The following is a 144179-nucleotide window of genomic DNA, read 5'->3' as shown; positions in this document are numbered from 1 at the left end:
TTCCTTATAGATGTCCAGTTCCTTTTTGAAAGAATTGGCCGAAATAATACTCGCTCCACCTAGTAGCAGAGTATCGTCGGCAAATTGAGCATGGTTTATTTCTTTGACATTTTGCACCATTCTGAGACCTGGCAGAATTTGGATTTGCTGACAGTAGTCGAGCTGGAAACTCAACACTGAGGCTTGAATGGCATAGAGAAGCGGGGACAGCGGACAGCCTTGCCTTAATCCCCTTGAAGCTGTAAAAAATTCAGTTGATCTTCCATTTACCAGCGGAGCAATCCAAGGAGAGGCGATGCAGGCTTTCACCCAATTTGTGAATTTTGTTGAAAAGCCCATTTTTGTCATAACTGCAAACAGAAAGTCATGCCTCACCCTGTCAAAGGCATTAGCCAGATCTAGTTTTATTACCATTCCTTTCTCTTTTCTCTGGACACTTGAATGTACTGCCTCTTGAACCAGTACAATATTATCCAGTATCTTTCTCCCTTTGATGAAGCCTCCTTGGTTCTCCGGTATGATGTCCGGCAATATATTCTTGAGGCGCATGGATATTATTTTGGTAATAAGTTTATAGCTAGTATTACACAACGAAATGGGGCGGAATCTACTGAACTCAGAAGCTCCTTTTTCTTTCGGAAGCAAAGCCAGGAAGGCTGAATTGGTGCTGCCTCCTATCTTAGTACAAAATTGGGATTTCCTTACCATTCTCAGAAGGTCTTTGTTGATAATTGACCAGCAAGACTGAAAGAACCTGACAGTGAACCCATCAGGCCCTGGCGCTTTATCCGGGTCCATGCAATCCAAAGCTTTCTTGAGCTCATCCATGCTGATCGGGGCAGTCAGCATATTATTGACGGGGTCTTGCACACAGAAGGGGATCAGATTGTACGGATATGCTTGGGGATCTATAGGCTGGTAATCAGGAGCTGAATAGAGGTCTTTAAAAAAGGAGAATGCTGCTCTCTTTAGGCCCTCAAAATCATTAACCACTGTATCTTGGAATCGGATTTCTGAAACATTTGTGTATTGCTTTCGGGCTTCGGCATGTTTGTGGAAGAAACTAGTATTTTTATCGCCGGCTTGTAACCATAAGTTTCTAGATTTCTGTCTCCAATACTCCTCTTCGTCCCTACTGGCTTTATGAAAGGCTTTTTGTAACTCAACTTCTTTTTGGAGCAGACTTTGGGTAATATCTGAATTCTCCATTGAGGATTGGAGGGCAGCAAGATTTTCTATAGACTCTTTTCGATTGGCAGCAGGAGTTTTCAAAGCTTTTGCCCATTCCTTGAGCTTTCTCTTAAGAGCCCGCAATTTTTCTTCCCACACGAAGAAAGGGGAACCCTGAATTTTCCGGTTCCAGACTTCAGCAACCACCTCATTGAACCCCTCTTGCTGAATCCATAAAGGGCTAAATCTAAATGGAATGGGACCAAGAAATCTATCCACGGAGAGTTCCAGACTTATGGGTTTGTGGTCAGAGGTGCAGTTGGGCAGAATTTTGGATGAGGTCATTAGGCCATTAGTGAGGAAGGAGGTTTGGACAAGGAATCTGTCCAAGCGAGCTGCTATATGGCTGGGACCTAGTCTTTTATTAGACCAAGTATATTTCCCGGCTGAAGGTTTGATGTCCTCCAAATCCCAATCGTTCATGATGTCTTCTACCCATTCTCTGGCAGGGTCCCTTACAGGTGAACCACCTTTTTTCTCTTCAGCAGCTAGAGTAACGTTCAGATCCCCTGCAATAATGATATTTCCTGGATTGTGCAAAACAAGAAAGGACTGGAGCGAGTCCCAGCAAATTTTTTTCTCCGATGGCAAGACTGGAGCATAAAGGTTAAATAAACTTACTTGTTGACCAGAATCTTTGTGAAGGAGTTGAGTGAAAATCCAGTGCTGGCCACTTTCTTCTTGAATCAAGTCGTATTTGGAGCTGTCCCAGAAGGAGGCGATCCCACCAGAGGCACCTCTAGCACTGACAGCTCTTCCAGGGCCTTTGCGCCAGAATGTTTTGCTGGATTGGAGGAGAAGAGAGTCCTCCATCTTTGTCTCCTGGATGAGAAGGATTTCAGGCATATGCAACCTTACAATGTCTTTCAGGGCCTCTTCTTTCAACCTGCTACCTAATCCTCTGCAATTCCAGGAGACGTATTTCATTATTTACTGGAGAGGGGGGGAGTGGCTCCTTTTGGAGCCTTGTTATTCTTGCGCCCGGATCTGGTATTCATCATTCCCTTGAGGGTTTTCTGGGAACCTTGGAGAACATCCATGTAGGTTTTCTCCTCTCTTTGTTTCTTCTTGGATTTTCGGCCCCTGGATGTTTTGATAGGAGAGATTTGAGAACTGTCTGATTCAGATTCTCTTTCTTCTAATTCTTCTCCTGATTCGGAGGCAAGACTAATGTGTTCGTCATCGCCTGCTTTTCCCCCTTGATCTGCCTTGGTTAGTTGGGGATTTGATTCTTCTTCGGATTCTTTCCTTTCCTTTGGCTGACCTTCAGTTTCTTCATGTTTCTCTGAGGCCTCCCCCTTTTCAGCTGTGGATGGGCCTTCATTTGAGACTGGTTTGGTTTTGTCATTGGGCTGGGGATTTCCCTTTGATTCTGTCTGCTTCTTCTCGTTTGGCTTTGAGACTACCTTTCCTTTTTTTATTTCCTTCCATCCTTCTTCTTCCTCTTTATCCCCTGATGGTGCTTTAGGGCAGTTTCGTTGAAAATGGCCATGTTCATGGCAGATCCTGCATTTAAATGGGAGTTGCTCGTAGTCTAGCTTCTGGTAGTGATGCCAATCTCCCACTGTCAACTTGATAGCTTCCGGTAGCCCAGCTTCGAGATCCACTTCCACGCATATTCTGGCGCAGGTGTATTGGCCCTTGTTATCAGCTTTGTCGATGAATCTTCCCAGTCCATTTCCTATCTTTTGCAGTGCTTGGTAGCTCCAACAGTGTATTGGAAGATTGGGGAGCCGAACCCAAACAGGGACCTCCTTTGGGACATCGACTGAGGGGTCAAAGTCGGGTGTCCATTTATTCAGAAAGAGACCTTGGTTTCCCATGAAATATGGGCCATTTCTGAACACCAAATCTCAGTCTTCCTTGGTAGTGAATTCAAAGATGAAGTAGCCCCTTCCAATCGGGTAGCTGATTACATTGTTTGGGAGCAGGGGTCTCCAGTTTCTTTGCACCCATTCATCAGTCGATTTGGTTGTTGGCCATCGTCCCATAAACTGCCCTACTAAACCTCTGTCAGCCAGGGCAAGGGCGATTTTGATTGTCTGGTCTTCTGGCAGAGCAATTTCTGGGATTTCTTCTAATTTTTTGATAAACTTCGGAGCTTCAGGCTGCATTCGTTTTTTCCCTCTCTGCGTAAGGATCTTCTTGAAGGCTTCTGCAGGCGAAATCGGAGGGGTGGGAGAGGGCTCCGCACCCCCTGGAGCAGCCATGGCGGCGGCAGCTGGTTGAAAACCTAGCAGAACGCATTCCCTATCGCGCGCGCGTTTTTTTTCGAAATAGAAATGTTATTATTTAAAATTCGATAGGTTATAAAAGATGTTACTGATCTAGAAACTGCAAAATTGGCTGAAATCTGCATGCAGTCAATTGTTTTCACCTTCCAAGGAATATATTATGAGCAGACATCTAGTGTGGCAATGGGATCACCCCTTTCGCCAATCGTGGCCAACTTATACATGGAATACTTTGAAAAGAAAGCCCTTGAATCATACCCTTTGAAGCCAGCTTGGTGGAAACGATTTGTCGATGATACCAATATAAAATGGACACATGGTAAAACAGAGCTTGACAAGTTTTTTATTCACCTAAATTCTATCTCTCCAGAAATAAAATTTACTATGGAGCTAGAAGAAAACATGAGCATCCCATTTTTAGACATACTCATCATCAGGAAAGAGGATGGCTCTTTAGGGCATAAGGTTTTCAGGAAGTCAACCCACACAGAAAGCTACCTCCACGCTAATTCCCACCATCACCCAGCCCAGAAGTTCGGTGTTCTAAACACTCTTGCTATAAGAGCCCTTCGAATTTCTGACTCTGAGCATCTAAATGAAGAGAAGAAGCATTTAGTTTCAACCTTTAAGAGTATAGGCTACAAAGAAAAAGAGATTAAAAGAGCAATAGAGAAAGCTGAAAGAAGGGTGTTATCTCATGAACCTAAGGCTCAAGACCAACCTCAGTGTGGTAGGGTATTTCTACCTTATATTCATGGAGTAACAAATAAGATTGCTAAAATCCTAAGGAAGAAAAACATAATCACGCAATTCTCAGCACCTGGAACTATTAGGCAAGGTATGAGGTCTGTCAAAGATAATATTGATAGACATCAGCTTAAGGGAGTCTATAAAATAGATTGTTCATGTGGGAAAAGCTACATTGGTGAAACAGGTCGCTCCTTGCAGACAAGACTCAAGGAACATGGAGCTGATATTAGGAATGAAAGGTCTCGTACTTCGGCCTTGGCAGAACACTCCTCAAAAACTAAGCACCATGTCTGCTTGGAAAGTGCCTCAATTGTCGCAAGGGAAGAACAGCATCATAGGCGAAAGATTAGAGAAGCTCTTGAAATTATCAAACATCCACATAATCTCAACAAAGACAATGGTATTGAGATTAGTGGAAGCTGGCTTCCCTTAATCAGAGAAATTAAGATCACCAATACATCTCAGGTATAGCAATCAGTGGGTAGATATCCCTCTCCTATTCTAATAGTTAGTAGTTAGTAGCATTGCTATAATAATTTAAGTATAATAATAATAGTAATAATAATAATTAGTATTTAATTACAACATTTACAATAATAATTATGATAATAGCTATTACTATTATTATAAATTGTTATTATTAAGTATTAATTAAGATCTATTAATTAGTTAAACTATTTATAAAAATTAAACATTTCCTAGTAAATATTCATAATAATGATTACTAATTTAACTATTAATATTAATTATTAGGTCTTGAAATTAATTATCATTTATTAATATTAACTATTTATTATTAATTATTAATTATTAATATTGATTTTTAATATTATTAATGTTAATTAATTTTAATGATTAATAATAATTAAAAGATTTTAATATTAATACAATATACTGATATTACTATTCATTAGATACTAATATATAAAAAATAAAAATAAATATTTCACATTCTAATTTATAATTAATAATATTAGACTAACATATATTAAATATTAAATGCTTATTTATTAGTTTAATAATTACTAATAATTATAATAATGATTACTACCTTAATTATTAATTATTAAGACTATTATTAAGGTTTAGTGATATTAAGATTAAGCATTATAATAATAATTTAAATTAATAAATTAACTTATCAGTAATTAATCAACAATTAATATTTTTAAACAAAGCCAACGTTCATCTCATCCTTAAATCTACTCTCCTCATAACTATTTAAAACCCTCAATTAAGTTCTTCTAATATCAACATTCAAGAAGTCCTGATGATGGATCCCGGTTGGGATTTGAAACGTTGACAGAAAATGGTTTTTACTAATAGTAATCATTAGTATAAATATTTACTACTAATGTTTAATTTTTATTAATAAATTAATTAATTAAGAGATTTAATAATCATAATTATTATTATAACTAATTACTATAATCATTATAATTATTAATTTATAATGATAATATTAGAAAATCTTTATGTTTTTAAGAAAGCTCTTAAATTTTTATTTTTATTTTTATTTATTTTCAAGGATTTAAAAACTTTTTTATTGTTTTTAAAAAAAAATATTTGATATTAATTCATAGTTAGTTAAATGATTTATTAATAGATCTTTCATTAATAATTCATAATAATAATTAATGATAATAGTATTAGTTATTATCATAATTATTATTGTAAATGTTATAATTAAATACTAACTATTATTATTATTATCATACTTAATAGTATTGAAAGTTTTGAGAAGAATCTTCGGCGAAAAATCACATAGAGATATTTTAGTCGACGTGTTTCGAACCAACCAGTGTGGTTCATCGTCAGGACAAGTTGAATGAGCAGATCTTGCTATGCATTATAAATAGATCGGGCAGAATATCCCATGACTAAATTTCCAGATTAGGTAACGGCTAAAATGATAACAGCTAGATTTGACCAGGAAACGGCTAGCTTGACTAAGAAGGGCATAATTTATTTAAATAAGTAAAATCAGTAACAATGATAGTAATACTACTAACTATTAGAGTAGGAGAGGGAGATATCTAACCACTGAGCACTATACCTGAGATGTATTGGTGATCTTAATTTCTCTGATTAAGGGAAGCCAGCTTCCACTAATCTCAATACCATTGTCCCTGTTGAAATTATGTGGATGTTTGATAATCTCAAGAGCTTCTCTAATCTTTCGCCTATGATGTTGTTCTTCCCTTGCGACAATTGAGGTGTTTTCCAAACAGACATGGTGCTTAGTTTTTGAGGAATGCTCTGCCAGGGCCGAAGTACGAGTCATTTCATCCTAATATCAGCTCCATGTTCCTTGAGTCTTGTCTGCAAGGAGCGACCTATTTCACCAATGTAACTTTTTCCACGAGCAATTTATTTTATGGACTCCCTTAAGTTGATGTTTATCAATATTATCTTTGACAGACCTTATACCTTGCCTAATAGTTCCAGGTGATGAGAATTGCGTGATTATGTTTTTCTTTCTCAGGATTTTAGCAATCTTATCTATCACTCCTCGAATATAAGGTAGAAATACCCTACCACACTGAGTTTGGTCTTGAGCCTTAGGCCCCTAAGATAACACCCTTCTTTCAGCTCTCTCTATAGCTATTTTAATTTCTTTTTCTTTGTAGCCAATACCCTTAAAAGCTGAAACTAAATGCTTCTTCTCTTCATCCAGATGCTCAAAGTCAGAAATTCGAAGGGCTCTGATAGCCAGAGTGTTTAGAACACCAAACTTGTAAACACTCTGGCTATCAGAGCCCTTCGAATTTCTGACTCTGAGCATCTGGATGAAGAGAAGAAGCATTTAGTTTCGGCTTTTAAGGGTATAGGCTACAAAGAAAAAGAAATTAAAATAGCTATAGAGAGAGCTAAAAGAAGGGTGTTATCTCAGGAGCCTAAGGCTCAAGACCAACCTCAGTGTGGTAGGGTATTTCTACCTTATATTCAAGGAGTGACAGATAAGATTGCTAAAATCTTGAGAAAGAAAAACATAATCACGCAATTCTCAGCACTTGGAACTATTAGGCAAGGTATGAGATCTGTCAAAGATAATATTGATATACATCAACTTAAGGAAGTCTATAAAATAAATTGCTTGTGTGGAAAAAGTTACATTGGTGAAACAGGTCACTCCTTGCAGACAAGACTCAAGGAACATGGACCTGATATTAGGAATGAAAGGACTCGTACTTCGACCCTGGTAGAGCATTCCTCAAAAACTAAGCACCATGTCTATTTGGAAACGCCTCAATTGTTGCAAAGGAAGAACAACATCATAGGCGAAAAATTAGAGAAGCTCTTGAGATTATCAAACATCCACATAATCTCAACAGGGACAATGGTATTGAGATTAGTGGATGTTAGGTCCCTATAATACTAGTGATGCCCCCATTACTATTGTAGTTGTATCCCTTATTAATATTGTTGTGCCCCTATTGTCCCAATATTGTTATTGATGTGCCCCATAAAATCCCTCTATTGTTATTTTTGTGCCTTTATATTATTATTGTTAGGTCGGCTTGGTTATATTGTGACCCCTTGGACTCCTATATATAGAAAGGAGGTTTTGTCATTTGAATCATCAAAGAATCATTCATTTGTGTAACGTAAAGGAGGTTTCCCCCTCGGAGAGGCTGAATTATAAGGCGTCGATCTACCTTTTCTATCTTTTTGTGAGCTGGTTTCATAACATTTGGTATCAGAGCTTTGAATTCTAGGGTTTCGCTACTCCAAACAGGTCATCGTGGCATTTTTGCTATAACTTTTTTTCTGCGACGTTTCAGATGCTAAAAAAAAAAACCCATTTGGGATGAAATCGTTATGAACCTTGGGTCTGAATTTCATATCGTTTCGTGCTATATTTGCAGAGATATGATATGAGGAAGTTGGCATTTTTGCAAACTCCCGAATTTCATTCAAAACAGCTGACCTGGGGAAAATTGTCATAAATTTTGTTTTGAGCATTAAATTGAAATTTCATAAGAAGTTACAGAAAGAGGACGGACTATAGTTTCCTATGTATATTTTTCAAATACTAAGGTCAAAACAGTGAAACGTGGCACTTCATACAAGTTCACTCTTGTGGAAAGGTTTATAATCAGGTCATCTTGGGAGATTGTGCATAACTCCGCCTTGGAGAATCTAAATTCGATCAGACTGGTGACATTGGAAAGAGGACACAGAAGGCTACTTGAGATCGCAATTTCAGAACTGGATGATGCGAAATTACAGAGATACATCAGATTCAATATTGAGCTCCTACAAAGTGAAAAAAGGTGTGTAGTTTTTTTTTTTTTATTTTGCATAAGCTTGGTTTGAAAAATTAGTTTGAAGGAATTCAAAGGGAATAGTAAAGAATTATTATCAGTAATTGATGCCCCGAGGAAGGAAAATGCAAACACCTAGTAAGCAACCTGAAAGCTCTAGCATGACTCATGAAGAAGAAGAAGAAATGCAACATGATATATCAAAATTACGAGACCAAGTGCAACAAATGTCACTCGCACAAAAAGTAACAGAATCTAAGATGGATGGTTTAAAGAAAGATGTAGAAGCTAAGATGTATGGCGTGGAAGCTAAGATGGATGGTTTAAAGAATGGCATGGAAGCTAAGAAGAATGGCATGGACACTAAGATGGATGGCATGGATGATAAGATGGAAGAATTGAAGATAAATTTTAATAAGTTGCTACAAGAAATGGTCACTAATGGTGAAAGTGTAGTAAAGGAAACTCATGATGAAAACAAAAGAAATGTTAATCATGATTTCATAGACTCTAATGTTGGATCGAAGACCCACCATATTCCAAAAATCGATATGAGAAAGTTTGATGGCAAGGATCTCGCAACTTGAATACTACAAATGGAGCAATTTTTTGATCTCAATAATGTGCAAAACACACAAAAGGTATGTATTGCAACTTTATATTTGGAACCAAATCAATTTGTATGATATCAATGGCTTTACTCTCGTAAACAAATTGTCACTTGGGAAATTTTTACGGAAGAATTGACAACACATTATGAGGATACAAAAAGCAACACTTTTTTTAGCCAATTGATAAGTCTCAAACAAAAGGGTTCAATGATGGAGCACATTGAGGAGTTCCAAAAATTGAACATAAGGGTAAAAAATATTCCAGAGGAGCATAGGATTGATGTGTTCATAGGGACTTAAAGGAGAATATCCAACATGATGTTCGCCTTTGGGAACCTGATTCATTGGAAAAGGCATTCAGGTTAGCAAGAAAAATGGAAAGCAAAATTATGGCAACCAGGAAGCCTACCACTCACAACTATAAAGATGGAAGTGTTTTTGCCCCTAGCCTTCCACAACCTATAAGGTTGACACCACAACAATTGGAAGAAAAAATAGCAAAAGGGCTTTGTTACAGTTGTGATAACAAATACACTAAAGGTCATAAGTGTGTTGAGAAGAAATTATTCTACATAGATTGTGAAGAGGAAGAAGAAAAGGAACAAGAAAGGTCAAAAGAAGAGGATATACTCCAAGAACAAAGCCTAGATAAAGAAGAAATGAATCCGAACATATCTTGTAATGCATTGGCTGGAATTGCTACTCCTCAAACCATCAAAATAGAAGGACATGTCAAGAAGAAAAAGGTAATAGTGTTGATTGATTCAGGAAATACAAACAATTTTATTCATTGTAAGATAGCAAAAGAATTGAATTGCTTCCTATACCCAGCACCATAGTGTCAAGTGATGATTGCAAGTGGAGGAATGATAAATTGCCCTGGAAAGTGCCATAATATCAAGCTATCCATGGGAGAATATGTATTGAATAGCCCAATGCTTTCCATTCCAATGGGAGGTGTTGATGTTGTACTAAGAGTTCAATGGCTACAATCCTTGGGTACAATAGCTTTTAACTTTCAAGAACTTTTCATGAAATGTTATGCAGAAGAACAGGAAGTTGAATTAAGAGGTATTGCAGGGAAACCGGGAAAGATAATCAGCTCTAACAGTATGACAAAGCTTCTAAAAAAGGAACAACAAGGTGTAATTACACAATTATGTTCGCCAGATGTTTCCACATCAAAATCATCTATTTCTCCAGATCTCCAAAAAGTCTTGGACAATCATTCCAAGGTATTTGAGACTCCCAAAGGTCTCCCACCTATTCGTGATCATGATCATGCTACTCATTTGATTCCAAGAAGTGTTCCTCCAAACATCAGGCCATACAGATATCCCTATTCCCAAAAGAGTGAAATTGAACGTATGGTTGCAGAAATGCAAGAGGTTAGTATAATTCAACCTAGCCAAAGTTCTTTCTCTGCTCCAGTAGTATTGGTGCACAAGAAGGATGGATCATGGCGCATGTGTCCAGATTATAGGGAGCTCAACAGGCTCACTATTAAAGATAAGTTTCCCATTCCTGTCATTAACGAATTATTGGATGAATTGCATGGATCAATTTACTTCACCAATTTGGATCTTCGTTCATGATATCATCAAATCAGAATGAAGACTGAAGACATTCTGAAAATAGCATTTAGAACTCATGAGGGTCACTATGAACTTTTGGTCATGCCTTTTGGCCTTACCAATGCACCTTCTACATTTCAAGGTTTGATGAATTCCATTTTCAAACCCTTAGAAAATTTGTGTTAGTATTTTTTGATGATATACTAATCTACGAGTAGTCTCGGAAGAATCATGTTGAACATGTTGATAGGGTGCTACAACTATTGGAGGAGAAACAATTATATGCAAAAAGATCCAAATGTTTCTTTGGAGTAGCAGCATCTCTAACAACATTATTGAAGAAATATGCATTTTCATGGACTCCAGAAGCAACAAAGGCCTTCGAACATCTTAAAGATGCAATGTGCCAAGCACCGGCCTTAGCTACACCAAACTTCACAAAAACCTTTATTGTGGAATGTGATGCTTCAGGAAATGGAGTTGGTGTTGTTTTAATGCAAGATGAAAGACCCATTGATTTCGAAAGTCGTCCAATCAAGGGAAAGTATTTACACAAAGTTATTTATGAGAAGGAAATGTTGGCAATACTACATGCACTTAATAAATGGCGACCCTACCTAATGGGAAGACACTTCAAGGTAAAAACAATCATGATAGCCTTAAATACTTTTTAGAACAAAGATTATCCTCTGAAGAACAACAAAAATGGGTCACAAATATGTTGGGTTGTGACTTTGAAATCATCTACAAAAAAGGGAAGAAAAATGTTGTGGCAAATGCACTCTCAAGAAAGGATGAGGATGTTGAAGCATTGTTGTGCGCCATTTTGATTATCCAACCAGATTGGATAAACGAAGCAAGGGAGGAATGGAAGAATGACGAAGAAGTGTGGACACTTATTCAAAAGTTGCAACAAGATTCCAGTACATCTGATACATTTAGCTGGAAAAATGATTCATTATGGTACAAAGATCGCTTATACCTCTCTAAGAACTCCCAGCTCAAACAAAATATTCTTCTGGAATTGCACGCTTCTTCGTTAGGAGGGCACTCTGGATTTTTAAAAACTTACCACAAGGTTAAGAAGGAATTTTTTTGGGATGGCCTTAAATCAGATATTCAAAAGTTTGTGGCGGAATGTTTGGTTTGGCAACAAAATAAAGCTGAAACAATTAAGACACCAGGTCTATTACAACCTTTATCCATTCCAAGCCAACGTTGGGAGGAGGTTTCAATGGATTTTATCACAAGTTTACCCAAGTCTGAGGGAAAGAGTGTCATCATGGTGATAGTTGACAGACTTACCAAGTATGCACACTTTTGTGCATTATCACATCCATTTAAAGCCAGTACAGTTTCTACTGCATTTATGGAAACAATTCATCACATCCATTTAAAGTCAGTACAGTTTCTACTGCATTTATGGAAACAATTCAAAAGCTACATGGAAATCCAAAGATTATTGTAAGTGACAGAGATCCCATTTTTACTGGAAATTTTTTGGATAGAATTATTTTCTTGTCTTGGTACTCAGTTAGCTCATAGCTCATCTTATCATCCTCAATTTGATGGGAAAACTAAGATAGTAAACAAATGTTTGGAAGGATATCTTCGTTGCTTTGTATTTGATAAATAGACACAATGGGTCAAATGGTTGCCTCTGGCTGGATGGTGGTGTAACACTTCCTTCCATACTGCAACAAAAAAGACCCCATTTATGGCACTTTATGGATATCAGCCACCATGCATCACATCATATTAAAGAGAAAATTCTAAGGTTCAAGCAGTGGAACATCACATCGAGCATCAACAACAAGTTCTCCAACTCTTAAAGGATAACCTCATGTTGGTGCAGAATAGAATGAAACAACAAGCAGATCAACATCGCAGCGAAAGAAGTTTTGATGTAGGTGACTGGGTATTCCTACGGCTACAACCATATAAACAAATGTCCCTCAAGCAAGCTAAGAAGGATAATAAATTATCACCAAAGTATTATGGTCCGTACAAGGTGTTGCAAAAGATTGGTACTATGGCATATAAATTGGAGCTTCCTACAGCTTCTCGAGTGCACCCAGTTTTCCATCTTTCATGTTTAAAGAAGGTTATAGGTGACAAGCTCCAAGTTCAAACAATATTGCCAGAACTTGACGAGGAAGGAAAAATTATATTGGAACCGGAAGCAGTCATAGAAATAAGAACTCGACAGCTATGAAATCGATCCATTTCGGATTATCTCATCAAGTGGAAGAACTTATCCACTGAAGATTCCACATGGTAGGATGAGAATTTTATACAGAAGCATCCATAACTATTCAAGCGTTGAGGACAACACTTTTTTGAAGGAGAGGGGCATGTTAGGTCCCTATAATACTAGTGATGCCCCCATTACTATTGTAGTTGTATCCATTATTAATATTGTTGTGTCCCTATTGTCCCCATATTGTTATTGTTGTGCCCCATAGAATCCCTCTATTGTTATTTTTGTGCCTTTATATTATTATTGTTAGGTTGGCTTAGTTATATTGTGACCCCTTAGACTCCTATATATAGAAAGGAGGTTTTTTCATTTGAATCATCGAAGAATTATTCATTGTGTAATGTAAAGGAGGTTGCCCCCTCGAAGAGGCTGAATTCTAAGGCGTTGATCTACCTTTTCTATCTTTTTGTGAGCTGGTTTCATAACAGTGGAAGTTGGCTTCCCTTAATCAGTGAAATTAAGATCACCAATACATCTTAGGTACAGCACTCAGTGGGTAGATATATCCCTCTCCTATTCTAATAGTTAGTAGTATTACTATCATTGTTACTCCTAATAATAACTTTCAATACTATTAAGTATGATAATAATCATAATAATTAGTATTTAATTATAGAATTTACAATAATAATTATGATAATAACTATTACTATTATCATTAATTATTATTATGAATTGTTATTATTAATTATTAATGAAAGATCTATTAATAAATCATTTAACTAACTATGAATTAATATCAAATAAAAAAATTTAAGAACAATAAAAAGTTTTTAAAACCTGGAAAATAAATAAAAATTTAAGAGCTTCCTTAAAAACATAAAGATTTTCTAATATTATCTAATCATTGATATTTATTATAAATTAATAATTATAATGATTATAATAATTAATTATAATATTAATTATGATTATTAGATCTATTAATTAATTAAACTATTAATAAAAATTAAACATTTAGTAGTAAATATTTATAATAATGATTATTATTTCTGATTATTAATATTAATTATTAAATATAATAATAATTATGATTATTATTATTAAACAATTATTATTTATAAATAACTAGTACTTAATTACAAGATCTATTAATTAAGTAAACTATTAATAAAAATTAAACATTTAGTAGTAAATATTTATAATAATGATTACTATTTTTAATTTATTAATATTAATTATTAATATTATTATTGTTAATCAATATTAAGATTTAGTTATATTAAGATTAAGGATTAGTATTTGATTAAGATTAAGGATTAAGTATTTATTCAATATTCCATTAATAATTGGATTTAATAATAATAGTTTTTAAATACTTTAAAATTAATAAATTAACTCTTCAATAATTATTCAAAATTACAATAAAAACTTTAAAATGAGGATAATAATAAATATTATTAAACAACACGACCTTCATGTCATTTTTAAATCAACTCACCTCATAACTATTTAAATCTCTCATCTAAGCTCTTCTACTATCAGCATTCAAGAAGTCTTGATGATGGATCTCTGTTGGGATTTGAAACGTTAACGAAAAATGGTTTTTACTATGGGTTCTCCTGTAACTAAGTCAAAGTATAGAAACCACAAATGTCTAAAATCTAGAATTAATAGTATAATTTATTTTCAAATGATTATGGAGATGACACAATATTTAAAGAAATATCTTTTATTTATAAATAATTGATTATTTACGTTAACGAAAAATGGTTTTTACTATGGGTTCTCCTGTAACTAAGTCAAAGTATAGAAACCACAAATGTCTAAAATCTAGAATTAATAGTATAATTTATTTTCAAATGATTATGGAGATGACACAATATTTAAAGAAATATTTTTGTTTATAAATAATTGATTATTTAAATAGCATGCTTCTTTTCTTTTTTTTGTAAATTATTGCCTTTTAAATTCATATTCGAAGAGAAGATTACATCGCTAACATTTTCCAGAACCCACATGGAGACCAACTAACCCAACAGGCTAGTAACAGAGCAAAATTTCCCATGTCCATAGATATCAAGACCAACATTTACTTAGTTGATCTATAAAGCTCAAATTGAAGTGAAATTACAATTCATCGATGATATAATCAATAACTACAAAACATATGACCAAGTAAAGCGCATAGTGGGCACATATAAACCACCAGCAAATATCCATAAGGCACACTATACTATCCATAAAACATCCATAAATAACCAAAAGACGCCTAAAACCACCCATAACCATTTATAAATTAACTAGCATGCACACAGAACCATGAACAATTTTCCATAAGTTGCATAGTATCATAAGATAATACGGCCACCATTAAAAAGCCCAGGAATTGCAAAAAAATCAAAGCCAAGAAGAGACATTAAAAATGGCCTCCACCACCAGGACAATAATTATGTATATGAACCAATGTCTAAACTATGCAACTGATCCAAACTTTTGTGAAACAAAATCCAGCCAAAAAATCCCAACATAACACGTGAAAGAGGACAGAAAGAAGGCACAAAGTCACACCAAATAGCATTGTAGCCATTTCTCCAAAAAGAGTTATTAAAACAATTTTTCCAGAAGACAAAAAAATGATTTTTATCATACCACCAATACCCATGGCCACATATGCTCAAGTCCCTCCAAAGAAATCGCATAGTAATATTCAGAGATACTTCAATCCCATAGAATCCAAAAGAAGTGGAGCACAATAGCAAACAAAAAATATCATAGCTACATACTCTGGAACGAAAATAAGTTGCAGTGCACCCTGAAGAAACTAGACCTATAGGACACGTGAAAATTGATGACAAAAATACATGAAGCCGCCATTTCTAGTCATGATCAAAGGAAATTAGAGAAAGTGTTTGGCCACTATCACCTAGAGGATCTATGAGGTCACTAGAGCGAGAGTCATTCATAAGGAAGCTTTCCACACAAACCAAATGAGATCCCACATTTTCCACACAAAAACATTTGTTTCACAACATACTCTTAATTTCCTCCAAAGAGGAAAAAACATTATAGTTCTCCACTTGTTTGTCCTTAAAAAAAGGTGCAACAAAGTTTCCATTTATTCATGAAGAGCCAGAGAATTCATAAAATGGAGTTGCAATTTCCTTAACCTACTAGGATCAAGGAGCCACTTCATGTCCTCCCCCACCAATTCAAAATCTGAGTGAAATGGTCATTCACTAGACTCTTTCAGTTCGAGCAACAAGATATCCTTTCTCACCTCCAAAGGTACAACATCAAAAAACGTGGCAACTAAGTCATAGGCAAAAGGACAAACCCTTTTGTTCCTAATGTTATCTCCACCACCCCCTCTACAGTGCATTATCTACCTAGGAGGCATGAGGAAAGTTTCCAATGAACATTGGGGATAGATATAATAAGAAATTCTGCCAAGGAAACTATAGAAAGGACGAGACACAGGGCCTTGAAACCCATATCTAAAGACAACTAGATCATCACCTATATACCATGTTGTAGGACCAAAATCAAGAAAATTTTCGAGCTCATCACATTGCAATAACATGACACGACCCAGAGACAACTAGTGGGAGTTCCTTGAAGTTGAAGTTAACACAAAGACGCTAGAGCACAACCAAAACTTCTAATTTCACCAGCAAACACCTGACATTGAACATTTTAGGACAAATGAAAAGGATGCAAAATGTTAAGGGCCAAAGTTTTAGACACATAGTTCTTCTAATACAAAAAAATACCACTAACAACAAATACCTACCAGGGTTGAAGAAAAATTCTCAAGGACTCAAGAAAACTAGTGAATTGATAATTTGACCTCCAAGACCCAAACAAAGGAATTAAAGAGGTAGTCTGACCAGATTCATAACCCAAAGCCAATACATAAAATTATAAGCCCAAGGCAATTAGAATGAAACTCAGCAGCACACAAAAGAATAACCATGCACGTCCCAGATGAGAGAAGATATGTAAAAGACATCGTTGCAAGTGAAGAGTGAAATGGTATGCCACCATGAATAAATTGGTAATGGAGGACAACAAGAAATCGTTGCCTCATTCTACATAGACTCATACCTCATCCAGACCCTCTCCATACCTGAGCATTTAAAACAACAATCTGACCGCATAACTAACATGCATGAATTAACTACCCATTGTCATGCCATGACAAGGAGAAGACAAGTGTGATGAAAGCACACACTATGAAGCAAACCTGACATTCTGAGAACCACCCCAATTGACAAACAATATGTTTGCCTCTAATAAACCTTGGAAAATCTCAAAATCCTCCTCCAACCTAGTGAGAGGCCAAACTACATCCAGATCAAACCTCTAAAACAACAACTAAGGTTTGTCAAAAAATTGGCAACCTTGTTAGCCATTCTCCTAGAATGTTCAATAGTAACATATTCCAATTTTCATAACAAGAGGTTCAAGCTTCCAACAATACTTTCCAGACACCATCTCTTCATAATCTTACTTGGAGGTTGTCGATTTAAAATATTTTGTATACAATGAATAGCAATCTTTGAATCGCCCTCAATCTGCAACACTGAAACCTTCACGGATAGCAATCTAAATACCTTTATCCAATGCCAACAACTCTGTAAAATTGTTACTAGTTGACCCACAACTCTGTGTAAAAACTCTCAAAGTTGAAGAGTTACAATCTCGGGAAACACCTCCAAAACCAGCAATACGAAGATCACCCTTAGACGCCCCATCAAAATTCAATTTGATAAAACCATATGGTGGAGGAGAGATACATATTGGAGAATGTATATGGATCCAAAGATGATGTTTCCTTAAGAGTCCTCATCTGATAATCCCAATTTGATTTCTACATGATCGTTGCCTCAATGCCATCAACCTTCCAATCATCACTCGAATAGGAGACATCAAGGAGGGTTTCCCTTATATTTTGCATAATCACCTCTTTAATCATTATTTTTGTTCTTTGCTTATCTCTAAAGTTCTTGCATTCCTTTCCTTCCACAAATTCCAAAGAATAAAGCCCATCGTTAGAATCCAAGCCATGCTACTATATGATTCTTGAACAAAGAACAATTCCAATGAGCGAACAATGCCACTAAGTTCTCTTGTCTATTGATTGTGTTGCCAAAGATGAAAAAAAAGAATGAACCATACCTCCTTTGCAAAACCGCAAGAAACAAAGGGATGATCTATAGTCTCCTTGACCCTATAACACAGGAAAAAAAAAGATGGACCTTCGAAGCCTTTTCTTCTTATGAATTCCCAAGTAAGTAACCTACGCATACCAACCAGCCAAAGGAGAAGCAATTTTTTTGGCCAGTGATGCCCACACCAGATTTTATTCCAAATTATGTCTTTTTCAAGAAAACAATGACCTACAAGAACAGAGTAATCTTCCTTCAAAGTAAACATCCCAATTGGTCACACTCCCAAAAGCATAATATCTTTGTCCTATGAGAAACGAATTGTCCTTTCCAATAATTCCTATAGAAGACTTTCCCAAGGAAATACCTGGGATGAGAAGGGAAAATTCTCCTGAAACTTCCACTTCCTCTAGAGGGGAGATTCCCTCTCTAACTACCAATAGCCACTGACCAAAACCACTCCCAAATTAGTGGTAAATGTTTGTCAAATGCATAGGTTTTCACTCTCATTTAGGCATGGTAATTTTCTCCATGCTTCCTCCCAAAACAAAGTTGATTCTCCATTTTTTACCTCCAAAAAATCCTGAACCTAAAATGGTTGAGTCAAATCTTAATCTTTCCAACTGAGTAATGAGAGGCACATACTTCCTCAACCAAATTTGCTTCCATAACTCATTACCACCTAACACCCACCGCCACCACAGTTTCGCCCCTAAGGTAGAACCCAATGTTTTAGGGTCACGCAAACCTAGCCCCCCAACCAATTTAGGCAAAACAAGTGTGTCCCAAGCCACTGAAGACCATTGTTTTACCTTGTTGGAGCCTCATCAGAGAAATTCTCTCTATATTGCCCTCAACTTAACGCAATTTGCTTTTGGAATTGGTATAGTTGACATTTGATAAATTGAAATAGCTTGCAACAATGTCTTGGTTAGAATTAATCTCCGTGCAAAAAATGCACGAAATGCCCAATTGTTTATCTTGTTCACGAGTTTCAAAAAAAGATCCTGCCAGCGAGAGACTCTTTTTGGATTGAAAACTAAAGGTATCCCTAGGTACATAGAGGGAAAAGAGGTGCTTCGAAATTCCAACATCGGGCAAAATGTTATTGAATCGACTCTTTACAATTGAAAAGGAAAATACTAGTCTTCTCATTGTTAATAAGGGTGTCTAAGGTTTCCATAAAAGTGGATAACTTAGAATGGACACCTTTGACTTCTCTTAGGTTGGTAAATCTCATGCTTATTACAAAACATTATTATTATTAATCTAAATAGTAAATTAGATTGGTTTGTTTTATTAAAAAATTATTCATATAAAATATAAATAATAAAAATTTGTTATTTTTTTTTAACTCAACTTAAGAAAATAGATGCATTTCCTACCCAAAGTTGATAGGTGGATAGTATAATTAAATCTCGAAAATGGATGCATTCCCTACCAAAAGTTAATAGGTGGATAGTATAATTAAATCTGACAACTCTAATAAGTGAAATCATCCTCTCTCGCTAACATCTACATTTTATAGTAAAACCATCCATCCATATATATAACGCCTACATTTTATACTAAAACCATCTATATTTATAACACCAACATTTTAGAGTAAAACCCAATCTATATCTACAACTTTATAAGTCATGATATGAAGTCAGTTTTAGTATCCATATTTTCACAATCAATAACTCCCAATCTATATATACAACTTTATAAGTCATGATATGAAGTCACTTTTAGTATCAATATTTTCACAGTCAATACCTTGATGTACATGAGAAAATTTCTGGTAAATTGTGTTGTGTTATTGATATGCCGAAGTTTCGGGTGAACACTCCACACATCTTCAAGGACATTAAGCTTTTATTTATAGCATTCTATGCAAGTTTATAGCACCATGTATAAAATACGCCAAGACAAAATTGAGATGTAATTGAGGTAAAAGAGCTTTCTATTCTTTGTAAGATATTAATTTTTTTTAAATGATGTGTCTAAAAAATAAGTGAAACCAAAAAACAGATACCAAATGATCAACAAAATGGAAAAATCTTTCTATTTTTACCAACCTTTAAAAACAAATGAAACTTTTACATGCTTAATTGTAAAGCTAGATAAGGTAAAAACATGTGTAAATTCCAATTCTATTTCACTAGGAAACCATTTATTGGCCTTCAATAACTATATGTGGATGTAGTTATAACTAATTATGAATTGATATGAACAATTAAATGTAACATAGCCCTCAACCAAGCATTTAATTAAAAATAATAAAAAACCATGCTCCAGCAAATAAATCCTTTGAATTACAAATATTAGGTCCTGAGATCATGTCAAAATTTATATTATAATTCCCAACAAATATGGATTAATTAAAATAACCCATTTTGCAATTAAAAAAAAATAAGATACCATAATATAATATAAAGGTCACAAAAAATAATCAAGAATACACATGACAATTTCCAACAATTGCGAATTGATAAAAGCAGTCTATTTCAAAATTCTACTTAAAAACAAAAATACGAATTAATTAAAACCAAATTAATAATTTTAAATAAAGAAAGAAAAAATAAGAATAAGAACTAAAGCAGTGTACTTCAACATGGAAACAAAAATAAAAATTAAGTAAAACCAAAATAATAATTTTAAATAAACAAATAAATAAAGAATAGGAAGAAGAATTTCATAATGATTATCAACTCTATTTTTGATGTAATCTAAAATTTTACTTTTATATTACAATCAAGTAGAAAAGATATATACACTTAGAAAAGTCCCTACTTGGAAATCCCCACTTGGAAATCCCCACTTTCCTTTTGAATGGCGTTAAAACCAACATTATTTAATTTAAAGATTATTTTGGAGATTTATGTGACGTGGAATTTAAAAAATCTAAAATTTTACATTTATATTACAATCAAGTAGAAAAGATATATATATGCTTATAATAGTCCCTACTTGGAAATCTCTACTGTCCTTTTGAATAGCATTAAACCCAACATTATTTAATTTAAAGACTATTTGGAGATTTATGTGATGTGGAATTCAAAGATCCGTTAATGTGTAACATCTGGTTACTTTCGAAAATTGGAATGTCAACCAGCTCATCTTTTTTCAACCATTAAATCATTTATAGTGTCGTTGTTCCCCAATGCTTAACAACTTAGATTTCAACCATTAAATCATTTATAGTGTTGTTGTTCCCCAATCCTTAACAACTTAGATTTCAACCATTAAATCATTTACAGTGTCGTCTCCAATGCTTAACAACTTATATTTCAACCATTAAATCATTTATAGTGTCGTTGTTCCCCAATGCTTGACAACTTAGAATTCGAATACATCAAATCAAATGTCTAAAATCAGTTTGGTGTTTGTTCACTGAATTGCATTATACTTGATTCAAGGCCTTCTAGTGCAGAGTTCAGAGTTCCATCCCAATAAATGAAATATTTCTAGAATTATCATTTCCATCCCAATAAATGAAATTTTACATATTATAACAACTTCGCTTATTGTCTTAATGAGTTTGACAATAATTCTGGGAACTAAATGTTTAAAATATAATGATAGTTAAAGATTTGAATAGTATAATGTTTCACTAGGCAACTATTTGTTGGTTTTCAATGTATGTCTTCAACCCAGCATTCAACAAAAATGGAGAAAATAAAACACTAAATTGATCAAGAGTTTATGTGACAGTTTAACAATTACAAAGCAAGCATAACAGTAACTTTAAGTTTTAAATCAAAAACAAATATGAATATCATGGTAAGCATGCTCAAGTAAAATGAAATAAATTTGAAAATTTTCAATAAAAATGGAAAAAATAATACACTAAAAAGGATCAAGATTTTATGTGATAGTTTAACAAAGGATCAAGATTTAACAGTAACTTTAAGTTTTAAATCAAAAACAAATATGAATATCATGGTAAGCATGCTCAAGTAAAATGAAATAAATTTGAAAATTTTCAATAAAAATGGAAAAAATAATACACTAAAAAGGATCAAGATTTTATGTGACAGTTTAACAATTACAAAGCAAGTAGAACAAAACTTTAAATTTTAAATCAAAAACAAATATGAATATCATGGTGAGCATGCTCAAGTAAAATGAAATAAATTTGAAAATTTCACTAAATTATGATTGTGTTTTCAATAAATTCTAGTAATATAGTCTTGGGTGATGAATTTTTTGTATTTTCATATTAGTTTTTTATTTATAAACATACTTATAATGCTTATATTTTAAAAATTATATTTCACTAGGAAACAAATTATATTTTAAAAATGATATTTCACTAGGAAACAATTTGTTGGCATTCAATAACTATATGTGAATGTAGTTATAACTAATTATGAATTGATATAAACAATTAAATGTAACATAGCCCTCAACCAAGCATTTAATTAAAAATGCTAAAAATCCATGCTCCAACAAATAAGTCCTTTGAATTACAAATATTAGATCATGAGGTTGAGTCTCAATAAAATTTATATTATAATCTCCAACAAATATGAATTAATTAAAATAACTCACTTTGCAAATTAAAAAAACAAAAATAACATATCATATAAATTGTCACAAAAAATAATCAAGAATCCTCAACCAAGCATTTAATTAAAAATGCTAAAAAACCATGCTCCAACAAACAAGTCCTTTGAATTACAAATATTAGTTCATGAGGTTGGGTCTCAATAAAATTTATATTATAATCCCCAACAAATATGAATTAATTAAAATAACTCACTTTGCAAATTAAAAAAACAAAAATAACATACCATATAAATTGTCACAAAAAATAATCAAGAATACACGAGACAATTCCCAACCATTATAAAAGTAGTCTACTTCAAAGTTTTACATGAAAACAAAAATATAAATTAATTAAAACCAAATTAGTAATTTAAAAAAAAAAAATTAATTTAAAAATTATATTTCACTTGGAAACAATTTGTTAGCCATCAATAGTGTATCTGAATATAGTTATATCTAATTATGAATTGAATTAATTTAAAATTATATTTCAGTGGGAAACAATTTCTGGCACTCAATAGCTATATATGAATGTAGTTATAACTAATTATGAATTGATATAAACAATTAAATGTAACATAGCTTTCAACCAAGCATTTAATTAAAAATGATAAAAATGTTGGCACTCAATAACTATATGTGAATGTGTTATAACTCATTATGAATTGATATAAACAATTACATGTAACATAGCCTTCAACCAACCATTTAATTAAAAATGATAAAAAAAACTATATGTGAATGTAGTTATAACTAATTATGAATTGATATAAACAATTAAATGTAGCATAGCCTTCAACCAAGCATTTAATTAAAAATGATAGAAAAAAAACCATACATTTAATTAAAAATGATAAAAATATTGGCATTCGATAACTATATGTGAATGTAGTTATAACTGATTATGAATTGATATAAACAATTAAATGTAACATAGCCTTCAACCAAGCATTTAATCAAAAATTATAAAAAAGACCATGCTCCCGCAAATAAGTCCTAAGTCCTTTGATTTACAAATATTAAGTCACAAATAAGTCTTAAGTCCTTCAATTTACAAATATTAAGTCACAAATAAGTCTTAAGTCCTTCAATTTACAAATATTCGAATATTCAGTCACGAGGTCAGGTCTCAAGAAAATTTATATTATAATTCTCAACCAATAACGATTAATTAAAATAACCACTTTGCAATTAAAAAAAAACTATTTAGAATATAAATTTTTCCAAAAAAATAAAAAGTAAGATAACATGGAATACAAATTGTGCGAAAAAATTAATCAAAATTAATCAAGACTCAAGAATACAAGACAAATCCCAACCATTATGTTTTATTTATCTACTTCAAAATAAGATACCATAATGAATATAAATGGTATACACACGCACACAGCAATCTAATTCAAAGTTTTAGATTAAAACAAAAATACAAATTAAGTAAAACCAAATTAATAATTCTAAATAAAGAAAAGAATTTAAGAATTAATTAAAACCAATCTAAAAATTTTAGATAAATAAAATTAATAATTCTAAATAAAGAAAAAAATAAGAATTAATTAAAACCAAAGTAATAATTTTAAATAAAGAAAGAAAAAATAGAAATAAGAATTTCATAATGAATACGAACTCTATTTGATGTAATCTAAAATTTTAGATTTATATTACAATCAAGTAGAAAAATTATATACGCTTAGAATAGTCCCCACTTGAAAATCTCTACCCAACATTATTTAATTTAAAGACTATTTTGGAGATTTATGTGATATGGAATTTAAAGAACAGATTTATGTGACGTGGAATTTAAAGAATCAGTCCGGTAATTTAATTTAAAGACTATTTTGGAGATTTATGTGATATGGAATTTAAAGAACCCAACATTATTTAATTTAAAGACTATTTTGGAGATTTATGTGACGTGGAATTTAAAGAATCAGTCCGGTAATGTGTAACATGCGGTTGGTTACTTTCGAAAATTGGAATGTCGATGAAACAGTCCAGCTCATCTTTTTTCAACCATTAAATCCTTTATTTATAGTGTCGCTGTTCCCCAATGCTTAACAACTTAGAATTCGAATACATCAAATGTCTAAAATCGGTTTGGTGTTTGTTCATCGAGTTGCATTATACTTAATTCAAGGCTTTCTAGTGCAGAGTTCAGACTTCCTTCTTGCACAAATGAAGGAGTCTTCACAAATATAATATAACTCCTTGAACATTCAACTATTATACATTAACTGCTCATATGCGTTATCTACAAACACTCATTTGCTACACATCCCAAAATAGCGCTTTTATGTGACAAGAAATAAATAGTAAACATCCCCTAATTCAACAAAAACACGTTCGACCTCAATCCACTCCAAAATAACGCTTTTATGTCACAAGAAATAAATAGTAAACATCCCCTAATTCAACAACAACACGTTCGACCTCAATCCACTCATATTGTCCAAATATTCCCTCCACCGCCTACATCAAACACAACTCAAATTTTGCTTTGCTGAGTGAACATCGAATAGAGCCTAATAACATCAATGCCATAAAAGGCTGCCGCTAGACAGTGCACATCAGATTGAATGAAGCCAGCGATCATGTAGTAAATCCCTACTTTCCAGTAATAAAGCCTTTAAATTCAAGATCATATGGTATGACACCCTTCTAAATTTTAATGGATATACGCCATTCTTGGCAATCTTACAGTGTGCTCATATTTTGCATTGTTTAACACTTGATATAGATGGCGCCTTCCATATATACATTTCATTAAAAGCCAATCTATGAGATTTTATAGTGCATATGCTAGTCGTCAAAATTAACATTTTTGTTACAGGTCAAATAAACAATGGTCCTTACATAATCAGGGTAACTCCACTTCTCTGAAACTCAGTAGATTAACCAAGCCATTGAACTGACAAGAAAATTTTCTACCCAATAAAAGACCATGAGTGAATTGAATTTTAGTATAAGAAATGTCTCTTGGACAGACAATGGCCCAACTGCACATGCTTAAAATTCATACATATGGTAAGAGTCAGGTGAGGAAACATTTAGTGTGGAACAGCTAGATATCCACTAATTTTGTAACTGGAGTAATCCCCCTTTGCCATTACGGGTGACAGTTAAAAGATATATTAACCAGAAGCACCAGGCGGAGCACCTGATGGAGGAGGTGGGGCAGGAGGTGCACCTGGGGCACTCGGTGGGGGAGGCCGTGCCCCAGGAGCATTGGGTGGTGGTGGAGGCCGTGCCACTGGAGCATTTGGTGGAGGGGGAGGCGGAGCACTAGGCGGGGGTCCAGGAGTTGCAGTTGGACCTGAAGAGCTAGGCAGTGGTCGTGGTGGTGGAGGTGGCATCCCTGCACGTGGTGGTGGTGGAGGCATACCTTGAGGCTGCATTGACATTTGTGGTGGTGGTGGTGGCCTTACACCTCCTTGGGGTGGTGGTGGTCCCCTTGCCCAGCCAGGAGGAGGCCCCATACCCAAAGGAGGAGGTGGCCTTCCAGGAAAGCCTTGTGGTGGTGGTGGCGGCATGTTGGGTGGAGGTGGTCTTGGTGGTGGTCTGAACTGCTGCTGATGAGGTATACCCCCTGGTGGAGGCATTCCTTGTCCCTGCTGTGGGGGTTGATTCGACCATGGTGGAGGTGGCCTAGATGCATGCATTGGTGGTGGAAATGAGCCACCCTGCGGTTGTGGAGGCTGAGAGGGAGGCATTTGTCCATGTTGCAGAGGGCCATTTCCGAAAGGTGGTGGTGGGATTGGAGGATGCATATTACCATTTGCGTGTTGAGGGCCACTTGGAAGTGTTGGTGGCCCACTTGCAAACAATGTATGTGGTCTGTTCTTCTGAGTACCAGGATTGCTTGCAGCAAGCATTCGTTCTGCATCATAAAAATATTTTTTCAATAAGATAACGTCTGCAGTTAAAATAGAATAAACTCCATCCGGAGAGGCATTTCAATGTAGTAAAAAAATCAAAAATAAAATTACTCCAACCATCGATGCAATGGCAATTTGTAATAAGTTGCTTCTCACTCCTAATGGACATGAAAAGAATCCCCAACAACGGAAATAGAAACAACTAAACAGAAGGACTGGTGTCATCACCTGCGGGAGTTCCATGACGTTCTCCTTTTGTATCTTTTTTATATGCATATGATACCGTAATTTGACGATTGCAAAGATATTGACCATTCATTGCCTGCAAAATACTACAGGGTCACAGTTATCAAAAATAACAGTCGTCACAATTAAAAATAACACTAGTCAGTTCTAGTACAGTAGATGGAGTTTTGTCATCAAAACGTCAGCAATTCAACAATGTGGTAAGCCTACAGACACTCGGATCCCAAAAGCTGTATGCATGATGGGCAAGATCTGTAATGAAGGGCTATGACCTGGATTAAAAAGAGCACTTTATGCTGATATTACACCAGATCAAAGGCATGTAAATATCCACGTTTCAAAAGTAATATAAGTCATGTTCCTGTTCAAAAAAATAGATGGGATTCTGTTGTCTCTACCCTGAGTCTATGATATAAGCTGGTAACTAATATTCATTTATCTAGATCTAAATTTGAGAAATCATCCGAAGGTTATTCTCAGGTTAATTAAGTGACAGGAGCTTTTCTTTCATCATAAAATAAAATATAAAGAGAGAGAAAGAGACCCAACCACACCGTGGTTTATCAAAAAGGCAGTTGTAGCCCCATCTTAATAACTACAAATTATGGTGCATTTATGTTGCCATAAATTCAATGAATTATATCTCTGACAAAGAGCAGCTTCAAATAATGCAGTTGGAATGAAACAACATACCTCAATAGCAGCATCAGATGTCTCAAAAGAATCATAACTGACAAAGCCAAAACCTCGTGAATTCCCAGTATCAGGATCTCTCATGATCTGCAGTAAAAATGGATAGAATTATTAAATGCAATAGTAAGACCTCATAAATTCTTTCTTCACAAACAGACAGCTAGATAAATAGATTTTACTAATGCCCGGGGAGAATAAGCCAACTACTCAGAGAGATACGCCATAACAAATCAGCCGTACAGGCCCTGTGAGACAAGGATACAGTGTCCCACTTTAATCTAGAAAATTTAGTTAAAGGTTGCTGAGAGGTGAAGAAAATGGAATTTTTGTAGATCAAGCTTTTGTCAATCCAGCCTGTTAGAAGACATTAAAAGTGGAAACATCGGGAAAAAAATACAACATTCGACATGGACCAAGCATCCTCTAATTATATCTGATTGGAATAACTGAAACATGGAATAAATTAGGAATGCAAAAGTCTAAAGCAGGCCGTTAGGGCCAACAATCCTCCTTAACTTGCTGACAAGGTGAAGATCCTGTTTCACCTTCTGTGCAAACAGTTATAGCTGAGTAACTGAAAAATATACTTCAAAGTTTCCATGATACAGCAAAAATCTCGGCAGTAGTACCTTTGTACCCGGAGGCAGATATTCTGGCTGAAACCCCGGATAAACACACCGGCAGCTACACAGCTCCAATCTGCCCGACGAAACCCAACCGTCAGCCTCTCTCTAGCCCAGCGTTAGCCCAACATCACCCTGGCTTGGCCTGCATCAGCCTCTGGAGGCACTACGTGAGTCTTCTGGCCCTCTGCATCAACTACGTTGGCACTCTAAAGCACTGCGCAGCTCCTGGCTGCCTCTGCGTGTGCCTGGCTACCTCTGCATGAACCCTTGGCTACTTCTGCGTCCCTCTCCCTGGCTAATGCATTGTTCCTCCCGGTGCTATCTCTGCCTCTCTCCATCTGTATTCACTACCCCTCAACTGCAACTCCTAATCACTCTCTCAACTTTCTCAGCAAACCCAACCCCAGAAAGTCGAAATCTTGATCTCTTGGTGTGTTCTCCAAGTGACCCTCAAGCCTCCTCTTATACTTTTCTCGTTGACACATCAACGGCTGAGATTAAGTCCTTAATCAACGGCTAAGATTAGATCTGGCTTGATCCAATGACTTTTGGACCATTCTAACACAGTTTTATATTAATTCACATTAATATTTTAATTTCCCTAAGTTTAGACTTAGGAACTCCACTAAAATTATTAATTATTTTAATATCTCCCAAACTGTTTAGAATCTGCCCAAACCCTTTCTGGGTATTGGAGATCTCATGTGCCTTAGCCTCTCCACCAATTTTCGTGGCTAGAGCACATTCGATGCTACCCCAAATCAACAGCATGCACAGCGGAAAATAAATCAAAAGACAAACATATCAACCATAGAACACAAGATATACCCAAGACCACCACACTTACATGCTAAGTCACAGGACACGTCCTCCAAGGTCCCGTGTCCCGTATTTTAGGTGTCGGACACGAAAACGGCCCTAAAACATGTCCAAAACGTTTTTCATCGTGTCCTGTAAAATGTAAAACGTATTCGCCGGTTTTTGTCGTGTCCTGCATCTGGAAAACGCATATTCCGTTGATAGAAAACGTTGCCTGCATAAGCTGCAATTTTTTTTTGAAAGAAACAAATAATTTTTGAGTGGGGCAGCTTAATGATCAAGTCTATGCCCTAGTATTGATATGCTATTCATGGTAATGTTAAATTCTTAAAGTAAAAGTGACATTCTCCTTAATCTTCATTTTGATCATTTTACTTAAATTTTTAACATTACCATGAAATGACTCAAGATGTTTGAGAATGGTTCTAGCCTCATTGGATTTCATATGGAGAAAGTAGAATTTTAGATTTCATTCACAATGCAGCAGACTTATCAGTTTTTCAGGATTTCAGGATTAGGAGATTGTAATGTTTCCAGGTGACACCACCTGCCCAGGCTACCCTTGCCACCAGTAGAGGACATGGTCTACCTCCTATAGCTCCTACTTCTAGTTCATCAACTTCTAGAGCATAGCAAACTCCACTGCCAACTCCACCAGCACCAACATCTACATCTAGAGGGAAAGGGAAAGTTGTGGCATTTTCTCACAATAGGGGCAGAGGAAATCAATAGGATTAGACTTTAGTTATTTTCTTATGTTCTTGTAAGTTGTACACGAACAATGAACATTGAATATTCAAGAATCAAGACCAAGAATATCACATTCTAATTTCTAAATAGTAAATTTTGATTCTATTTAGTTTTTTAAAGTGAACTATGAACTTTGAGAAGTAATTATATTTTAATTTGATTAGATAAGCTGCAACCTGCAATTTAATATGGATAAAAAAACTATATTTCGGTATATATATATATATATATATATATATATATATTTTAATTAGATATATATAAAATGTGTCCCCCGTGTCCTGTTTCCAGGTCGTTGCGTTTCGTATTGAATACTCGTATTTATGTGTCCTCCGTGTCTCGTGTCCTCGTGTCATGTGACTTAGCTTACATGACTATCCCCTCAACCCAAGCATCCTTAAGTGAAGACAAGCCTCCATGCTAGTAAACAAGTGTGTCCATGCCATCTAGCACTCAACCCTCCCCTCCAAGATGCCCAACACTCCTCCAAAGTAAGGCATCATCCAAGCGAGCAACCAAACTCCATATGTCAGCTACATGAAGAAGTCATCAAGCTCCATAGGTCTCCAAAACACCAAGGAAGAATGCCACATGAACATCCATACAACGTCTAGCAATCAATAATCAAGTCAACTCCACAATGTTTATCAATCACAAAACAACCAAGGGCCATCCATGCACATTGTGCACCTCGCATTGCATGAAGCATCTCTATGCATGGTGTTCACTGTTAACACTTTCAAAGCAATCCCAAAGGTTTGTTGCAAGCTAAGAATGTGCCATGTGATATGCTAATTGGATTTCTAAAGTGGTAGGGGTGATATCGTATTGACACATGGCAATGATGTGGCAAAAGTGATAACATGGCACTATGACTCGCAAATATGTGGTAGGCGCTGTAGCTAACATTGTATGTAGTAATCAGTGTCAATGGCACTAACTATGCAACAAGGTATCAACTATCAACTTCTGACCACGTGATAGCTAAGGTGATGCTCTATGGTTGGGTCTACATAGCATGAGCACTCCATGTTTTTGGCGAGGGGCAAAGGGAATGCCCATTTCAAAAGAGTTGAGCTCCCTAAGAAGGACCACATGGGTCCTTTGACCAAAAAAGGAGCCACTGAAAAGGGGCTCATAGCAAGAAGAGCTTGCAAACCTTAGCAAAGAACCAAACCAAGGACTTGGGGCCAATGAAAGGTATGGAGCATAGCCTCCCTTAAAATTTCAACCTGCAAGCACAATATGCCACACAAAATATTGTTCCAAGCCAAAACAATGCCAAAAAAGAAAAAGGAAGAAAAAAAAACTCAAAAAAATGAAACAGACTTAGCCTTCTTTCTAATTGTTCTTTATTTGCTAAGAACACTCAAAGCACAAAGAGAAGAGAATATCCAAATCAGTGAGTGCCACAAAGCTGGAAGAAATTACAAATAACTCAGAACAAAGAGGCAAAAAACTTTATAAACAAAGTATTTCACTCATTTGTCCATCATTGAAGAAAAAAGAGCATATCTTGAACAAACATGTGCCTTTTCAAATGAAACAAAAGACATTTCTAGTTAGAAACAATGTTCCGAAAGCAATGGAATGGTCCATCTAACCCTTATATGCTCAAAAACTGCAGAAAGAAAACTACTCTTTGTGCATGCAAGACAACCACCAAGTCCAATCAATCTTTCATCAAATGATCCTCCATGCTATCTAAATAGACACCATGGGGCAATATAGTGTTGAAGCCATAGATCAAGTGTAAATAATATAAAGGAGATGTTGAACCATTGTCACTCACGTACAACATTATCATGAACACTGGATTATTGAAGTAAAAGGCACAATATGGAAACACACTAAAAGCACAATAGAACAAGTTGTACTTAAAGTAACTCCCAACATATTATGTATTGAGACATTGCATTACTCAATATTCTCTCTTATCTGTGTACCTTTGTCTATGTTGTGTAAATTTCATATAGTATAAGCACCACAATGAGTGAGTGAAGGCCTAGGGTCAGAATTAATTAGAGACAAACAGAGGGGATTTCTTGCATACAAATCCAAAATTGAGGGTAAGCTGACCCAAAATTAATAGTTACAAGCCAACTTGAGGTATTTTGTATTTCTTTAGAAAATGAGGTTAACTTTCATACATTGAAGTATATATATATATAAATGCAATTTGTATCCAAATATATGACGAAAACTTTTCAAGTTCCAGACAATTCAAACAAGGGACTTCAGACATATTTTCAGCTCTTCTCATCCAAATGCAAGTGAAAATGCAATATTTCATATGGGCTGCGCACTGCTAGAAGAAGGGGTAACACATACCTCCATAAAGATACCTTTTTGAATTTTCCTTTATATTATAGTTTAGATAAATGGATATCACTAAGTTTATAAAATGTATGATAGAATTTCCCATTCCCTTTACCATTTTAGGTAAAAATTTGCAACTAAGGCCACTCACACTGAATTTCAAACCCATTACTGACAAACAACCTGTACAAATATTTGTCAAAATGTCAAGATACTGTTCTGACATAACTACCAAACATAATAATAACACAATATCCGAAGTGCTGCTATTTACTTCAAATACTGTAACGTGGATGAAGACGATGACCTAAAATATAAGCTACATAATTTCTAATGCTTAGCAAACATTGCTGCACTGACTTATAGACTGGCCACATACTAAAGGTAAAAATTCCAAAGATCTGTAGAGATGCATATGTCAGTGCTCTTAGAAATCATTACATACAATGCCTGCCTCAAATACAACAGTCCTGCAATCCTTGCGAACGATTCCATTTTCTTGTAAATATAATTAAGAGTGCAATATACACCAATTCTACAATCCTGACATTCATGATCAAAACCAAAACAAATCGAAGAATTGGATATCCTGACCTTAGGATTTGTAACAATAACTCCAAATGCACTAAAAGTATCATATAGCAGCTTTTCATCCACATCCTGCAAAAGATCAGATTGGACAACATCCATTAGATGCCTATTTACACTGCAAGAGAAGCAACATAAGCATTGCCAAAAATTGAAATTCTCCTGCTTGAACTTAGAAATTCATCAAAACTATTTTTGAGATCCATTTAATCAGCAAGCAAGCTTACAGGATCAAGATTGCCAACAAATAAGTTTGCTCCGACATCCAAGCTCTTCTTATCTTGGGAAGCCTGGACGAAAATCGATGAACCACAAAGCAAACATTATTACAATTATATTTTTTTGGTACAAAAGTTTTGGTCTTCTTGAAAGAAATCTAAAAGAATCTACCATCTACAAATAACAGGCAAGAACTTTCTATGTTTCACCTCAAAGAGCACATTACAAGAAAGCACAAGCTGTATCACAGATAAATACAAAGCATGGAAATAAAGAAAGAAATGGAAATTTACTAGATACACAGATTGTGGCAAAGTCAGAAAGAAATATAAAATACAACAGTCGAGCTGTTTTTATATTAAAGCTCATATATCAACATGAATTGAGCACAAGGAATCATATGCAGTAAGCCATGAAGTACGGAACAAAATTTCTTTGGTTGTTTTAAGAACACAATACACTGATACAACTAACATGTACACAACCCATGAAAAAAAATCTTAAACTGCACTGCCAAATCTAAACAATATTTTCAGATCATGGGTCACAAAGCTGCAACAGAATTGAAATCATGGGCATGAGAATAAAATAGAGGAGGCTACAGCCATACTTGCCTGACCTTCATCAGGATTACCTCCAATAGATCCATAGCATTATTCCATAAAATAATTTTCTAGGCTTTCTAACCATCAGCCAAAATTCAAATTCCATAATGAGGGTTGACAGTTCACCACATTTACCATCCACAGATCACGGGAAAGAAATCACGGTGGTTTTCCGTGATCTGTTCGGCTTGGAAAAAAATGTGTGGGCGTGTGAAAGAAACAAGAAACCAGTAGACATAAGATTTCAGAATACCATTCAATAATTTAAATTTGGACATAAAAGCCAGAAAAAAGAGTTATTGTTTAAAGGGAACCGAACATTCTATTTCAACTTGAATTGTATAAAATTAGTGTTAGCGTTCTTCTTTTTAATATAATTTTTCATTTTAGTGACCAAGATGTCAATTGAAAACCAGCACACCAGCAGAAACGACCAAAAAGTTTGCTTAGAAGGTCAATATGCCAGCTGAAATGACTGATGTGGCATTTCAAAAATCTGAAGTGCCACTAGAACGTTTTAGAGGACCTTCACACAAGGCAATGTTTACAAAATGCATTTCCAACAACTCGGGGTGGAGTTTCCTGTAACATAGTGAGCTGCTCAAAAAAGCAACATTTGCATCTTCTTCTCCAAACTTCACACCTGCTTCCACTAACTGCTTTATCAGCACCCTTTAACTGATTTATGCGACAACATATTTTTTGTTTTGAACCAGAATAGCTGAAGAAACTTGGTGTGGTTTTGACCCAAACAACTTGTTTAACTCTTCCAATATTCTTTGCAAGGTCTTTCCATGTCAACATGATGCAACTTACAATCTGATACAGCAAGTCGAATAATTGACTTGGATCTGTCATCTCTGCTCTGCAAATAATAACATTTTAGGCTATGTGGGTTGTGTTTCAAGTTGAGATATTGGCATTGATGTCAAAACAATAAGAGATTGTTGGGAGGTCAAATGAAATAGATTGCAAGCAACAAGAGATTATTCAGTAGCAAACAGAATGCTTCATTCAAGTTAAGGGGAAGAAAAGGGAGCGTACTGATCAGAGCGTTTTTCATGGCAGTGATACAGCGCATTCCAAACAAGAACATGCATTATGAGGCCCGAAGAAATTGCCAGAATCACTAACAAAGATGGAAGCCTCATCAACTCAGAAGCTGTTGGGCAGCTTGTGCATCTAAAGAAGCTGGATAGAAGTAATGATGGTAAGAAAGGAATTGATTTGGCTTTGTGGCGTACATCCCTTGTAGGTGTGATTGCAACCACCGATCGAGATGACTGTCTCAGCCAATTTGTGCAGCTCCAGTGCTTGCCTATTTTGAATGATTGGCTTCAAGAAGCACATAAAGGAAAAACTGGAGATGCAGGCAGCCCAAAGGAGGGTGACAAAGTTGTCAAAGATTCAAGAACTCCTGTTATTATTGCAACATACACTTGATAGGCTACATGTAAATCCGGATGCTCCGAAGATATGTAATGTTGGGAAATCTGTAAACCACTTGAAAAATCACAAGAACGAGGAGATTCCGAAGGCTAGGATCCTAATTGATACATGGAAGAAACGTGTGGACGCAGAAATGAATAACAATGACACAGAAAGAAGAATAACTCTGTCAAAAGTATTATTACTAAGGTCGGCCCCTAAAACAAATTTAAACAAGTATTATAATTGATACTCAAGTTGGCTCCTCTTGAAAACATGTTGGGCCCCCTTCCTATAGACATGACGGTTCAATGTGGGCTTGAATAGTACAAATAAACAACATGTCTCCTCCATTTGGCCTTCAACTAATCGAAGGGAGACGAAAAGTGAAGCTCGGTCTGCAAAAGGAGTTTATAGGTTCATATCTCATGAACCTGGTGGGAAAGTAAAAAAGACTTAAACTCGGCCTTAGCTATGTTCTATGCTTCGAGCAATTTATTTCAATTTTCACAGTTAGATCCATTTCTTTTCCAGATTAGCAATCACATCAGCATTAAAGTAAACTGCAGATAGAACATAAACATAAATCGCAGAAGACAAGCCAAGACAAGAGGACACAAGATGTGGCGCTAGCCAGGGACAAACCCAAACGTGGGGAAACCCTTGATCAATTCTTCTTTTATGTTCTTCAATAGTTCAACAAAGAGAGAGAGAGAGACGGTACGTTTACAACAGAAGTCAACACTTTGACTTATCTAGGTAAGAGCATACATCATCTCTAAGAAGATGATACATGAGATCAGTTGAAGACATGCTACTTCAACTAATTCTCCAAGGTGACTCCTTCACCTATCGTTGTGCTGCATTTCGTCGTCATGCTGCACCTCACCAAGCTGCACTGTGCTGCACCCATCATCACTATGCTGCATCTCATCACGTTTCATTAATCATGACTGTACCGATCATTGTATTGCATTATGTGCCATTGTTGCACCATGTTGCCATCATGACCTATGTGTTGGTTGCACCTTGCTTGCTTGTTGTCCCTAGCATGCTTGTCGTTGCATGCTAGTTGTCCCTTGCATGCTAGTTGTTCCTTGCATGCTAGCTGTATCATTGCATGCTTGGTGTATTTGCTGCTAAGTACCATACAACTATCCCAATGTTAGTTAGTTGTCCCTTGCATGTTGCTCTCCTTCGGAGACAGATGCTCCGGCTGTTTCGGCAAATCTCGACAATTCTAGCAGTTCCAGTTGTTCCCAGAAGTTTTGGCATTTCCAGCTTCTCTGGCAGTTCCCGCTTTTCCAGCTTTTCTGGCAATTCCGACTTTTTCGGCAATTCCGACTTTTCCGACATTTCCGGATTTTCGTCTTTTCCGGCAGTTCTTGCTTTTCCGGCAGTTCCGAATTTTTCGGATTTTCAGGCAGTTCCGGCTTTTCCGATGGTTCCAGCTTTTCCGGCTTTTCAAGCAGTTTCGACTTTTCTGGCTTTTTTGGTAGCTCCAGCTTTTCCGACATTTCCAGCTTTTCTGGCAGTTCAAGCTTTTCCGACTTTCTGCCCTCTGGATCAGGGCAACGTTATTCCTTAGGATCTCTCCTCCTACTAAAACCCAAATACAAATAGAGAGAGGAAGAGATCCTAAGTGTGTTGAAATGACTTGAAGGTCGTCTCTATTTATACTAAAACGTTGAGCAGATGTTGGGTTTATTTGGTTGCTGGCTAACCTTGACGAATTGTCTTATAACACAAATAAATTCATAACTCCATGAATAGTTATCGAAATCAGATGATCTTTACATCAATCCTACACCTCTCGGTGATAGGGATCCAAGAAAACTATCAACTGCCATAAATAAGATGACCCACATGGAGTTTGGCCCTAGTTGCCAATTTTAACACTCCCTCTCAACTAGGGAGAACTCCATCTGTTGATCCATATGTCTGACTGTACTATCTCTGCCATCAGTGCCCTACACTGCTCTGATCTGTTGAGCTTTGCTCTGCTTTGCTTTGATCTGCTAAGCTCTGCTCTGCTCTGCTTTGCTCTGCTCTGTTGAACCATGAAGAAGAATTGATCGAGAATGTCTCATACCATTCTCTACTGATATGAAGTCAGTTTCATCTGAAGAGAGTGTGTCACATCACTCTTACTGACCCGAAGTAAGTTTTATTGATCCCAGATCAATATCACAAGAGAGTGTCTCAAACCACTCACACTGATCCCGGATCAATGTCACAAGAGAGTGTCTCAAACCACTCATACTGATCCCAGATCAATGGAGATCATCCTAGCATAGGGAGTACGTAGATACAGCGATGCGTCCATCGATAGTACTATTATGGTCCCTATCCTCATTTACCTGCTCATTGATCAGATGAGAGGTACTTCCCATGAGTCCCAGACTACATGGGTAGGATGCCTCGACAGGAGAACTAATCATCCTATCCACAGGAGAACAAATCATCCTGTCAGTGGATGCCACGGAGAACAAATCATCCTGGCCCACAAGAAACTAATCATGTTGTTCCACAGTCGCCACTGAGAACAAATCATCCTGGCCCATAGGAGAACTAATCATCCTATTCCACAGTTGCCACGGGAGAACTAATCATCCTGTTCATAGTGCACCACCAGGGGAGGGTGAGTCGCCCTATGGTTGTATGTTGCTCCAGTAAGTACCCCAAGCCCCCCAGAGCTCCCAGAGATCAATGCATGCAACATGCAGGACCCTTATAAGAAGGTCTCTCAACGACTCCAAGTCGTTCAGGAAAGTCACAGATTCGACCTTTCCCCAAGGCTTTGACAAAATGTCTGCGACCTGTACATCAGTCTCAATGCGATGGAGCCTCCTCGCTCATCGACTTACCATATTCCAGATAAGGCAGTTTCTGATGTCTATCTACTGGAGCAATCATCGAATACGGGATTCCTCAATAATCGAATCCCCCCTCTGGTTGTCACAAAGAATCATAGTGGTATTCATCATGTGTACAAACAGCTCACTTAAGAGCTTCTGCAACTATGTAGCTTCACACGAGATCATACCCGTAGCTATGTATTCGGTCTCGGTAGTGCTTATAGCAACCGACTTCTGCTTCATGCCCATCCATGATATGAAGCAGAATCCAAAAAGAACCAGCACTGAGAAGTGCTCTAGTGATCCTCCACACTGCCTGCCCAGTCAGTGTTCGAATAATCATGCAATTTCATATTTCCGGCAATGTATCTCAATCCATCAGAGATTGTGCCCTGAAGATATCTCAGAGGATTCTTGGCACCAATCTAGTGAGGCTCAACCAATATGAGCTCACCATGCTAACTCCAAAACATATGTCCGGAAGGAAGTTCACAAAGAACATCAATGCGAATGAGTTTATGAAACTCAGAGGCATTTCCCAAATCTGGTCCGACATCACTACCATATAATTTCTAAAAGTTAAGATCCTCGAGGTAGTCACAAGCTTGCAGTTTATCATTCCACATCTGGAATCCAACTCCCTCTTACTTCTGCAAATGAGAGGGTCTGCACCTGTCAGAAATAGGTCGTCCTCATAAGGTATTGGTATGAGAGGTCTATCATCCACAACCTTCGGGTAATGGTTTGGATCGCTTTCACTCCTATTGAATCTCAGCTTCATCAAACAACTATCAATCCTCTCATACTACGCCGGGGTGTTTTGCTTCAAGCCATAGAGGGCTTTCTTCCCCCTGTATACATGAGATTCCCGATCATGAATCTCAAATTCCTCGGGTTGTTCCAAACATGTGGACCTGCTACATGAGGGGAATGGTCCCCTTATAGGATTTTCCTTCGGTACTTCTCAGACATGTACCTTCATGTTCTTCTTGAATTCAGGCATCCCTATCACCATCTGACTCACATCGGGTAGGGCCCCATAGGTAGGCCTCCGTTGTTATAGATGTGGTATGTCAATTGACATGATCCCCAATGGACCATCATGCAACTTGATACAAATTGCCAACCCTGAACCCATAAGAAAAAGCATCTCTGAAAATTTTATTTTTTAACACGTACCTCTCCATAGATGAATGCCACCCTGAAACTTTTGACATCCATTTCCGAGATGGACACTAGGTTCTTCTTGCGATTAGGTACATAAAAGAGATTCTTTTAATTGAATAGAGTTACCCTCATTCAATTGAGGGGTAACATTCCCTACACCCTTTTTGGGATAGGTGGCATCGGCTCTAAGTATAATCCCACGATTGTTTCCATCTCTACCAAATTAGGGAGTGCACCCATCTATCTGATGAAGTGCCTTGAAGCACTGCAATCTATATGCTAGATGCCCAAAGAATCTGAAGGAGAGGGCCAATACAAGATAACGCTTCTTTATCTTATCAGAAACAACATTTGATTCTTCATACCTAAGGTTCCTTGCTTTCTATGAAGAGTCAGCCATTTCCTTGGTGACCTGGATTACCTGTCATTCCTTTGATCATTGAAGAAGTCCCTGGAATGATTGTTATCATCATCAAGTGATGTGTCCCTGCCATTTGGACACTCCTTCGCATAATGGCCGAACTAGTTATCTGCCTTTCCTTCCACCTTGAGATCCGGTCTTCCAATGAAGTGATCTTTAAGTAGGTCATATTCCACTGCGCCATTCTAATAATATTCTATGCTTTGACTTCACCCTTGGTGAATTTGAAGAGGGATGAGGAATCCACTGATCCTTTTGTCCTTTCCCAACTGTCTTCAGTGATTGCTCTTTCACTCTTGCTTGGGCATTGTCTTCACCTCACCTCTGATACCATGTTAATTTTACGTATGTTCTATGCTTAGAGCAATTTATTTCAATTTTCACAGTTAGCTCCATATCTTTTCCAGACTAGCAATCACATCAATGTTAAAGTAAACTGCAGATAGAACATAAACATAAATCGCAGAAGACAAGCCAAGACAAGAGGACACAAGATGGGGCGCTAGTTAGGGACAAACCCAAATGTGGGGAAACCCTTGATCAATTCTTCTTATATGTTCTTCAATAGTTCTATAGAGAGAGAAAGATAGTACGTTTACAACAGAAGTCAACACTTTGACTTATCTAGATAAGAGCATAGATCATCTTTAAGAAGATGATACATGAGATCAATTGAAGACATGCTGCTTCAATTAATTCTCCAAAGTGACTCCTTCACCTATTGTTGTGCTACATTTCGTCATCATGCTGCATCTCACCGCGTTGCACCATGCTGCACCCATCATCACTATGTTGCATCTCATCACGCTTCATTAATCATGACTGTACCGATCACTGTACTGCATTATGTGCCATTGCTGCACCATGTTGCCATCCTGACCTATGTGTTGGTTGCACCTTCCTTGCTTGTTGTCCCTAGCATGCTTGTTGTTGCATGCTAGTTGTCCCTTGCATGTTAGCTGTAACATTGCATACTTGGTGTATTTACTGCTAAGTACCATACAATTGTCCCAATGTTAGTTAATTGTCCCTTGCATGTTGCTCTCCTTCGGAGATAAATGCTCTGCTTGTTTCGGCAGTTCTGGAAGTTCCGGCTGTTCTCGGTAGTTCCGACTGTTCCCGGCAGTTCCCGCTGTTCTCGGTAGTTCCAACTGTTCCCGGCAGTTCCAGTTGTCCCGGCTTTTCCGGTAGTTCCACAATGCCGGCATTTCCGGCTTTTCTGGCTTTTCCAGCAGTTCCGACTTTTCCGACAGCTCTAGCATTTCTGGCTTTTCCGGCTTTTCTGACAATTCCGGCTTTTCTGGCATTTCCGGCTTTTCCGGCTTTTCCGAATTTTCCAGTTTTTCCTGCAATTCCGGCTTTTCTGATAATTCCGGCGTTTCCAATAATTCCGGCTTTTCCGGCATTTCCGACTTTTCTGGCTTTTTTTGCAGTTTTGGCTTTTCCGGCATTTCCGAATTTTCCGGCAATTCCAGCTTTTCCAGCTGTTTCGACTTTTCCAGCAGTTCCGGCTTTCTGCCCTCTGGATCAGGGCAACGTTATTCCTTAGAATCTCTCCTCCTACTAAAACCCAAAGACAAGTAGAGAGAGGGAGAGATCCCAAGTGTGTTGAAATGACTTGAAGGCCACCTCTTTTTATACTAAAACGTTGAGCACATGTGGGGTTTATTTGGTTGTTGGCCAACCTTGACGAATTGTCTTATAACGCAGATAAATTCAGAACTCCATGAATTCTTATCGGAATCAGATGATCTTTACATCAATCCTATACCTCTCGATGAGAGGGATCCAAGAAAAATATCAGCTGCCATAAATAAGATGACCCACATGGAGTCTGGCCCTAGTTGCCAATTTTAACAAGATGAATGTCTCAGCCAATTTGTGCAGCTCCATTGCTTGCCTATTTTGGATGAATGGCTTCAAGAAGCACATAAAGGAGAGACTGGAGATGCAGGCAGCCCAAAGGAGGGTGACAAAGTTGTCAAAGATTCAAGAACTCCTGTTATTATTGCAACATACACTTGATAGGCTACATGTAAATCTGGATGCTCCGAAGATATGTAATGTTGGGAAATCTGTAAACCACTTGAAAAATCACAAGAACAAGGAGATTCAGAAGGCTAGGATCTTAATTGATACATGGAAGAAACGTGTGGATGCAGAAATGAAGAACAATGACACAGAAAGAAGAATAATTCTGCCAAAAGTATTATTACTAAGGTCGGCCCCTAAAACAAATTTAAACAAGTATTATAATTGATACTCAAGTTGGCTCCTCTTGAAAACATGTTGGGCCCCCCTCCTATAGACATGACAGTTCAATGTGGGCTTGAATAGTATAAATAAACAACATGTCTCCTCCATTTGGCCTTCAACTAATCAAAGGGAGAAGAAAAGTGAAGCTCGGGTCTGCAAAAGGAGTTTATAGGTTCATATCTCATGAACCTGGTGGGAAAGTAAAGAAGAACAACAGACCTCAGACTGTGAAGTTTTGGAGCTGACTTAGACTACATCAAGACGCTGCCTGCAGTGACATGTAGCTAATTCAGATTATGGTGATGTGAGCAATTTTGGACCTATGATTTCAACCTCCCTTCTGTAGAACTTCAGTCCTGTGAAAAGGGAATTTCAGATTGTATCCTGGACTGTAGCAGCTTGTATTCAGGCTGTATCTCGGACTGTAGCATCTCATCTGTAACATTTCGGACCAAGGCAAGACTAGGATCTCGGACTGTGTACTTTGAAGTTTGAACATTTGTAGCAGATCTTTGGAGCAATCTTTAAGCTTTCTGAAACAGCTCTAGACCAAACCTTGAAGTGGGGCTATAAGAGCAGATATTTTGAAGACATTCATGGACAAGACTTAAAGACATTTGTGAAGCAGTCTTGTAGACAAGCAATCTTGGAGACACTGGAGCAGTTTTTTTTGGAAGCCCTTTCTGAAGCAAAGTTTTTGGGAACTGCAGAACAACTCCTTGCGGGCACCCTTGAAGTCCTTTGGGGTAGTATTAAGGATTTTTGGAGCAGACTTTAAAGCGAACATAGAGCAAATTGTGGAGACCCTTTTGTAGCATTTTGAAGCCCTGATAGAGTAGACTTTTGGAGCAAATTTGAACCAGACTTTGAAGTATGAAGGAGTGCCTCTTGGAGCAGACTTGAATCCGAACTTTTGGAACAGACTTGAAGCAGTCTTAAAGACATAATTAGAGCAGACCCTGGAGAACTTTTGGAACATTCTTTGAAGTATCATTTGAGTTTTTGGATCAGATCTGGAAGCTATCTTGGAGGTATCTTGATAAAGTTTTGGAACATATTGGAAGTGTTTGTACAAGGCTGGAGCCTTGGACCCTGGATTTATATTTGAGGACTGGAGTCCTCATTCAAGGTTGGAGCCTTAAAAAGGTTGAAGATTTTATTTAAAGGTTGGAGCCTGTGTTTGTAAACGAGGATTGGAGTCCTCACTATTTTTAATAACAAAGTTATTTTTGTTCTACTTCTTGTGTTTTGGCTTATCTTGTAAAAAGATTTTTAACTAGCATGATATAACAATTGAAAAAAATGCTGGTTCACCCACCCCCCTCCCCCCGGTCTTTCCAACATTTCAGTCAGCCTTGACTAAGTCTATGTTGAAAATTTGGCAGCTCAGGGATGAATTTCGAAAAATAGAAAGTTTCAAGTATGACTTTCCAAAAATAGTAAATCACTTTGAATCAATTGGTAATCAAGTGTTGTTGATGGAAAATCCGTTCTGATCATCAATCAATCCTAATAATTCAATTTCGACTTAATCATTAATATTATATTATTATTTTAGCCCACGGGGCTTTGGATTGATGGTGAATGGGTGCGCTGTTAAGGCACTCCTTGCGATAGGTCACTGGTTCAATTCCCCGTGGGTACTTAGTTTAGTCTTAACCTAGAAAAAAAAAATATTATATTATTATTTTAATGATACTATTATATTATTATTAAAAAGAAATTCAAGTTACTCAATCATGACTCTCAATAATGTTCTACTACACTCATTATTGGCATGGCATATTCCTCTTACACTCATTAATGCTCTTACACTTTCTTACGCTCTCATTAAAGCATATCATGAAAGATTCCTCTTACACACTCTTTAAAACATATGTTACACTCTCCTTCTTAATGGCATAACTTACTCAATCACGACTCTCAATAATGTTCACTTACACTCATTACTGGCATGGCATATTCCTCCTACACTCTCACTAATGCTCTTACACTTTTTTACGCTCTCATTAAAGCATATCACGAAAGATTCCTCTTACACACTTTTTAATGCATATGTTACACTCTCCTTCTTGGTGGCACAACTTACAAAGGCATGCATACCTTCTTAATGGCATGAGTTGCATTTCCTAAATGGGCATATGTTACTCTCCCTCTTGGCATGTGAATTACTCCTTTATGGCATGGATTCGTTGCTCCTCTTATGTATATGTGCCTCAATATTTCTCCCCTCACTACTCGTGCATTAGGAAAAAAGAATTCGAACTTGAGATAGTTGAAGAGAGTTCAAGAAGATTGTGAGAAAGACACGTGCATTAGGAAAAAAGAATTCGGACTTGAGAGAGTTGGAGAGAGTTGAACAAGATTGTGAGAGAGACACTTGGAGAGTAAGAGCAAAACTTGATGAGGCAAAGTTGATTCAGTGTTTCACTGTTGATTAAGTTGAAGGGCAGGTTGATTCAGTGTGCATTTGTTGTTGTTGTTGATTTCTGAAAGCATCGGATGTACTCTAACTCTCAAAAATTGCAAGGAGGCTAAGACACATGCATTCTCCAATACCCAGAAATCGTTTTGGGAAATTCCACCTGGACACAGTTTTATTAAAATAATTAATTATTTTTAATTGGTCCCTAAGTCTAAACTTAGGAAATTAAAATAATTAATGGGTATTAATCTAAAATGTGAGTGTAACTTCTAGAAGAAGGCAGAGATCAAGTCAATATGATCCTAGCCATTGATTAGAATCTAATCTAGGTCGTTGATTGATCAACGAGAAGATTATAAGAGAAGGCTTGATGGGCACTTGGAGAACACACACCGAGAGAGTTCAGAAGATCGAATTTTTGAAGCAGAGCAGCTGTCGGAGAGATTCGAAGTGAGCTTTTGCAGTGAGGGGCAAGGATAGTATCCGAAGGGAAATCTTTCCCAGTCGAAGGATACTCAGCTGAGAAGGCAGAGGGAGATCCAACAATTGCATCGCTGAGCCAGAGGGGTTGACGCAAAGCCACGCAGAGGTAGCGCAGAAGCCAAGAGGGAGATCGAAATTTGCAAAGGGAATTCGAGCTTCAGAAGCTAGGAGTCAGGGTGTGGGACCAGGAGTCAAAAATCGAATCATCTAGGTAGCAAATCGACAAGCCAGAGGATTGACGTTGTCCCCAGTGAGCTTGACGCTGGGCTAACGTAGACACAATGCAGAAAAGTCAAGGGCAATCTTTCTGGCGCTGTATCAGCTAGGATTTCCAATGATAGTGTGGGGTAATCTCACAAATCTCTCTATCAGGGTTATTCTCTGTAACTGGAATGTCGGGAAGGTTTCCAGAGATGTATTCAGATTTTTCTACTGCATAATAATAAAACCCTCAGATCTATTACACCGGTTTTCCCACATTGGGTTTTTCCGGGGACATTTGTCAAAAACTAATGGCGTTATTGTGTTCTATTTTCTTTCTTGCTCAATCTCTTGTTTCCGTACATAAATAAATTAAGTGAAGGTTACAGTGTATGTATTTCAATATTTGTCGTAGGAAACTACAAATAACTTGTTCATGTAAATCTAACAACTAGGAGAAATATCATCATTTGCTGCAGAAGGGATTCCAATTTAGGAATTTTCACAGTTGCTACCAATGATCTTCATGGTACAGCTTATTTAGATTTGGGTCAACTTACTCATTCTCTTGATCTCTCATTGTACTTTGTATCTTTGTTGAACAATTGATTTCTAACAGAAGAAAAATCTGGTTGGGTTTTCCCCTAGTCAATGGACCTAAATTCTGTCTCATTTTGGTCTTGCCTATCCTCTATTGTGAATTTGATTTATGTTTTATCTACAATTGCTTATCTTATATTGCAGCAGTTTTGTAATAAGTGATTGCTACAACATAGAACATCAAAATTTCAACAATCTAGACTCTATACCAATGTTGTTAAAAGCGCGATCGGGATTAAATCGGCGCGGGGAACGAATCGGAAAAAATCGGAAAAATCGGGAAAAAATCGGAAAAAAGCGGGAAAAAATCGTTTGGTACAAAAATATTCATTTTTTTTCAATTTTTTTAATATCTAAACCATCTACAACATAAAATAAATACATTGACACATAAATATGATAAAAAAACTAATATATAAGATGTTTAATATCATTTCTAGCGCTAAAATCACACATAACATTGAATCATGTCCTGAATAGTAAGTCCCAACTCAGCCTCAAAATATCAACAAAAAATATGATAATGTATCTCATCATGTCATAATGTCATATACAATAAAATGAAAGTCTAATCCTATTGATTTCCTCTGCCCCTCTTGCGAGAAAATGCCACAGCTTTCCCTTTCCCTCTAGATGTAGATGCTGGTGCCCGTGCAGGTGGAAATGGCAGTGGAGTCTGATGTGATCTAGACGTTGAAGAACTAGAAGTAGGAGCTATATGAGGTAGACCACGTCCTCTACTGGTGGCAGGGGTAGCCCGGGCAGGTGGTGTCACCTGGAAACATTACAATCTCCCAATCCTGAAATCCTGAAAAACTGATAAGTCTGCTGGATTTTAAATGAAATCTAAAATTCTACTTTCTCCATATGAAATCCAATGAGGCTGGAACCACTCTCAAACATCCTGAGTCATTTCATGCTAATGTTAAAAATTTAAGTAAAAGGATGAAAATGAAGATTAAGGAGAATGTCACTTTTACTTTAAGAATTTAACATTACCATGAATAGCATATCCATACTAGGGCCTAGACTTGATCATTAAGCTACCCCACTCAAAAATTATTTGTTTCTTTCAAAAAACATTGCATGAAAAAACCCAAAAAAAGTTATAAAACTATGCTGTCCTGAGCCCCCACGATTTTTTCGTTAAAAATCGCGCTTTTTTCGAAAAAATCGCGATTTTTTCAGTAAAAATCGGCAAAAAAAAAGTAGGCGATTTTTTCGTATAAAAATCGCGATTTGATCGGCAAGCTGAAAAAATCGCGATTTTTTCATTAAATCGCGATTTTATCGCGATTTTAACAACACTGCTCTATACCCCATAAGTTTTTATTCATTAATTGTATTTAAATTTTAAACTCTCACCTTCCATTTGTGAAAATTGTCATCACTGAAATAGATATTTTCATTTTTACGAAGCAAAAAATGTGTACAATCTTGTCATAAATAGCTACTTATGCTTATAAGCCTTGAGGGTTAGTTTAATTTGTCAAGTCTATTGAAAATTTGGGTAGCTATGGTCAGTGTTTTTCATTGGCAAGCAATGGAGATAATTCATATTTTTGGGTTTGACCAAGTCGACCTCATGATATTCAAGTCGGCCCCACATCTGTGAAACGGCACCTCCTAAAACTCATATAAATAGATATTCATTGAACCTCATTTGGACACACATCACATCATCACATCTGATCTGAAATAGCAAAAGAGTGAGTTCACACGTGCGAAGAAATCTGAAGGAGAATCTTATTTGCATTGACCAACATTTCTTCTTTGTTTGACTTTCGTTGACTTGGGCAATTGAGGATCTATTTCATTGTCTTGGAGGGCCGAATATTGGAGAGATAAGTTGACTTTTTGACTGAGGTTTCGTCACTCTTCTGGCTCGTTGACTAGAGTTGAACACATGCTTTGATTGAGCCCTTGACCACAGGTTTCACTGGTTCGTTGACTATAATTTCTTAGGCATTTCAGCACCAAATTTTGGCACATCGAATCAACTACCTCAAGCCAAAATTCAGCCCTCTGTTGCAGACTGTAATCTTTGACCAATGTTGGCTTTTCTCTCTCCTAGTTGACTGGTTTTGACTTGGATATTGTTGAGGTCAGATTCGAAATTTTTGTTGGAATATTTTGATGTACTATTGATGAACAGAATTTCTCTCTCATAAGGAAAGATTGGTTGGGTTTTCCCCTTGTGGATTTTGCCCTGGCTTGAAGCCTAATTTCTAGTGTCTCTTGTCTCTTGTTTTACTGTTCATTGCGATCTCTAATACCCTATTGTTGAAAGTGAATGCATAAAGTTTTTCATTTATAACTACTTTATGATTGGAATGCAAAAAGAATATTGAATATATCATTGAAAGTGGTTATCAATTTTGAAAAACTACACTAGTCTTGGATGCACTAGAAAATCAACATGGTATCAGAGCTTTGGTGAAGAGAAAGAGCAATGAGATCACCCTGAAGAAGCATTGAGAGTACCTTGAAGAGTTTGGATGTTTTCATCTTTTGATTTTTTTAATTGGTCATCTCAATCTTCATCATACATTCCTTCATGAAGACAGAACAAGCTTGAAGGAGGTACTAATTACACGACATGGAAGGCCAAGATTTGTTAGTTTTTGGTGGATATGATAACAACAAACAAGGATTCTAGTCTCATAGTGTGTCTAAGAGGCTAAGGAACACGATATCTCCAAAACCCAAAAAAGGTTTCGGGAGAAAAGACTTGGATATGCCTTAATTAAATTAATTAGCCATAATTTAATTATTTCGTAAGTCTAACTTAGGAAAAGTGGTTAATTAAAGTTAATTAATTAAGGAAGTTCAATTTTGTTCTAGAAGCTTTTATGATGAAGTCAAATTTATCTTAGACATCAATCGGGGATTAAACCATCGTCCTTGAGACTCCAACGAAAAATTATAAGAGCAAGTCAAAGGGGCTTGGAGATAGACACAGTTACAGAGTTGAGCAATTCGACTACCCAGTTGCAGATATTCGGCAAGGGCACAGTTGAAGCTATGGAAGCATTAGAGACAGAAGTATCAACAAAGATTTGAGAGTTGTAGTCTGGAGGAAGTTTCCTCAGTAATTTCCAATGTCCGGGAGAGAGGGAAGAAGAGGTCGAATTATCCATAGAGGAGGTAGAATACAACAGTGCAAATTAGACAAATTCCTAGTGCGAGTTGTCGGAGGAAACCACGTTTCAATTGCCATTGGCCCAGAGACGGAGCTATTTGGTTTCAGAGGTAGAGGGAGAAAGAACAACTCACCTAGAGGTGATTCTAGCGATGTGTGATTTTCCTTTAGCCGAATCTACGCATTTTTTAAGGAACTTTAAATTCCAAGCAGGGGTGCGAGTGGCTAGGAGAGGCCAGATCAATTGCAGAGGGAATCAAGGGTGTCTTCCAGATTATTTTGCTACTAGAAGATTGTCAGAGCTTTACCAAATTGGCAAGCAAATATATGTACTCTTGAATTCGTTGAAGACATAATAATAAAACCCTCATCTGTTGCATTGGTTTTTCCTTCCGAGTTTTTCCAAGGACAATTGTTCAAAAATAATGGTGTCATATTTTTATGTGTGCATACTTTGTCAGTTCTAGTTTTTATATTTCGCAACGTTTTTAATTGTGAAGTTTGAAATAATGATTTAATCGTTATTTGTCCAATAATAATGCAAAAGACAAATAATCTGCATTAGATAGAAGCTTAAAACTCCAGTTTATTGCAATCAAGAAATTTTCAATGGTATTAGAGAAGTAAATATCGAACCAAAGGCTCTAGAAGTGAAGGAAGTGAGATTTGTGCAATTCAAAGGGAGATCTAAAGCACAAAATTCCAAATCTGCACAAGCCTAGCCAGGTGTGCGAACTGTAGGGAGATAGCAGTTCAATTTCCATTCCAATCAAGAGGAATAGTGCCAATTTCCCCGGAGCAATAGCAACAAGCAGTGATGATTGTTGGAAAGGTTTTCCGATGAGCAAATCTAGTGCAGAGATTTGCAGCATAATGGTTTTGCAGAAGCAAATTTGTGCAGCGCGAGGAAGAGGAAAGCACACAGAGGAATTTCCAAAAGAATTCTCAGAGGATTTCCAGTTTTCAGGGAGGTCTTAATTTCCAATAAAGAAGGTTGTAACAGGCAAAGCGATTTGCTAGTGTGAGCTTACCAGTCTAGCCATTGTGTGCTTCCAGGTCAACGGTGCCTGTGTCAATTGTCGGATCGAGATTCTGGAGGTAGAACGAGTTGCCCAAAGGAGTAACAAGCAATGCGAGTTCCGAGACGGGCTTCTAAAGGCAAGTGCAAATTCATCAGTAGTAGTTTGCCAGTGCGAATTGCACAAGAGAAGGCCAAGTTATTTTGCCGAAAGGAGGAGATTTACCAATTTAAAAATTCTTCAATTTAGTGAGTTTCGCAATCTTCAAAGGAGATGGTCACAGCAAGACTCAAAGATCGGGACAGGTTGGGTGGAGCCTTCAACTTTTACATCTAGAAGGCTAGGATGCTATTCCTTTCGGATGAGCACGGTTTGGAGGAGTTTGTGATGGCAATTGTAGTTGTACCAGCAAATCCTATCTTGTTACATAATTACAGGAGAGATATGACCAAGGCCAAGAGGATGGTCCTAGACAGAGTATGAGATCACATCGTCCCGCATATTGCAAAGAAGGGAACTGCAAAGGAGATGTGGGATGCCATCAGCAAGTTGTATTGGGATCCTTCTAAGAGTCAGAAGATGATTCTCAAGGAGAAGTTGAAAACGGTCAAGATGCAGAAGGGCGAGAACATAACAACCTACCTCACCAAGATTCAAGGAGTCAGAAATGAATTTGCAGCAGTTGGAGAGAAGTGAGCAGAGGATGAGCTAGTTTACCAAGGAATGGAAAACCTTCATTCAAGTGATTATTGGACAAGATAAGCTACCAAATTGGAAACACTTGTGGAGTGACTCCACTCAGGAGGAGCTAAGCCTTCGTCCCGTCAATGTTACTACCAACAGCAGTAGTAAGGGACCAAAGGTAGAGAAGGAAGAAGCGAACGTCGCTCTTGCAGGGAAGGGAAAAACGAAGATGGGTCCCAGCCAGGGACAAGACTCTAAAGGAGAGAAGAAGAAGAAAGATCACTCAAGAGGAGCTAAGGCTCAGTGTCGTCGATGGTACTGCTAGCAACAGTGGTAAGGGATCAAAGGTCGAGAAGGAAGAAGAGAATGTTGCTCTTGCAGTGAAGGGAAGAGCGAAAAAAGGTCCCAGCCAAGGAAAAGACTCTAAAGGAGAGAAGAAGAAGAAAAAATTCTCGAAGGTCAAGTGCTTCAGATGTGGTAAACTTGGTCACTATGTCAACCAATGTCCCAAGAGGAAGCACAAGAAGGGGAAGTGGACAACAGCTTCGGCAAGGATCGAGGATTTGTCCGCTAAATTGGAGGATGAATTCGCTATGTTCGCAACATTATCCTCAGGTGGAGGAGGAGGAGTATGACACTCTAGTATGCCAAATCAAGCAAGGTACGAGGAAGGAGCAACAAGGCACAATGAGACACTCAAGAGACAGTTGCAGTGATTTAGTAAATCAGGGAGAGTTTGAGACTTAAAGGGAGTCTGGAATTTCAATATAGCTTTAGTGATGGCCACATTGTCATGTGCCCTCAACGTTGTACATATGGTGATGTGTGATCCAATGCAATTGCTTCATAAATGTGTCAATACAATTTGCACCCCCTTTCTCCCATCACTACCTTTCAACACCATTTCGGCATGGTGTTTATGCACCAAAGTCAATCTCCATTTCCAAAGTGACTTTAATATTGTGGCAGCGGCCCATACTAATTAGTGGCGTGATTCATGGCTACACGTAATACTTCAAAATGAACTTTATTGACTTGCATTCACTCTACCACATCGTATGTCTTTTTGAATACTTAATTTTCGACAACGTTAAGTTTGGCATTATGGAGTCCATGTCGGCGATGGCACAATTATCAGAGACAAAGTCAGGGCACTATTTCTCATTGCATTGTATTTCCATAGTGCGTTGTTAAATCAATTGTATATTCACATTATTGCAGCCCCATCGCACCCATGAAGAGTAATCTAACTCTCACGTTTTTCATGCTTAGTATGGTTGGCGTTGAATGAGAATGGTAAGATGAGGGGCGAGATTTTGCCAATATGATCAATACTTACAATAGCCCTAAGCACTATCACCATGCACTTCGTGTGGGCACTTGAAGTTTGCTCTGGCACCATTGTGATGTGTTTAGACCATTCAACGGGTCCCTTCGTACATAACCTCATGAGCCCTTTCGTGACATGGTCTTAAGTATCCACCATTGCTCATCTTGTACAAAGCAGATCTTTCATGTGTTCTAACACCCATTCTCTTGAGAGAGTACCAAAACTTACCCAATGCTTATAGCTTTATTGTAACAGCCCTGGTTAAAAACTCATGTAAAATATATAAATACTACAGTTGGTGGGACACTTACTCCAAGCTGAATATTGGGCAGGACATCCTAGGGGGTGTTCATTTGATTGTTTATGGCTAAAGAAATTGGCAAAGGCAATGGCTAAGGCTTTGGAAAGGCAAAATGGCATTTTTGGCACAAGTATTTATGAAAATAATGGAAATTAGGAGAAAATGAAGGTGAAAGGTCACAGGTTGCATGTGAGGAGGAAAATAAAGGAAAATGAAGAAAATAGAGACCTCATTCATAAAAAGGATTATGAGGATCAGTTGGTAACCTTTTGTCAATTGAGTTTTGGAGCTCTCTCATTATTCTCTCTCTCTCACTCTTGGACACTTAAGTTTCTTGAAGCAATTTTGGCATTGGAGCAAGAAAAGCAAAGAAGGCAAGAAGAAGCAAAGATCAAGTAGGGAAAGGCAGGATCAAGCAGCTACAGTAGGCTTCATTGCACGTATCAACTTGCATGTATTCCACGCTGAATGTTGGGCAAAGATATCCTAGTGGACATCACTAGATCTGTGTTTTGGCTAAGGAAAATTGGCAAAGGTAATGGCTAAGGATTTGGAAAGGAAAAATGGCATTTTTGGCACATTTATTTATGAAAATAATGGAAATTAGGAGAAAAAGGAGGTGAAAGGTCACTAGTTGCATGTGAGGAGGAAAATGAAGGAAAATAATGGAAAATCAAAAAAATAAAGGCCTCATTCATAAAAAGGCTTTTGAGGATAAGTTGGCAAGCTCTTGGATCAAGCTTTTACTATGGTTATGCATGGGATCAAGAAAGGAAAAGAACATAAGAGATCCAGCACAGCAGTGGGACCCAAGGACAGGCTGTCTGAGTGGTTGATTTGTCTACTGAGGGTTTTATTGATGATGTTGGATGATTGTGTGTGATGTTCCATCGATTCCACTTCCTTAAGGTCACATAGGAGGTCAAATATGATCATAATAGCCTCTTGTCTCATGTTTACCCCTATTGGCATGGTTACTTAGGTGGATGTGGGAGGAGAGTGTTACATTTACAGCATGAGTGTTGACAAAATCGTGTTTGATATAGGCCAACTCTATATGATGTTGAAGTCTATTCATGTATAAACTTTTTTTCTCGAGTAGCTATGAAGCAAGTCTGCTTTTATATCGACTTTATGTAACCTATTCCCAAAATTAACATCCACATCCATATCATGAGAGGTCGCACAGTCGCCAAAGAGGACAGGTCGCACTGGCCACAGACGTTTCAAACTGTGAATTTCCGACTTAGTGACCTTAGCAGAGGTGGCACAATCGCATTATAGAGGAGATCGCATTTTCTGATTGTAGATGAGGAGCTTCAAGTGCGATTTTGCGACTTGTGGAGGGGTCACAAGATCACAATGCAAGTTGGGTTGCATTTTCTTGGATTCATGACTAGGCACATCATTGCGACCTAAAGAGAGGTCGCATTGTTGCAATTTGGCCAATCGCATTTTCTAGTTATATGTTGAAGCTTTGGGATGCGATCTGGAGACCTCATGTCAGTAGCAATCATGCACTGTGACCAAAGTTTTATCTGCAAGTTTGTGAGGTGTTGCCTCTGCTTTTCTAAGTTGAGTTCCGAAAATAGCCTTCCTTTTCTTGCATTTGGATCGTATAAATCTTGCACAGCGAAACTTCATTAAGGTCTTGTATTTGATTGAAGAAAGCATTTCAGAATCTTTTGGATCATAAATTTATCACCCCCAGAATCACCTTAATGTACCTATTGATTCAAAAGGTAACATGTCAGCATCATGAACATTCCTCGAAAAATTGTAACGCATGGTGAAGTGTTCCTTGCTGCTGGCATGGTGCTAAGCGAACTCGTATCTCGACCTCCATGCTTAATACCCAACCTTGTTGTGCATTAGGAGTCGATCCAATCATTCCCGCATATATGGCGTATGTAATGGTGCAATAGTATGCATCTGGAGCAATCGCTTTGCTATCAAATAGTATAAGTACTATTTTCTATTGTGCGGTAAGTTTTGTTACCATTGTCCCCTTCTCAAATCATCGACCCATTCCCTTTCCACTTGACATTCACTACACTCCTTTCCAAGATTATCACTTGTTGCATGTTGAATTGTTCCTCGTGCATTTGTTATTATGTTGGCAATAAGCATCATGTGATGTTGCTATAACATTCCTTTTGCAGTAGTTTTTGCACCCTGTTTATTTGCATGCCTCGCACTTTTTTCATGCATTCCACACATGAAATCGCCCCAATTCTCTTTGAGGTACATCAACAACATTTTCGTTGAACAAATCGCTTGACACATGCCAAAATGTTTGGAATATCACACTTCCAAACACATGCTTTTTGGGCGAACAAAATTTGTTTGTCTGGCACATAAGGCCACAAGTGATGCTTTCAAAAATGTGCTATCGTGGAACTTCTTGTTTTTCTTAGACGTGACTCTGCTATGTGACGCGACTTGATCACAAGAACATTATGATAATTGGCGCATGTGATGTAATATGAGACCCTCCTCGTAGTCGTTCATAATCTCTTCATTACAATGTGGTCAAATATATTCACCTTGCATGCCAAAAGGAATACAAGTTAAAAGGTCTTGGAGCATAAAATGAATTCTTATCTTCTTGAATAAAGAAGTCTAAATGGGTTTTATAAATCCTTCAAGAGACTTCCACATTACTATATTAGTGCAAGCATTTAAGATGTCTCAAACATTGGTTTTTATAGGCAAATATGCAACATAAATCACAAACCTATAATAACCAATCTCACGTGTGTAAGTGAAAGTATTTCTTCGATGTAGCATTCAAGCAAATAACAATGATATAGAATGCCAACATGATAGTACAGGACTTTAACAATGCCTAGGTGTAACTGCGATTACTGAAACTCTAATACACTCAAGCTGAGAACCAAGGTGGAAAATGTGCTAATCATTTGAAAATGCATCTCACGGAAACATAACGCTTGCAAATACATGAGATGATCTTGGTTAAGGAGGACAATTATCAAACCCTAATACATCAAATAGAAAGATAATCAAGATGGAGTGCATAGGATATGCGTAATATGCATCATGTTAGCGTATGTATCATTAGGGTTTGATAACACTGGTCATCGGAAATCTATCTCGTTTAAAACATAACCATTATTATTAAGACCTTTGTTAAGACGGAGGGAGGCCCGAAATTTTGGATATGCCTAAAATTTTGGGTGGGTGTTGTAGCGGCTACAACACTACCCTACAAAATAATGACTTAATATAATTATAAAGTCATCATTACATCATAATATAGGAACCCTGGGTGTTACTTATTATAACAAACAATACCAAAATATGTTAGGCCCCTATATTACTAGTGTAACCCCTTATTGTTATTAGTACAACCCCCTTATTATATTTTTGTACCCATGTAGCCCCCATATTGTTACTATTGTGTCCCATAGAAGCCCACTATTGTTATTATTGTGCCCTTACATTATTATTGTTATGTCGACTCTGATTATATGATGACCCCTTAGACTCGTATATATAGAAAGGAGGTCTTTACATTTGTATCATCAAAGAATTATTCATTTGTGTAATGTAAAGGAGGTTGTCCCCTCGAAGAGGCTTATTTCTAAGGCGTTCATCTATATTTTCTATTTTTTTGTGAGTTGGTTCCATAACATTTGGTATAAGAGCTTTGGGTTCTAGGTTTTCGTTGCTCCAAACAGGTCATTGTGGCATTTGCGCTATAACTTTTTCTCTACGACGTTTCAGACGCTAAAAAACACCCATTTGGGTCGAAATCGTTCTGAACCTCGAGTCTGAATTTCAGAGCTTTTCGCAATGTATTTGCGGAGATATGATCTGAGGGAGTTTGCCTTTTTGCAGACTCTCGAATTACATTCCAAACAAGGGACCTAGGGAAAATAGTCATAACTTTTGTTTTGAGCATCGGATTGAAATTTAGTAAGAAGTTGCAGAAAGAGGACGGACTATAGTTTCCTGTGTATATTTTTCAGATGCTAAGGTCAAAACAATGACACGTGGCACTTCATACAAGTTCGCTCTTCTGAAAAGGTATATAATCAGGTCATATTGGGAGATTGTGCATAACTCTTTCTTGGAGAATCTAAATTCGATCAAACTGGTGCCATTGGAAAGAGGATGCAGAGGGCTACTGCAGTTCGCAATTTCAGAGCTTAAAGATCCGAAAGTACAGATTTACAGTCATTTAAAGATCGAGCTCCTAAAATCAAAAAAAAACGAGATGAGGAAGTTTAATGGCAAGGATCCAGTAAATTGGATACTACAAATGGAGAAATATTTTGATCGACATGGTGTACCACTATTACAAAAGGTATGTATTGCATCTTTATATTTAGAACAAGACCAATTTTTATGGTATAAAGGGCTTTGTTCTCATAAACAACTTGTTACGTGGTCAATTTTCATGGAGGAAATTATAGCACATTATGAGAATACAAAGAAAAAGACCTTCTTTAGAGCAACACCACAACAATTGGAAGAGAAAAAGGGTTTTGTTACAAAGTGGAAAGCAAAATTATGGCAACAAGGAATTCTACCCCTCACAACTATAAAAATGGAAGTGTTGTTTCTCCTAGCCTTCCACAACCTACAAGGGTTACACCACAACAATTGGAAGAAAAAAGAGAAAAAAGGCTTTGTTACAATTGTGATAGCAAATGCACGAAAGGCCATAAGTGTGCTAAGAAGAAATTATTTTACATAGAGTATGAAGAGGAGGAAGAAAAGGATCAAGAAACATCAAAAGAAGAGGATATATGCCAGGACCCAACCCCAGAGAAAGAAGAAATGAATCCGACCATATCTTGTAAAGCATTGGCAAGAATTACCACTCCTCAGTCTCTCAAAATATAAGGACATATCAAGAAGAAAAAGGTTCAATAAGTGAAAGATCACATCAAGAAAAAAGAAATGAATCCAACCATATCTTGTAATGCATTGGCCGGAATTACCACTTCTTAAAACTATCCAGATAGAAGGACATATCAAAAAAAAATTGTTCAAGAAGTGAAAGATCACATCAAACATCAAGAAATGAATCCGACCATATCTTGTAAAGCATTGGAAAAAATTACCACTCCTCAAACTCTCAAGATAGAAGGACATATCAAGAAGAAAAAGGTTCAAGCAGTGAAATATCACGTCGAGCATCAACAAGAAGTTCTCCAACATTTAAAGAATAATGCCACTTTGGTGCAAAATCGAATGAAACAACAGGTAGATCAACATCGTAGTGAAAAATGTTTTGATGTAGGTGATTGGGTAATCTTACTGCTACATCTCAAGCAAGCTATTTATGAGAAGGAAATGTTGGCAATACTACATGCACTTAAGAAATGGCGACCTTACTGAATGGGAAGACACTTCAAGGTAAAAATGGATCATGATAGTCTTAAATACTTTTTAGAACAACTATTATCTTTAAAAGAACAAAAAAAATGGGTCACAAATATGTTGGGTTATGACTTTGACATCATCTATAGAAAAGTGAAGAAAAATTTTGTTGCAGATGCACTCTCAAGAAAGGATGAGGATGTGGAAGGCATTGTTTTGTGCTATTTCTATTACCCAACCAGATTGGATGAATGAAGCAAGGGATGAATGGAAGAAGGACGAAGAAATATGGCCACTCATTCAAAAGTTGCAGAAGATCCCAATTCAAACAATATTGTCAGAACTTGAAGAGAAAGAAAAAACCATATTGGAACCTTGAGTAGTCACAGAAACAAGAACCCGACAACTACGAAATCGATCAATTTCAGAGTATCTCATCAAGTGGAAGAACTTACCTGCTGACGATTCCACATGAGAGGACAAGAATTTTATACAGAAGCATCAAAAACTACTCAAGCGTTGAGGACAACACTTTTTGAAAGAGGGGCATGTTAGGCCCCTATACTACTATTGTAACCCCTTATTGTTATTAGTACAACCTCCTTATTATATTCTTGTATCCATATAGCCCCCATATTGTTACTATTGTGCCCCATAGAAGCCCACTATTGTTATTATTGTGCCCTTACATTATTATTGTTATGTCGGCTTTGATTATATGATAACCCCTTAGACTCCTATATATAGGAAAGAGGTCTTTTCATTTGTATCATCGAAGAATTGTTCATTTGTGTAATGTAAAGGAAGTTGTCCCCTCGAAGAGGCTTATTTCTAAGGCATTCATCTATCTTTTCTATCTTTTTGTGAGCTGGTTTCATAACAAAATAGCATTAAAATTTAAGCCACATGGATCGGGCTCAAGTTCAGGTTCGACAAAGATTAAATTCAATTCTAGTTCAAGTTCGGGTTCGACAATGATTACATTCGATTCAAGTTCAAATTTTTCACTGAGATTTCGATTTAGGTTCAGCTATATACGCTTTTTCATATATATATATATATAGCCCCAAGGGTTTGCTCAAGTGGTCTAGAGCTAGACGTAAAGTTCTTTGATATTGTTGTTGTTGTTGATCACAGGTTCGACTCACTTCGATTCCCTTCGGGCGAGACCCCATAATCGGGGCTAACGATTTACGCAGCTTACCATCCATGAAAAGTGGGGAAGTACTATGGGGTTTTCCATCCTTTATTTCCAAGTCAAAATAAACAAATAAATATATATACACACACACGCAATAAATAATTAAAATATATATATATATGGTGTGCAGAGTACTCAAGGGCAAAGTATTCAAAACCGGAACCAGTGACCGGATCAGTACACCTATCAAACCGGTTTTCAAACCGGAACTGGAAGAACAGGACTGATCATATCTCAACCAAGTCAGAAGACCCATATTCCACGTGTCGGACACAACACGATGCATAAAACGTGTCGAATATGATTTTTATCATGTCCTAAAATCGTGACACGTGTTTGGACGGTGGTGGAAATGTGCCCTAATGTGTTTCGATTTTAGGACATAAGACACGTGTCCCATGAAAATACCAAATTAAAGGCACACATCTTGATTTTTTCAGTTTTTTTTGTCTTTGTTCGAGAGGTGTTCTGCCAAAGTAGAGGTTGATGTTTGCATTGTTCAGTGCTCACATCTTGCTAGAGTTGAAACAAGGTTGTTTGGACATCAACAAAGTTGGACCATAGTGAGCAAGCGACTAAGGGATTCGTAGGGCTTAGCGTGTGACTAAGATATTTGAGACAAAGCGGACTGTGCGACTAGGGGATTTATAGGCAGACCAGAGGTACCTTTCAACTTGCATCCCTGACCATTAGATAATTGTAAGTACATTTGAATATATTTAGTGACAAAGTCTTCTTTATTATCTTCAGCGTTAACAATTTTTTTATGAACTTCCAACTTAAATCTATTCACTATATTTTTTATTGGGTTTAAAAGTAACAACACCAGTGAGATGGAATTTAACTAGATCTAATGGTTTAAATCCACATGATTTAATAGATATAGATTTAAGAATGATTTTAGAATGATTTTTTTGTGACATGTTTAATTGTTTTTCTATAAAGGTGAAGGATTTGGCCACTGTTGCAAGTCATTTTTTACCCCTGTGGACTGTGTAACAATAGGAGGTTAGCAATTAATGGCTCAATCGTCCATGGAAGCTCGCAGAGGTCAAAGGAAAGGCAAGGGAGGTGTTGTTCGAGTTATGGGCCATTTCTTCGGCCTTCCTTATGGAATTGGAGCATGCAAACAAAATACTGCAAAAGAAAGAATGGATTTGGAAAAGGAGGATGCAGCTGGCTTGGGGAATGTGGTGGCAGCAAACAAGAAAAAAAAAATTGAAGCTCCTCTTCCATTATTGAGGAATACATCTAGGCCTAGACAAGATTTATCAGCATGAGAAGCAAGATGAGGTTGATCATAAAGTTGCATTACTTTTCTATCTCAACTTCATTTCATTTAATGTTGCACAATCACCTTTATTTATTGAGATGTGCCGAGCTCTAGTTGATATGGCTCCAACTGGGTATGTGCCTCCAAGTTCAGAGAACCTTAGAACCACATTGTTGGTTAAATCTCGTCTGGTGTCAATATTGTTTCTAATGGATGGACAGATGCAACACGTCGTCCTCTCATCAATTTCATGGTATATTCCCAAAATGGACCGGTCTTGAAAATTGGAAAATACAAGGATGCACAATATTTGGGTGAGTTGTTTGTTGAAAATATTGAAGATGTAGGTGTTGAATGTTGTGTGCAAATCATCATAGGTAATGCACCTGTTTGCAAAGCAACTGGAATGATTGTGGAAGCTAAATATCCACAAGTATTTTGGACACCATGCATTGTTAATACCTTCAATTTAGTACTTAAATCTATTGCTTTAGATGTGACATGGATTAGCAATATAATTGAGGATGCACACCATATCAGAAATTTTGTACAATACCATACCAATGCCCTCACAATATATAAAGAGTACACACATCTATCATTGTTGAAGATTGTAGATCTCAGTTTGCTTCCTCATTCATCATGCTTGAGAGGTCCATGGTTATTTCAGATCTTTAGTCCTTTTGGAGAAAGACCAATCAAGTTGCTTCAGAAAAGGTAAAGGACACAATGCTAGATGATGGTTGGTGGGAGAGTGTGAATCATACCATATAAATATCATGTACCATATCATTTCTTTCACCTGGTTCGCAGACACGGACCAGCCCATCTTAGGAGAGTCTGCGAACCAGCCCATCTTAGGAGAGGTTTATGAGGATTGGGGTTCCATGATTGTGTCTATGAATACTATTGTTACGAAGAATGAGTGCCCTCGGTATGAGACGTCAACATAGAACTTATGGTCCACCATACAAGATATTCCTATCTTTAGGTGGGATAAGAATTGCACACCTTTGCATTGCTTAGCTCACTCGTTGAATCCCAAGTACTACAGTCAAAAGTGGCTCCATGGTGGGACTGTTGTTGCACAAACTAGCAGGCCTTATAAATAGGTAAAAGCTAGAAGGCACAACAACACTTGGGAGAGAGGCCCACTGTCGCCACAGCCTAAGTACCCTACTGTTCTCGAATTTTCACCGACGAGAGGAGTCTCAATAATACTCACTAGTGATAGATGTGTATTTTATGATAGGATCAAAGTGAGGGAAGGTGACTCATTCAATGGAAGGGTTCAACAAAAGTATGAGCTTTGGGAGAAGCTAGTAATACCTTCCACAAAAATCCCTTTGGAAAGATGGCTACACAAAACCTAGGTTTGAGATATATAGTGAGATATGAGTGCATCCAAGGTCAAGGTGGACTAGAGAAAAGGCGATGAATGATTTACTTCAACAAGTACCAAAGAAAATGCCTTCAAAGAATCCCCAACTTGAAGGATTAGCTTCTAGGGTTCCCTCTTGGTGCGATGACTAGGGCATCAAATTTACGGAGATTCCACCATGGAAATTTAACCAAAACATGAGAATCCCTAGAGGAATCACTAAGGAGAATCTTATCCAAGCGAACTTCAAAATGCCTCCCTACAAAGGATTTTACACCAAGCCCTAAGAGAGCCTCCCTATCCTTAAAGGGACAAAAAATAGAGGTGAAGAGAAAGCTATTTTCTAGTTGCAAGTGATCACCAAGGATTCAGGAGTAGTCCCTGGCCATTGGGAGGTCAGGATTCATGAAGGATTTCAACATAGGTACTTCGCTCTTCAAGGAGACCTAAAGGAAGCAACTTCGCTACCCCTAATGGAAGCAGCTTCACAACACCTTTAGATATTTATACTTCAATGACACTTGTTAATAGAGTTTCAAGGATGTAAATGTATTAAATCCCCTAGGAACATGCATTCATTCACTATCTATGAGTAATACATGCAAAATTTCCCAATAGTTACTATTTTTAGACAATATTTCATCAATTAGGGCACATTAATAACCATGAGACAATATTCCATGCATTAGACATTAACAAAATCAAAAATTAATCAATAAAGAGCACTTACAAGATAGTGAAGAATATATCCATCCATAACAATGCCAAATAGAAGCTCCAAGAAAGATAGCGAAATTATCCAAACATCGAAATTCATCCAAAAATCTCCAAAACACTCCACAAATTGCAGGTATGAATTCTTCTAGGCCAAATATCCAACTAATGATGATTTAGATGAGAATAGGTCTCACCTATTTACACGAGTCATAAGAGTTCAAAATATTTAAGACAAAGCCCCTCCATGTGCCTAATATGCTAAGTAACCCACTCATCGTTAGAAGCCAACCATGATAGCTTCAAAAATAAATCGAATTCTCCTTCCAAGCCCATGCAAGGATGACTTCATGCATGCGTGGAGGCTGAGAGGGGCAGCATTGAGGCCTCATGTGCTAAAAATGTGTGTGGGGGGCTCAAAAATCATGATGAAGAGGGTCATGCCCTCCTTATGTTGCAAAACATCTCCAAACCCCTATTTGGGCTTTGTGGGCTCCAAATGGGCATCATGGGTCTCCAAGGGACTCAAGATCAAGTCGATGCTCCATCAATGAGGGCTAGAAGATGACACATGCCCTCCCATGTCTCCCTAGGAAAGACATAACCTCTTATGGAGCCTGGAACAATTGCCTAGTGTTGGGAGTAATGTGTAGTCGGTTGGGGCAACGTGGTCCAAGTGCATCATCGTCTGTAAATAACTAGGGCACAAACAAGCAAGTGGTAGTGCTGAAGAAGGCCATGGTGTGGCAATCAATGCTTTGCATGAATGGAGGCCCATGGCTCTCAACGCTCACCCTTCAAATGCTATTGTGATCCTATGGAGAGCTTGGATCCCATATAAAGAGACCAAGTCCAAGATGAAAACTCCCCTACAGTCCTGTATAAGATCCAATGTGTCTCCCTACCTTCCAATACAATGATTCATTAGTGAAATGAGTAAATAAGCTTGTTAATCAAGGGAAGGAGTGGACACTTCATAATGGGTTTCCCTTCTAAATTTGGGCTTTGAACATGTCCTAGTGTTACCTTCCTGGGGAGGAGAGGCTAATGAAGGAACATATTAGGTGGTTTCAATATCTAAGGGAATGATAGGTCCAAGGTACACCCTTCAAATGGCAGGTGCCATGTGAAATATTGGTGGAACAAAGTGGAGACAAAGGGAAGGCTCCAAGCCACATGCCATGGTACAAGGGAATCTATGATAAGGAGGGCCCACACCTTGGGTATATGAATGGAGGAGGGAGTAATCGTGGCACATGAGTTACCCCCGCCTTTGTTTTTCCACCCTTCTTCATTTGTCTTTCGCCTTTTATTGATTTTTATCCATTCTATTGCTTGTGGCTCAAGGGGATGAGAGCATGATGTGTAAGATATAGCAGTGATCACACCCTTAAGTTGGGGCAGTTCATCACCCACCAGGGGTTGGGACATTCATGGGTTCCTTAATGATGCAAGGGGCACTCATAGGGGCCCTAGGAACCAAGGTGATGGCAATGACGATAGGCGGTAGAGCATATGCTTGGCTCTTGCCCACGTGCTAAATTTTATTGTCCTAGCCAACTTTTGCATTTTGTTGTACATTTCCTATTATATGTGGCCATATTATGTTTTTATCTTTCTTTTTAGCTACATCAACCTCTGAGGCATCATTCCAAGCCCAACCCAAGGCGTGGACAAGGGGAAAGGGAGGCTAACACCTTGTGGACCCAGATAGGGAAAATATGAAAAGGGCTTGTAATGAGCGGAGGGAAGCGAAACATGTGGTATCGGGAAGTGGTACCACGCAACCAACATCAAGGTTTCCCATGTAGTGCCACCCCTAAAGCTAATAGCCAATACAAGAGATCCCACATGACTAGGATTCGGGATTAGCCCACCTGGTTGAGCAAAGGGAGCAAGAATACAGTCAAAGGCCTTCCTTCTTCCAAGTCACCCAATAATCCATGCCCAAGTGTGCCCAAGAAAACAAGCATAAACACCCAATTACATAATGAAAAATCATACCTTTGGGATTGGATGGCCCACCTTCAAACATACGATCATGACAGATGAGCGAGGGTACACAATGGTTGGCTCATGTATCAGAGAATGGTAACACATCAAAGCTATCACGTGGCTGCAAAGGGTTGTTGATTGTCAGCGGAAGATAAATCTAGGAGAGAAATTCTCCCATGGGATCACCCACAAGTGGTGGGTAACAAGGACCCACACAAAAACCCTCCTCACATGGATGGAGAGATTTCACAAGGGAGGCAACATTCAGAAGGATATTTCAGGATAGAGCGTATTTTCTTAAGGTTAAGGAAGGCTTGTAGAGTTATCGACTGGCACTAGGATATTTGGGGGTATGATGTACTTGAAGATAGGGGGAGCAAAGATGACTATGCTTGGTGGGTAACTCATGGGGTGATATGCCCTATTCTACAACAGTTAGCCTTGAGGATCCTCTCTCAAGTTACTTCATCCTCTCGTTGTGAGAGGACTTGGAGCACATATGGGAATCTGTATAGTTTGAAAAAGGGCAAGCTTGAGCAATCCAGGGCGGAGACAAGGGTGTATGTGCACACCAACCTTCGTCTTATTTACACGCAGAGGTAGGAATGGTTGACGAGAAAGTCAAAAATGTGGGATGTGTTTCTTGATGATATGGATTTAGATGACAGTATTGAGTTGTCGCTAACCAACATGGATCTTAATGACCAAATGTTAGAACCAGACACTTTTGATGATGAGTCCCTTGATGGGTCATCCTCCACACCCACAAATGCAACAATAGATCTTGGATTGCGCATAGAGGAGGATGGAGCAGAGTCAGATGGCAATGGCAATGATGATGATTATGACATGGAAGAGGACTTGGACTATTGATAGAGTTATAACTAGTGAGTCATGACCAGTACCATTGATGAGCTATGATATTCCTACCTATTTTGTATGTGTTCTATTTTGTATTTTCCAGTGGCATTCCCTAGATATCTACGTATCACATTTTGATTTTGATGACTTAATGAAAATTCTGCAATTTATGGTTTTAAATTTTAGTATCTAAGTTCTACTTCTAAATTTCTAGTTTTTTTTATCAAACGTGATATTCCTTAATTTATAGTTTCTTATGTGCTTGAACAATTGTTTATAACTTAAACAATTGTTTATAACATGAACAATGAACATTGAATTGTGAACATCATTAATGTAATAAATTAACAACCTAACTAGTTCTAAAATTGTAAAATTGTAAATACTAAATGACCAAATAGATATCATCATGATTCATATCCGTAGATGTTCTAATTTCTAAAAAATATGGATCACGCACTATATTTCGGAATTTTTTAAGATATATATCTATCTATATATATATATATATATATATATATATATATATATATATATATATATATTGTCTCTTGTGTCTTGTTTCTGGGGTCGCCCTGTCTCGTGTCCAATAATCATATTTATGTGTCCTCCGTGTTCTGTGGCTTACAATCTCAATGAACCGGTCTTTAAAATATACATGAAATAATTATTTTTTTAAGAAAAAAATATTTTTTAGATTTAAAACCATGATTCCAAACAAATAGAGGCGAAATATGCAAAGCTTGGTTCATCTATATAATATGTAAAGGTGAATATATCAAAATGGTAACGAGTACAATACATATCAGCAACAAAATACGTAATTAATGACGTTGTAAATGGCCTCTAGAGTCCAAAAGCAATGCTACAAGCTATGGGGCCATTGGCCTACAAGTCTACAAATCAGAGATCAACATGATTACTTCTCATCATGATGAAACTCAGTTGGTTTAATCTCAAATTTCTCAACTAGTTGAGTCACAAGCTTCTCAGTTGGTTGAGTCTCAAACTTCTGAAGGTATTCTACCCTAATATGCCCTTTTACTTCATTTGGTCCTCTACATGGATTTAATTGGCCTCTTATCCCAGCGATGCGTTGTTTCAACTTGTAAACACCCCCTCCTTCAATAGGTTTTTCGCAATATTTGTAAATCATTTTTCCATCAATAGTATCACAATGAGTCCATGCAGTATCCTTGGCTTTTGGAGGCATGGTGGCTACTACTTAGCCCAAACTCTTTTTTGTTCCACTACTACAGCAAAAACTCAATGCTTTCAAAGCTCACAAAAACTCTAAATGAGATGTGTGTGGCAAACGAGAGGGGAGACATCCTTTTAAAGGCTTGGAGGGGTTGTTTTTGGAGGGAAATGGCCCCTAGTTTCCCTCAAAACCACTCCAAAACACCAAAAAACCAGTTGCGTGGGGTTTGCGGCCAACCTGGAAATCAACTAGTTGGTTTATGGCCGGTTAATGCAAAACCCTAACCCATGTGCATAAAAAACCAATTTTTCTACCAATTAGGTCCCTCTAGGTAATGAATCGGTCGGTTTGACCAATTTTTGGTTCGAACCAACTGGTTTTCAATACTAAGCTTGAGGGTCTCTTCCCAATATCGTTGGAATGGTGGTGGGTGTGACGAGGACCTAGTGCGAAGCTTGGCCGACCGAAAAGGTATGGAGCGAATGTCGTCCAAGCATGGCCATTGATGGATCGATCCCTGCCAAGATGCCACTGAGTTTTCAAATGCTAGCAGTTCTACACCTCCCTAGCCAAACAACGGCGTTTTACCGTTGATCAACGTTTATGGGCGTCAGTTAAGTAGCTTTTGCGCCTGGTCAAATGGCAACATGTTGTTAGCCAAAGAAAACCATAGCAAAACCTAACCCACTTAAAGGATCCAAAACAGAAGCAGTTTGTTAAAAGGGCCAAGGATTTTGTGAAAAGAGTCTGCAAGGAATTTCAGTCGAGGTTAGGGTTTTTGACAGGGATGTAGGTTCAGTTCTTCGATTTTGTCGAGGTTGTGGAGGGGTTGTCATCTACTCTTATGTATGATTCATTTTCACAAGGAGATGTCCACCACAAATAGAAATAGCTAGAATATGAGGACTTTAAGATCTTCCTCAAAACTCTAAATGGTAAGTCTTCCCTTTTTTTGGATCGGGGATTCATACCCAGTGAAAAATTTGAAGCAACAAATAGAGAATAGATTGGGCATCCCTATAAATACTCAGTGTCTTCTTTTTGAATGGAAGATGCTTTAGGATTTTCCCCAGATGAAGGACTACCACATCTGAAGAAACTCTACCATAATCTTTAGCCTTAAGCTACAAGGAGGTGCCCCAAGACCTAAAAACCCTAGTGGATTTGTCTCCTACAAGGATGGGGCACAAGGAAAGGGTTCCAAACCAGCGGATCTGCCTCAATACAACTCGGGCCCTACATTGTAGAACAAATGAAACAAGTGTCTGCCATGGAGATTAATATATCAGAGGTAAACTACCTTTTTTCTACTCTCCAATCCAAGGCTGTGATCTATAAGTTCAATGGTTTCTAGCCTAGATTTGATGCTTTACACCAGTAGGTCATTTCAACATGGACCCCCAACTGTGATATCTATTTATGCTCCAAGGGTTTCTTTATTCTCCAATTTGAAACTCATGAAGACATGAAGAAAGCATTGAATGATGGGCCCTAGATTTGGGGAAGAGTTGGGGTCTTCATCACCCCATGGTTCCAAGATTTTGATGCCACAAATATGGTGGTCTCAACAAAGCCGGTATGGGTGAGGCTACCAAATCTCCCCCCCCCCCTTTTTGGCACCACAAGGTTCTAGAGGAAATTGTAAACACCCTTGGAACATTAAAAAAGATGGACCTTGAAAGAACATAGAAAGGTCTATTTACCATCACCAGAATCTATGTGGAAATAGACCTCAGCAAAGGTCTACTTGATCGCATTCAACTAACACGTAAAAACGTTGAGTGGACCCAAGTATTAGATTATGAAAACATGGCATTCAGATGTCGAATATGTTACCAAACAGGACACGTGCCTCTAAACAAAAGGATGGCGGAACTTTAATCCCTACCTCTCAGAAGAAAAAGATGAAGAAACCATGGAGAACCCTCCAATGATGCCACAAATATGGTGGTCTCAACAAAGTCGGTATGGGTGAGGCTACCAAATCTCCCCCCCCCCTTTTTGGCACCACAAGGTTCTAGAGGAAATTGTAAACACCCTGGGAACATTAAAAAAGATGGACCTTGAAAGAACATAGAAAGGTCTATTTACCATCACCAGAATCTATGTGGAAATAGACCTCAGCAAAGGTCTACTTGATCGCATTCAACTAAAACATAAAAACATTGAGTGGACCCAAGTATTAGATTATGAAAACATGGCATTCAGATGTCGAATATGTTACCAAACAGGACACGTGCCTCTAAACAAAAGGATGGCGGAACTTTAATCCCTACCTCTCAGAAGAAAAAGATGAAGAAACCATGGAGAACCCTCCAAACTAAGCAGAATGGGATGCACAAATCCAAAATGGAACCACAACCCATATGCATAATGACATTGAATCCCAAGAGATCCAGGCATCAGAACAACAAAAAAATGAGGCACATACACAAAACGGGACCGACGGTACAAGGAGAGCTCATATTTCTAAGAGTTCAAATTCAGACAAAGAATCCCCACCAAAGACAACAGGAAGTGAACTAACAATAGTTCCAATTGATCCCAACTCAAAGGGATGGCAGAAGGTGTAGAAAAAGAAAGGCAAGAAAGAGAAGTTAAGTGATTATTATCATACTTAACTTTGAACTTTCTTATGTAATTTTTTCAATTTATTTCTTTAACTCATAAGCTGAGAGGCTTATAATACAAACTGCTTTCAGCATCTATAGAATGTAATTTTGTTCCTTGTTTCAAAATGAATAAAATTACGAGTTTTTTCCATTTGGTATATATATATAGAGAGAGAGAGAGCAATGTTTTAAAAACTGGAACCGGTGACCGGATCGGTCGACCTAATGAACTGGGTTTCGAACCGGAGCCAGTCAAACTGGGACTGGTCAAGTCTAAACGAACCGGTTTTAAAAAATACATTAAATAATTAATTTTTGATGAAAAAACTATTTTTAAGATTTAAAACCATGATTCCAAGCCAATAGAAACAAAATATGCAAGGTTTGCTCATCTATATACCATGTAAAGGTGAATATATCAAAATGGCATCAAGTGCAATCATTGATTTTAAACCCGGTCGACTCGGCTGAGTTGGTCCGAGTCGGCCAAAAAAATTTCAACCCGACCTTTGAACCAGTTAGGCCGGCCGGTTAATACCGAGTTGGCCGAGTCATGCCGAGCCAGCCAAGTCATGCTGACTCGGCCAGCTCGATATTAACCCAGCCGGCTCGGCCGAGTCTGTATCAACCCGCCCGGGTAGCTGATAGTGGCCAGTGAACCATAAAAACACGCCTTTTTTTATTTATTTTTAATTTTTCTAAGTGTGGGGGACTCCAAAGGGGTTTATGAATTAGTTTCCTGGTCTTTGGGGTCCTTTCCCCTCTCCCAAACCCTAGTATTTGATCATATTGCCCTACTAAGGTTATGTTATCATGGTAATGTTAAATTCTTAAAGTAAAAGTGACATTCTCCTTAATCTTCATTTTCATCCTTTTACTTAAATTTTTAACATTACTATGAAATGACTCAATATGTTTGAGAGTGGTTCCGGCCTTATTAAATTTCATATGGAGAAAGTAGAATTTTAGATTTCATTCAAAATCCAGCAGACTTATTAGTTTTTCAGGATTTCAAGATTAGGGGATTGCAATGTTTCCATTGAATTTTGGCATGTATTAGGGTATGGAACTTGTATTTAATCAAGAGCACCAATCCCTCTATGTACCTTGATGTTAGTGACATTGGTTGTCGAACTCCCCCGGGATTCGCTCCCAAACCGAGAGCTTCCGAAAATGTCGCTCCCGCTCCCGCTCCCGCTCCCAAGTAACATTGACCCAAATGATGTTGGCAACTCTAGCAGTAGCCAGTAGTACTGGTCACAGACTTTTGTGTAGAGGCCATTTCTAGCCTCGTTGGTTATGTGTTTTTGTTTTGATCTCTATATCATCATCGTTTAGGTATTGGACAGTGCACTGGGTGCCATTTTAATATAATGGATATATTCATGAGCCTACTTTGATCATATGTTGTCTTCTATCTACATTCTAATGCTATGTGTTTGGAAACATGAATGAAAATCTTTAAAATTATGTGTTTTTATAAAAAATAAATATTTAATGTATTTTCTACAACGACCGAGTCATTGAAATCGAGTCGGCCGAGTCGATACCGAGTCGGAGTTGGAGTCGAAGTCGAAGTCGACCCTCGGCCAAGTCGGAGTCGGAGTCAGAGTTTTAAAACATTGAGTGCAACACATATCCACAACAAAATACATAAACAATGAGGCTCTAAATGGCCTCTAGAGTCCGAAAACAATGCTCTAAGGTATGGGATCACTGGCCTACTACAAGTCTACATATCAGTGATCAACAACATGATCACTCCTCATCATGATCAAACTCATCACCACTACTAGACAAGAAACCATCAACATGAGCTACATAAATAATATGCCTCAGGGTTTGAGGACTCCTAAAACTCCTCTACAACTTTAGTAATAGTAGCAAAAATAGACATCAAAACTACAAATCATTGATCAACATGGTCACTCATGAAACTCATCTTTGATTCAACGCTATTTGAAATACATAAACATCATCAACAGGAGATACATAAACATCATCTAGCTCAAAGTCTGTAGACTTGGATTGCTCAACCTTATAACATGATAGAAATTGAACAAGTTTAACATGCTTAACCAATGATTTTGGTTTGAGTGAAGGGTTCCATCTCCTCAACCTTATAATGTGGTAGAAAAAGATTAGCATGCCTATCCAGTTGTTTTCCTTTGAGTGAAGAGTGCATTCTTGTTAAGGACATGGTAGAAAAGTTCAACAATCAATACCACCAACATCAACAAAGTTCAACAATCAATGCCACCAACATCAAGGTTCTTAAAGGGCTTCATGCTCTTGATCAAATGTCAATCTCACACCCTCACGCATGATAGAATCAAATGGAAACATTGCAAACCCCCAAACTATGAAATCCTGAAAACCATTAAGTCTACTGAATTTTGAGTGAAATCTGAAATTCTAGTTTCTCCATATGAAATCCACTAAGGTCGAAACCACTCTCAAACATCCTGAGTCGTTTCATGGTAATGTTAAAAATTTAAGTAAAAGGATGAAAATGAAAATTAAAGGATATGAACACATTTACTTTAAGAATTTAGCATTATCACTAATTGCCAACATTGCTAGGGCTGAGATGTGTCAAGAAAATGAGGGAGTAGGCATGTTTTTCTTGGAGGGACTATATTTGGAAGAAAACAACCCCAAATTTCCCTCAAAACAACTTCAAAACTCAAAAAAAATGCATTTTGTGGGGATTTTGGTTGCCCTGGCAATAAACCGGCCAATTAGGACAAGTTTTTCTAATTTTTGGCAAAGGGAGGGGTCAAACCAAATTTTTCTATTGGTTTGACCTAGTGGACTAGTGAACCAACCGGTTTGACCGGTTACTGGTTCAAATCGGTCGGTGTTTAAAACACTGATATATAGTCAACTGAGTTCCTCATAAGTTGACATGTTGACGTTCTGGAATAGAGTAACTTTGTTGCACTCTTAAGTGACTCTATACCAAGGGTTGGCCTAGCACAAGCAACCTCTCTCTCGCCTTCATGCTGAGAGGAAGGCGAAATTTCTTCCCCAGGCAAAAAGTCTAGAATATATATATATATATATATAAAACTCCCCGCTGGGGTGAGATCCGAGGATGGTACGAGAGAGCAGAGCAAAGTTACTCCCACACGCGGCGATTACAACATGGTAGAAGGTGGGCATTGGAAAGATGCCGAAGGAACATTCTCGAGGTGACAGTAGTTATATTTGTGCGAATGGTGCTCTGGATGGTAGTTGAGGTTTGTAGGGAAATGAAAATAGGTGTTGCGGAGAAAATTAGTCCAAACGTTGAGGGTCTCCACGATGCTATAAGCTAGCTCGTTGGCAAGGGGAGGCTCTTTCTTTTGGTCGAAGAGTAGCCAAGAGTTGTGGTTTGCAATTGGTCGGAACAGGGCCTATGGTATGGGATCCTGGCGTGGTCTGTAGCAGGCAACTTGAAACGATGAAGGCTCCAGGATATATCAACCTCCTGCCTTGGTTTGGGCTTCAGTGGAATTTAGTTGTGTTGTCATCTGGGAGGTCGTCGGGATCCTTTTGGCTAAACCGCAAGTACTCAACTTTCTTCTTCTTTGTTTTAGTGGGATAATTGGCTTGTATGAAAAATTCGGAGAGCCAACCCCCCTATGGCACGCTAGCATCCTCGATATAGTTCTTTATCTTTGTTGGAGATGGGTTGAGGTTGGTTTGGTAGTCCTCATGTGTATTAATTTGGATGAGGCCTAGGAAGTGAGGCATAGTGCGAGGTGCTTTGGCTTTGCTCTTGCAATGTGTATCTTCTTATTTCTACCTGTGCTGGTGTCTAGGAAAGGTGACTAGGGTTGGGTGCACTTTGTAATCCTCTCTCAGTTTAGAGCCGACAAGTTTCATCCCCGACGTCGTCTCAAGTGGGGTCAGTGGAGACTTACTGGGTGTGGGTTGCAAATAAAGTCTTCAAGGCATACCATTACGAGGTCTCTTGGTGTTCCAAGGATGCTTTGACAATGCGGCAGGCCTCGTCGAGAGGGTGGCCATCAGGGGTGAGGTGACAGACGGGCGAGCGCTAGGGAGGATGACAGTGAGCTCGAAGTCCCTCGCTGAGGCTCTCTAGGGTAAGTGGACTTGCCAACCCCCTTCGACTCCACTAAAGCACAAATTCGTCTTCTCCAACACTCAGTGGATCAGACTACTCAAGCTTATCGGATAGACCATGAAGAATTGGTTAGTCTTTTTGCAGACATATTGCACAATCAGGGACATATTTTGTACCATCAAGCTTCTCTTAGACGGAACCAACAAACGTTGCGAGAGCGTATGGACGATTTCAAAGGCCGGATGGCACAAACGGAATCTCATATTTTAACGCATTTCATCGCCCAGTTGAGTAAGGTAATGATATCAATGATCCAAATGAAGAAAATATGTAATAAGGCAAGTTGGTTACCTTTTGATTTTTGACCAGTTTTGTGCTTGGTGGGCTTCGAACATGAAGCGAAATAGTTTTGATCAGCTTCTTTCAGTTCTATTTTGTATGTATCTAATGGCCAACAAATTTGGTCAGAATGAGGCCCTGTCTTTCTGTTTGGTGAACTCCTCACGATGTATCATTTTCCTAAATTAATAGAAAAATGTTGAATTCCAATTTAAAAAAAAAAAAATAATATATATATATATATCATAGTTTTAAAAACCGGCGGTAAAAACCGGTAACCGGTCTAACCGGCCGGTTGGAGGCCTGGCCGGTCCGAACCGGCCTATCTAACCCGGTTAATACCCCTATGTGCCCAAAAAACGGCCCTAACCGGTAAAAACCGGCCGGTTTAGGGCGGAACCGGCCGGCCTATCTAACCCGGTTAATACCCCTATGTGCCCAAAAAACGGCCCTAACCGGTAAAAACCGGCCGGTTTAGGGCGGAACCGGCCGGTTTATAGCAAACCGGCCGGTTTATGGACAGCCCGCCGGTTAAAACAAAAAGCGCAGCGGTTTTTGGTTTTAGGGGTGGTTTAGGGGTTTTGGGGGGCAGGGAAAGGTATTTTCCCTCCAAAAACACCCTCACACTTGCTATAAGACACCCCTCTCACTCTCATTTGTCTCACACAACTGATTTGGAGTGTTTGTGAGTGTTTGTGAGTTTGTTTGTGAGCTTGGAGAGTGTGGAGTTTTTGCTGAAGTAGTCATCTTGGAGTTGGAGTTGGAGCTATTTTGGAGATAGTGTGTAGCTGTCAGTGGAGTTGCCATCTTCAAGAGGAGGCTAAGGGAGCTAGTTTGCATTTCCAGGTAAGGATTTGCACTTGATAATTCCTCATTTGAGTCTGTTGTCCATGAATTTTTTTTTAATGTGTTATACTTATAAACTTCTCACTTCTATGATCTATCATGTATGCTATAAACTCTCTAGCTCTATGCTATCAAATTTTGTAGCTTGAGCCTTGCATGTGCATTTGTTTTCCTACATTTATCTTTGGTTTTCCATTTTGCTTAGCTGCAATTTTTTTTTAAATGGCAGATTTCTTTGCAAATTGTTATTATTTCAAACAAACATGGCTCCAAAAGGAAAGGACAGTGCATGGGTTCATTGTGATGTAATTGAGGGAAAAATGATATGCAAATTATGCCATAAATATATTGGAGGTGGGGGTATTCTTAGGTTGAAACAACACTTGGCTGGGGTAAGAGGCCAAGTAAAGCCATGTGATGCACCAAAAGAACTGTTAGGTCCTATTAGGGCATAATACATTGCCAAGCTTGAAAAATTTTATGAGGATAAGGCTAGGGAGAAGGCCATCCAAGATGAAATTGCAAGGAAGAGGGAATTAATGGAAGCTATGAATCTTATGAAAGAAAGTGGGTATTATGATTATGAGATTCAAGACTCCACTTCTATCCCTTCCACCAATGACCCCTTTCACTATGTTCATCCTTCTGTTGGAGTTGGCCAACCATCAAAAGGAACAAAGAGACCAAACATCCAAAGTTATTTCTCATCTTCTACCAACATTGCCTCTTCTAAATCTAATCCCACTTCCTCCCAGCCAAGTTCTCAACCCACTTTGGATCAACATTGGAAAAAACAATGCAAAGAAACTTCTCACCAATACATTGCTAGATGGTGGTATGATTCAGATATCCCATTTAATGCTGCTCGCTCACCTTATTACCAAGCTATGTGGGACTCTGTTATAGCTGCAGGAAAGGGCTTCAAAGGCCCTAGTATGCATGACTTGAGGGGAGCTCTTTTGCAAAAAGAGATATCTTCCATTGATGAGTATTTGGTTGAGTTTAAAGAGTCATGGCTCAAAATAGGTTGTTCCATTATGTCAGATGGATGGACCGATGGAAAGAACCGCACTATCATTAATTTCCTTGTTTCTTGCCCTCAAGGAACCATGTTTTTGAAATCAGTTGATGCATCTGATAGGGTAAAGGATGCAAGCCTTCTATTTGAGCTTTTGGATAACATTATTTAGGAAGTTGGGGAGCAGCATGTTGTGCAGGTCATCACTGATAATGCCTCAAACTATGTTCTTGCTGGAAAGATGCTTGAGGCCAAATATAAGACCATATTTTGGACTCCATGTGTTGCACATTGCATAGACCTTATGCTTGAGGATATAGGCAAAGTGGAGTGGGTAAAAAACATTGTAGAGCATGCCAAGTGCATTACAAAATACATTTACAACCACTCATGGGTATTGAGCCTAATGAGGAAACACACTGGAGGCAAAGAGCTTGTTAGGCCTGCAATTACGAGATTTGCAACTCACTTCCTCACGTTGCAATGTCTCAATGGTCAACATAGAAACTTGCAGAAAATGTTTTCCTCTGAAGAATGGTCTGAATCTCGGTGGGCTCGTAGACCAGATGGAAAAGACACCAAAAAGAAAGTGTTAGACACTTATTTTTGGAAAAGGTCTGTAGAGCTTGTGAAAATTACCGAGCCCCTTGTTAAGGTGCTAAGGTTGGTGGATGGGGAAAGATTGGCCATGGGCTACATTTATGAAGCTATGGATCAGGCAAAGGAGCAGATACGAGCAGCTTACAATGACAGGTTAGCTAAATATGGTCGTATATGGGAGATCATTGATAACAGATTGAACAATCAACTCCATCGTCCTATACATGCAGCCGGGTATTTTTTGAACCCAAGGTATCACTATAAAAATCGGCTAGGAGATCAGCATGATGGGGAGGTCAGAGCTGGATTGATTGGTTGCTTGGAGCGCATGGTCCCTAACCATGTAGACCAGTTGGAAATACATAGACAGCTTACTATTTTCAATCAAGCAAGTGGTACTTTTGGCAAAAACTTGGCAAAGATGGCAAGAGATGTGGACCAACCAGGTAAGCAATTCCAATTTCCATTTTGTTTTTCATTTCAAGTTAAAATTGTTTACGTTCTTTACAATTCAAATTATAAACTAAGTTACTAATTATTGTCTTTTTCTTTGCAGCACATTGGTGGGAGTCATTTGGTGGCCAGTGTCCTCAATTGCAAAGGTTTGCAATTAGAGTCCTCAGTCAAACTTGCAGTGCTTCAGGTTGTGAGCGCAATTGGTCTGTTTTTGAGCGCATACACACGAAGAAGAGAAACCGTTTGGAACAAAAACGGTTAAATGATCTTGTTTTTGTGCAATACAACCTTCGACTGAGGAGGAACCAAATGATGAGCAAATCACCTGATCTAGATCCCATTGTGTTGGACAATATTGATCCAACATCAGAATGGGTGGAGGAGACTGAAGATCCTGTGTTTGAGGCTGATTTTGATATCGACATGGCTTTAGCGGAGGATGAGGCAGATTATGTGGCGGCATCAGAACCAGGATCAGTAGCGGCATCAAGGAAAGGCAAGGAACCAATGGAAGGCACTAGTCGTGCAGGTTGAAAAACTCGTGCTTCCATTAGGTCCACTTCTATTGTCATTGGTGGCATTGATACTGATGTTGCAGATGAGGCAGAGGCATCCTCAGACTCTGAACCAGATGATGTCTATGTAGCTCCTGATGATGATCCTGTGTCTAGTAGTGGTGATGGACTTGATGATTGATCATGTGTACACTGTAGACTTGTAGTAGGCCAATGGCCTCATAGCTTGCAGCATTGTTTTTGGACTTTATAGGCCATTTAGAGCCTCATTTCTTATGTATTTTGTTATTTTGTCGATGATATGTATTGCACTCGGTGCCATTTTGATATATTCACCTTTGCATGGTATATAAATGAGCAAACTTTGCATATTTTGTCTCTATTGGCTTGGAATCATGGTTTTACATCTTAAAAATAGTTTTGTTTCATTAAAAATTAATTATTTAATGTATTTTTTAAAAATTGGTTCGTTTAGACCAAACCAGTCCCGGTTAGACCGGTTCCGGTCGGTAAACCGGTTCATTAGGTGGACCGGTCCGGTCACCGGTTCCGGTTTTAAAAACACTGATATATATATATATATATATATATATATATATATATATATATATATAATTTAGTAATCTCTATTGTTAACTTATTATTATTAAATGATATTTTAAAAATAAATCTAAATTATATATATAGAGAGAGAGAGCTAAGTTGCAAGAAACGTTGGAGAATGGATGACACTCATACGATACGGCCTGGAAACTAGTTTCCAGCCGTACTGGCCTGTTTCTCGAGGAGGAAGCGTGGCCAGTACCGTCGAAAATGCATTTCCAAGCCGTACGGTGGAGTTTCCTCTTATAACTTGACTTTTTCTTGTATTTTTATTTTATTTTTTCACTTCTAATTTTTTATTGGGCGACTAAAATATCTTACGGATGTGCCTCTAGATGCCCTCTCAAGTTATAAAAAAGAGGATTTTTTGAGTGGGGCAGCCTAATGTTCAAGCCTATAGCCCTAGTGTTGATATGCAGTTCATGGTAAGGTTAAATTCTTAAAGTAAAAGTGACATTCTCCTTTATTTTTCATTTTCAACCTTTTACTTAAATTTTTAAGATTACCATGAAATGACTCAGGATGTTTGAGAGTGGTTTCGCCCTCATTGGATTTCATATGGAGAAAGTAGAAATTTAGATCTCACTCAAAATCTAGTAGACTATCTGTTTTTCAGGATTTCAGGATTGGGGGGATTGCAATGTTTCCATTTGATTTTGTCATGTACTAAGGTATGGAACTTGTATTTAATCAAGAGAACCAAGCCCTCTATGCAGGGGAGACTCCCAATAATCAAGAGCATGTAAGGTACTAGGGTATGGAACTTGTATTTAATCAAGAGCACGTAGGTTGTTCGACTATGTAGGAGGAAACTCCTAATCATGTTGGAAATAATACTGAGAGGGGGGGTGAATCAGTATTATCAAGTCAGTTATTTTCTTTTTCAAACCCAGATCATGTACGCTACTTCAGATAGATAAAACCGCGTATATACCCAACTACAGAGAAGGAAACCCGCGTATGCGATGCAGACTAATAATTTAATTTATCTTACAGATGTTGATCATTAATCTGTGTATTAGAATCAAATAAACAGTAACCTGATACAGTAAAACAGAGCTGAAGACAATCACACACAAGAACACAAGATATAAGGTGGAAACCCAATGTGGGTGAAAACCACCAGCTGCAATTCGTCTCTATCTTCTTTTAATTAGAAACTTCTTTTACAATGTACTGGTGCAGTGCTTTACCAGTACGCAGGCTGCAACCTGCAGAGAGCTACAACCCTCTCTCGTTCTCCAGCTTCTCCTGGAAGGGAGCTACAACCCCCTTAGCTCTTGCACTAGCCAAGATACTAGTACGTAGGTGCTGGCCTACAGAAGGATACAACCTTCTCTTTCTTCCAGGGACCACATTTCATAAATTTTCAAACTGGATCCATGAACATCAATCAATCATCAAGAATTTCTGCATCAAACAATCTCCTTTTCACCAATTAGAACTGAATCAAGTAGATACTTCTCTGACAACTGTACCCAAAACACAGTAACAGTAACCATACACCAAATTCTGAACCCAGAACACTGCAGCAATAAACAGAAGCAACTAGATCACAACTCAAAAGATATATGCTACTTCAATAACCTGAAACCTGCGTGCATACACTTCTGTGTTTGGAGAAACCTGCGTATACGTTGTTTTTATTCACTGAACCAGCGTGTATACGCGCCTTCGCTTCACTGAACCTGCGTACAGATCTATAAAAGATAATTCACTCTTTCAAATATTCAAACACTAATTAACCCAGATTATCAGATTTATAGATCAAGCATGCGCCACATATAACAAATCAAAATCATGCAAAGATATTATCATTCAAGCCTAAAGATTATGACCCATCAATAGAACTTATCCTTCTCTTTGCGCCAAGGTTCCTCCTTCATTCAGATCCAGATCTACACCATAACCCCAATCACCAATATTTCAGATCTAGCACTTATTAGATATTCAATTCATTCAGATGATCCTTTGCCAAATGATCTCCTTCCTCTTTTATAGTCTTAGGCCTTTCACAATACCACGGTCCAAAACCATAATAAAACAATACCATGGACCCAATACTTGGGATCAACACTTCTGACGAGATACCATGGTCCAAAACCATAGGTTCAAATACCAAGGACTAACTACCATGGACCAAAAGTAAGTTCTCCAACATATATGCGCTTTTCCTTGCGTGAAAGTGTGTGTATATGCATACACGCCTTTGTAACGTCTAACTCGCGTGTATACGCGCCTTCATCTAGGTGAACCTGCGTATATATCTTCATTCTGAGAGCCTGTACTGAGATCTGTCACCAAAGTGAGTTGCCATCAAGGACAACACCTATGCCATAGCTCTAAATCAGTGCCACAATGCCAACAAATCAAGCACGAGACAAAAAATTAGAAATTTCTCGTGGCTAATTTTGGATATTGCTATTTTCATTATGTGATCATTCATGAGTAAATGTGATGTAAATTTAGAAACTTATAGTTTATGCATTGACAATTGACAATTTAATCATAATGTAATAAATTAGAATGTATCATATATGCTTTATGATTGCACATATATATATTGCATTTCCCCGTTTCCAAAATTTGGGGGGAGTCACGTTTCGTACCCGTGCCCGTTTCGAAAACTCGTACTCGTTTCCCCGTTTTGTGCAACTTAGATAAAGAGTAATATAAAATAAATAGATATAATACAAAAATATATATAATAATAAATAATTTACACTATAAAATAAAATTATTAATAACCACATGTAATGGACAGTAGTCTATGAGGGGGCACTCATTAGTCTCATGTTGTGACGGTGTGACCATTGCCAACAGCGAATTGTAACCTCCCAAAAAGCCCACTAGAAGGAAGTAGCAGTCACCCAGTGCAACGAAATAATAGCGCCACAATACAGAGATGAGGTCCCATGGTTAAAATTGGTTCTGTCGGCGATCTAAATAAGACACACGGAACAAGCAAAGGCACTAGAAGCCTCCAGTTAAACCCATACCAAGGCACATGGAAAACTCTAGTTGAAACCCACAACAACACATGGAAGTGGTTGGTGAGGGGAAACCTAGTCGAACCCTTCATCAAACTTCAAGAAACTTTACTTTTTCTTTGGGGTTCGTCTAATTTCGAACTTCAACCTAGAAGTTCGAGGAACCTTGTGACTTAGATTGAAAGGGATTATGTATCTTAACAAAAACTAAAAGAGACCAGGGAAAACTTGTCAGTTGATCAAATGTGGATATGATGCTATAGAGCATGATAAACAAGGGTCACTCACATATAAAGCACAAGTGTATTAGTTCACTGAGAAAATTAATGAAAAAAAAATTACAAGTGTATTTAAGCCATTCAAGTACAAATGCACTTCCTCAATCACAATGACTTAAACTGCTTATGCATAAATAGAACCCAAAACAACAATGTGGAAAGGTTGAAGTCAAGCTGAAAAATCAAATAGAATAAAGCCATTATCAATTGCTGTGGAAAATGCAAATGGAAGAATATCTGTATCAGAAAGATCTGTACCTACCATTGAGCGGAAAAACAAAGAAGTTGATGGCTATGACAGATAAAGAATGGAACATTCTCGATAGAAAGGCACTCGGAACAGTACGGTTGTGCCTCGCAATGCCAGGCGCCTTCAACATTTCAAAGGAAACAACAACAGAGGGTTTGATTCAGGCGTTGGTGAAACTATATGAAAAACCCTCGGCCTCAAACAAGGTATTTCTTATGAAACGGTTACTTAATATGAAGGTGTTGGAAGGTGGATCTATTGCAGACCATTTAAATGATTTTAATACAGTTACAAGTCAGTTAAGTTCTGTAGGGGTAAACTTTGATGATGAAGTTAGAGCTCTATTATTCTTGTGCTCATTGCTAAAAAGTTGGAATGGTTTAGTAATGGCCATTAGTAACTCTGTTTCTGGATCTAGTACTTTAAAGTTTGATTATGTTGTCGGTGTTATCCTTAGCGAGGAAATGCGACAGAAAAGCTTCGGTGAGACATTGGGTAATGCTTTGAGTGCAGAGTCTAGGGGAAGAAGAATGGAAAGAAGAAAGAGCTCAAGATATCGCAGTAAATCAAGGAAGGCAGATCTAAATCCAGATCAGGGATAGTGTGTTGGAAATGCGGAAAGAAAGGACACCTAAAGAAATACTGTAGATCTCGAAAGGGAAAAGAAGGAGATGCACAACAAGAAAACAATCATGAAGCAAATGTGACAGGTGAGGTGTTACAAAATGCTTTGATTCTTTCTTTCGAAAATATCATTAATTCCTGGGTGGTAGATTCAGGAGCCTCATTCCATGCCACACCTGATAAGAAATATTTTGATGACTATGTTCAAGGAGATTTTGGACAAAGTCCATTTGGGTGATGATAAACCCTGTAAAATTGTTGGAATGGGTAAGGTTCTTGTAAAACAATAGAATGGAAACCAATGGCTACTAAAGAAGGTAAGGCATATTCCAGATCTGAAGAAAAATCTGATTTCAAAAGGACAGTTAAACGGTGAAGGTTGTGTGACAACTTTCACAGATAAAGCTTGGAAGGTCATCAAAAGAACCCTGGTAATAACAAAAGGCGAAAAGGTTGGTACATTGTATTTATGCAATGGTATTTCTAACTTTGTTAATGCTTTAACTTCCAAAGGAGAAGATGCAGCGTTATGGCATCATAGGCTCGGACACATGAGTGAGAAGGGGATGAAGATTCTTCACTCAAGGAATTTGTTGTCGGGTTTGAAGAATGTTGATTTGGACTTCTGTGACAATTGCATTTATGGAAAACAGAAGAGAGTCAAATTTCTCAGAGTTGGGAAAGAAAAGAAGAGCGAAAAATTAGAGCTTGTGCATATATATGTATGGGGACCTGCTCAGGTATCATTTCTCAAATGGCTCTCGTTATTATGTTACTTTTATTGATGATGCAACTAGAAAAACTTGGATTTATTGTATTCAGAATAAATCTGATGTATTTTATACTTTCAAGAAATGGACAGCTTTGGTTGAGATTGAGACAGGAAAGAATTGAAGTGTCTCATATTAGACAATGGAGGTGAATATTGCAGCAAAGAGTTTGATAGGTATTGTTCAGAGCATGGAATTCGCAGAGAGAAGATAGTTCAAAGAACACCACAAGAAAATGGTGTGTTAGAAAAGATGAATAGAACAATCATGGAGCATGCAAGGTGCATGAGATTGCATGCAGGATTGCCTTTACAATTTTGGGCAGATGTTGTAGATACTGTTGTTTATCTAATAAACAGAGGGCCTTCAAGTTCCTTGGATGGTGGTATTACAGAGGAAGCATGGACAGGTAAAAAGGTAAACTACTCTCTTTTAAAGCCTTTTGGTTGTGAGGCCTTTGTCCATATTAATAAAGAAAATAGAACAAAGCTTGAGGAAAAATCAAAGAAATGTACCTTTATTGGATATGGTGTTAATGATTTTGGTTATTGCTTATATGATTATGAAAATCACAAAATCATTAGGAGCAGAGATGTAATATTCAATGAAAAGTTCTTGTATAAGAATTAGTTGCCGGAAAAGAAACAAGAAAAAGAAAACAAAGAATACACAGTTCTTGATGAGATCACTAAAAAAGTAAAGGTGCCTCAAAATAATAATAATCAACAACCACAACAACAACAACCACCACAACAGCAACAAGCACCCCAAACACCTGAAAGTGGTGTTAGAAGATCTATCAGGATAAGTATACCCCCTGAACAATACTCTCCTTCATTATATTATTTATTGTTGACTGATTCTGGTGAACCCGAATGTTATGAAAAACTAAGAAGCAATGCAGGTTGAAAGCAGGAAGAAGTGGGAGCTAGCCATGGACGAAGAGATGGACTCCTTAATGCATAACTAGACTTGGGACTTAGTCAGGTTCCCTGCAGGTAAAACTACATTACAGAATAAATGGGTTTACAGGCTTAAGGAAGAAGATGGAGGAAAATAGAGGTACAAAGCTAGACTTGTGGTGAAGGGGTTTGCACAGAAGAAAGGTAATGATTTTGATGAAATATTTTCTCCTGTTGTTAAAATGACTTCAATCAAAACTATTTTAAGTCTAGTAGCAGTTGAAGATTTGCATCTTGAGCAATTAGATGTAAAGACAGCCTTTCTCCATGGGGATTTGGAGGAAAAGATATATATATATATATATGCAGCAGCCACAAGGATATGAGGTAAAAGGGAAGGAGAAACTAGCGTGCAGATTGAAGAAAAGCTTGTATGGCTTAAAACAGGCTTCAAGGCAGTGTTATCTAAAATTTGACAAGTTTATGTCTGAACAAGGTTATACTAGATGTCACTCTGATTATTATTTTTATCTTAAAAAGCAAAATGATGGCAGCTATATTACACTGTTATTGTATGTAGATGACATGCTTATTGCAGGGTCTAACATGCAGGAAATAAATGTGCTCAAAAGAAAATTGGCAAATTCATTTGCAATGAAGGATTTGGGAGCTGCAAAACAAATCCTTGGTATGAGAATAACTAGAGACAGTAAAAATCGCAAATTAACATTATCTCAGAATGAGAAAAGATTTAATATGCACAATGCAAAACCAGTGAGTACACCTTTTGCTAGCCATTTCAAACTTAGTAAGAACATGTGCCCAAAGAGCCAAGAAGACAGGGATTATATGTCTAAAGTTCCATATGCATCAACAGTTGGAAGCTTAATATATGCAATGGTCTGCACAAGTCCTAATATTGCACATGCAGTGGGAGTTGTAAGCAGGTACATGAACAATCCAGGAAAAGAACATTGGATGGCAGTGAAATGGATTCTCAAATATTTGAGAGGTACCACAAATTAAGCATTATGCTTTGGTGGTTCAAACATTTCTCTACAGGGATATGTTGATGCAGATATGGCAGGTGACAGATATAACAGGAGGAGCACTACAGGATATGTATTTACTGTAGGTGGAACAATCGTCAGTTGGGTTTCAAAAATCCAAAGTGTTGTTGCACTTTCAACAACAGAAGTAGAGTATGTTGCTGCTACAGAGGCTAGTAAAGAAATGATTTGGTTACAAAGGTTTATGGATGAATTGGGTAAGAAGCATGATATGTGCACATTATACAGTGATAGCCAAAGTGCCATTCATCTTGCAAAGAACTCAGCGTTTCATTCCAAGACTAAACACATACAGCTCAAGTACCATTTCATACGATCAGTGTTGGAAGATGGAGAGTTGAAGCTGGAAAAGATACACACTAGCCAAAATCCTGCAGATATGCTAACAAAAGTTGTAACTAAGGAGAAACTGAGAATATGCTCAGTTTTAATTGTTCTTCAAGGATGACGATGAAGATGAAAAAGAACCAGGTCCAAAGAGGAGTATTGGACCTGACTGTTTCTCATCTTCATCGTCATCCTTGAAGACCAATTGAAACTAAGCATATTCTCATTTTCTCCCTAGCTACAACTTTTGTTAGCATATCTGCAGTGTGTATATTTTCCATCCTTAACTCTCCATCTTCCAACACTGATCGTATGAAACGGTACTTGAGCTGTATGTGTTTAGTCCTGGAATGGAACGCTGAGTTCTTTGCAAGATGAATGGCACTTTGGCTATCACTGTATAATTTGCCCATATCATGCTTCTTACCCAATTCATCCATAAACCTTTGTAACCAAATCATTTCTTTAATAGCCTCTGTAGCAGCAACATACTCTGCTTCTGTTGTTGAAAGTGCAACAACACTTTGGATTTTTGAAACCCAACTGACAGTTGTTCCATCTACAGTATATACATATCCTGTAGTGCTCCTCCTGTTATCTCTGTCACCTGCCATATCTGCATCAACATATCCCTGTAGAGAAATGTTTGAACCACCAAAGCATTATGCTTGATTTGTGGTACCTCTCAAATATCTGAGAATCCATTTCACTGCCATCCAATGTTCCTTTCCTAGATTGTTCATGTACCTGCTTACAACTCCCACCGCATGTGCAATATCAGGACTTGTGCAGACAATTGCATACATTAAGCTTCCAACTGCTGATGCATATGGAACTTTAGACATATAATCCATGTCTTCTTGGGTTTTTGGGCACATCTCCTTACTAAGTTTGAAATGGCTAGCAAAAGGTGTACTCACTGGTTTTGCATTGTGCATATTAAATCTTTTCAACACCTTTTGTATATACTCATTCTGAGACAATGTTAATTTGCGATTTTTCCTGTCTCTAATTATTCTCATACCAAGGATTTGTTTTGCAGCTCCCAAATCCTTCATTGCAAATGAATTTGCCAATTTTCTTTTGAGCACATTTATTTCCTGCATGTTAGACCCTGCAACAAGCATGTCATCTACATACAATAACAGTATAATATAGCTGCCATCATTTTGCTTTTTAAGATAAAAACAATGATCAAAGTGACATCTAGTATAACCTTGTTCAGACATAAACTTGTCAAATTTTAGATAACACTGCCTTGAAGCTTGTTTTAAGCCATACAAGCTCTTCTTCAATCTGCACACTAGTTTCTCCTTCCCTTTTACCTCATATCCTTGTGGCTACTGCATATATATCTCTTCCTCCAAATCCCCATGGAGAAAAGTTGTCTTTACATCTAACTACTCAAGATGCAAATCTTCAACTGCTACTAGACTTAAAATAGTTCTGATTGAAGTCATTTTAACAACAGGAGAAAATATTTCATCAATATCAATACCTTTCTTCTGTGCAAACCCCTTCAACTCAAGTCTAGCTTTGTACCTCTATTTTCCTCCATCTTCTTCCTTCAGCCTGTAAACCCATTTATTCTGTAATGTAGTTTTACCTGCAGGGAACCTGACTAAGTCCCAAGTCTGGTTATGCATTAAAGAGTCCATCTCTTCTTCCATGGCTAGCTCCCACTTCTTCCTGCTTTCAACCTACATTGCTTCTTCATAACATTCAAGTTCACCAGAATCAGTCAACAATAAATAATATAATGAAGGAGAGTATCGTTCAGGGGGTATACTTATCCTGGTAGATCTTCTAACACCACTTTCAGGTGTTTGGGGTGATTGTTGTTGTGGTGGTGGTTGTTGTTGTTGTGGTTGTTGATTATTATTATTTTCAGGCACCTTTACTTTTTCAGTGATCTCATCAAGAACTGTGTATTCCTTGTTTTCTTTTTCCTGTTTCTTTTCCTGCAACTAATTCTTCTACAAGACCTTTTCATTGAATATTACATCTCTACTCCTAATGATTTTGTGATTTTCATAATCCTATAAGCGATAACCAAAATCATTAACACCATATCCAATAAAGGTACATTTCTTTGATTTTGCCTAAAGCTTTGTTCTATTTTCTTTATTAATATGGACAAAGGCCTCACAACCAAAAGGCTTTAAAATAGAGTAGTTTACCTTTTTACTTGTCCATGCTTCCTTTGGAATACCACCATCCAAGGAACTTGAAGGCCCTCTGTTTATTAGATAAACAACAGTATCTACAGCATCTGCCCAAAATTGTGAAGGCAATCCTGCATGCAATCTCATGCACCTTGCATGCTCCATGATTGTTCTATTCATCTTTTCTAACACACCATTTTCTTGTGGTGTTCTTTGAACTATCTTCCCTCTGCGAATTCCATGCTCTGAACAGTACCTATCAAACTCTTTGCTGCAATATTCACCTCCATTGTCTGATATGAGACACTTCAATTTCTTTCTTGTCTCAATCTCAACCAAAGCTTTCCATTTCTTGAAAGTATCAAATACATTAGATTTATTCTGAATACAATAAATCCAAGTTTTTTTAGTTGCATCATCAATAAAAGTAACATAATAACGAGAGCCACCTGAGAGATGATACCTGAGCAGGTCCCCATACATTTGTATGCACAAGCTCTAATTTTTCGCTCTTCTTTTCTTTCCCAACTCTGAGAAATCTGACTCTCTTCTGTTTTCCATAAATGCAATTGTCACAGAAGTCCAAATCAACATTCTTCAAACCCGGCAACAAATTCCTTGAGTGAAGAATCTTCATCCCCTTCTAACTCATGTGTCCGAGCCTATGATGCCATAATGCTGCATCTGCTCATTTGGAAGTTAAAGCATTAACAAAGTTAGAAATACCATTGCATAAATACAATGTACCAACCTTTTCGCCTTTTGTTATTATCAGGGCTCTTTTGGTGACCTTCCAAGCGTTATCTGTGAAAATTGTCACACAACCTTCACCGCCTAACTGCCCTGTTGAAATCAGATTTTTCTTCAAATATGGAACATGCCTTACCTCCTTTAGTAGCCATTGGTTTCCATTCTGCTATTTTACAAGAACTTTACCCATTCCAACAATTTTACAGGGTTTATCATCACCCAAACGGACTTGTCCGAAATCTCCTTGAACATAGTCATGAAAATATTTCTTATCAGGTGTGGCATGGAATGAAGCCCCTGAATCTACCACCCAAGAATCAGTGATATTTTCGAAAGAAAGAATTAAAGCACCTTATAACACCTGACTTGTCACATTTGCTTCACGATTGTTTTCTTGTTGTGCATCTCCTTTTTTTCCCTTTCAATATCTACAGTCTTTCTTTAAGTGTCCTTTCTTTCCGCATTTCCAGCACACTATCCCCGATCTGGACTTGGATATGTCTTTCCTTGATTTACTGCGATACCCTGAGCTCTTTCCTCTTTCCATTCTTCTTCCCCTAGACTTTGCACTCAAAGCATTACCCGATGTCTCACCGGAGCTTTTCCGTCGCATTTCCTCGCTAAGGATAGCACCGACAGCATCATCAAACTTTAAAGTACTAGATCCAAAAACAGAGTTACTAATGGCCATTACTAAACCATTCCAACTTTCTGGCAATGAGCACAAGAATAACAGAGCTCTAACTTCATCATCAAAGTTTACCCCTACAGAGCTTAACTGACTTGTAACTGTATTAAAATCATTTAAATGGTCTGCAACAAATCCACCTTCTGACATCTTCATGTTAAATAACGGTTTCATAAGAAATACCTTGTTTGAGGCTGAGGGTTTTTCATATGGTTTCACCGACGCCTGAATCAAACCCTCTATTGTTGTTTCCTTCGAAATGTTGAAGGCGACCGACACTGCTAGGCATAACCGTACTGTTCCGAGTGCCTTTCTATCGAGAATGTTCCATTCTTCATCTATCATAGCCATCGGCTTCTTTGTTTTTCCGCTCAATGGTAGATACAGATCTTTCTGATACAGATAATCTTCTATCTGCATCTTCCACACCGGAAAGTTTTGGCCGTTAAATTTCTCGAACCTAAACTTACCATCTTCCGCCATTGCTCCCACTCAAACGAGGAACCCTTCTTTCCTGCGGTTTATCAGCCAAATAGACCTTCGGCTCTAATTGTTTCAAAGCCATTATCAATTGTTTCAAAGCCATTATCAATTGCAAAAATTAAGCACAAAGTGATACATATCTCTAATGCAAGCCATAGTGGAAAAAGCCCTGATAAAATCGAGATACATTGGGAACTCGCGATTTTTTCAACTCACCAATGTTATTGGTCGAGCTTTTCACAAATTTTTCAAAAATGAAAAACTTAGAATTCAATCATAAAAGCCGAGATAAAATCGAGAGTCGATCCACGAACAAGTTAAGAAAAGGCTGATTTTTCCACTCATTTTGCACTCTAACCTTTGTGATTCCTGCCACGGAGAGAGGAGGTGTTTGTCACTACCCAAGAGGAGGAGATTTGCCAAATTTGTGAGGTGGATCCGGAAGCACTGGAGTCGGAGGAGGTAGCAGCTGCAAGGGACAAAGGCGACCTCCTATTTTTGCTTCTAGAGGACAACAGAGTCCTTTGTAGCCAAGGGTAGGTCCTTCTTCCTCTAGAGAAAAAGCTAAAGTCATTCCCTGTTCTCATCAAAGGGGCAGAGGAACTCAGTGACTGATTAGTTTATGACCTAAGTCACCTGACACGGGGATTCGGGATTCGTAGGATTCGGGATTCGTGTTGTCAGATTCGGACCGGTTGACCCCCGGAACAGGACACGTAGGATTCGTTATATATTATTTTATTAAAATATATATATATATTTAAAAAAATATATATATATATATATATATATATATATATTAAAAATTAGATATTTCTTACACAAATTTTAATTAATGATACAAATTTATTGATTTCAAATATAGATCTTCATCTATAGCTATTAGCATGCATAGTACATACAAAATTCAAATACATGTCAATCTATTATCTATTTCTTATGCTTGGCCCTCTTGCCACCACAAGAAATGTCTAATTTTTTAGTCTTGTTGGAAAATCAAGATCTTTGTCATTAATATCACCCTCTAAGTATTAATATCCAACGGTATCTTTGTCATTACCTCTGTATCTGTATAGGGATCTTTGTCATTAATATCACCCTTTAAGCATTAACATGAGATATAACAAGCATAACATGTCAAGTCAAGATTTTGTTTGAGTGATGCGTACATTTTTGGGAGGGTCATGATACAGGAGTTCGACAACCAATGTCACTAACATCAAGGTACATAGAGGGATTGGTGCTCTTGATTAAATACGAGTTCCATACCCTAATACATGACAAAATTCAATGGAAACATTGCAATCCCCCAATCCTAAAATCCTGAAAAACTGATAAGTCTGCTGGATTTTGAATGAAATCTAAAATTCTACTTTCTCCATATGAAATCCAATGAGGCCGAAACCACTCTCAAACATCCTGAGTCATTTCATGGTAATGTTAAAAATTTAAGTAAAAGTGACATTGATGTCACTTTTACTTTAAGAATTTAACATTACCATGAATAGCATATCAATACTAAGGCCTAGACTTGATCATTAAGCTGCCAAAACGCTTGCCAAATGAAAATAGGTGTGGCTCTAATGACCAGATGCAGCCTTTTCATACCCGCGCAGGTCACTTTTGCTGCCTAACAAGTCCTGGAAAACAAGACAAACTGCCAAAATCATGACACGCAGTCGGATTCGACATGTCCAGATAGGACACGAAGTGTCATGGTTTTTGGACACGAATCTTGAGAGAATCGTGTCAGACACAATGGATTCGGGATTCGTGGGGCCTATAGGACGAATCCAATTTCATAGTTTATGACATGTAGATGAATCATGATATACATTTATTATATTTTTTGTTGATATTGACTATTGAGACTGAGTGGGGACTTAGGATTCACGAATTGAATCACTTTTTATGTGATGCAGCACTAGACTTCTTAAACATCTCATATATTAGCTTTCTTTTCATATTTATGTGGCAATGCATTTATCTGATGTTGTGGATACTTTAGATGCTAAAAAAAATTAAATGAATATTTTTGTCCTTTTAAATTTTACCAAGTTTTTGCTGATTTTTTCAAAAACCTCCCAACTTAAACCTTTTTCAATTTCCAGACGATTGCCAATTTATTCCCAAGGTTGACTTTTTCCACATTGTGCAACTGAATAGCTATCAAACATGATAAACTAGAACAGAGTCACAACTCCCAGTGTCTTAAAAGTCACTATTGGACTCAATCAACCAGAATTGGATGAGAACTCAATTTACAAACTAGCTCACTAAAATATACATAAAACATCAAAACATTAAAACTATATTTAATTAAAATTTTGAGGGTTTGAACAGGTCAAGCCGAACCTTGAATTGCCCTTAACTCGCCGCTGAACCGGCTTGGAGACCAGTTATATACTGAACCAGTATAGGTGCAGCCACAATAGGGTTCTGACCAAAAAAAGAACAAAAAGAAAATTTAAAACCCTAAAAATACCCTATCTCGCCCCCCTTAAAGCCTAAAACACAGTTATATTAGGCCTCCCCTTCTATTTGTCTCACACCTCTCTCATTGAGCATTTTTGAGCATTTGGAATATGTGGAGCAGCACTGAACAGTTGTGAATCAGAGTGAGCTTGGAGCTTGTTTGGCATTTCTTATGGGTTGCTTGCAGTGAATTTGACATCCAAATCTGGAGATTACATCCCATCTATAAGCGTGGAGGAGTTCTTGACCAGATCCTTGTGCCCATTCCAAGGTATATTAAATCTGCCCCTTTTTTTCTCATCAAATTGCAGCTCTGGAATATAGGGCCCATTCAAAGGTATGTTCAATCTGGTATGTTCAATCTGGCCATCTTTTTTCTCATAAAATTGCAGATCTGAAATATCGTTGTTTGGCTGCTAAAAAATGAAATAGCGTTTACATCTTTGCATTTGCAAATATGTTTGCATTTACCATGCCCCCAATATTGAAGACCCTTCATAAGTCCATGCTAATATTGTTGATAAAGAGATATATCGCAAACATTGCAAGAAACACATAAAAAGGGAGCACATTCATAGGCTGAAAGAAAACTTGTCTGGTCAAAGAGGCCAAGTTCTCCCATGTGAAGCCACTAACGTCAGGGCTGTTAGATTGGGAATGCAAAACCTGCTTGACAAATTTCAAAAAGACAAGGCTAGGTAGAAAGAGATAGATGATGAAAAAGGGAGGAGACAAATTGGATCCCAAATTGACCCTAGTGTTATAGGTTCTTGATCTAACCCTTGTGTCATTGTGAAGAACCCCTTTTGATATGTTTCTCCAATTCATTGGGAAACCAGCCTACCGCTAAAAACCCAGTGCCTCAAAAAGAGGAAGAACATATAGAGTTTTCTTTTACCCTCCTCCACCCCTATTAGTGCCTCTCAGCCCATGACAATTTGAAGAAGTGATGCCAGGAATCACTTTTTGGATACATGGCTAGATGCTGACATGATGCAGATATCCCCTTCAATGTTTTCCACTCACGTTATTACCAACCTATGTTGAATTCCAATGTTTCTATTGGTAAGGGCTTCAAAGGCCCTAGTATTCATGAACTAAGAGGATCTCTTTTGCAAAAAGAAGTTGGGTCCATAAAAGACTACTTGAAAAGTTTCAACTAGTCATGGAACAAAATGGGATATATCATCATCTCAAATGGATGGAGCGATGGAAAGAACCATACCATAATAAATTTCCTTAATCTCTTGCCCACAAGGAACCAACTTTTTCAAACTAGTCGATGCATCTGATAGGGTGAAAGATGCACACTTGTTATTTCTTCATTTGCATGTCGTCACAGATAATGCCTCTAACTACGTTCTCACTGGTAAGATATTAGACAGTAACACGAAACCATATTTTAGAACCCATGTGCCACACAATGCATACACTTCATGCTTGAAAACATAAGAAAAGAGAATTGGCTCAGAAACAATATAGATCATGCCAAGAGCATTACAAAATACATCTACAACCACTTGTAGGAATGTAGCCCAACAATGAAAAATACAGGGGACAGGGAGCTTGTTAAGCCTACTTGTCATCAGAAAATTTGTAATTAACTTCCTGACATTGCAATCTCTCTTCCATATGTTTGCAAGCAATGAATGGAACAAATCTAAGTGGAGCCACAAACAAGTTGGGAAAGACACCAAATAGAAAGTTATGAAAATTTATTTTACAAAAAGGCAAGAGAGGTTGTGAAAGTTGTTAAGCATCTTGTTAAGGTGCTTTAATTGTTGGAGGAAATTGGCCATGGGTTACATTTATCAGGCTTTGGATCAAGAAAACAAGCAAATAAGTTAGCACGCAAGATAGAGTGGGAATGTATGTTAATTTTCTTGAAACTCTGCAACTACCTAGATGAATTACCGAAAACTAGGCAACTGAAAACTGAAACCAAATTTACTTTCACCAAGATACAGATTTTCTTAACAAACTATAAGCAGCGGAAAATAATCAAGAGATAAAAAACATTCACACAACCTGACACACTTGTTTACCCAAGAAACCCAAAAGGGAAAACCTACTTCTCTTGTGATATTTTAGTGATTGTTTTTGAGCAATTGGATATATTACAAAGCAATCTGTCTCTGAGAACACAATTGTTCTCCTGTAAAGCAACAAAACTTATAGCTTGTTGACTTAATATGTTAAAATACACGAGAGGTGTTTGTCATAATAATTTATTATATATAAAAAAGTACAAGTGATGATTCAATGTTACAATGAGGGCCTGCTTTATATACCTAGGCAAGTGTCCCTTCATGAACAGTCATGTCTTTTGGGGACACACCTCTTCACTAAACTAATCACTAATTAATCATTGTTTTGATGTAGTGTTATTATCTATATTTACATTATTTTTACATAATTTATGTTCATAACATTGCCTTCCCCTTCAAAAAGCTTTGTCCTCAACGCTGGTTGATGAAAGGACTTGATCTCTTATCTGCTACAAATGTCTTTCCTTCACTTGACTGCTAATAATTTCTTCATTTGACCGCGTCATTTTGGCATGTGTAGTCGTTGATAGTACCATCTTGGGATTAGCGTTGTTCCATTTTTAATAATATTAATTTAATTTTTTTTAAATATTATATATATATATATATATATATTTTAACTTTTTTTATAACTCTATTTTTTTTATAATTCTAATTTTTTATAACTCTAATTACTTTTTTTTCTTTTTTTTTTTTAATAGTTAAAATAATGTTATGAATTATATAATTCATAACAATTAAATAAATAAAATAAATAGAAATATTAATTAAGTCAAATAGTCATTAAATTAGGTGAAAAGGAATGTCTAAAAAACATGCCCATTCACAAAAGGTCACCTGCTGAGGTATAAAAGCAGGGCCTCATTGTATCATCTTATATCATCTTATACAATTATATATATTAATAAATTATTATTATTAAATAACTGTGTGTATTTTTACATTCAAGCTTTCAAGCTATCAATTTTCTCGCTTTAGCCATAGTTTTTATGCTATAGTGGTATCAAAGCCATGGCACACGATATAATCATGCAGGCCTTTGAACGTTGTTCGTCACACAATGTGCCATTACATTCACGTCCTAAATACGTTGAACATTTTAGTGAAATTCAAGAAGCATTTCAGCATTTAAAAAAAACAATTGCAGAAGTTAAAACATGTCGAGAGGAAAATGTGGAAGAAAAAAAAGAAGAAGAATTCGATCAAAATGTTGATCTTAATGGCAATGAAAATGATCCAGATAAAGATGATGTGGATGAGGACTATCTCAAAAAACAAGAAGATGAACAATATCATAAAAACAAGGAAGATGCTAAAGAAAACATTAATAATGATGAAGAATCACTATGTTCTACAGAAGATGAGAAAGAGGTTATGTCAACTTCAGATTATGATAAGAATGAAGATGATCTTTCAAGGATGTATAGGTTGTTCTATAGGATACCCAAAGGTCTGGAACTGATAGCCCATTTTTTTAAACAGCATGTTAATGATGAGGGAACAAAACTTGTTAAACAAGCAGAAGATGCAGCAAGCAATAAGAAGTCAGAGAAAAGGGATATTGTTGGTCCACTAGAGCAGACATTTGTGTGGGAGGTTATTGAATTGCATGACAAGTACTTGCAGTATGTCAGCACGTGCTTTGTGAACCATTCTCTTTTCCACAAGGCATTAAAAGAAGCATTTGAGGTATTTTGCAACAAAGAAGTAGCAGGAAGCACAAGTGCAGAATTATTGGCTACCTTTTGTGACAACATCTTGAAAATGGGTAGCAGTGAAAAATTAAGCAATGAAGATATTGTAGAGACACTTGAGAAGGTTGTAAAGCTTCTTGCATACATTGGTGATAAAGATCTATATTTAGAATTTTATAGGAAGAAACTAGCACAGCGGCTTATTTTTGATAAAAGTACAAATGATGAGCATGAACGGAGTATCTTAACAAAATTGAAGCAACAATGTGGAGGCCAATTTACATCAAAGATGGAGGGAATGCTTACTGATTTGACTTTGGCACGGGAGAACCAACCAAAGTTTCAAAAATATCTTGATGATAATGCGCATGCACATCCTGGAATAGATTTGACTGTAACTGTCTTGACTACTGGATTTTGGCCCAGCTACAAGTCATTTGATCTCAATTTGCCTGCTGAGATGGTAAAATGTGTAGAGGTATTTAAAGAATTCTACCAGACACAAACTAAACATCGAAAGCTTACATGGATATACTCCTTAGGGACGTGCCATCTTTCTGGCAATTTTAATGCCAGATCGGTGGAGCTTATTGTGACAACGTATCAAGGAGCTGCATTATTGCTTTTCAATAATGCAGAGAGATTGAGCTATTCAGAAAGCAAATCGCAGCTGAATTTGTCCGATGAAGATATTATTAGATTGCTACATTCACTTGCATGTTTAAAACACAAAATCCCGATTAAGCAGCCAAATACAAAGTCTGCCACACAGTCTGATTACTTCGACTTTAATGCAAATTTCACTGACAAATCAAGAAAGATTAAGATTCCTCTTCCTCCTGTGGATGAGAAGAAGAAGATAATTGAGGGTGTGGACAAAGATAGACGTTATGCAATTGATGCTTGTATTGTACGAATCATGAAGAGTGGGAAAGTTTTGGCCCATGCACAGTTAGTAACAGAGTGTGTTGAGCAACTTGGACGAATGTTCAAGCCTAATTTTAAAGCAATCAAAAAGCGGATTGAAGATTTGATCACAAGGGAATACTTTGAGCGTGACAAAAACAAACTCCGGTCAACCCCCGCCGTAGAACAACGTGACCCAGTCAATACACCGGGCCATTGTTCCGATTGTCGACGAGCCAACCCGCATAGAAGGCTGTGTCTCCCCCGACGTCAAGCGTACTGTCCTCCCATAAAACGGTGTGATGTCGGGTGTGTGATGCATCACGCTATTTGGAAAAAAGGGATCAACATATACGCCTATGTTAATACGCCAACGTTAATATATGGCAAGGCAATTACAAGTTTATGCTGGCAACGCTCAAAACTGATACTTGTTAATGATGCCTTCGTGTCCAACTCAGCGGTATCTTTTCCTGTTCGTTGCCATTGGCAGCCGCTGTGGATCGAAATCCTTCTGCTGTCGTTCGCTACCACTACCAATGGTCTGTCTTGGTGTTATTGCAGGTCAAACGGTCAGCCACCATGTCAAAAGGTGTGACTGGTCCATTAATAACTATATATATATATATATATATATATAGTTAGTAATAATAGAAATCAAATATTTAATTGAAATATATATATATATATATAATTACATTTATAATATATATATATATATAAAACTTATAATATATATTTATATATATATATAATATAATTTGTAATTATATATATATAGATATATATATATAAATAATTAAAAAAGATTAGACTTATTAAAAAAATAGACTTATTAAAAGAATTATTATTAAAAAAATAAATAAATAAATCCAAGGAAATATTATTGATGACCTAGAAGGCGAGAGGGTGGTCAGATTATAGACATTGAGACGACATACACTAAGTAAAGAAAACCCCCAGCATTAAAGCTTTGAGGACAAAGCTTCCGAAGGGAGAGGCTATAGTATGAATATAATTCATAACAATTAAATAAATAAAATAAATAAAAATATTAAATAATTAAATATTAATTAGGTTAAATAGTCATAAAGTTAGGTGAAAAGGCATGTCTAAAAGACATGCCCATTCACGAAAGTTCACCTATTGAGGTATAAAAGCAAGGCCTCATTGTATCATCTTATATCATCTTATATCATCTTATTAATATAATTATATATGTTAATAAATTATTATTATTACATCCCTGTGTGTATTTTTACATTCAAGCCTTCAAGCTATCAGTTTTTTCGCTTCAGCCATAGCTTTCATGTTACAAATAATTTAATTAAACTAATTTAACTATGTAACTGTTTTATTTTATTGTAACTACATGTAATCGTATATAGTGTTAAAACGTCATGCCTTTGACCGAGGTTACAATGATTGACTGATTGATTTAGCCCTCTGTATAACAGGAGTGATGGCAGTAGGAGTCGCACTCGTGGCAACGGTAGAAAGAATGTTGATTTTTAATGTACCTTAAACAAGTGGTTTCCCAGGGGTTAGTCTCTACCTAGAGAAAAGTGTCCAAAATAATTCTTTTCCTAAGTGTGACTTTATAAAGTGAAAGTAACTTTATAAGTGATAAAGTAAATGTTAAATTATAAAGTGAAAAGTGACTTAAGACATAAAGTACAATGTGGGTACTTTATTTAATGGGTGAGTTAAAAATAGAAAGTGAGAATTAAATGCACATTTATTCTCATCCCTTGATCTAAATGAATCTAAGCAATTAGATCTTAGGGTTGCCCAAAAGACATTTAGGGAAACGAAAGGGGGAAAAGAAAAGAGGGACTGCATTCATTCTTCATGAGCAGATTGGAGGAAGGAGGTTGAGAGCTAGAGAAAAGTTCTGAAGAAGAAATTTGTTGCAGCAAGCTGAAGGAGTAATTTCTGGGCAAAGTTGGGCATGGAAATCAAAGCATAGAAGACAACAGAAGGTACAATACGAACAACATTGAATGTTGTGAGCTGCGCACTATTCCAGAGACTTTTGAAAATATAATTTTTTTTGGAAAAAAAAAAATTGTACAGTCATATCCATACAGTACATATTTTCAACTTCAAGTGGGCACAAAAATTGAGGCAAAGTGGGCACAGTTTTCAAGAAGTTTTGGGCTGAAGAGACAAGTTGTGTTTTGTTGTTTTGTTTGTCAGCAAATGTATTTTTCCTGAACTTGAAAGATAAATAAATTTAAAGAACTCTCTAACAGGTTTTCCCCAGAGAAGATTGAAGGGGTTTTGTCTGGGTCTAAGTTGACCAAAAATCTGTGTGTATTTTTATGTGTGTTGCTAGTCTAGTTATGTCCATATTTATTTTCAGCATGTGTTGATAGTCCCATGTGTTTTATTCTGAAAAATTCATTTCCAGAATTCTATATGTTGAATGTATGTTTATGGGAAAGGACATTTAACTAAATGGGATTGATAAGGTAAAATTAAAACTGGGTTGGGATTGTAGGAAACTTTTTTTAGTCATCAAATTTCAACATGGTATCAGAGGTATAGGCTGAAAATTGCAATTTAAACAGCAGACAGTAGTTTGAGACAGCAAACAGTGGTTTGGACAACAAACTAAATTTTTGGACAGCAAAATGATATTTTGGGACAGCAAGGTAAAATTTCACACAGACTGAACTTTTGGGACAGCAAGGTGCGTTGGAAAGTTCATTTCTCCATTTTCTTGGTTTTGTAAATTTTGGACAGCAGCCATGGCCATGTTCTTAAGGATAGAGGACAGACTGGATGGGATATCCAACTATGTCGTTTGGAAGGACAGAATTCAAACAGTGTTTGAGGAGGCAACAATTTGGGACATAGTGCAACAAATGGTTGTACCTCTTATTGCTACAGATGAACTTGTTGAATTCACAAAAAATAATGCAAAGGAAAAAAGGATTTTGATGGACACTCTAAAGGATCATGTGGTTCCCCAGGTGAGAGGAAACACATATGCATATCAGATGTGGACAGCTCTAACCACTCTCTATCAGAGTAACAATGACAGCAGGAAGATGGTACTCAAAGAACAATTGAAGAACATCAAGATGACAAAGGCTGAAAGCGTAGTTCATTTTCTTGGCAAGATCAAACCGGTACGTGATGATTTGATTGTTATTGGTGAAGCAATTGCACCCACAAAGTCGGTCAAGATAGTTGGAGCAAGACTTCCTAAGTCTTGGGAGGTCTTTGGAGATGTTGTTACCTCTAGGGAGAATCTTCCCAATTGGGACAAATTATGGGATGATTGTGTATAGCATGAGATACGAAAGATTGGCAGTGGCGGGGTGAAGATAGCAAATGAGGAGGATGTAGCCTTGACAACCAGTGGGAAGAACAAAGGGACGGCCAAGAAAGGGGCCTCATCAGATGGGGCTAAGGGGAAGGAGAAGAAGAAGAAGAAAGATACGGATATGTCCAAAGTCAAATGTTGAGCATGTCAAAAGATGGGACACTGTGCTGCTACATGTCCTGAGAGAAAGGACAAGGGGAAGAAGGGTACTGCAGGTTCAGTAGAGGTGATGCAGTTTGCTTCACAGTTTGACCGGGACTTTGCATTTATTACTTCTACATCTAGTAGGAGTCCATCATCCAATGTGTGGTACATAGACAGCGGGACTTCCCGCCATATGACAAGTGCACAAGAGTTCTTTTCAGAGCTTGCAGAGAGGGCACTTGATATTGAGATTGTACTAGGAGCCGACCTGTGAGAGTTGTTGGTGTGGGCACTATGACCTTTGAGAGGGAGTCTTTGGCTTCTTTGAAGGTCATGGATGTTTTGTATGTTTCGGGGATGAAGAAGAACTTGATTTCAGTGTCTTCTATGGAGGAGAAGGGGTTTGACATCACTTTCTCAGGAGGGCAGGTATTGATGCATCCCAGGGGAGCTTCCATCACTTCGGCCAAAGTGATTGGAGTCCGCTCTGGGAAACTATACAGGTTCAGTTTTCAGTCGACAGGAGCATTGGTGAGTAGCACATCTGGTAGCACTCACACTAGTACCACCAGCAGTAGAGACTTGTGCGAGTTATGGCACCGGAGGATGGTGCATATGCATCATGGAGCTTTGAGAGTACTGAGGGAGATCACTACTAGAGTTCCTGATTTCAGTGTCGAGCATTATGAGGTCTGCAGAGGGTGTGCTTTGGGCAAGTACACCAAGTTACCATTCCCAGCGAGCGACAACAGATCTACAGGTATACTAGATTTGATCCATACTGTGATGTTAGTGGTCTTATGTCTCATGTGTCTTTGGGTGGTTATGAAGATTATGTTATATTCATTGATGACTACTCTAGGAGGACTTGGATATATTTCCTGAAGACCAAGGATGAGGACTTCAGTCGCTTTAAAGATTTCAAAGCTCTTGTGAAAAGCAGACAAGTAGGAAGATTCGAGGCTTGAGGTCAAACAATGGTGGTGAGTACACCCATGGTGGGTTTTCTTACTTCTATGCACAAGAGCGCATTAGGAGAGAGTTCACAGTTCCTTACAACCCCCAGCAGAATGGGGTTTCTAAAAGGAAGAACAGAGCTATTGTTGGGGTTGTTGGAGCGATGATTCATGATCAAGGGTTGCCTTTGTTTTTGTGGGCTGAAAACTGCAATATTGTTGTTTATCTTTAGAACAGGAGTCCTCACATAATATTGGGGAATATGACTCTGGAGGAGGCTTTCACTGGAGAGAAGCCTCATGTGGGACATCTTCGTATCTTTGGATGTCTCACACATTCTTATATCCCCAAGGAGCAAAGGACAAAGCCGGAACCCTTTGCAGAGAAGGGTATCTTTATGGGTTACAACGAGACTTCGAAAGCCTATCAAGTCTTCATTCCTTCTAAACGGAGAGTGGTGATTAGGAGGGATGTGAAGTTCGAGGAGGAGAGGGCCTATTGGAGATCACGGGAGTATGATGAGAGAGAGTCACAGACTTCTCCTCAGCAGGGAGGTCAGGTACAGGGAGCAAGACCTCAGGGTTCTGGATCGACTGGTACAGGAGGTACTTCAGTGTCAGTGACATCTAGGGCACCAGTGGCGAGTTCACCGAGCACTTCTTTAGGGAGTCCACTGGTACAGAGTTCACATGGCACTTCAGCTGACACAGGCACAGGTGCCAATACAGGTTCTTCGAGGACAAGTGTTGGTACAGGCACACCAGGGTCAGTTGGTAGACCTTCAAGTTCACCAGACTGGGGGGCAAAGGATGAGGTTCCCTATGGGGAAGCTTCTTCAGGGAAGAGGAGGCCCAAGTGGCTTCAAGACACCTTGAAGGAAGCAGAGTCCGTTGGTCCTCCGAAGAGGGTGAACAGGGAGAGTGTGCCACCTCAGCGGTTTTACAGTTATGTAGCCAAGGCTACTAGCATTGTTGAATCTAAGCCTGCTAGCTATTAGGAGGTTGCGAGCCAGGAGGTATGGAGAGAGGCTATGGTGGAGGAGTATGCCTCTATCATTAAGAACAATATCTGAGAAGTGGTGCCTAGGCCAGAGGGCAAATCAGTTGTGACTTCCAAGTGGCTCTACAAGATCAAGCATGTTGTGGATGGCAACATTGAGAAGTTCAAGGTGAGGTCTGTGGCTAGAGGGTTCTCACAAATAGAGGGAGTTGACTATAATGAGACCTTTGCTCCCATAGCTCGGTACACTTCTATCTGGTCCCTTATTTCTATTGCTGCAGAAATGGGTTGGCAGATCCATCAGATGGATGTGAAGACCGCATTTCTGAACGGATTTATAGAGGAGGAGGTGTATGTTGAGCAGCCACAAGGCTTTGAGGTACTTGGGTGGGAGACCCATGTATGTCAGTTGAGGCGAGCACTCTACAGACTTAAGAAAGCTTTGAGAGCTTGGTATTCGAGGATTGATACTTACTTGCAACAGATGGGTTTCACGAAGAGTGATGCAGATCCGAACCTATACTACATTGTTGTAGGGGATGATCCGCTCATTCTTGTGTTGTATGTTGATGACTTGTTCATTACTGGGGCAAAGAGATTGATTAGTGGTTGCAAGGAGGATCTTGCTATGGAGTTCGAGATGAAGGACATTGGGTTGATGCATTACTTTTTGGGGCTTGAGGTGTGGCAGGAGGAGGGGCATATCTTTCTGGGGCAGGAACAGTATGTTGTGGATGTATTGAGCAGCTTTCACATGGCAGATTGTAGACCCATGTCTACACCTATGATCACTAACTGGAAGAAGCTTCATGCTTGAGCCTAGGTTGGTGATCATAGCTGTAGCCAGTTCATGGTTGAGCCCAGGAAGGTGCACTGGGTAGCTACATAGCACATTCTTCGCTACGTGCAGGGGCATATTAATTATGGTCTAGCCTATAGGCGAGGAGATGGAGTGAGGTTGGCAGGTTACACAGATTCAGATTGGGCAGGCTATGCTTCTAACAGGAAAACCACTTCAGGGTGTTGCTTTGGATTGGGTTCCGCAGTTGTGTCGTGGTTCAGTGCAGTTGTGTCGTGGTTCAATTGAAAGCAGAAGTCAGTTGCTTTGAGCTCTTCTAAGGCAGAGTATATTGCTGCTAGTCAGGCTAGTTGTGAGGCCATTTGGCTTCGCAAGTTGTTGTATGGCCTATTTAATCAGGAGTCACTGTGATAATCAGCGCTGCATTAAACTCACGGAGAATCCAGTGTTTCATGACAAGTCAAAACACATTGACATCAGATATCATTTCATCAGGGACTATGTTCAGAAGGGGGCAGTGAAGCTAGAGTATATATCAACAGATGAGCAGGTGGCCAATGTTCTCACGAAGTCTTTGCCAAGAAGCAAGCATGTCCATTTCAGGGACAAAATGGGTGTGGCGAGAAACATTTTCCTCAGTAAGAGGGAGTGTTGATTTTTACTGTACCTTGGACAAGTGGTTTCCCATGGGTTAGTCTCTACCTCGGGAAAAGTGTCCAAAATAGTTATTTTCCTAAGTGTGACTTTATAAAGTGAAAGTAACTTTATAAGTGGTAAAGTCAACGTTAAACTATAAAGTGAAAAGTGACTTTAGACATAAAGTACAATGTGGGTACTTTATTTAATGGGTGAGTTAAAAAATAGAAAGTGAGAATTAAATGCACATTTATTCTCATACCTTGATCTAAATGAATTTGAGCCATTAGATCTTAGGGTGGCCCAAAAGTCATTTAGGGAAACAAAAAGGGGAAAAGAAAAGAGAGACTGCATTCATTCTTCATGAGCAGATTTGAGAAAGGAGGCTAAGTGCTGGAGAAAAGTTCTGAAGGAGAAATTTGTTGCAGCAAGCTGAAGGAGTGATTTCTGGGCAAAGTTGGGCATGCAAATCAAGGCATAGAAGACAGCAAAAGGTACAGTACGAACCACATTGAATGTTGTGTGTTGCACACCGTTCAAGAGAAGCTTTTGAAAAAGAAATTGTTTTTTGAAAAAAAATATGTACAATCTGTACAGCAGTACAGAAATCCATACAGTCTATACAGAGTCCGTACAATACAGTTCGTATAGTCATATCCATACAGTACATATTTTTTCAGCTTCAAGTCGAGCACGGAAATCGAGGCAAAGTGAGCATAGTTTTCAAGGAGTTTTGGGTTGAAGAGATAAGTTGTATTTTGTTGTTTTGTTTTGTTTGTAAATGTATTTTTCCTGAACTTGAAAGATAAATAAACTTGAAGAGCACTCTAACAGGTTTTCCCCGGAGAGGATTGAAGAGGTTTTCCTTGGGTCTAAGTTGACCAAAAATCCGTGTGTATTTTTATGTGTGTTGCTAGCCTGGTTATGTCCATATTTATTTTCAGCGTGTGTTGACAATCCCATATGTTGAATGTATGTTTATGGGAAAGGGCATTTAGCTGAATGGGAGTGATAAGGTGAAATTAAAACCGGGTTGGGATTGCAGGAAACTTTTTTTTTAGTCACCAAATTTCAACAAAGAATCTGTAGTAGAAAAGGACAATGGACGTGGTGGGGCCAACGTCCGGCTGGAGAGAATGTGGTGCAGTGCGAGAGACGATGAACAGATAGCAGTTTGGTCATCGGTTGTTGTGGGACAGGTACCGATGCAGCAACGAAGACTTGTCATTTGGATTGCCTAGCGTGGTCAATGGCAGCAAGGACGACACAGTTGGACGGAACAGAGGAGTCGGACTATCGGATATTGACCTGCGGAAAGGTGTGGTCCAGCTGACGGAACAGGTGTAGCGTCGAGGGTTGCCTGTTGTTATGAATGTCGATATAATTATTGTCAACTTCATCGCAGAGATGCCATGCCTATATGCTGGGATATTGGGTGTAAATGACGCAGAGAAATGATATTGTGATTCATTGAAAAACCATATATAGCATATTGTGATCCGACACTTATGTATATACTTCTGCGTGAGATTAGTCACAACATACACTAGTGTGTTGGGATTATACCAAATTCTGATGTGATGAGGCTTGAGACAAAACGTGAGGCAAATATTACCCTAGTAGTGATATCTGAAATGCTCAGAACAGGGTGCCATCCAAAATCGATTGTTCAAGACAAAAGTTTCATGTGAATGCCCAGGACAGGAGACCATACAAATTTCCTTGCCATACGAATTTCCATTGCCATCGAACTTCAGAGCTCGTCGAACTTCAAAACCCTTGATATCAACCCTCAAAATATTAGGGTGTTCGAACCTCAAAACCAAATTCGTAAATATCGTAGATGCCATTGATGGGCAATTTGCTTCCGAGGGTAAATACTGAAGTTCCCATGTATGTCACGAGTTCCTCAGATAAATTTTCTGAATTACTCTCGTTTGAAACAGTATCTTTCCCTTCAAATTGTTTTGGTTTTGATTGCTTTGAATGAATTTATTTGCACCCTTGCGTTCCCTCTCAACAAGAGCCTCGCGCTTAGTGGGTAACCATATGTATCTCGTCACAGGACCATAACTCTGGCAATAATTTAAAAACCCCTCCTTGTAGAAATTTAACTTTTTCAGACCACTTTCACTGTCACAAGAGAACCCTTGCTTGTTCATTATCTGATTCACAATGACATTATTGTTGGGGTTCTCCATGGACAAAATATGGACATTCCCTTGCTCGCTTTTCACCAAATTCACAGCAGCATCTTTGTTGGGTTTTTCCGTGGACAAAACATCAACTGGCCCTTGCTCACTTGTTACCCAATTCAGAGCAACATCTTTGATGGGTTTTTCAGTGGACAGAATGTCACCTAACCCTTTATTCGATTCGATACCAGATTTATTCGATTCTTTTTTATTTTTATTTTCACAACCTTTCTGTGATGCCTTCTCATGGGGAATACCAAGTTGAACTGCCTTTGTAGGCTTGTAATCCTTTTTCTCTCTTTTGATGCGCTCTCTCTTTTCTTCTACCTTTTCCTTTGGTCTCTTAGCACGAAGATTGACCACCTCTACACTATACTGAGCTGGCTTGAAACGCGGGTGATGATAGCTAGGATCGATCGTTTCAACCTCTTTGTCATCAATTGGATCTTTATGATATTGTTCCTTTTTCTCACTTTCATCATAAGCCATATTTACATGAACTTCATCATTAACTTCGATTTCCATATCATTTCCAGCTTCCTCATTCTCACTATCTGTGTCCATATCATTTATATTCACAGATTCTTTGTCTCCCTCCAAATCAACAATTTTGATATCTTCCCTTTCACCATCAATGACATTTGGATCATCATCTTGATCCTTTTTTTATTCTTCATTGTCGCTATCATCTTCCTTATTATCGATTTATGCATAACTTTTCTTAAAACATGTTGTAGCTTCTGCACATGATCTTTCTAAACGCTGAAATACTTCTTGAATTTTACTAAACTGCTCAATGCATTAAAGACGTAAACGTAATGGCCTGTTGTGCGGCAAACAACATTCAAAGACTCACAAGATTATATTGTGCGGCATGGCTTTGATACCACTGAAGTAACAAAACTTATAGCATGTTGACCTAATATGTTCATATACACGAGGTATTTATAATAATAATTTTTTATATATAAAAATGTACATGTGACGATTCAATGTTACAATGAGGGCCTACTTTATATACCTAGGCAGGTGTCCCTTCATGAACGGTCGTGTCCTTTGGGGACACACCTCTTCACTAAACTAAACACTATTAATCATTGTTTTGATGTAGTGTTATTATCTATATTTACATTATTTTTACATAATTTATGTTCATAACATCCAGCTAAACTAGCCTTGACTTGCCCTGCAAATCCCCTCATCCATGTTCCTATTTCCTTGTGCACTAGAGCCCTATTTCCTTGCGCACAAGGGAGCTCCTATTTCCTAGCGCAAATTTGTTCCTATTCTTTAGTGCACAAGCCTCCTAAATTTGTGCGCACTTGCTCCTCAAGACTACGCACTCCACAATCAAACATGATCTCGCAAACTTGTGATAATCATGTGACTTCGTCCTCCTCTTTATAGACCCAATTCGAGCATGCAAGTAGGCCTAGCTCAATTTAGAAGCTTGACTTGTGATTGCAAGTTAACAAACAGTTCAATTGATTCTCTCTAATCAAAACTTGGAGTCTTAACATGTTCTCTCTTCAATGAAGACTAAAGACTAACTTGTTCTAACTGAACTTGTAACCGCCACCTCATTCTATAGTCAAACTGAAGAAGACTCCATGTAACTAAAGCTCCAACTCTACACATGTTATCTAGATGATCATTCCAGTAAACTGAAAATAAACTCATCATTACTGAAGTCTATCTCATGAGCTTGCACTCATGCCAAAGAAAGACAAATGAAGGTCTCCACTAGCTAAGGCACAAGCCAGAAGACCTTCATTCGCTACATTTACAACACTCCCTCTTAGCAAGAAAGGGATTTTGTACAACTCCCAACTTATCTCTAAAATAGATGAAACTGCCTCTTGCCAATGCCTTGGTCAAGATATTTGTTGTCTACTCCTCTATTGGAATGTAAGGTAGCTTCATTATCCCTTTCTACACACAATCCCTGAGATGATGATACTTGATCTCGATATGCTTGGAGTGATCATGAAACATTGGGTTCTCAGCTAGCTTCATGCAACTCTAATTGTCACAGTGTATTAGAGTGGGCTCCATCCTCTACCTGAAAAGTCCTACAAGCAACTTCCTCATCTAGATAACTTCACAAACTGCCAAACTGGCAGCCTTGAACTCGACCCCTGCTAAACTGAGTGCAGTTGATCTTTGCTTCCTGTTGAACCAAGAAACGGTTTTTGACCCAATGTTGAAGACGCAACCTGAAGTATTCTCCTAATCTGTGGAACTCCCTGCCCAATTTGCATCTGTGAAGCCCTACAGACTCACTCCGTCAACCTATTCACAATCCATAATATGTTGTGCCTCCGAGATACCTCAATACATGCTTCACAGCAACCTAGTGAACTCTGATTGGCTCCATCATAAATTGGCTCAACAGGTTCACTGCAAAACAAATATCAGGTCGTATGTTGACTAAGTACATCAATGACCCAATGAGCTGCATGTACAATGTAGCGTCTACTCGCTCTGCTCTGCTAGCCTCCACCTTCCTCCAGTTTGTGACTAGAGGGATGATCATGGGCCCGCAATCGTGCATATCAAGCCTCTTGAGAATCTTTGTAGTGCACTTCCCCTGCCCCAAGAAGATATCCCCAACACCCTACCATACCTCCCAACCCGAGGAAATAGTGCATAAGCCCTATATCCTTCATCTCAAACTCCCTTGCATGATCTGCCTCACAATCCTGGATCAAGTTGTATGCTCCAGTGAGTATAAGATTGTCAACATAGAGTACTAAAATGAGCTCAAGTCCTCCAACCGTAACATAGTACAGGTTGGCATTTGCCTCACTCTTATTGAAGCCCAATCCTCGAAGGTAGTTGTCAATGCAAGTGTGCCATGCTCTTAGTGCCTGCTTGAGCCCATATAGAGCTCTCTTCAGCAAATAGACATGAGTGTCACTACCGAAAGTCTCAAACCCCTCTACCTGCTCCATATAAATCTCCTCCTCAACCACCTCGTTGAGGAATGTTGTCTTCACGTTCATCTGGTGGATCCTCCACCCCATTTTCCGAAATCGCCCTTTTGGATGAATAACGTGCCACTGGAGCGAACATCTCATCATAGTCGATGCCCTCAACCTGTGAGAAGCCCTTGGCCACAAACCTAGCCTTGTACTTCTCCACACTCCCGTTTGCTCCATGCTTCACTTTGTACACCAAGCATGACCTTAGTGCTAATTTTCCCTCTACGAATTTGCCCTTTGGTCATGGCACAATCTCCCAAACTTCATTCTTCATGATGGAGGAATATTCCTCCACCATGGCATCATGCTAAACCTACTAAGAGGCTACCTCCTCACAACAAGAAGGCTCTGTGTCTAATAACTCAGTCATCAGCGCGATATATCCAGTGTACCTTTGAGGTTGCTTGTTCTACCTAAACATAGAGCAAGGAGTCTCAACTCCATGTTAAATTTCTTGATACTTTGCAACTACTTAGATGAATCACTAAAAACTAGGCAACTAAAAACTGAAACCAAATTTACTTTCACCAATATAAAAAGTTTCTTAACAAACTATAAGCAGCGGAAAATAACTGAGAGATAAAAAACACATTCACATAAATTGACACACTTGTTTACCCAAGAAACCCAAAAGGGTAAACCTACTTTCTTTGTTATGGTATTTTTTTTATTGTTCTTCAATAATTGGATCTATTACAAAGCAATTTGTCTCTAAGAACACAATTTGTTGAACTAGCCTTGACTTGCCCTGCAAATCCCTTGATCCCTTCTCCTATTTCCTTGCACACTGGACCTCCTATTTCCTTGCGCACTTCTCCAATTTCCTAGCGCACAAGGGAGCTCCTATTTCCTAGCACAAATCTTCTCTTATTCTTTAGCACACAAGCCTCCTAAATTTGTGTGCACTTACTCCTCAAGAATACGCACTCCACAATCAAAGATGATCTTGCAAACTTGTGATAAACTTATGTCTTTGTCCTCCTCTTTATAGGCCCAATTCAAGCATGCAAGTAGGCCTAGCTCAATCTAGAAGCTCAAGTTGTGATTGAAAGTTCACTGAGAGTTCAACTTATTCTCTCTCCAATCAACACTTGGAATCATAACTCGTTCTCTCTTCAATCAAGACTGAATACTAACTCATTTTAACTGAACTTGTAACTACCACCTCATTCTATAGTCAAACTAAAGAAGACTCCATGTAACTGAAACTCCAACTCTACGCACATGTTATCTAGATGATCATTCCAGTAAACTAGAAATAAACTCACTGTAATTGAAGTCTATCTCATGAGCTCACACTCATGCTAGAGAAAGACGAATCGAGGTCTTCATTGGCTAAGGCACAAGCCTAAAGACCTTCACTCGCTACATTATCAACAACGTATGGGTCTATCTGGGCTACCAATGATAACAAATGATATAATCAACTCCATCACCAAAAACATGCAACTGTGTATTTCTTGAACCCAATGTATCATTAGAAAGATGACTTCAAAGAATATGAAACCGGGAAGATCAAATATGGATTGTATCAGCGTCTAGCACACAAGGTCCTCGTCGCTCGATGACAACTAGTGGCTTGGTAAAAATAATTCAATAGATCACTATTTTCAACAGAGACACTAGTAATTTTGTCAAAAACCTAGCAAAGATTGCAAGAGATGTGAAACAAGCAAGCAATTGCAAAGGTTTTTAAGTTCAATTATTTAAATACTTGAATTTCAAGCCAAAATAACAAACTAATTTGTTGAATTAACTAACTTTCTATTTGGCTATCATGATTTAATCATTTATGGCAACACATTGGAGGGATTCATTTGGTGGCCATTGTCCTCAACTACAAAAGTCTGCAATTTGAATCCATAATCAAACTTACAATACTTCTAAGTATGAGCACAACTAGAATATCTTTATGTGCATTCTCATGATGATGAGAAACCATTTCGAACAACAACTAAATGATCTCGTCTTCATGTAGTACAACCTCCAACTATGGCAAAACCAATTGCAAAATAAGAGACCTAGTTGTTGAGATTTGTAGCTTGGGAGGTACTCCAAACCCTAGGCTAGTGGGTTTTGGAGGAATGGGCACACAAATATGGTTTGTGGGCTTAGAACCCAAGCTTGGGGTTTTGTACCCAAAGGTGTGGGGCCAAAACCATGATGAGATGTGATGACTTGCCTCATGGAGGACATAGGACATCCTTAAAGGGGCGAGTAGCCATTTCAAGCACCATGAGATGCCCTGTAAAAAATGGAGAAAATAATTTTTGAAATTTGGTGTGGCCTTGTGAACCAAAGTTCAAGTCGACTTTGACAGAGTAATGCCCAAAGGGCTAGTTGTTGCACACCCTAATGATTGTATAGATAGAAGTGAGGAGCCTCATTTCTCATCAACCAAGTGCAATCATCATAAGTAAAGAGCATTTGAGGTAGTCATGGCAAGGAAAGGACAGGACTAAGTGAGTTTTTGGTATATTCTTGTGTTTTGGATAAGTTTGAATTGCAGGAGGAGGTTGGTCGTGATAGTGGATGGCTTCTCTAAGAGTTTTGTGCATGTGTTGAGGGTTGTCTCTCCTTTGAACAGACCCGAAATCTCCAGAGAAACTGTAGGCAGGACCAAGACCTAGAATGGTTGGTCTGCAGCCAAAAGAGGATTGTAACAACGTCCTAGAGTGGGCTTGTGTAGCAGGGAAGGAGGGCAGGGGTATGGGCAAGGGACAACGAAGTGTTTGGAATTGTTTGTGGGTTGGTTAAGGTCTGGTTTGGTACCCTAACTAGACCAAATACTTCAGGACTGCCATAGCACAGGAATAGAGCTTGAAGGAAACAAAAGGGGTCTTAAAATATGAGGTAAGTGCTCTTTTAGTTAATGATTTACTAGGTGGTTGGGCAGTCCTAGTTCAACTGATTCTCCAAGGTGACCCCTTCAACTATCATTGCACTATATCTCGTCATCATGTTGCACCTCACTGTGCCGCACCATGCTACACCCATCATCACTATGTTGCATCTCATCATGCTTCATCAATCATGACTATACCCATCATTGTACTGCATCATGTGCCATTGCTGCACCATGTTTCCATACTGTCCTATGTGCTTGCTTGTTGTACCTTGCATGCTTGTTGTCCCTTGCATGCTTGTTGTACTATTGCTTGCTTCGTGTACTTGCTGCACCAAGTACCATACTGTTGTCCCATTATTGTTTTGTCTCATCATACGGTTGTCCCAACATCTTACAGTTGTCCCTTTGATCATTGTAGCATTATATCATTGTTGTCCCATCATCTTGCAGTTGTCCCTTTGATCATTGCAGCATTATATCATTGTTGTCCCAACATCTTATAGTTGTCCCTTGAATATTGCAGCACTATATCATTGTTGTCCCATCATCTTGCAGTTGTCCCTTTGAATATTGCAGCACTATATCATTGTTGTCCCAAAAACAAGCTACTGCTCCAGCAATTAACTCGGCCTCCATTGAGGAACTCAGGACTCCTCCACGCTGTCTTTGAGCCTCCCTCTCTTGTTGCGGTTAGGGCAATCCATAGACTGTGTTAAGGTTCTAGGGCATCCATTTAGGGTATAGACCCTTTTCTAGGCTGCGTTGAGGGCTTACATTGCTACCCTTCTTGACTACGTATACCTCCCCATAGGGCAGCGTTAGGGCTTCTCCATAGGGTAGCATTAGGCTTCTCCATAAGGTCAGCATTATGGCTTCTCCATAGGGCAACATTAGGGCTTCTCCATAGGGCAGCATTAGAGCTTCTCCATAGGGCAGCGTTAGGGCTTCTCCATAGAGTAGCATTAGGGCTTCTCCAAAGGGCAGCGTTAGAGCTTCCCCATAGGGCTGCGTTAGGGCTTCTCCATAGGGTTGCATTAGGGCCTCTCCATAGGGCTACATTAGGGCAGCGTAGGGCCTCTCCATAGGGTTGCGTTAGGGCAGCGTAGGGCCTCTCCATAGGGTTGCGTTAGGGCAGCGTAGGGCCTAGGGCACTCCCTCTAGATTAGGGCAGCGTTATCCCTTAGGATCTCTCCTCCTACTAAAACCCAAAGACAAGTAGAGAGGAAGAGATCCCAAGTGTGTTGAAATGACTTGAAGGCCACCTCCATTTATACTAAAACGTTGAGCACAAGTGGGGTTTATTTGGTTGTTGGCCGACCTTGACGAATTGTCCCATAACACTAATAAATTCATATCTCCATGAATACGTATCGGAATCAGATGATCTTTAGATCAATCCTACACCTCTCGATGAGAGGGATCCAAGAAAAATATCAGCTGCCATTGATAAGATGGCCTACATGGACTTTGGCCCTAGTTGCCAATTTTAACACTCCCTCTCAACTAGGGAGAACTCCATCCACTGATCCATATGTCCGACTGTACTATCTCTGCCATCAGTGCCTTGCACTGCTCTGCTGAACCATGAAGAAAAAGAATTGATCGAGAATGTCTCGTACCATTCTCTACTGACCCAAAGTCAATTTCATATGAGGAGTGTGTCATACCCCACTCTTAATGACCCGAAGTTAGTTTCATTGATCCCAGATCAAATATCACAAGAGAGTGTCTCAAACCACTCATACTGATCCCAGATCAATGGAGGTCATCCTATCATAGGGAGTGCAGTAGATACAATGATGCGTCCATCGATAGTACTACTAATGGTCCCTAACCCCATTTCCCTACTCATTGATCAGATGAGAGGTACTTCCCATGAGTCCCAATTGCATGGGTAGGATGCCTCGACAGGCGAACTAATCATCCTGTCCCAAAGTTGCCACGGGGTATCACAGGGGAAGGCTGAGCCATTCACCCTGTACACAACGCACCATTAGGGGAGTGCGAGTCTCCTTATGGTCGTATGTTGCTCCAGTAAGTACCCCAAGCCCCCCAATGCTCCTAGAGCTCAATGCATGCAACAACTCCAAGTCATTCGAGAAAGTCACAGATTTGACCTCCTCGTTCATCAACTTACCATATCCCAGATAAGGTAGTATCTGATGTCTATCTGCTGGAGCAATTATCGAATATGGGATTCCTCAACAATCGAATCCCCCCCCTGGTTGTCACAGAGGATCACGGTGGTATTCATCATGTGTACAAACAACTCACTGAAGAGCTTCCACAAACAGGTAGCTTCATACGAGTTCATACTCGTGGCTAGGTATTCGGTCTCGGCGGTGCTTATAGCAACCGACTTCTACTTCCTGCTCATCCATGATATCGAAGCAGAAACCAAAAAGAACTAGCACTGAGAAGTGCTCTAGTGATCCTCCACACTGCCTGCCCAGTCAGCATTTGAATAATCATGTAGCTTCATATTTCCAGCAGTATATCTCAATCCATGAGATATTGTGCCCCGAAGATATCTCAGAAGATTCTTGGCACCAATCTAGTGAGGCTCAACCAAATATGAGCTCACCATGCTAACTGTAAAACATATATCCGGACAGAAGTTCACCAAGAACATCAATGCAAATGGGTTTATGAAACTTAGAGGCATTTCCCAAAGCTGGTCCGGCATCATCACCATATAACTTCTGAAAATTAAGATCCTCGAGGTAGTCACGGGCTTGCAGTTTACCATTCCACATCTGGAATCCAACTCCCTCTTACTTCTGCAAGTGAGAGGATCTGCACCTATTAGAAATAGGTTGTTCTTAGAAGGTGCCAGTATAAGAGGTCTAACATCCATAACCTTCAAACAATGGTTTGGATCAACTTCACTCTTAGTGAATCTCAGCTTCATCTAACAGCTATCATTCCTCTCATATCATACCCAGGGTGATTTGCTTCAAGCCATAGAGGGCTTTCTTCCCCCTACACACGTGAGATTCCCGATCATGAATCTCAAACCTCCTCGGGTTGTTCCAAACCTGTGGACCTGCTACATGAGGGGAATGGTCCCCTTGTGAGATTTTCCTTCGGTACATCTCAGACATGTACCTTCATGCTCCTTTTGAATTCAGGCATCCCTGTCATCATCTGACTCACAGACCTCCGGTGTTATGTGTCAACTGACATGGTCCCCAATGGACTTTCTGCAATTTGATACAAATTGCCAACCCTGAACCCACGAGTAAAATCATCTTTGAAAATTCTATTTTCAAACACGTACCTTTCCATCGATGAATGCCACCCTGAAACCTTTGACTTCCATTGCTGAAATGGACACTAGGTTCTTCTTGCGATCAAGTACATAAAAGAGATTTGTAAATTAATCGAGTTACCCTCATTCAATTGAGGGGTAACACCCTTTCTGAGATAGGTGGCAAAGGCTCCAAGTATAATCCCACGAATGTTTCCATCTCTACCAAATTAGAGAGAGCACCCTTCTATCCAATGGAGTGCCTTGAAGCACTACAATCAATAAGCCAAATTCCCAAAGAATATGAAGGAGAGGGCCAATAAAAGATAACACTACTTTATCTTATCAAAAACAACATTTGATTCTTCATACCTGGGGTTCCTTGCTTTCTGTGAAAAGTCGACCGTGTCCTTGAAGACCTGCATTACCTATCATTCCTCCGATCATTGAAGATGTCCCTAGAATGATTGTTATCATCATCAAGTGATGTGTCCCTGCCAGTCGATCACTCCTTCGCATAATGGCCTAACTTATTTCAACCAAGGCATTTGCATTTCCTTCCACCCTTAGATCCGGACTTCCCATAGCAGTGATCTTCAGGTAGGCCATCAGAAACTTCCATTGCGCCATTTTGATAATATTCTTTGCTTCCACTTCACAATTGGTGAATTAGAAGAGGGATGAGGAATCCATTGATCCTTTTTTCCTTCCCCAGTATCTTTGGTGATTGCTCTTGCACTCTTGCTTGGGCTTTGTCTTCACCTCAGCTCTGATACCATGTTAATTTCAGGTATGTTCTATGCTTAGAGCAATTTATTTCAATTTTCACAGTTAGTTCAATATCTTTTCCAGATTAGCTACCACATCAACATTAAAGGAAACTACAGATAGAACATAAACATAAATCGCAGAAGACAAGCCAAGACAAGAGGACGCAAGATGTGGCGCTAGCCAGGGACAAACCCCACTGTGGGGAAACCCTTGATCAATTCTTCTTTTATGTTCTTCAATAGTTCAGCAGAGAGAGAGAGAGATAGTACATTTACAATAGAAGTCAACAGTTTGACTTATCTAGATAAGAGCATAGATCATCTCTAAGAAGATGATACATGAGATCAGTTGAAGACGTGTTGCTTCAACTGATTCTCCAAGGTGACTCCTTCACCTATCATTGTGTTGCATCTCGTCATCATGTTGCACCTCACTGTGTTGCACCATGTTGCACCCATCATCACTACGCTGCATCTCATCATGCTTCATCAATCATGATTGTACCCATCACTGTACTACATCATGTGCCATTGCTGCACCATGTTTCCATACTGTTCTATGTGCTTGCTTGTTGTACTTTGCATGCTTGTTGTACTATTGCTTGCTTCGTGTACTTGTTGCACCAAGAACCATACTATTGTCCCATTATTGTTTTGTCTCATCATACGGTTGTCCCATTATCTTACAGTTGTCCCTTTGATCATTGCAGCATTATATCATTGTTGTCCCAACATCTTACAGTTGTCCCTTGAATATTGCAACACTATATCATTGATGTCCCATCATCTTGCAGTTGCCCCTTTGAATATTGTAGCACTATATCATTGCTATCCCAAAAACAAGCTACTGCTCCAACAATTAACTCGGCCTCCACTGAGGAACTCAAGCCTCCTCCACGTTGTCTTAGAGCCTCCCTCTCTTGTTGCGGTTACGGCAATCCATATTCCATACACAGTGTTAAGGTTCTAGCATAGTATTCAAACCGGCCTAGCCAACCGGTTACCAGTCTAGCCGGTCGGTTAGCAGGCCCACCGGTTGGAACCGGTCAAAAGACTCGGTCAGACACCCTCTGTGGCAAAAAAAGGCAGCTAACCGGTCCTAACCAGCCAGTTTAGGATGGAACCGGCCGGTTAGGAGGCAAGCCCACCGTGAGCCCATTCAACACATTGTTCAATGTGTTTTAGGGGTTCTGGAGGGAAACTAACGGTGCTTTCCCTCCAAAAACACCCTTTCCAAGCCTTTAAGAGGCCCCTCTCCCTCTCATTTGTCTCACACATCTGATGTGGAGTGTTTATGAGTGTTTGTGAGTTTGTTTGTGAGCTTGGAGAGTGTTGAGTTTTTGTTGGAGTAGTCATCTTCGAGTTGGAGTTGGAGCTATTTTGGAGATAGTTTGTAGCTGTCAGTGGAGTTGCCATCTTCGAGAGGAGGCTAAGGAAGCTAGTTTGCATTTCCAAGTAAGGATTTTCACTTGAAAATTCCTCATTCGGCTGTTGTCCATGAATTAATTTTTTTTATGTGTTACAAATTTATAAACTTCTCACTTTTATCATCTATGCTATCAAATCTCTAGCTCTATGCTATCAAATTTTGTAGCTTGCATGTGTATTTGTTTTCCTACATTTAGCTTTGGTTTTCCATGTTGCTTCGCTGCAATTTTTTTTTAAATGGCAGATTTCTTTGCAAATTGTTATTATTTCAAGCAAGCATGGCTCCAAAAGGAAAGGGCAGTGCATGGGGTCATTGTGATGTAATTGATGGAAAAATGATATGCAAATTATGCCATAAATCTATTGGAGGTGGGGGTATTCTTAGATTGAAACAACACTTGGCTGGGATAAGAGGCCAAGTAAAGCCACGTGATGCACCAAATGCAGTGTTAGGTCCTATTAGGACAGAATACATTTCCAAGCTTGAAAAGTTTTATGAGGATAAGACTAGGGAGAAGGCCATCCGAGATGACATTGCAAGGAAGAGGGAATTATTAGAAGCCGGGAATTATTAGAAGCCATGAAAGAGAGTGGGTATGATGATTATGAGATTCAAGACTCCTCTTCTATCCCTTCCACAAATGACCCCTTGCACTATGTTCATCCTTCTTTTGGACAACCATCAAAAGGAACAAAGAGAACAAACATCCAAAGTTTTTTCTCATCTTCTACCAACATTGCCTCTTCTAATCCCACTTCCTCCCAGCCAAGTTGTCAACCCACTTTGGATCAATATTGGAAAAAACAATGCAAAGAAACTTCTCAGCAATACATTGCTAGATGGTGGTATGATTCAAATATCCCATTTAACGTTGCTCACTCACCTTATTACCAAGCTATGTGGGACTCTATTATAGCTGCAGGAAAAGGCTTCAAAGGCCCTAGTCTGCATGACTTGAGGGGAGCTCTTTTGCAAAAAGATATATCTTCCATTGATGAGTAATTTGTTGAGTTTAAAGATTCATGGCTCAAAATAGGTTGTTCCATCATGTCAGACGGATGGACCGATGGAAAGAACCACACTATCATTAATTTCCTTGTTTCTTGCCCTCAAGGAACCATGTTTTTGAAATCAGTTGATGCATCTGATAAGTTGAAGGATGTAGCCCTTCTATTTGAGCATTTGGATAACATTATTCAGGGAGTTGGGGAGCAGCATGTTGTGCAAGTCATCACCGATAATGCCTCAAACTATGTTCTTGCTGGAAAGATGCTTGAGACCAAATATAAGACCATATTTTGGACTCCATGTGCTGCACATTGCATAGACCTCGTGCTTGAGGATATAGGCAAAGTGGAGTTGGTAAAAAACATTGTAGAGCATGCCAAGTGCATTACAAAATACATTTACAGGAAAAACATTGGGGCAAAGAGCTTGTTAGGCCTGCGATTACAAGATTTGCAACTCACTTCCTCACGTTGCAATGTCTCAATGGTCAACATAAAAACTTGCAAAAAATGTTTTCCTCTGAAGAATGGTCTGAATCTCGGTGGGCTCGTAGACCAGATGGAAAAGACACCAAAAAGAAAGTATTAGACAGTTATTTTTGGAAAATGTCTGTAGAGCTTGTGAAAATTACTGAGCCCCTTGTTAAGGTGCTAAGGATGGTGGATGGGGAAAAATTGGCCATGGGCTACATTTATGAGGCTATGGATCAGGCAAAGGAGCAGATACGGGCAGCTTACAAGGACAGGTTAGCTAAATATGGCCGTATATGGGAGATCATTGATAACAGATGGAACAATCAACTCCATCGTCCTATACATGCAGCTAGGTATTTTTTGAACCCAAAGTATCATTATAAAAATCGGCTAGGAGATCTTCATGACGGGGAGGTCAGAGTTGGATTGATTGATTGCTTGGAGTGCATGGTCCCTAGCCATGCAGACCTGTTGGAAATACATAGACAACTTACTGTTTTCACTATGGCCGGTGGTACTTTTGGCAAAAACTTGGCAAAGATGGCAAGAGATGTGGACCAACCAAGTAAGCAATTCCAATTTCCAATTTGTTTTTCTCTTCAAGTTAAAATTGTTTACGTTCTTTACAATTCAAATTATAAACTAAGTTACTAATTAATGTCCTTTTCTTTGCAGCACATTGGTGGGAGTCATTTGGTGGCCAGTGTCCTCAATTGCAAAGGTTTGCAATTAGAGTCCTCAGTCAAACTTGCAGTGCTTCAGGTTGTGAGCGCAATTGGTCTGTTTTTGAGCGCATACACACGAAGAAGAGAAACCGTTTGGAACAAAAACGGTTAAATGATCTTGTTTTCGTGCAATACAACCTTCCACTGAGGAGGAACCAAATGATGAGCAAAACACCTGATCTAGATCCCATTGTGTTGGACGATATTGATCCTATGTTTGACGCTGATTTTGAGATCGACATGGCTTTAGCAGGGGATGAAGCAAATTATGTGGCGGCATCAAAACCAGGATCAGTAGCGGCATCAAGGAAAGGCCAAGAACCAATGGAAGGCACTAGTCGTGTAGGTCAACAAACTCGTGCTTCCATTAGGTCCACTTCTATTGTTATTGGTGGCATTGATACTGAGGTTGCAGATCAGGCTGAGGCATCCTCAGACTCTGAACCAGATGATGTCTATGTAGCTCCTGATGATGATCCTGTGGCTATGAAAGGTCTATCATCCACACCCTTCGAGCAATGGTTTGGATCGGTTCCACTCCTAGTGAATCTCAGCTTCATCAGACAATGATCAATCCTCTCATACTATGCCCGAGGTGTTTTGCTTCAAGCCATAGAAGGCTTTCTTCCACCTGTATACATGAGATTCCTGATCATGAATCTCAAACTCCTCGGGTTGTTCCAAACCTGTGGACTTGCTACATGAGGGGAATGGTCCCCTTATGAGATTTTCCTTTGTTACATCTTAGACATGTAACTTCATGCTCCTTTTGAATTCAGGCATACCTGTCGTCATCTTTCCATTGATGAATGCCAGCTTGAAACCCTTGACTTCCATCGCCGAAATGGACACCAGGTTCTTCTTGCAATCAAGTACATAAAAGAGATTTTGTAAATGAATAGAGTTACCCTCATTCAATTAAGGAATAACATCCTACACCCTTTTCGGAATAGGTGGCATCAACTCCAAGTATAATCCCACGATTGTTTCCATCTCTACCAGATTCGAGAGAGCACCCTTCTATCCGATGAGGTGCCTTGAAGCACTACAATCAATAAGCCAGATTCCCAAAGAATCTGAAGGAGAGGGCCAATACAAGATAACGCTTCTTTATCTTATCAGAAACAACATTTGATTCTTCATACCTAGGGTTCCTTGCTTTCATTGAAGAGTTGGTTGTATCCTTGATGACCTGCATTACCTGTCATTCCTTTGATCATTGAAGATGTCCCTGGAATGATTGTTATCATCATCAAGTGATGTGTCCCTGTTAGTCGTACACTCCTTCGCATAATGGCCGAACTACCTTTCCTTCCATCCTTAAATCCGAACTTCCCATAGAAGTGATCTTTAGGTAGGCCTTCAGAAGCTTTCGTTGCGCCACTCTAATAATATTCTCTGCTCCGACTTCACCCTCAGTGAATTTGAAGAGGGATTGCCATTAGAAGCTTTCGTTGCGCCACTCTGATAATATTCTTTGCTCCGACTTCACCCTCAGTGAATTTGAAGAGGGATGAGGAACCCATTGATTCTTTTGTCCTTTCCCAACTGTCTTCGGTGATTGCTCTTTCACTCTTGCTTGGGCTATGTCTTCACCTCAGCTCTGATACCATGTTAAGCTTAAGTATGTTCTATGCTTAGAGCAATTTATTTCAATTTTCACAGTTAGCTCAATATCTTTTCCAAATTAGTAATCACATCAACATCAAAGTAAACTACAGATAGAACATAAACATAAATCGCAAAATACAAGCCAAAACAAGAGGACACAAGGTGTGGTGCTAGCCAAGGACAAACCCCAATGTGGGAAAACCCTTGATCAATTCTTCTTATATGTTCTTCAATAGTTCAGCAGAGAGAGAGAGAGATAGTACATTTACAACAAAAGTCAACACTTTGACTTATCTAGATAAGAGAATAGATCATCTCTAAGAAGATGATACATGAGATCGGTTGAAGACATGCTGCTCAACAAATTCTCCAAAGTGACTCCTTCACCTATCATCGTGTTGCATCTCGTCATCATGTTGCACCTCACCGTGTTGCACCATGTTGCACCCATCATCACAAGGCTACATCTTATCATGCTTCATCAATCATGACAGTACCCATCACTGTACTGCATCATGTACCCTCATGTGTCATTGTTGCACCTTGTTTTGCCACCATGTGCTTGTTGCACCTTGCTTACCATACTGTTGTCCCAATTGTGATTGCAGCACCATGTCTTGCTATTGCCCCAAATGTTATTGCAACACTATGTCTTGTTGTTGCCCCAATGCTTACTATTGTCCATGTGCCTTTGCTACCCATGTATCTATACAACACACTATGTACCAGTGTTGCACACATCGCGATCGGGATTTAATCGGCGCCGGGAAAAAAGCGGAAAAAATCGTTAAAATCGGGAAAAAATCGTTTGGCACAAAAATATTCATTTTTTTTCATTTTTTTTCAATTTTTTTAATATCTAAACCATCTACAACATAAAATAAATACATTGACACATAAATATGATAAAAAAACTAATATATAAGATGTTTAATATCATTTCTAGCGCTAAAATCACACATAACATTGAATCATGTCCTGAATAGTAAGTCCTGAGTCCCAAGTCCAACTCAGCCTCAAAATATCAACAAAAAATATGATAATGTATCTCATCATGTCATAATGTCATATACAATAAAATGAAAGTCTAATCCTATTGATTTCCTCTGCCCCTCTTGCGAGAAAATGGCACAGCTTTCTCTTTCCCTCTAGATGTAGAAGCTGGTGCCTGTGCTGGTGGAAATGGCAGTGGAGTCTGACGTGCTCTAGAAGCTGAAGAACTAGAAGTAGGAGCTATAGGAGGTAGACCACGTCCTCTACTGGTGGCAGGGGTAGGCTGGGCGGATGGTGTCACCTCGAAACATTACAATCTCCCAATCCTAAAATCCTGAAAAACTGATAAGTCTGCTGGATTTTAAATGAAATCTAAAATTCTACTTTCTCCATATGAAATCCAATGAGGCTGGAACCACTCTCAAACATCCTGAGTCATTTCATGGTAATGTTAAAAATTTAAGTAAAAGGATGAAAATGAAGATTAAGGAGAATGTCACTTTTACTTTAAGAATTTAACATTACCATGAATAGCATATCCATACTAGGGCATAGACTTGATCATTAAGTTGCCCCACTCAAAAATTATTTGTTTCTTTCAAAAAAATTGCATGAAAAAACCCAAAAAAAGTTATAAAACTATGCTGTCCCAAGCCCCCACGATTTTTTTCTTAAAAATCGCGATTTTTTCGATAAAAATCGGTATAAAAAAAGTGGCGATTTTTACGAATAAAAATCGCGATTTGATCGGGCAGAGGAAAAAATCGCGATTTTATCGCGATTTTAACAACACTGCTATGTACCTTGTTGTCCCATATATCTTGACAGCACTATGTGCCTTGTTGTCCCATATATCTTGATAGCACTATGTACCTGGCTGTCCCATATATCTTGACAGCGCTATGTACCTTGTTGTCCCATATATTAGCATTGATGTACTAGTTGCCTTGTTGTCCCATGCATCTAACTATCAGTCCACAAACAGCCCTCAATTCGCTGCATGCTACTGCTGATTTCTGCCTAGGATTTTGTGCATGTACTTGACTAGTTAGGGCACACCAACAAGCCTAACGTATAGGGAGAATACCCATGTTTGCCTCGTTGTCCTTAGAGATGACTACGGCCTAGTTAGGAGGTCTTTTATCTCCCAACAGTTGTTGTAATAGTCCCTTACTGCGTCCCTATAAACAAAGATATACACCCCAATATCATGCATAAAACAATCATGAAACTCACCACTAGTCTGCGCCCTGATTTGCACGGTAAGACTGCTCCAAAGTGTCACCTCAAGCCATCCTTCTTGCCTCATGCAATGACTAAGAGTTGCAACTCTTCTTCTCTAAAATCCACACCCAAAACAATCCACAAACTCAGACCTGCCTCAACCTTCCTTGCTCCAAATTCACACTATATTTCAGACCTTAGGATTGCATTAGGGCATCCAGCGTTAGGGCTGCTTTAGGTCTGCATTAGGGCAGCCTTTAGGTCTGCGTTAGGGCAGCCTTCTATCTGCGTCTAGGGCAGCCTTCCATCTGCGTCTAGGGCAACCTTCCATGTGTGTCTAGGGCAGCCTTCCATCTGCGTCTAGGGCAGCCTTCCATCTGCGTCTAGGGCAACCTTCCATGTGTGTCTAGGGCAGCATCTCTTCCTCCAACGTCTAGGGCTTCCACTCCTAAATTTCTCTTCCACTAAAACCCACAAGTGGAGAGAAATCAAGATAGAAGTGTGTGTGAAATGACTCTCAAGTCATCTCCTTTTATACTAAAACGTTGAGCACATGTGGGGTTTATTTGGTTGCTGGCCAACCTTGACAAATTGTCTTATAACACAAATAAATTCATAACTCCATGAATACTTATCAAAATCGGATGATCTTTAGATCAATCCTACACCTCTGGATGAGAGGGATCCAAGAAAAATATCAGATGCCATAAATAAGATGACCCACATATCGTTTGGCCCTAGTTGCCAATTTTAACACAACGTGACATATTGAGAGTTGACTTGACAACGTGACCTTGAAAGACAAAGAGAAGTAGTTCCTTGAGTATAGATGTGCACGTAACATGTGACCTCATGTTAGCTACAACACTTCGATCATTGAAATATACAGTTGTTGAACATTTAACCAATAGAACTATGCTTATGACAATCATTATATATTTCTAATGAATTATACAATGACCTAGAACTGAAGTAATATGACAGACTTAAGTCCGAACCTTGACCTGATGATCTATGACATGAGACTGCATAATATATAATATAACAGTGCTAGCAAATCTTTGGTGAACTAATAAACATTTAGTGACTTGATAAATTGAATAGTGAAATGAAAATGACTGTGAAAATGACATCATATGAGCTGATTGACTTGACACACATTGACACATTGATACATTAACTTGACTCAGAGATATGATATGTATAGACACTTGGCATAATGAAGCTGACCTTTGACTTTGACTTGATATCAATAGAACTATGATGAATGCAATATGACATATTGACATACAACCTTGACCTATTTATGAGCCAGAGGGTGTACCATCATAATGACATGACTTTACATGGTAGCAGGTCTTAAGGGAAATCTCATTTTGTTGTACAGCTTATTGACGTGAAGATGGATAGCAATGTATGAGCAGTAATTAGAAGTGATAAGACATATGTCCATAGCCCTCTTTGGGCCAAGTTTGAGATCTTTACTAGCAGGGCATATGGATGACCTGAGGCACCTTGGTTTGAGCTATTATTATTCTTCTATGCCCTGTACAGGCAGTGGTTCAGTGGAAATGATGTGCAATTGAGCAGTGGCAGTGATGTGTAGTTGATAACAGGTTGTATAGTGGTCAGATTGTGCAGTGGTTAGTTGACTTGGAATCGTTAGCAATAAGGCTTTGATGAGCACCTTTGTGTAGTGATCAGTTTGGACAATGTTGTGCAGTGTGGTCAGTGGCTGCCAAAATTTGACGGGTTATAGTAGTATCTTCTTTACAGTATTCTTCTATTAATTCAGAGCACAAGGCGATCCAATCTGAAAATTGTGAAACGTGGTCTGTTGGCTCTTCATGGTGGTAGGGTGGTGCAAAGAAGGTGATTGGAGACACCTTCAAGTTGTGGCCTAAGAACTCTTCAGGGTCACAGGGTGGTGCTAGGGCATGTTGTGGACTGCACAGGGCGTTGTGGCGTCCTTTTAGTTAGAGCTCATAAATTACAAGGCAACAAAGCATCCATCCAACAACAGCTGGTAAACAGAGCGTTGGGGCACTCGTCAGGTTATGACCTAACTCAAAGGGCGTTTGTTAAAATTGGCAACTAGGGCCAAACTTCATGTGGGTCACCTTATTCATGGATGATAATACTTTTACTAGATTCCTCTCGTCGAGAGATGTAAGATTGATCTAAAGATCATCCATTTCCGATAAGTATTTATGGAGATATGAATTTATTTTTATTATGGACAAATTATCAAAGTCGGCCAGCAACTTATGTAGGCTCAGAAGCCCAACAATCGCATCTATTCAACCCCAACGTTTTGCATATAAATACAAGTATTTTCCTCATTTGCACACTTCACTCTCATCACATCTCTCTCTCTCCTACGCAGAAAAGAGTCTCTTCTCTCTCCTGCGCAGAAAGGACTCTTCTCTCACACGTGTGGAAGGAAGGACGCAGAATTTAGTGTTGTAACTGCAGATCCGAAGTTTGGCCAGCGTTGACCATCATTCTCTCTCTCTGGATTGTGCAGTAGGTGAACTTGACACTCTTTGGAAGGCCGCATTTTTTGGTGAAGGAATCAAGGCGATCCGACGGTCGATTTGCAAGATATTGACTGCCCTAGTTTAGGGTTGATCTAGGGTTTGCAGATGCTGATGTAAATCAGATTTTTGTACTATTTCTCTCTGTTGAATTATTGAAGATAAAAGAAGATTTGATCAAAGGGTTTCCCCATATTGAGGTTTGTCCCTGGCTAGCCCATATTGAGGTTTGTCCCTGGCTAGCTGCCACATCTTGTGTCTCTTGTCTTGGCTTGTTTTCTGTTGATCGTTTAATGTTCTATCTACAGTTTACTTAATGTACGTGTGATTGCTAATCTATGGATAATAATAAGAAAGATAAGTAAACTGCTCTAAGCATAGAACATACCATAAATTAACAGCGTTGGATTGTCCTTTTGGTTGCAGCAGGTATTAGGGTGTAGTAGCGTTCTACAAGTTGTAGCCTATGAATTAGAGAGTTGACACCTCTCTCAATTGTAGCTAAAATCTTGATGTAATTAATTTTTCTTTTAAAGGGAGAATAAGACAATTACTAAGAAGCGTTTAATGGTTTTTGACTTGGAGGGGTTTTCCACCTAAAAATTTGTCTGTCAATTGTTTTATCTTCTGCATTGTTGTATGGTGTTGTCTACTATTGTTATATGTTTATGATTATCTGAAGAGAACAATAATATTAATAACTAAATATTAATTAACCCTCTGAAAAATAAAAATAAAAATAAAATTAAAAAAAATGAAAAAATAAAATATATATATATATATACATACATATATATATATATATATCCTTTTGGTTGCAGCAAGTATTAGGGTGTAGTAGCGTTCTACAGGTTGTAGCCTATGAATTAGAGAGTTGACACCTCCCTCAGTTGTAGCTAAAATCTTGATGTAATTAATTTTTCTTTTAAAGGGAGAAGAAGACAATTACTAAGAAGCGTTTGGTGGTTTTTGACTTGGAGGGGGTTTTCCACCTAAAAATTTGTCTGTCAATTGTTTTATCTTCTGCATTGTTGTATGGTGTTGTCTACTATTGTTATATGTTTATGATTATCTGAAGAGAACAATAATATTAATAACTAAATATTAATTAACCCTCTGAAAAATAAAAATAATAATAATAATAATAAAAAATAAAAAAAAATAAAAATAAAAAAAAATATATATATATATATATATATATTAAAATTGTTAATTGCTAAGAAAAATTGATTCACCCCCCTCTAAATATTTCCAACAAATATAACAAAGTTGGGCAGTTAAAATTTATAAAAAGTTGTCCATATTTGTGTACGTGTTGATTTACTGCTATGTTTTGTTCGGCTGTGCAAAGTAATTTGTTGTGATACTTGGATTGGTAGCGTCATTGATTGTAAGGTTCTAACCTAGACTCTAGTATCGTGGAAAAGCAACATTGATACAAATCCCATTGTTTGGGATGATACTGATCCATCCTCGGGATAGGTAGAGGAGACTCACTTGACAATGTTTGATGATTACAACTAGGTGTCGATGGGTTCAAATGATGATCCACTAGTAGCACCAATCATGGTAGGCACTAATTGTGTTGCTACCAATATTGATGCACATGTCCAGGTCCCTAAGGTATCCAACAAGTCCAAGATACTGGACAGTTTTGTATTTCATGCTAACGATTCCATTTCCAATATTGCTGATGAGTTTCATCATTGGTCAATTGATCAATCACATGTAGTAGGCTAGTAGCTTGTACCAAGCTGACTTTTGGACTCTAAATTCCACTTAGAACCTCGTTCTTTATGTATTTTGTTTCAGAAATATATTTCACTTGATGCCATTTTCCTATATTCACATTATACATGAGCAGATTTTGCATATTTGGCCTCTAATGATATTGATTTATATTGATATACATGAGTACATTTTTTAATTAGTTATTTTATATTTTATGTATTTTTTAATAAACTGGTTCATAAACTAAGTCATTGGGCTGATTGCAACCGAAGGCTGGTTCTGAGTTATTAAACGTTGGAAGAAACAACATATGAATACTCTTTCAAGAAAGGATTAAACTAAAAAAGATAACATATGAATACTCTTTCAAGAAAGTATCACAAGAGGAAAAAAAAGAGGGAGTCTAAGCAGTTGCAGTCATGAAAATGCACCTTATTAACTCGTATTGGCTTCCCATATAATTTGATCATATTTAGAATCTTGATGGCCTGCAATATTAAAACGATGAGGGATCAAATTTCATGAGAATTGCTTCCCTTACAAACCTTGTAGAACGCTAACTCTCAAAGAATAAGAGCTTATTTCAAACATATTTAGCATTGGCAAAAGGAAACTAGGACCATACTCACATAATCTGCATCTTCTTCACTGCGGAACTCCACAAAGCCATACCCCTGATGAAGACCAGTGACTCTATCTTTTGGCACATATACGTTAACTGCAAAAAAACACCATAATCAAGATTTAAGACAGGATCAGAGCTATCTACTCAAATAAAAATGTGTGTTTGAATACAGCCATTACAATTTTACTTACTAAGATTTATAAAACCCTCAAGAGTGCAATGCCCTTCCAAACTTACAACTAACCCCAGAGACATGTTAAAAATCAGCATACTGTCATTATGCCAAAATTGTCTTGCCATTAATAGGCTAGCCATTACATTCATGCTCAACTTACTACCCAATATGCAGCTCTCTTCCCATAAAAGTGATTTTGAAACTACTAACAAGTCCCAAATTGTCAAACATCTTAAACAAAAAAAATTCAACTATGCTGTTTTCTGCCATAACATGGATTGCAACCACAATCACAAAGCTGAAATTGCTTTAACAATCACCATGCCAAAAATACTTCAACATTAGCCTATGTCAATGCACAATTTATTGCATGCTAAAAAATTATGTCCCATGAAGAATATTTACCAAAATTCAAATTCCAATTTCCTGGGGCCATATTTCCAATATAATAATCACATAGTTATTTTGTACTTGCTTCTACTCAAAACCATAGCAGCAATAAATGGGAAATTCATGAAAACAAAACATTTGAACATGTTTTCTCTCAGGCGATAATTTAAGCAATTGAAGTCCTTTTCCAATGGGGATATCATCTAAGTCAGGTGGTTCAAGTTCGAATTCAAATTCAACAACCTTGAAGTTCAACAGTAAAAATTTTATAATAAAATTCAGCATTAAATTCAACAAGGTATAAAATTTGATAGTTAAAATATATGTTTATTTATATAAGTGAAAATTAATCTAATACATTAATTATTTATAAATTGCTGTAAGAATATGCTATGAATTATAGCTCAGATAGGAACTTTCACATATGTTCAGTGTGACCATGCAACAAGTCAAGATATTTTTGAAAAAGTCATTTTCGAAAAATAATTCTATATTTTAATTCACTTGGTAAAAATGTGAAAGTCTTAGTTTTAGGAGTTGAGTCAAAAATTGTACATAGACTAAGAGTAATCTTAAAAGTAGATTCTCCACTAAAGTCTAAAACTACAAATGATCAGGCACGGTAGAGGGTCGAGGCTATTACACACACTTGAGCAGCTGAGCGAGAGAGAGAGAGAGAGAGAGCCGGCAGTCAAGGAAAAGACATTAGCGGGCAGCATGCAGTATGACACAGTGGTCGATACAGTTCCATACAGGCCCATACAGTTGTACGAACAAATCATACAATCTGTCTTATAGATCATACCGCAGTTTTCTGCTATTTATACGTTTTCAGCAAGCTGTACAAGCTCAGTTAAAGTGTTTTTTGGCATCCGTGCATGGTGTTTTTTGGAGGAGCGTATGAAGGTTTCCTTGCTAGTTTTTTTGATGGAATGAAAAGCTAATTTGGAGTAATTACTACCTATCTATGTTGCACGAAACTTCTAGGAACCCGGCGTTTCGGGACATACCCATACCCAAAACTCCAAAACTCGACTGAAATGCGACTGACACTCGACCATCATGTAATCATTTATGAGAGTTAATATAGACTTGGTTTTTCTTCTAAAATCTCATCTATAGGTATTATTTCCTTTTTTCTTCCAAGCTATTGTGTTATTCACTTATTTATAAATTTCGTTTATATACATAAACATATATGACATTTCAAACGACGTTTCGGTTAACGTTTCCATTTTTGCGAGGTGACATTTCTAAACGTATCCGTTTCGAAAACTCTGAAACGTTTCGACGCTTCGTGCAACATAGCTACCTATGTGTGTGAGAAATTGTAAAGTTTTGTAGATGTTCTATGCTAAGAGCAATTTCACTTTTCTCACAGCAATCATACAAGTAGATAAGCAAAATGCAGATAGAACATATAAGCAGATCTTACAGAAGACAAATCAGAAACAAGAAAAATGTATGTGTTTGTTTCGGCGGTCAACAGGATGCTTCAACCAACAAAGTCTCCTTTGGTCAGCCAGCCCAGCATGTGTCACAACAACCCTCCAACCAGTAGATGAGTCAACCCAAGTCAGTTCTACAAAAGTCAACGCTGTCCTGAAAAGTCAACACAGGGGCAGCAAGCTAAAAGTCAACGCAGCAGCAAAATGGTCAACCCTTTGACCTCGATTTTTGTGCCAGGTAGTATGGCCTTCAAAAATCGAACCTCCCACAAGTTTTCAGCTTGTTTGGATCAAGCGTTGACCAAAGTCAACGCTGGTCAAACTTCTGCGAAACCCTAGCAGCAGAAACCCTAGCAGCAGAAAAATCCTCTTCGTCCTTCCCACATGTGGCTGAAATTCGTCCTCCAAGTAGCTCGTACTTTTTAGGATGAGAGAGGAAGATGTGAGTTGTTGTTGTGATCAAATTCTCTCCAACTTTTCCTGTATATATATATCCATCAATGAGGGTGTGTGACACATCTGTTGGGCATGTGAGCCTACATTACAAAACTGGCTGACCTTTGCACATATAATTTATTAAGAATAATAAATTCAAAATATAAGTTCTGCTCATCGGATTAAGACTATTTTTATATGGATTTTACACCTCTCAGAAAGAGGAATCCAACAAAAATATTAGCCTCTTAATCTGAGCATCAGAACATGGAGTTTGGACCTAGTTGTCCAAATTTAACACTCCCTCTCAACTAGGGAGAACTCCATCTATTTGTGCAATTAACATCGTGAGTCATCCCGCCGAAACTTGCTTTGCTGGCTTCTTTATTTCAGAACAGAAGTGGGTCAGTCACAAAGACATCATTCCCCGACTGACATAATCAGTCCAGAGGTCCCAGACCTCACAAATCTTGATCCCAGATCAAGTGGTTGGACCATGCCATCCTAGATAGAGAGTACGGCAATCTCTGATGCGTCCATCAGTCTTTGCTAATAGTCTCTAGCTTTTCCACACCTCATTGGCCAAATGAGAGGTACTTCCCATGAGCCCTGAACTCAATGGGTAGGATGCATATGGGGCACAGATTAAATGAGTGGCGAACCAGCTCAATAATCACAAGGGTGGGGCAGAAGCATTATGAGTGCTTATAGCTTCGAGAAGCTATCCCCAAAGCCCCCCAGAGCTCCCAGAGCTCATTGTCCAACAGGACCCACATCATAGGGTCTTTCCACGACACCAAGACTCTCACGGAAGGTTAGGAACTTGACCTTCCCCAGGGGCTTAGTGAGAATATCCGCGACCTGCTCATCAGTTCCTATATGATCGAGCCTTACGGCGCCTCGCTGTACCATATCCCGGATAAAGTGGTACCTGATTTCAATATGCTTGGATCGGTCGTGGAACACAGGATTCTCAGTCATACGAATCCCACTCTGATTATCACAGAGTATTACAGTGGTATCTAGCACATGTTGGAACAGCTCACTAAAGAGCTTCTTCAACCAAACTGCTTCACAACAGGCCATACTAGCAGCAATGTATTCGGCCTCTGCGGTGCTCAAAGCCACCGACTTCTGCTTCCTGCTCATCCATGAGATCGAAGCAGAACCAAGATTGAAACAGCATCCAGATGTGCTCTTACGATCCACCACACTGCCAGCCCAATCGGCATCAGTATATCCCCGGAGTATCACACTCCCGGCAGTGTATCTCAGCCCATGGTTTATCGTGCCTCGAAGATATCTCAAAAGATTCTTGGCACCAACCCAGTGAAAATGATGAGGCTCAACCATCTGTTGACTCAAAGTATTCACTGCAAAACATATGTCCGGACGGGTGTTCACTAAGAACATCAAAGCTCCTATGAGTTGACGATACTCAGTAGGATTGGCCAAGATAGGCCCTGCAGCGCTGCCACTCAACTTCTTAAAGTTGAGTTCCATTGGTGTCGACACGGACGTACAGTCCACCATCCCAAATCTTTCCAGAAGCTTCACAATATACTTTCCTTGAGAAAGGAAAATCTCTCCAGGTCTCTGCCAGACCTCCAGGCCTAGGAAATAGTGCATCAGTCCTAGGTCTTTCATCTCGAACTCAGCAGCAAGCTCCCTCTTACATTGATGAATAAGAGGGTCATCACCTGTCAGGAAGAGGTCGTCCACATACAGCACTAGAATGAGAGGCTTTCCTTCCTCAACCTTAAAGTAAAGGTTTGGATCAGCATTGCTTCGAGTGAAGCCCAGCTTCATCAAGTAACTATCCATCCTCTCATACCAAGCTCTGGGTGCTTGCTTTAACCCATAGAGGGCTTTCTTCAACCTGCAGACATAAGTGTCTCGATCTTGAACTTCAAATCCCAGAGGTTGTTCTACATACACCTCTTCCTTTATTGCACCATGCAGAAAAGCAGTCTTGACATCCATCTGATGAAGACTCCATCCTTGCGTAGCAGCAAGGGCTATGATGGATCGGATGGTGGTATATTGAGCCACAGGTGCAAATATATCGTCATAGTCAATTCCTTCCTTTTGAGAGAAGCCACGGGCAACAAATCTTGCCTTAAACTTTTCAGCACTCCCATCAGATCCATGTTTAATCTTGTAGAGCCATTTAGCGGTGACAACAGATTTGTCCTTCGGTCTCGGGACCACATCCCAGACATCATTCTTCATAATAGCCTCATATTCTTCATGCATAGCATCCTTCCAGACTTGATGCTTGATGTCTTCTTCAAAAGATCCAGGTTCAGATTGTATAATAGTACTCATGGAAGCTAGATACCCTTGGTATCTACACGGCTTCTTGCTTTCTCGGAATGTTCCCCTTGGGGCAGCATGACCCTCAGCATCTTCGAGGGTGTCCCTGAGCCATGATGGCCTCTTTCCTAGAGAAGGGGAAGGATCAATAGGGTCCATTGGCTCTTCAACATCAGGCATAGTCTCATCCTGGGGTTCTTCCAGATTTCCAGGTCTTTCTTCATGGTTTTCTTCAGATCTAGGAAGATCTACTACTTTCTTCAGGGAAGCATCTTCGTCAAAAGTGACATCATGGCTTATCTCTACTTCCCTTTGACCAGGTACATAGACTCTATATGCCTTAGAAGTCTCACTGTAACCCACAAACATTCCTTTCTTCCCAGTAGCGTCCAGCTTACTTCTCTTTTCTTTCGGCACATGAAAATAGACAGGACATCCAAAAATTCTAAAATGTGAGACATCAGGTTTCTTACCAGAGAAAACCTCTTCGGGAGTTTTGGAGTCCAAAGCGGAATGAGGGCATCGGTTTTGAATGTACACAGCAGTATTTGCAGCTTCTCCCCACAGAAACTTTGGAAGACCCTGGTCACATAGCATGGCACGGGCAGCTTCCACAATAGTCCTATTCTTGCGTTCAGCAACACCATTCTGCTCAGGAGTATATGCAGTGGTAGTCTCCCTCTTAATGCCAACTTCTCTGCAAAAGTCTTTGAACTCATTTGACTCATATTCAGTGCCATTGTCAGTCCTCAAAATCTTGATCTTCTTTCCGGTCATATTTTCCACCAAGGCTTTGAAGGTACGGAACCACATGAAAGCCTCATCCTTCTTCTTCAAGAAGTATATCCAGGTTTTGCGAGAGAAGTCATCAGTAAATGTCATATAGTAAGAACATCCCCCAGGGATGTTACAGGCAACATACCGGAAAGATCAGAATGGACCAGTTGCAATATCTCAGATGTCTTTGTGACACTTGAGGGGAAAGGTCCCCTTGTATGTTTTCCTTCAGCACAGCCCTTACATATACCTTTATGATTATTTCCAAAATCAGGCATCCCTGTCACCACCTTCCTTGCTTCGGGAAGAGCCTTGTAATGAAGGTGTCCAAATCTTTGGTGCCATAGTTCGGTTTGACGGATAGTATCACAAGTCATAGCTCCCAACAGACTCCCTCCAACCTGGTAGAGTGTACCAACTCTAAAACCAATTGAGATAGCTTCCTTGAAGCTCTTCTTCCACATGAGTACCTTTCCATCAGAGAAAGTTACATTGAATCCTTTGTCTTCCATGGCAGATACAGACACAAGGTTCTTCTTCAATTTGGGTACATAGAGTACATCTTGTAGATGGAGGACTTGTCCTTGAGACAAGTGGAGGGTCACAGTCCCGGTCCCTTTCACAGGATAAGTGGCATTATCCCCAAGGGTAATTTCTAGATTAGTATCCCTTTCAACCATGTCAGAAAGTGCTTCCTTGAATCCGGTGATGTGTCTTGAGGCACCACTATCGATTAGCCAGACATCCATAGTGTCAGGCGGAGATGCAGCTGAGAGAGCAGATATTAGAATATACTCATTTCTTTTATCAACAACATTAGACTCCTCATACCTGGTATTTCTGGTCCTTTTAGAAGGTGGATGGTTTCCTTCAAAGTGAGCCTTCCTCTTTCCTTTGGATTTGTCATTTCTTTGATTCCCATTCCTTCGGTTGTTGTTGTTGTCGTCACTATCGGGAGAATTCTTCTGGAAGGGGCATTCTCTAGCATAGTGTCCAGTCCTATGGCAGGTGAAACATTTACCCTTCTTCTTTTGAGTCTTAGTCCTTCCTTTGTCCTTGGAACCACCAGAGTTCTTCTTTCGGGAATGAGCAACATAGGCAGCATTACTTTCATTATCAAATTCCTTCATCCTTGTTTCTTCTTGCATACATCTAGACAGAAGCTCATCAAAGTTAGGGATGGTATTATTGTTGAGAATGGTAGTTGTGAATACTTGCCATTCATATGGAAGTCCTCCAAGTGCGGTGAGAACCATCTCACGATCAGCTATTGTCTCCCCAATAGCTAGCAGATTGTTCCTGGTTTCGGTCAACTTCATAAAGAAAGTTTGAATAGACTCGTCTCGGCCCTTCTTCATATTCTTCAACTTGTTCTTGAGGAATAGCACTTGGTTCACATTGTTTACTCGGAACATAAGTATCAGTTTGTCATACATCTCCTTGGATGTGCCTAGTTCAGATATGTAGGCAACCAGACTCTTATTTATGGATTCCCTGATCAGCAGTTTTGCTCTGATTTCTCCCTTCTTATACTTGTGTTTAACAGCAGCAGAGGCATTTGATGGAGGTTCTTGAATCTTCCCTGTCACATGATCTAGGAGATCATGATCTTCTAATTTGAGATCTAATAACATCTTCCAGGCATGGAAGTCATCACTTCCAGTCAGCTTGTCATTCTCCCTGAATTCAAGCTTAGAGGAATCCATTTCCTTCGATGATGATTGCTATAGATAGAGTTTGTCTTCACCTCAGCTCTGATACCATGTAAAGTTTTGTAGATGTTCTATGCTAAGAGCAATTTCACTTTTCTCACAGCAATCATACAAGTAGATAAGCAAAATGCAGATAGAACATATAAGCAGATCTTACAGAAGACAAATCAGAAACAAGAAAAATGTATGTGTTTGTTTCGGCGGTCAACAGGATGCTTCAACCAACAAAGTCTCCTTTGGTCAGCCAGCCCAGCATGTGTCACAACAACCCTCCAACCAGTAGATGAGTCAACCCAAGTCAGTTCTACAAAAGTCAACGCTGTCCTGAAAAGTCAACACAGGGGCAGCAAGCTAAAAGTCAACGCAGCAGCAAAATGGTCAACCCTTTGACCTCGATTTTTGTGCCAGGTAGTATGGCCTTCAAAAATCGAACCTCCCACAAGTTTTCAGCTTGTTTGGATCAAGCGTTGACCAAAGTCAACGCTGGTCAAACTTCTGCGAAACCCTAGCAGCAGAAACCCTAGCAGCAGAAAAATCCTCTTCGTCCTTCCCACATGTGGCTGAAATTTGTCCTCCAAGTAGCTCGTACTTTTTAGGATGAGAGAGGAAGATGTGAGTTGTTGTTGTGATCAAATTCTCTCCAACTTTTCCTGTATATATATATCCATCAATGAGGGTGTGTGACACATCTGTTGGGCATGTGAGCCTACATTACAAAACTGGCTGACCTTTGCACATATAATTTATTAAGAATAATAAATTCAAAATATAAGTTCTGCTCATCGGATTAAGACTATTTTTATATGGATTTTACACCTCTCAGAAAGAGGAATCCAACAAAAATATTAGCCTCTTAATCTGAGCATCAGAACATGGAGTTTGGACCTAGTTGTCCAAATTTAACAGAAATTAATTTTGTTATGCTTCCACTGTATTTTCCAGCCATCTGTGTCATTGATACATGCTCAGATTTTCATTTTTGCTATTGAGTAAATTCAAGATCTGATTTATTTAATAAAGAAGCATACGACAGCAATCACCTAGGGTTTATGAAATTACATGATAACATAGCTACTTTGGTTAAATGATTGAAAATAACAATTTGTGTGCAGATCAAAGATAGCCTCAGCTCCCAGGACATATTGGATGGTGCCTCTAATTTTCTATCTTGGAAAGTCAGGTTTACTTTCTTGTTGGAACAGAATGATCTGTGGGACATCGTGAAAGATGCAGCGACACCACCAACAGATCCATACCATTGGGCAGCACACAACAAGGACAAGGTAAAACCCAAGGGGATAATCATGGATGCCATTAAAGATCACTTGATTTCTCACATATCTCAGAAGAACAATGCTCAGGAGACCTTCGAAGCGCTAGTAAGCCTCTGACACCATTACCACTTACCTAATGAAAATCACACAGATTCGTGACCAACTTGAAGTAGTCAAGGAGAAGGTGGAAGATGCTGAGTTGGTAAACATGGCACTGATTGGATTCCCAGTTTTGTGAGATACATTTGTCCAATGTGTTTGTTCTCGTGAGAAACTTCCCAATTTTGAAATACTTTGGGGTAGTTGTATCTAGGAGGAAACTCGAATCTTGAACGGAGTGAAAGGCTAGAAAGAAGGATGGTGACTAGGTCCTAGCCCTATTCAATCAGATGAATAAGGGCAAACGAAAAGGTTCCAATAAGGGTAAAGGGAAAGAGTAAGGAGTCAACCTCACGACCAAGAAAGAAAGACTTGAGTAAAACCTTATGCTCTATTTGTCATTAGTTTGGACATTATGCATCAAAGTGTCTAGAAAAGAAGAACGACAAAGGGAAGCAACAGCAAAAGCAGGTACCAGCCACAGCAGAAATTTAGATGAAAAAGTTTGCTGTCAAGTTTGAAAAAGAATTCTCATTGGTATCTTGCCTTTCTACCAGCATTGTTCAAGGAAAGTGTGGTATGTGGACAATGGGGAATCTAGCCATATGACACCAGCCTGACAGTGGTTTTCCAGTCTAACAGCGTGGGACTTGGGAGTATAGGTTGAGCTTGGTGATGATGCAAAGTATTCAATGGTAGAAGTTGGTTCTATTTCCTTCTAGCTCAAGTCAAGTAATTTGTTAATGATGTGTTATTTGTTCCAGGTCTAGTGAAAAAATTGCTTCTAGTTTTGGTTATGGAAGATATGGGCTTTGTAGTAGAGTTCAAGAAAAGACGAGTCTTTATCAGGCTAAGAGAATCTAGCCCAAAAGCAGCACAAGTGATTGGGGTTAGCAAAAACAATTTGTACAGGTTACAGGGTGAATCTGTTCGAGCCCCAGTTCATAGCAGTAACAGCCTGTAGAAATTATGGCACAAGAGAACGGGGCACCTGCATTATAAACCATTGCCTATTCTAGGGGAGATAGTCATAGGAGTATACATCAAACAACAAGGAGTATACAGAGGGTGCGCGCCTGTCAAGCATGCCAAGGCCTGCTTTCCCAAGCAGCGAACACAAGTTTTTGGAGATTTTAGACCTAATTCATTCAGATGTTGTGCAAAGATATCATAGCATCAATTTTGGGAGGTATGTACTATGTTTCCTTTATTGATGAACACAAGTCTTTGGAGATTCTAGACCTAATTCATCCAGATGTTGTGGAAAGATGTCATAGCATCAATTTTGGGATGTATATACTATGTTTCCTTTATTGATGATTTCTCTCACAAATCGTGAATTTATTTCTTGAAGACAAAGGATGAGGTGTTCAGCAAATTTTAAGAGTTCAAAGCTCTTGCTGAGAACCAGATAGGAAAGAAGATCAAAGTTTTGAGATCAGATAATGGGGATGTGTGTTCCTCCAACGATTTCAAGAACTTGTACAAGCAAGCAGGAATCAAGAGGTAGCTACCAACATTGTAAAACCCACAGCAAGATTGAATTGCAGAGCAAAGCAATGTATCCATCATAGAGACTACTAGGGTTGACTGGGACTTGCCCATGTTTCTTTGGGCATAGGCATGCATCACAGCAGTCTACATCCTAAACAAGTGTCTGCACAGAATCTAAGAGGGCAAGACGCCAAAGGAGGCATTCACTAGTATAAAGCCATAGGTCACCCAACACAAAGTTTCCAGTTTAGTAAGTCAATCTTCAAGTGAGGAGAAGGAGACATTAGTCCCTTCTGATTCTGTCAGGAGACCTCAATGGTTCACATAGACATTAAGGGATGTTGAGGAGTATGTTGAGGCTACTAAGAGCACATTCAAGGAGAGCGGTCCTCCGAAGAGCTTTCCCAACTATATGGCATTGATGCGCACCATCATTGATTCAGAGCCCTCTAGTTTTTAGGATGCAGCAAACAAGCAAATATGGTGAGAAGCCATAGTGGAAGAGAACACCTCCATCATAAAAAATGGTGTTTCGAACATAGTGCCAAAACCAAAAGGGAAATCAATTGTGAGTTCCATGTAGGCATGTTGCAAATGGCAGCATTGAGAAATTCAGGACAAGGTTTGTCGCGAAAGAGCTCTCCCAGAAAGAGAGAGTGGACTATGATGGGACTTTTGCTCCAAGTGTCGACTACACTTCTATTAGAGTTGTTATGTCTATTGTCCTGCTTATGGAATTGAGGATACATCGACTGGATGTGAAGACAACGTACCTTAATGGGATCATTAAGGAATAAGTGTACATAAAGCAACCAGTGTTGCAAAAATCGCGATATTATCGGCAAATCGCGATTTTTTGAGTTTGCCGATATTATCGCCCAATTTTTACATTAGTTTTTTCACAAAAAATCACGATTTTTCATAAAAATCGCGATCCTTGGACTACAAAAAAAAAACAAACAAAACAAAACAAATAATAATAATAATAATTTTTTTTTTCTCCGATTTTTTGATGAGGAGGAGAAGCATTAGGAGAAGGAGGTGACACAACCTACCCAAGCTACCCCTGTCACCAGTAGAGGACGTGGTCTACCTCCTGTAGCTCCTAGTTCTTCAGCTTCTAGAGCACAGCAGAGTCCGCTACCATCTACATCTAGAGGGAAAGGGAAACCTATTGCATTTTCTCGCAAAAGGGGCAGAGGACATAAGTAATATTAGAATTTAGTTATTTGGTTCATTTCATTGTATATGACATTATGACTCATGATAATGGTCTCAAACAATGGTCTCAATGGTCTCAAACAATGTTTTGCTTGCTTCACTGCATCTCTCACGATTTACTCACAGTAGGTAGAAACCTAAATTCTTGCCCAGTATTTCAAGTAGTGGTTCTCTGATATCTTTTTTAAATTCTCTGGAGTTTACAGCATTGGTCAAAATCTAACAACTACTAACGTCCCCAATACTTCTGTCAATAACACTCCCAGATTTTCTTTTGACGTGTTTCATAAACCATGACAAAGACGTTGCACTGCAAAGAATGTACATCCTTCGGCTTAGGTGCCAGGATTGAAGCATTGAAACAAGACCCATTGATGTTGTTGCGTACTCCACAGTTGGATTGGGTATGAAGTGGGTCAAGCCTACTCGTTTAGGTCAAGCTCGGTAAAGCCCAGTCAGACACACCAAGACTCCGGGAATCTGACCAAAATTGATGAGTTCGATGGAATTTGAGCAAGTTGCTTGGATGGTCTGGTCAAGTTTAACTGTCTTGACAGATTTTAATGAAGTTTGGCATACATCGAGCTATTTTCAGGAAACTCCAGAAGCTTCCTAGGAACAAATGTTGGGCATTGGCCACCTTTCGAAATGCTGCCACTAACATATCGGCGTATACTTCATCATGTGAAGACATGCAGCAAAAAGCAATATCATTACATGCTTAAACTCCTTACAAACAACAGAACTCGTAAAATTAACAGAGATCCAAAAGCCAATTGAAAGAATGCTAGAACCACTGCATCTATTACATATGTTGTGTCTAAATACAACGAGAGGCCCTTTGTTTATGGCAAACTGGGAGGAATCCAGCATTTAAAAAGGGTGGGTAGCAAGAATACCAACTAAACTTTTAATAATTTACCTAAGTTAACTTATAACTGGGTATGTACATTGACACGTCAGCGCATCTACAGACATGATAGTTTCTGCTATTTAATGGCCGCCATCGTTTCTACTATTCAACGGCCACTAGTAGCTGCCACTTCTTTGAGGAATTGAACCTCAGTGAAAGAAATAACACTACCCCGCTTTCACCGACCCAGCTGTGCTCTTGTGACCGCCTATTTAAGCATTTTGGAGTCTTTCTTATGTAGCTCTATGCGCAGCTTTACTGGAGTTTTACACCATTGCAATCCATACCGTTACTCTTCGGCTTTGGTGTGCAGGTTGCCAGTCCAATTCATGCCGTTTTGACCAACGTCTTGCCCCAGGCTTCCCCCCTTTAAATTTACATAATGCGGATGGGGTGGAGAGCCACGAGAAGGGAACCCCGATACGCACCCTAGCACTCTGTCGACTTCACTACTGAACCAGCCAGCCAGTTAGCAACCACAAACTGATTTAACAAGCTCGGAGAAAATGTGTCTTTGGAGCAGAGAGCAAAACCCTAGTTGCACAACCTTTGAAAACTGAGAAATTCATGTGACAGCTACGTGAAGTGACTTGCTCTTTCAGTTCAAATCCTCCATATAACACATTTCCAACTGAATGCAGCATAAAGCAAAAATCCTTAAACCTTAAAAGATAAAGATACCTTAAAACCCCACTACAGATCCTGTTCCGCGAAACGAGAGAATAAGGTCCGCGGTTTGTTTTTTTCTTCCATTTGTTATTTAATGCAAATGAGACAATGAAGAGCGTGCGTACTTACCTACAGGCCCGGCTTGGACGAACAACTCCCATAGTAATTCTTCTGAAACTTGGGCATCCAAATTTCCAACATAGGCTGTAGCATCCTGATTTCTTTCAGCTGTATGCTGCCCTAGTAAATTGGCTCCTACGCCCGGTGTTATCCTGCTGGTCATTTTCTTATTCTGTTATCGGAATAACAGAATACTGCTAGACGTTCTACTCAAAACCCACCATTTTGTGGCTCTAGATCTGTATTTGTATTTGATTTGTTGTCCTCTGCTGCTCTGTTACCAGAATCGGGACGGTTGCCACCGTTCCCGATAAAAAAACGTATAAGAAACGAGACCAGGCGGAAACGCCGTTTTCTACGGTCCTTTTAGTTAACAGGTGCATATATTTTATGGGAAATCTTTTACAGGTCGTAGTTCGCTCTTTTACAGGTCGTAGTTCGCTCTTTTGCAGGTCGTTCTCAGCAGCTCCTAGGGGTTGCCCATGCACGCGCAAAAGAGGGAATCAATTACACCCAGGCTTACAATAAACAATCTTATGACACATGGTGCTCTTGATAGCTTTTTTAAGCTCAAAGAACTGGACTGGAGGCTTGCCTTACATCCTACAGGCACTGCGGAAATCGTAGGACCGATGACAACGCTAATAGAACAGTTCACGGAAAGTTGTTCTTTCGAGCGTCCTTCAATGCCTGTGATTACAACTACCACTTATGCAAAGATCCTAGGGCGAGCAGGAGCCCATGGGCATGTGTTTCCCATCCACGTAGCCCTAACCCTCAGCGCGTCTTTTCTGGGCACAGTGATTACCGTTTCCCTCAGACTACAGGAGCAGACAAATCAGGGGACCATTATCCTTGTACATAACGACTCTATTACCCAATCGCACAGACCCGATCGCAACATCTTCAGCGCAGAGGCATGTACGATGTTTTGATGAATCACCGCAGTCTTACTGAGCTCTTTATTGTAGATTTTATGCATGCATTCATTTAATACCCTAGAGGCATATGCCAAGCATACAGAAAGTTTATTTCTATACTATTGTCCTTTTTTTTAGCTGATTTGTTTTCCAAACATGTATATTGTTAAAATTATTTGGATTTTCTTCACGGAAGTTGAAGGTGTAAAATGCATGAGAATGTATACATTTAATTGATTAGGAAGCATAAGAATGTATATAATTAATATTCAATTAACTTTGGTATTTAAATTATTTAGTTTTTCAATAAAATTTGGGTTGTAAATTTAATTGAAACTGTGTTGAAAATTGGAATTAAATCTGTGTTTTTCATTTTTATTTTTATTTTCTCTTTTAATTTCTTGAATGTGAAACTTCCAAACTATGTTTCTCGTATGGTTGTCGTTTTTCGTTTCGTTTCTTGTTTCTCGTTTTTAATAGCATAGCTCTGCTAGGAGTTATACGCCAGGTGCTCCTAAACCGCTCGCCTAAAAATTGAGAACATTTTGCTATAAGCTAACACTTGTTGCAAAAGAGGGAAAAACTCCCAGCAAGGTTAGTTATATTATTTCAAAGGAAATTGAATATGAAACCTTCTAAGAACTTGTAATACAATTAGCGAAAGAGGGAAAAACTTCGGGCAAGGTTAGTTATATATATTTCAAAAAAAATTTAATTGGAAAATTTAAAGATAAGATAATGATATTTATGTCCAACTAATGATTATAAAGTAGGTCAAAGGGATTGTTGAGTACAATGATGTCTATACAATGCTGGAGAACCAAATGGCCTACTATAAGAAATACAATGCATGAATATAAAAGGTACAATGCAGGAACATAAAAGATACAGTGTATGGAATGCCTTGACGAAGAAGATCTAGGGTCTAATGGCTCTGAGGATCAAACCCATATCTCATAACAGTCGAGGCTGATTGAAGAACACTAAAAAAAACTCCACAAAGTTTGTTGGCCTGATGAAGGGTCAGTGAGAGGTGCGGACTGTCCACTAAATCGTTCTCCGAGGGAGTTTGCACAATGTTGAGGTCTGGAGGACATAGTCCGTCTCCCAGGGACAGATCTGAGATGGATTTGTTGCCGAGTGAGGTCCCATGGATCCTCACTGATCTAGAGTCTGGATATGAAACAGTATTAATCGGTCTCTTCATGCCCCTGTCTGAAGGTAGTGCCCTGAAAAATGTCACGATCCTATGTGTGGGGTCTGGTCTGATGGGAGGCTGAAGAATACGTGCTTGGAACCTGAGAGCCTCCTGCATTTATAGAGCCAAGCATCTCTGATAGGGATACCTGAAAAAGTTTGTGAGGGTTTGAGTGTCTCTGGACAGGCAACAAAACCTTCCTCTGATCTCGTAGTAGATAAGGCATCCAAAAATGAAGTGCACCTCGGTCTCTACTTCATGTAAATGATATACTTGGCAGATTTTGTTTGGTCTATCAATCTGGTGGCCCATCTATACCCGAAGTCTATGAGAACCCACTCTGAACTGGACTAGAGGAATGCGAAGAGCATCCATCGAGTGTTGAAACGTATACTAGGGTCATATTATGAGTCTGTCTCTCAACTCCAAGAAGTGCTCGGTGTAGAAGGCCATCTTTGGGCATAACCCTCCTGGAGTATTGACCCAGGTGACTTGGACGAATTGCTTGTAGATGTCCTCCCTGATGATCTTGTTCAACTCCTGTCTAGTAGGTAGAAGGTGACCATGAGCATCTAAGGAATAGCGGAAAGGAGGGAGACGATCCAACTGAATGCCCACTGACTCTAAGAGATCTGAAACTCCTGTAAACCAACATCTAGCCCGGCCCAAGAGAGTAGAACGAGCAATAGTCTCAGAAGAGCAATTTGCCTAGTAAGGGTAATGGTCCCTACTCTTTATCGAGTCTGCAAATCCCCGAACACGATGCAAGCATGAGACCAAATTGAAGACTGTCTCAAGCTAAAAGGGCTAAGCTCCAAACTCTGCAAGGATTATGTGTTGAGGTATTGTATGTTTGCATCTAATGATGCGACAGAGAAGAAGAATCCAGACTCTCTCAATTGAAGCCCAATCTGACTCAAGTAAAGACTATCCCAAAATCTCTGAGCCATATAGAACAGTGGGACAAATCAAGGTGTCCATGAGGCTCATCTTGGACGAGATGTCCTAGAAGTGATGTCGAAATCAATGTCTCTCAAGAAAGGCTAAGGATCCATATCCTTTGTTGATATGATGCTGAAGCATTGGTCACAAACTGCAACAGGGACATGAGAATTGCACTCCCAAGTACATATACGTGCTGATGATCTCAACCTCCTCCCCTCTGGATAGGAAGTGAAGGTTTGAAGTTTTCTTCACCCCATTAAAGATCATAACCTTGGTTTTACCCAAGTTGATCATCAATTGTCGAAGTTGCAAAACAGAGCTAAGGCATCCAGATGCCTCTGTAATACTTTTGAAGATGAGGAGAGGAGGACCACGTCGTCAGCAAAGAGTAGAATAGATATCAGGACCTGGTGAAGAAGGCAGCCATCAGTGTCCTGGATATGCTCATGTAGAAAATCCTCCAACTCATCAATATAGATCCCAAGCAGGGTAGGGGATAATGGACAACCTTGTTTAACCCCAATAATGCTTCGGAAAAAAATGAGACATCCCATGAGCCACGTGAAGACAACCAAGGATAGACTCATATAGGCGCGTAATAGTTGTCAATAGGGTTGCAAAGATGCCAATATCTCTGAGTCTCTGGAGTAAGGCTTCCCTCGGAACAAAGTCAAAAGATTTCCGTAAATTTACGAAATAACAGTAGACTTTCAAAGAGCAATGTCGTGCCTCCTTAATCATGGCGCGGAGGGTGAAGATGTGGTCAATGGTCATGAGTTGGTCGAAAACCTGCCTATTCCCTAGCTCTGATTTGTCTCTGCTCAAGGTCACTAGAGAGCTTCCTATGTAGAACAATAGCATACAACTTCAAGAAAATGTGGCCCACCATGATAATTCTGTAGTTATTGGGATTTGAGTTGGAGCCTGATTTGTGGATCGGATGGATGATGTGGTGTGACCATGCCGATGGAAAACCTTCACGGACTACATGGTTGAAGAGATCAGCCAAGTAGCTAACCAAAGCACAGAAACCATGTTTAAAGAACTCTGCTTGGTAGCCTTCCTCATCGGCTGCTTTGTTGTTGTTCATCACCCAAATGGCCTCTCTAATATCTTTATCTGAGAATAGGTAAAAGGAAGGGGGTGGGGAGGTAACATGAATTTTCCCTTGCCCTGAAATTCATAAAGGTTGGAAGTGTGAGAGAACATGGATGTAGGGTCGAGGTCAAATGGAAGAGGGGAGCATCGGGGAAGGATGGTATACCAAAATTGTTTAAGGGAGTGGGCAAGGAGAGTAGAAAGTTCTTGTCTTCTATGAGAGACAAAGAGTCATTTCTTGCGACGAAGGAGACGATGGTAAGAAGATTTGAGGTCAAGGTAGAAGGGTTGAGAATGGGCGAAATCATGTCGAATTTCTCGATGTAGAGTCTTGCATTTTTCGTCATACTATTTGTTCATGGGACAAGATCAAACTTTTCGAGAGATGGAGGTGGAACGAGTGGAGTGAGGGAAGGATTTGAGTGTAGCTTCCCAAATGACAAATGAAATACGGGTGTATTTAGTGGAAGCATAATCAAGCAAGGAGAACTAGGTCTCTGATGGGAGTATCTTGTGTATGGTAGAGGAGAAGATGTCAGGGTCACCTTCGTCAAATCGAAAGGTGGTTCAGGGTGGGCCTCGAGGGGAAGGATGGGATGAAAGGGGAGGGTCATACCA

The 144179-nt window shown here is 38.7% G+C and overlaps 2 protein-coding genes and 1 pseudogene across 3 annotated transcripts in view; 1 reads left to right on the top strand and 2 right to left on the bottom strand.

Moving 5' to 3' along the window:
* Window positions 1–1515, bottom strand: part of LOC149213912 (uncharacterized) — a 3615-nt gene extending 2100 nt beyond the window's left edge. Inside the window, exons 1-2 of the mRNA XM_089389210.1 lie at window positions 755–1515; window positions 51–376 (exon numbers count right to left, since the gene is read on the bottom strand). Of these exons, the coding sequence (XP_089245336.1) occupies window positions 51–376; window positions 755–1515 (1087 nt within the window). The remainder of the gene's footprint in view (window positions 1–50; window positions 377–754) is intronic.
* Window positions 1516–25371: 23856 nt separating this feature from the next.
* Window positions 25372–140335, bottom strand: LOC149213910 (uncharacterized). Of its 2 annotated transcripts, none has more exons than XM_089392129.1 (8): window positions 139410–140335; window positions 126362–126450; window positions 126164–126220; window positions 32715–32777; window positions 32494–32559; window positions 27386–27472; window positions 26675–26768; window positions 25372–26448 (listed from the first exon to the last, which is right to left on the bottom strand). In XM_089392129.1, the coding sequence occupies exons 1-8, from the start codon at window positions 139561–139563 to the stop codon at window positions 25703–25705; spliced, it is 1356 nt and encodes a 451-aa protein (XP_089248255.1). In that variant the 5' UTR covers window positions 139564–140335; the 3' UTR covers window positions 25372–25702. The 2 variants fall into 2 exon arrangements, with proteins under 2 accessions (XP_089248255.1, XP_089248256.1); XM_089392130.1 differs by lacking the exon at window positions 139410–140335 and adding an exon at window positions 138621–139361.
* On the top strand, window positions 93497–103301 carry LOC149213911 (cullin-1 pseudogene; annotated as a pseudogene).
* Window positions 140336–144179: the final 3844 nt, after the last annotated feature.

Source organism: Pinus tabuliformis, chromosome 1_1, assembly GCF_031772625.1.
Source record: "Pinus tabuliformis cultivar Carrire ecotype Pingquan chromosome 1_1, CPIR1, whole genome shotgun sequence".
Taxonomy (NCBI): domain Eukaryota; kingdom Viridiplantae; phylum Streptophyta; class Pinopsida; order Pinales; family Pinaceae; genus Pinus; species Pinus tabuliformis.
Note: the sequence above shows the minus strand (reverse complement) of the source record. Positions and strands in the feature narration are given on the sequence as shown.

Excerpts from the sequence above, each read along its gene's own strand:
- LOC149213910 (XM_089392129.1), bottom strand. The coding sequence starts at position 139,563 with ATGACCAGCAGGATAACACCGGGCGTAGGAGCCAATTTACTAGGGCAG. Across the intron at positions 126,221-126,361 it reads GTGAAGAAGATGCAGATTAT|GCCATCAAGATTCTAAATAT; the intron begins GTGAGTATGGTC and ends TTAATATTGCAG. Across the intron at positions 26,769-27,385 it reads CATCTGATGCTGCTATTGAG|GCAATGAATGGTCAATATCT; the intron begins GTATGTTGTTTC and ends AGTATTTTGCAG.